We start from the raw sequence: 141,945 nt of genomic DNA, 5'->3' as shown, positions 1-141,945 counted from the left end.
ATGGGCTGGGGGTGTCCCGGTGGGGTTTGGGGGGCCCTGGAGGGGTTGGGGTGTTGGGACGGGGGGTGGGAGGGGTTCTGGTGGGGTTTGGAGGGTTGGGATTGGAAGGGAGGGAGGGTTGGGATGCCGGGGGCTTTGGGGTGTTGGAATGGGGGGAGAGGGATTGGGGTCCCAGTGGGGTTGGGGAGGGGTGGGGGTTGGGGTCCTGGTGGGGTTTGGGGTGTTGGTGTGGGGGAGGGGTTGGGGTCCCAGTAGGTTTAGGGTGTTGGGATGGGAAGGGAGGGTTGGGATCCTGCTGGGCTTGGGGTGTTGGGATGGGGAAGGAGGGTTGGGGTCCCGGTGGGTTTGGGTTGTTGGGGTCCTGGTGGGATTTGGGGATTACGATGGGGAGGGGGGGGTTGGGGTCCCACTTGGGATTGGGGTGCCAGGCTGAGGCAGGTCCCAATGGGGTTTAGGGTGCTGGAATGGGAAGGGTAGGGAGGATTCCTGAAGAGTTTGGGGTGCCAGGCTGGTGGTGAGGGGGATCCCAGTGGGGTTTGGGGTGTTGAGCTGGGGAGGGTGGGTAGGAGACCCAGTGGGGTTCTGGGTCTCAGGATGGGTGTCCTGGTGGGATTTGGGGTGCTGGGATGGGAAGGATCCTGGCTGGGTTTGGGGCGGCGAGCTAGGGAGGGAGGATGGGGCTCCTGGATGATCTGAAACACTGCAGGGACTGCTGATGGGGTCTGGATCTCAAACAGCACCCTCAAACCTGTGTTTTCTGCTGCTCCACCTGACACAGCTCCTGGCCCCCTTTACAGCTGCCCCCAGAGTGCTGCTTTCACTTTTTTCTGTCTTTTCAGTATCTTTGTGGCCCTCTTTAGGGAGCACTGAGGTCCCGTGCCTGAGTTTTCCTCCCTGACTTAGAGACGTAGGAGCTTGCATCTCGTTACAAAACCGAGCGGGCTGCAAATCTCATCATATTGCATGACTCCGAGCAATGGCCTTAAAAGCAACGATAAACGTTACAAAAGTGAAAAAAGAAAATCATGGGAACTGTCCCACAGCTGAGCCAACACATCAACATACCAACCAGAAACAGTCCCTCCTTTTTTCAAGGGAGAAGCGAATTGTGGGCTGACAGATGCTCAAGTCACCAGCTCTAATCACAGTTTAATCACGAGTTCAATCAGCAAGCTGGAAGTTTGATCTTGCTAAGTCATTTTCAGCTGATTTCATATGTGTAGTAATCGGTAGCTTCATTAAAAGGTTTGTTCCCCTGGGTTGGTAAACCTGTTTGTGTCTTGCAATCAGTTGCCTCTATATTAAATTCTACATCAAATATTAAAGCTGATATTCTTACATAAAGCCAGCTGAACACCCTGGTAGCATCTATTAAGCAAGTATGTATCTCAACAGAGATTTATTTAGGATCTAACATTTTACATTTTCTTAAATTTCCTAGGCTGCTGTTAAAGAAGCATTTTCAAGAATTGGATCCTGGATGATAATTTTTCACCTGGGAATTACCTCAGACTCTATTTGCCCAAGTACAGCACAGCTGTTGGAGAACACGGACAAGACAAAAAAAAAAAGCATTTAAACTAGATTGGTATTTCTTAAAACTTCATTTTCTTTGAATAACCTTCACATTATCCATCAAAGATGGTATGTGGGATGCACCAGCGGGTTGCACAAGGGGAAAGTCTTCCCAAGGCTGTCCCACCCATTGTGCATCCTCCCTGTTCCTGCTGATTTCTCCTTGCTGCCACATTCAGCAATGGAAAGTTGTCCGAAACCTTATTTCTGAGTGCAGATACATTTACAAGAGAGCCCGGTACCTCGCATGTGTGAAAACATGCAGGCTATAAAAAGGGCAATAAAGAGAAAAACCCCAATTTCGCCCCTTCCCCTCCCTTCCTTGAAGAAGGAGGCAGCTGTCCCTGAGCGGCTTCTCCACACTCCACCGTGAAACCACAGCCTTGGCTTAGCAAAAACATGATTTGCACTTCAAAATATTTTGATTTTCTGAACCCATGAAAAAAAAAATAATAAAGCTCAGCTGTACCAGATGTAGAGTCTGTGCGCTCAGGCTCCTAAATTTCTGTTGTATTATTTTGGCATCTAAGATGCCCTGCAGCTGTCTCCCTGCTTTTTTTCCACAGGGATTTCCATCTCTTTGCAGAGGCACAGAGGCTTTGGGTGCTGTTTACCCCCAGCCCTTCTCCAAAAACCACAGCTGCTAACCCCATATCAGCGGGTTGGTGCCTTTAAGTTCCACATCTCAATTTGTTGTTTTCCTTGAGAAAATTCGCCTTTGGGAATTTGCCTAAGTGGGATTTCAGCCACAAATCACTCTCTGGGTATTTCCATCCCTCTCTGCCGATGGTGCAGACAGCTGATGGGCGCTCAGCCATCGTTCACAAAGCCTTGTGAACCAGCATCACGGTGCTAAAACTTTTTTTATTTTTTCTTTCTCCCAAACTTGCTTAGCAGGCAGGGCACTGATAATGGCAAAGGCGGCTGTCATTTCCCTGGTGGGAGTGGATTTTATCCTCACTGTTGATGCAAAGCTGTTTTCCAGGCAGACACTTTGGATGAGTTCAGAGAGAAAATGTGTTCCCTTATCTGCCCAGGGTAAGGCCCTTGAAAGCTGGGTAGTGGCAGGGCTTTCCAGGCAATCTCACCGATAGAGAGGAGAAGGGCTGTGATCCTTCCTTTACCCTTAGCCTTGGTTGGATAAAAGTCTGGAGAGGCTCACGGGGCATTGGTCACTTGACGCTGATTTTCTTCCATCTGTCTTTGTGAGCTTACAGAAATACGGATGAGAATTATTAATGCCACTTGCCAAAATAGCAAAGTTAAGGAAAAGGAAACCACGTAAGAAAAAGGAAACCAAGTAAGCAGCTGTGCCAGAAATTCCCTAAGAACTAGAAATTAAAAAGGAGTAATAGAAAGAAAATAAAGACCCAATAAAACTTAATTTAAATATTAGAGCATGGGTGTAAACTTAAAATCAAAAAAGCCAAGACACCAAAATAGTTTTGTGTAACCAGGGATGCAAAAAGCAGTCCTGGCAATTCTGTACACGCATGAAAGCCAGAAGAAAATGAAGGATGGGGGAAATCTGTGAATTCTCGGAGTGGAAAATCGAATAATGGAAACCACAGAAAATTTCACTCTATAAAAAAGGATTAGCCAGGCCCAGATGGCAAGTAAAATTAATTCAAAACAAGGGGAGAAGAGAGAGAACAGGGCGAGAATAGGTTAAAAGATGAGATGAGGCAAATATGAGGTATCCAAGGGCCTGAAGAAACGGGTGCAGGAGGAACTAAGTGGGCAGGGAAGGAGGTGGCTTTTTTGGGATTAAGAGAGGGAATGTGGCAAGGGGGTGTCAGAGGACTGGAGAAGGGCAAGCATTGTGCATGTCCCTGGGGACTGGAGCCCGGCCACCTTTATTCAAGTTATATATGTATACTATATATATATATATATATACATACACAGGACATACTATTGAAAATTATCAGACTACCAATTTATAAGCACCTAGAGGATGAGCACCTAGGGGTAATAAAAAACAGCTAGCATGGATTTGAAAAGAATAAATCACGTCGAGCCAGTTTCATTTTCTGCTCCGAGGGGGCAGCGGGGCTACTGGATAGCAGGGGGCAGAAGCCTGGCCATGCCTTGACTCGAGGAAGGCTTTTCTTGCTGCCCTGGTGACTCTCGTAAATCAGCTGGGAATATCTGGCTGCCTCGAGCTCTGCGGGAGGCAGGAGCAGCACCTCCCTGCAAACCCCCATAAATGCTCTGAAAGCCATTTGCTGCTGCACTGGGAGAGGTGCAAGTGCTCTCAGGTAGGTATCTCAAGTTAGGTAAGGGAAATACCACCCCTAGGTGACGAGCAAAGCTATCAAACTAGGAGAATATGCAAACATTTTTGGAGGTTAGGGTGAGAATTAGAAATAATTTCATGACATTGGAGGGATGTTCTGAAGTCAACAGAATGAAATGCAGCAAGTGATGGGGAGGGAGAATGAATGGGGCATCCCTGGGTGGGAAGAGGATGGGGGGAGGAGTGGGGGTGTAAATGGCCAGCAGAAAAAGTGTAAGTCGGTAAAAAAAAGGTGTTGCAGGGAAAGCACACCCTGTTCTGAGAGGTCATTGGGAGTGTTTCATGGAAAATTTGGGACGGTTGCTCCATTGTCTCCAGTCTTCAGCACAGTTTTGTTATCACACAAAGAGGTGTGCACGCTGGAGTGGGGAGGAAGGTGAGAAAAATGGCAAGCATTTGAGAGAGTGGGAGTGTGAAAGAAAATGGGATTATTTTATTTTATTTTTTTATTTCATTTTCTTTCCCCAGAAAAGCCTGCAGGAGCAATAGGCATCATTGGGGAACAGCTTCTACAAAACTACTTCGTGTAGAGGAATTATTATAAAGGGTTGTTTTCCATGTCTACCTGTTTGTTTCTCAAAAGGACAGCACTTCTATGAGTTATCTTTGCATCTCTTCTGGCTGAGAAGACAATGACTGAGAGAACCAGGTGTTAATTTGGGGCTCAAAGGCAGCATGCTTGTTCACTTGAGTTGCAGCGGTGGGGCCCCATAACCCCAGGAGCACAGGGAAGGGCATCTCATTAATCATTGAAACCCAACCTCGACCAAGGACATCAGGGCATTTTCCATACCAGTCCCACCCTACGTGGGCCTGCCGGTGGGCTCAGCACCCACATCAGTGTTAAGCAGCATCAGCAAGAGGAGCACTTAGCAGCATGGATTGGTGCAAGTGTTTGGGGCTGGCCAGATCTGAAAATGCATAAAATAAGTCCGTGGTGTCGAGCTAGATTAAGGTGTTGGGCTGTTGGTGGTGGTTGGCTAGTTCACTCTGTCCACCAGCAGCTCAGCGACAGCCCCAAGTGTCAGAAAAAAAAAGTAATTAAAAAGTGTTAAAAAAATGAACAGAAATGCTGATTTTTACAACACCACGACATTGGTTTCTTCAACTCACTTGCCCCATAAGGACTCAGGTGTTTTGTCTCCCTGAGGTCCTCAGTGTGATGGCAGGGATGAGGAATGTCTGCAGACAGTTTCTGCTGCAAGCTGGAGGTGGGCACAGAAAACTGCCCTCTTTGGGATGACACTGACGTAAATTATTTATTTGATTTTATTTCTCATCTGGTGGAGAAACTGCTTCTGAAACAGGGTCCCTTGTGAAAGCTTTCTTTAACTGATACTTGAAACAGACTTCATTCATGCTGCCAGCAGGCAATGATCCCTGCTGATTAAAGAGTAAATAGACCCTATTCTTGCTGAATTACTTCTTTTTATACAGGGTCTGGAACATTTAACAGTCAGTTTTAGCTTATATTCATAAGAAGACGGCCAACACCAATTTTAACATCCAGCAAGACTTAGTATTGCAGGACACTCCAAGGAGTCACTGTCAAGATAATTCTTCTGTGTATTCAATAAGTGCTTTAGCTGTGTTATTATGAGAGGTTCAATGTCTAGCATGGAGTGAACGGGAACAGCTTCACACCTTACAGGGCCTGTGATATTGTTTGTGTAGTGCGTTTGCGTGCCCTCGGCTGTTCTGGGGCAAATCTGTCCTTTTGAGCACTCCCACGGCATGGCCATCCCTTCTCCTGAGCTAGAAGGCAAACATGGAAGGTCCTACACCATTGCAGAGGGACCTCCAGGTACTACTGTCCCTACAGAAATGATGTCCTACATCAGGGTGGACCCTCTCTGCGTCCTACATTGCCCTACATCCCTACAGGGATGACAATCCTACACCACCCTGCATCCCTACAGTGTTCCTACTTTATCTCTGGCTGCAGACTTCAGTGATGGCAGGGCAGCTCATCTTCACCAGCGCAAGCAATTGGAGGCCAGACCTTGCTCCTGAGTCCTGCCAAGAGCTCAGCCGCTGAGAAATCCCCTTTCAACCCTACCGGTGCCCTGGAGTGCAGAATCCTTCCTGGACCCGCCCGTTCACCCACTGTTTGTGGGGCTCCAGCCTGATGGGAGAATGATTTAATGATTAATCATGATAATCATGAGAGTGGACCGAAAGCCTAGTTTTAATGACTGGCTTTACTATGGCATTTGTACATTGTATTGGGAGCCCTGCGAGTAATTGCCAAGATGATGTTGTGCACCTTTAAGTCAGATCACTCTGCTGTGTATAGGGAAACTCCTAAGAAGCTTAATCTGGCACAACTGATGAGGGTGGTGAACCGCAGAGCTGGGGCAAGAGGCTGGGATATCTCAGATTGACTGCCACTGAAATGGAGGTATCGTATACCTATACCCATACCCTAACAAGTGAGAGGAGACAGCCCAGCAAGGATTGCCTAACTGGACTACATGCACCCATCTAAGCACACCCAGGGTCAGCTCTAGATTTCCTGAGGAGGTCCATTTTGATAGGATATTTTATTATTATTTGTGACTCTGTAATGCCTAGAAATCCCACCTGAGATCAGAGCTTCCCTGTGGATGCTGTGCAAGTACATGCAGGACAGTCATCACATCAGATGTCTGCACCCCTAAGTGCTTATAGAGGTAAGATGATCCCCAGGTTTGTGGCTATTTAGATAAGAATAGAAGCGATCTGAAGGCTCAAAATCTGCTTTTCTGATAAATTTATTCCTTGAAGATGAGACTTCCTTCCCAAACAGGAAAAGAAAAGTTGCGGTACAATTTCAGTCTGCTCTTTGTGCTGCCTGGCGCAGGGCTGATGCCCTAGGTCTGAATTGCGACAGAGTGGATTTAGGTTCACATCAGGAAGCCTTTTCCAGGAGCAAGGATGGTTAGGAGGTGCTGTAAGCTGCTGGGGGAAAGCATCACATCACTTGTCTGTCCATGTGTCTCGCACCCTTCACTTGGCAGGATCAGACTCCTGCTCAGAAAAAAAAATAATAAATGTAAGGAAAAAAAAAAATCAGTTACGGTTTTGTTCTTTACAGCTCTTCTGTCTCTCTGACAGGTCTGAGATCTCCCCAGGGGAAAGAGGGCCACAGAAGTGGGTATGGATGAGGCCTTTCAGATCTTTTGCTGGAATCTGACTTTCTGGGTAACAATTTATGAGGAAAGATCACTTAGGAAACGGGGACCTACCCAACTGACGAAATGCTAAATATTCACAAAATTCATGTACCATGAACCAGAGAAGACCTTGATTATTTTCCCCTGAGTTGTATTGCTCATCAAGAGCATTGAAATAAAATGTTAATTTGCCAAGACCTGGCGAATATTCACTGCTCCCAAGCCTTTCTTCAATTAGCACTTGAAAACCACAGGTTCCTTCACGAGCCACCCTTGATGTTTTATGAATGTTATCGCTAAGACAGTTTTGACTTCCTTTAATGCATTTTTTACAGCTACGGTAGTGATATTATTTCAGTTCAAGCTGCAGACTGTCATCCTGAGAAGAGACCTCAGCTACCTCTCATGGGATATTTCTAAAGCAGCAAATTCTACCTAACTTTAAGCTAATAACCTGCCAGAGGACTCCGTTTCACTTCTACGGTGCAATCTCAGCTGCAGAAGTAGTGGTTAGGGGCATAATGAAGCGTGGTGCAAGTGCACAGGTACAGAAAAGCTTTCAGAAGAGGACTGAATCCTTTGGCTAAGTTTCACCCTTTGGATTAGTGTGGGAGGTTTTTTTTTTTTTTCCATAAAAGCAGCTGAGTGTGCAGGAAGCAGGGTGGTCATGAAAATGATGATGGGTACTGCAGCAAATAAGCTTTCTTGTAATTCAGGAAGAAGCCTGACTTCAGCCTGGAAACCTCATTGAAATGTGCTCCTGTGCTAACTTACTGTGTTTCTTCCCAGGGATTGCTAAAAAAAAAAAAAAAAAAAAAAAAAAAAAAAAAACAGAAACCAAACCAACCAACCAAATAATAATAATAATAATTACAACAACAACAACAACAACAACAACAATAATAATAACCAAAAACAAACAAACACAAAACCAAACCAAACATGAACTGTCTTTGAACTGTTATTTGTTACTTTCCTACCTGGTGTCTGATGAGAAACATGCACTCCCTTTCTTCAGGATAAAACTCACTTGTGCAGACAGCCAAGTTCTTGGTAGATGTAAGAGAAGCACAAGGAGAGCCCGTAATGATCACACTGGAAATGAAATGGGTGGGAGGAACAAAAGCAATGAGGCTTGTGTTAAACTTCTCAGGATCTTAATGCCCAGTGTGTGTCCCAGCCCAGTCCATTACCCAACCAACAAACATTGGTTTTGCACCGTAGGAAGCAAATGTTGCAGAAGGCAGAAGAAGGGGTTAGCCTGAGACAGTTCTCCTGGAGGACCACGTGCTGATGTCTTAATTGGGTATTTGGGTTTAATCCCTGCTTACTGACTTCCTCTGTTTAAGCAAGAAACAAAAGGAAAATACCAAGGAGGGAATTGCTCATTTATTCTGTGACAGGTAACCTGAAATCTGGTGGTAACAATAATCTGGCTCTAAAATACGCACTCCACTGTTAGTATTCTTCATCCATTATGAGACCCAGTGGTTTTCCCAAGCAGTGGATGCAGTGACGAGATTGTTTAGGTTAGACCCACATTTTCTGAATTCAGGAGGAATTTTTTTTACTGGCTCCAGCTGGCGTTAGATCAGATCTGTGAATCGCATCCTCAGATGAGCTCTGCTACAAAGCAGTCTCAGCTGAATGAGTCAATTTTTCGGAGATGTGCTCTCACATTTTAGTACCCAAACAGTGGACCCGTGCCACAACAGCCAACATACGCCTGCTCTTCGTGCAGAACTACTAAAGCATAAAGATACACAAACTCTGCTCTAAGCTGTTTAAAGGGAACCCCAGTGCTCAGCTGGGTAAGCACAGCTCGCAAGCCATGCTCTAATCCTTTCTCTGATTCCCAAAGCCTGCAGTGTGTGTGGATGCAAAGCTTTGAGAAATGCATGGCAGCTGCCCAGAGAAGCTGTGTTGCAGAGCAGTCAGTGCTTTTTGCTGCATTTCCATCTTTAGCAAGAGAAAACGTTTGAAGGGACAGGGCAGGACAGCAGCCACTACAGATATTTGTACAAATGCATCCCATCCTACAGCCCTGCTTTTGCTTTCCATAACTGCCTGAAATACTTCCCAAAGTTTTGCAGATTAGATTTTAAAGCTCTGATTTCTTTTATTATATATGGATATACAATACGGATCACGGAAAACCTACCTGTTGACCCCCTGCCTGGCTTGTCACTGCTACTGTTACTGAGATGTACCTAAAGAGCACCTTGGATATTTCTGCGCTGTGCTGCCATGCTATTCTGTGCCCATAGTTTGTTGTCTGTATAAATTGGAAAAAAAAAAAAAAAAAAGGAAAAAAAAGAAGAAAAAAAGGCAAATAATAATAATAAAAAAAGCACTGTCTTGGTTAAAGCTAGAGCTGCTTTTACTTCTGAGCACTGCTCTACAGGAACAGTCAAGACAGTCATGGTGACCTGAATGGTGACTAGAAGTGGAATCTAGTCCAAGCTAATCCTTGTGCCTTCTATGCTACTCACTTGGACTTCCTCTAGTCACTGTGAGGCCTCTTTGGTGGCAATTCCTCAACCCCTGCCCCTGGGGAGACCCTCTGTATCATGTGAACTGCTGATGGAGGTGAGGTTGGTCTCAGAGCCTTCACCGCCTGACAGGGCGAGAGTGAGAAGTCAAAGTGTTAGGAGTATAGGCTGGCAAAGCCCTGGGAGTAGCAGTCAGGATGATCACTTAGAAGATTGAGGGATTTGCCCTGGGGAGCAGAGCCAGGTCACAGCACTGCCTACATTTTATTAATGACACCCCCATACCCAAACTTGGAACCCTGACTGAGATTGTGTTGGAAACACACTATGTGGTGAGCAGAAATAGAAGCAAAAATTATTTACCCCAGGGAAAACATCTTTGTGATGGACCCTACAAACTCCTGTATTTCCTTGATTTTTATTTATTTATTTATTTTTTTGAGCTGGTTGTTTGTAAGTGCAGTGCCCACTCCAGACCTGCAGCTCTGTTACAGGCACCGTAGTGCTCACACCAGGCTTTGCATTTGATGTTGCTTCTCAAGACTTTAAATGGAAGTGGCTCTTTCAGATGCTGGGGCTGAATATCAAACTGTGCTGCAGGGTTTTGCATTCCTGCAAGGACTGACATTTAGGAAAGATGTCACATGCTTCAATGAATACCAAACCAGGGATAAGGTTTGGGAAAAGTGTGAAGAAATGGTGTTTTCTGATGTAAAGGTGTAGTTTCAGAGGGTTCGTGCAATCCCTCACTTGAGGCCAACCATAAAGAAGAATGGGCACACAAGAGGATATAGGAGAATGGGCACACAAAAAAAGTGCAGTCATTCTCAGAAGGAGCTTGTAAAAATATCTGAATTTATAGTTAGGAAAAATGATCATGATTTGCTAGGCTGCAGAAAATAGCCAGGGAAGACAATGGTTTTGCCTGGAAACTAGTGTAGCAGTATCTTAAGACAAAAAACCTAATGCTACCGAGGAGTTGAGGAAGCAAGGGAGGTGGAAATGCTGCAGAGAAATCCTACAGTCCACAAACCATGGAGCTCTCAGGGGGCAGCCTTAAGGACTACAGGTGGCGTGAAAGCAAGCATCAGCCTGAGCTGTGTCCTTTCTTTTGCCAAAGATGCTCTATTAGTATGAAGTGAATTGAAAAATGGAACAAAGTGTGGGTAAAGTCTGCCTAATGAGCACAGGAAAAAGGAAAAATAATACTACTTTTGGGAAAGATGCAGGAGGTGGCTGCATCTATGCTTGGGGTATCATGTAGGACATAAACTGAAGCTCTGTAGATGTAAACTGGACACTGTTCCAAGACAAAAATTAATATTCAGGAAATAGGGCACCTGCATTTGGATTAACAATGCACAAATATTATTAGTAGGATCCATTTCAACTAACCTTACCTGTATAAAAGGTAGGAGTGCTGACAACCAACTGAGAGTTGCAAGGGGAGAAAGGAGCATTGCCACCAAGCAGACCATTTAACCAGGGTGAGATGTGAGCTAAATCGCCCTCTGTAAGCATCCATCTCTCCCCACTGACTGCAGAGGGAGCCTGGATCCCTACCTTAAATTAGAGGCGTCATCCTCAGGTAGCTGCAATTGATTGATGGAATCAAATCAACCCCTGATTCTCATTAAGGGAGTTGAAACAACGTAAGGGCATCCCTGGAGGGAGGGAGGTAGCATCTATATAAATAAAGTTAAATGTGAAGCATAGAAATAGATAAAGAAAGAGCAATATCCCCTCAGAAAGAGTACTATCCCCAAGCATATATCATGATAAAAAAAGTGTTGATTCTGCTGAAAAATTTGGTGACAAAGCAAAGCTGAAAAAAAATGTAATTAAGAAAGTGAGAGCTAAGGTGTTGGCAGTTATAACAAAAAAAAGAATGATTGCCATAAGTTCAGCACATTCATGTGTTGCTCCTAAGGAGGCTGCAGCACCTTTGGTCTGTTTTTTGATGCCCAGAACCATTAGGTACTCATCTCCCACCCAAGCCCCAGTACCGGTGGGATAGGATTCATCTCACTCAGCTACAGCTGCCTGAAGTTAGTCCATCAGTCTCAGCTAACTGTCTGAGCTCCCTCCAGAGCCCACAGAAGGAAGCAAAATTTTCTAAAGGAAATTCATTTCCTTTTAACACCACTGTCTGGAATAGTGAGATGAACTGCTCTCCAACAGCACAATCTCCCACCACTGGATTTGGACAACTCACTCCTGAACAGCTACGTCTAGTTGAGAGGAACCACAGTCTTTGCCCTGCTCTTTTTTTTGGGAGGGTTAGAAATCCATATCTGTCCTCTTCCAGCAGCTGCCTGATTGCCTTGCAGACTCCCCAGATGCCTTTTGCCAGGTATAAGCCTCTGAAAAGCAGGACTTTAACTGCTTTGTAGCTTCTGCTTGTATTGTTGCTCCAGCTTGTATATCTGTGCATCTCATCTGCTTCCTGTTCCTACAGCAGCTTTTCATTCCCTGCTACAATGAGGTGCCTAATATTAGATGGCCACAATCTCTCTCAGTGTGGGAAACAGCAAGGCTTTCAGAATAAGGGTGGTGACCTCCTCTACGCTTAGGAGGGAGCCTTGGTTGTACAGTACGTGGAGCTGTACGTGGCTTCCAGGAATAGCTGTATTGTCCAAGGCCAGAAGGGATGGGTATAACCTTGAGGCAAACGGCATCTTTCCCTTCTTTGTTAAAGAAGGGGGAAAAAAAATCTCAAAGGAAAACCTTTCCCTAAAGGAACCGAAATGTTTATTTTGCGATGTGAGAAGGTGGTTCTAAGGGTAGTTTCTTTTTTATTTATTTATTCATTTGCTCTTTGAACAAGGAGGATGTAGTATTGCTTTCCTAATGTCCTACCTAGACCACTTTGCTTGAAGACAACCACGCAAAGGGTAAGCGATTCTGTACCCATACTCACAGCTTCCCAGCAAACAGCTCTGCAAATTGGGCTCTGCCAATTGGTGATAAATAGGCATTGATTTTCTGGTGTTTGCTCCCTGGGGAAGCCAAGCAAAGATTATTTCTGTTTAGGGACTGATGTGACACATGGATCTTAGAAGCTGAAGGGTGTCTGTAGGTAAATCTGAGTTCATTGCCTGAAGGGGTCATTCAGAAACATGATTAAGTGACCATGCACATGCACAGCCACGGAAATATGCTGTTGGTTTTCTGTAAGGTTTTCAAGTAGTATTTGCAAGGCAATTTTTCCCATAAAGTCCTGAGGAGGAAAATCCTAACTATGCTTTTCATAACACAACATAGTTCTTTTAACCACAACAAAAAGTGATAGAAAATTTGTGTTTGTCCAAGTGCTTTACAGATCCCCAGTCAATATATATATGTCTTAGGCCAGGCCTATACCTCAAAAGTTTTTCTGACAATGTTGCACCAGTGAAGGGTGATGTTTTACAGCCATCTCCCTGTGACACGTGCAGTTACGTTGTTGAAAATGGAGCTTTAACTGACCTACTTATTTTTATTCATCTCACCAGAATAGCAACTCTACAGGCTGGAAAGCTTGTTTTTTGCAAGGAGAACTCTTCCCAAGCAAAGTGACTTTGGCCATCTGTTCCCACAGATCTTAGCTTTTGGCTTAGCTCAAGGTGGGGCCCCAAAACTTTGTGGCTGGGGGGAAATTGGTCAGTTACTGCATAACATTCAATAAGGTTTTGTTCTTGAATTTATTTATTTATTTTTGGTCGGTTGGTTGGTGTTTTATTTTGTTTTGTTTTCAGATTCACCCCAAATGGTGTTTCTACATAATTAAGTAGGTCTTTTCACCCTTGTCCTAGTAAAAGGCTGCTGATGTCGCAGGAGACCTGCTAGTTTAAAGCTGATGTGGAACATATGTTCTTGTCCTTTGGCCTCTTCACTACTGGATGTTACAACTGAAACGCAAAGCCTGGAATGCCCAGGGATTTCCAAAGGCCAGAAGACATCTGTTTGCAATCACAGATGTTTGCAAGTTAACACAGGGAAGAACTGATATAAGAGAGATCCAGAACTGACTCAAATTCTGGAAATTAGACATAAATTATGCTTTGATGAAGAATTAAACAGGGATAAAAGTATTGAAACATAAGAAACAGTAAAAAAAAAAAAGAAAAGAACTCGTTCATCATGATGGAACTGAAATAGGTTTGGCTTTTCTTCTCATCACCCACCTGTTTGGCAATCTTGGACTCACAGATACACCACGAATGATTACAACAAGGGGACAGTGGAGTTGGGTCCATCCCAAGACAAAAACTCACCATAAAGGCAATGCAGAGACACTGGGGGACTCTTACTGAGAATCAGCCAGGAGAAATTGGGCAGCTTGCTTAAGCTTGTTGTCTAGACTGCTCTTCCAGGCGATGACATATATACCTCTGGCATGAAATTCCTGCTGTGTGAGACATATCTGAAAGTCCTTGGGATCAAGGCACAGGAGGTGCCTGTTTATCCATAATCGCCATCAAGACAGCTTATATCAGCTACTTGTATCTGAGGGGAAGGCTGCTGTGGTGAATTTGGGGTGTGAACTTGTGTGTGAAATGGTCCTAATTAATCAGGAGTCTTTGCATCAGAGAGCATTTTCTCTGAAGACAATAGGTTCCACAAATATCTCCACAATTCAGTGTGGAGGTAAGATAACCAGGCTAGCTTACAGGAACTGATCTTGCTGTAGTAGGACGAAATGTCCATACAGGCTCATTTTACTCTGTTTTCAGCAGGGAATATATTATAACAGCCACACGGTTCCTAGATATGTGTGCTGCATCAGGGTGCAACGTTGACGCAAGAATGATTTGGGAACCTCTACCAAGCCAAAGAGGTGCAACAGGGAGTGGTGGCTGGGGGATGTGGGACATGAAAAAGGGAGGAGGTGTGACAGCAGAGCAGAAACCCACAGGGAGGTCTGAGTGACATAAATGTCAGCTTTCCTGGATGCAAAGTGGGTTTGTATCTCCAATGAGTTGCTATTTTTTCTCTGTAAACAAAGAGTAAGTTGTCCACTTGCTGCACCTATACTGAACAGCACAATAAAATATTTTTTTTTCAGCAGATGCCTATGGCTAAGGCAAAAATCATTCAAAAAATAATTTATTTCTACAGAAGGTGTGGGAGTGCTTGCCCCTGATGCTGTCTGTTCCCATTCACCCCTTTTCTTGGGCAGTATCAACATATATTCTTCCAGTGAGGTCTGTTTAATGGCACCCAATAAAATTGATTCATTACTCATTTTCTTCTTATTATCTTTCAATTGCTCCAGCTCTTGATACCACTTAAAGGGGACATTAGCTCTTGATAACCACCGTGTGCCGCTAATGTGGTAATACTCCTAGGAGAGAATGCTTTTCCTCCAGGCTTTCAATAGACCATGCGTCTTTCTCATGAACTTCTTATAATGTGTTTGGACAAGGTTGCTTTACCTGGAGGTAGACCGCCATGGTAAGGAGTGAGAACACAAATATACTTCTTGGAAAAGCTGGCTCAGGTGCTCTGTGGGTGTCAATGAGAAGCTTTTAGTGATGTGAAACTGTTTTACTCGCAGGAGCTGGCTCTTGAACTTTTCAGAAAGAAGTCTGAAACCACTGAGAGTGAACCTCAACTTCTGTGCTCCTCTTTGGCACAAAACCAAAGCTGTTTGAACTCCAGGAGAACAAAGACTTTCTGTTTCCAATCAGCCTTGGAAAATGTCCCGGGAAGGAGACAGGAGTTGCTGGCTTTGTTTTGGGGTAGGAGGGAGAATGGTTTGAACTTCTTTATGCACTGGGAAGGATTACAGTGACAGTGGATTGAAGGTAGTTTTGCAGATTCCAGTTTGTCTTCTGGGAGAAGAAATCCCCATGGACAGTCATTGAGGGCTTAATTCAAAGAGACTGAAAGCAGTGTAGATCCAGTACAGAAAACTTGTACATACAGGCATAATTTTGTCATATGAGTCGTGGCCCTATGAGAAATCTCTTCTCCCATGGGACCATGACTTCTTATCTCTTGGTTGGATTTAGGACCCTTCTCACTTAAGGGTTCAGACCAAGGGCCTTGCAGACTGGTCTGCTCCCAGTAGCCAGGTTTCTTTGTGTGGAGTCAGGGCTTGACTGGAGTGAATACACAAACGTGGGAGCTAAAAGGTCTCAAGCATATGTAAATAGCATTTACTATTTACCTTACAGTGATATGATTTTCCAAGCCAAGTAACTAGAGTGATTTCCCCCATAAGTTACAGAGGGGGTTAATATTTCAGATGTAGATGTCTAAATATATCCTTATCCAGGCAGATGGATATAACCTTAAGCATTTTACAGAATCAGGTTTCTTTTTAATTAAAGGAGCCCTTTCTTTCTTAATAACTTTAAAAACCTTATTTGCCATTAAATTCTTTAGGAGTCTCTTAGGAATACAATTTCCTGCTGCCATTTTTACACAGGTTTGGATCTCCTATCTCTTGTCACCTGTAACAAAGTGCTGTAGGAAGGAGCGTTGCTGTATTGCTTTCATGTTCTCCATCAGCCCTGGTATGGCTGGTTGTTCTAAAGCTTCATACATAATATATGTCATGTCTTAAAGCAGCCCTGTAAATGACTGTACAACTGTAAAGGTTTTAAAACTCGACTAGCCTCTAGCTACCAGCTATAAAAAGGCATTTAAGAAGACTAGCATTAAAACTACCTGGTGAGATGAAAAATGGGGTGGCAGAACGGTCTAATGATGGATCATTGGGCTGTGACCAGTCACGTGGCAAAGTCACCTTTCTGTGCCTCAAACGTGCAAGTGCTGATGCTAATCCTTTTTGGAAATTGTTCTGTAAATGCATGGTTTGCCCTCACAAGGGCCATCTTTCTCAGCACACTGAGTGAGAATTTTCTAAGGAGTCCAAAAGAAATGTTGCTTCTTTCCCACTGAATCTGAATTTGCTCTGCCTCTTTTGAAAATTAAGCCACCGCTGAACAAACACCTTTGAGTGACTTTGTATATCTTCCCATCGTTGCATTTTCTGTCTTTTTGCTATAGCAGAGTGCTCTGAAACAGCTGGACAAATGTCTTTGGAGCCTGTTCTGCCACGAGGTGGGGTCCCATATGTACTTGGGATGTATTTCTAGTGGATTTTTTTTTTTTTAAATGTTTGTGCTGAAAATCGAGTCCACTTTAAAGATTGTCATGATTAAAAGCAATTTCTTTCCCTACATCTCTTCCCTGTGCTGTTATATCAATGAGACTGGGATATGTCTCCATGTATCTAGCTCACCAGTCCCATCCTATTGCTGGGCTGGGCACAAATTATCTTATAAGAACATAGGAGTCAGACCAAACGCCCCAACTACTTCAGTTTCCTGATTTTCCACAGTGCTCATAATAAATTACAATTACATACTGCCATTTCCCCAGAACAGAATCCCAATTCCTGGTTCTAGGCTGCTTTCTTGGGTACCCTAGAAGCTCTCAATGGCATTATTGAAGTATGTATGAGGTGAGATTAATCTGAAGGTTCAAATTCAGGTGTCTTCATGTGGTCTGCATGCCCGAGCTTCCATTTTACTTGGTGGATAGCTGGTCAGTGCAGTCAGTCAAGTCTAGAGAGCAATTCAGCTCGTCCCTACCTTGGGTACCAGCTTTTTCTCAGTTGTCTTGTTCTCCAGACCCATCTGATAATCTGGCTGCTGGATCTCCATTGACGTTGAGCTTGGACACCTGGTGGTATAGACTTTGATCACCTAAAGCAAAAAAATCTTCTAGCAGATGTATCAGAAGATGTGTTGGAAACCCAATCCTTTTAATGTGGTAGTTGGAGACCAAATGGGACACCCTAAGACAAATCACAGGAGCACTGGACATCTCCATTTGGGTATTTGAATTCATCTCCTGACGCAAATAGAGGTGTCTGCATTGGCAGCACCTGGATTTAAGCTTGCTAATCTGGAGCAGTATCCCAACCACCAAACTTTGTAGGTATGTTTCTTGTAAAGCCAAATGGGAATCAAGAGCAATGTCAGTGAAAACTGCATCCTGATGATGGAGGGAGGTGCAACACACCCAAATAAACCTTTCAAATGCTAGGAAAGAGCACATCCCAATTACGTGACAGTGACATTACACCTAGCAGTTTAAGAAGTTGTATGATCTTTCATCCCTGACATTTCTAACTTCTTGCTTTTCAAACAGAAGATGTTTGCCCTGGCCCTGTCTTGTCAGTATCTCCTCCAACATCCCCCTTTGCCATAGCTCCTGCTTTGCACTCTTTGTTCATGCTAATGTATTGAGCTGCCTCTTGTGAATTCTGGAGAAATAGGATATTTCATAGACAGTAACAAAATTAATTAACACTAGACTATGAGCATGATGTGTTTACCCAAACACTACTTTAAACCCAATGCTTTTCAGCAGGCACTTCTACTTGACAGGACAGGGCAATATCCTTTTGTTTGTAAGGAGGCAAATTAAAGGACTGTGAGACAAGCACTAAGCTGATTTGTCAGGGTAAAACCTTCTCTTGTTTTACAGCATGAAATTATAGATGTGAATGTGAAAACAGAAGTTGTTTGTGCCAGGAGAATAAAAACATGATTTCCTCCTGTGTAAAGAGACATGTTCCCTGAGACAAAAAACTTTTCAGAGTAATAAAACCTATTAGGTTCTTTAAAGAACTGCATTTATATAGAATAATAGAATCATTAAGGTTGGAAAAGACCTCCAACATCATCTGGTCCAACCATCCCCCTACCACCAATGTCACCCACTAAACCATGTCCCTAAGTACCAGGTCCAACCTTTCCTTGAACACCCCCAGGGATGGTGACGCCACCACAACTATAATGAAAGGTGGTCAAAAGACCCACCCAGCGCTGGTGAAATCTTCTTGTATTTACCCTTCTCACGTTGTTTGCTGCAAGAGGAGATGTCCAGCCTCCAGGCCAAGTTGTGGCCATCCAGCTCATGGCTGGCCTCCTCCAGGGCCACCAGCTGCGCCCACTTGCATTGGTGCTTGGCCATGGTCTCCTCCTGGATTCACTTGGCGTCTCTCTGGCCCTAAGATCAGAGTTAATTTTTAGGGCAAAATGCCCGAAGATGCAGTCCAATGGAGTGGCACTTTTGTGTCGCATCCCTCCCATGGGATCCTGGCAGAGTGTCCTAAGGGTACTTGAGGTTTTGAGGCTTGCTGGGATAGTATTGGAGGACTGGGTAGGACAGAAGGAGGCAAATTTAGCATGGATCATACTGCCTACAAGGGAAATCCCCCAAGTAACCCCTGAATATGCCCAGGATTCATCTCACAGAGAACTAGTTGGTTCAATCCAAAAGAAAATCTGGGACATAATTCATATTTATGGTGCACGGCTGATACAAGAGCAACAGGAAAGTGGCACGAAAATTGGATACTTCACAATTCAGCTGAAAATACTGTAAAGTATGGCTAGCATGGGTGTCAGAATCTGTTCCTGTACTGAAGCACAGAAACCATCTCTTGTCAGAGGTGAGCCAGGGTCTGGTATCAGAGTCTAGAGTTGGCAGTAGGTAGGACATGAATTGCCAAAACGATGTGGTCTCAAATGAGACCAGAAAATCCCCTTTGTGAGAAAAAGTTCCCTTTCTGAAAGCTTTCACAAGAAATTCCTTCTTTATTTATTAACCTGCAGCCACGTCTTGCTTGACAGAATCCTAGTAAGGAAAGTATTTATATACCTTCCCTCCTGATCCCTGGACTGAGATACTTAGTCCCGAGCTCATTATGACCTTAAATATGTTACCTATTACCTTTAATGGCATATTGCAGACTCCTGCACTCATATGCATTCTTATTAAATGCGTTTAGCAACCTGGCAGTGAAGAAATAGAAGTGTCAGCTCCTTCAAATTAAAATAAAAAATCAATTATGCTCTAAGGGGCAGATGGAGATTAAGCTGAATGCAATGTACATTTACACTACTGTGGAAACCGAGGCCTTTATGTGCAATTAGTGGCATTTTATTCTTAATCTTTCTCCTTAATACAGAAGGGGCCATTAAAACAGTAAAAGCCATCCACGTGCCTGCTTCACAGTCAGCTTCAGAGAGATGCTTCTAAATGTATCATTTTCATCTTATTTTTGTAGGTCAAAAACATTACTTATATGCCACTTTAATTCTTTGCTGTTATTTTTGGGGGTGGCAGTGAATGGGGGCTGGAAAGATGGAGGAGAAGGCCAAGTGCACAGTTGCAGGATGAGTTTTTGTTGAACCTGAGAGTAATTTTTGCTGGTACTTCGTGCATGTTGCATCCTTTCTTCCAGGTTTTGTCCAGCTCATTGGAAATTGTTAAAGGGGGATGTTTGTTGGAGAAACTTCAGCACGAAGCATGTTGTGGACAGGCTGTTGGGCTTTTATGGGAATATGCCAGGACATTTCAGCCTGCAAATAACCATCTCATAAATCTGATTCAGTACCAAAACTGTGGCAGTGCCCGTGCTGGTTTTTGGGTCCATTGTGCAAGAAGAGTGTACAGAGAGCTAGGACAACTCAGTATTTTGTGTGCTGTGATACAGAAGGCACTCAGCTTGCAGCAGAAGCTCTGTTCTTCCACTGGAACACTCCAGTGATGATGAGAAATGCAGATGTGAGGCAGAATTCAGCTTTGTTTATAAGACATGAGCTCCTGCTCCTGCTTGTCAGTCAGAAAATTTGGCCTCAGTTTCCCCAGCCTCCCTTCCCAATCCCAGCTCTTAGAGGCTAAGCACACCAGGAGGTGTTTTCCTGCTGGGGAAAGGCATGTAAATAATCAGAATAAATAAGGAAGCTGTTAATAAATGGTACAAATGAGCAAGTTCTTGCCATGGGAGTGGATCTCTTCTGTAGTGCAAGCATGATCAATAAGACTCACAGCTATGAGCCCTGGTATTGAACCTCAGCGCTGTGATTTATTGGATATAACACATGCTTCCTTTTCATTTACTACTAAGGCGGAAGAGCTGCTGTTCAGCACACTTTCTTAGCATTCTTGGGCTGCAGACATGATGCACTGGCTCAGATTTTCCAGTTAATGTTAAAACCAGTTTCCCTTGAGTTGCTGCAGGAGAAGGGGTACAGCTTTTTACCTCTGCAACCACCACGCAGGGCTGGTGCTGTAAATGAAAGGGTTTGAAGTGGTGGGAGATGCTAACCAGGTTCCTTCCCTTTCCAAAGGGAATGTTTCACAAATCCCAAACCAGTAATCTCACTGATGCTCGCAGTGTTTAACAAGCAGGACTTTTACTACGGATCATAAAGAGAGAGTTTAAATTTTGGATTAACTTCACTTATGCTAATCTCCCCTTTAGATCATGCCTTAAACACCTGCCTTCAAAGCACCCTATGCTCAACGGTAAATCGGGAGAGAAAAAGTGTCTGCAAAACGCTTTGTAAGTTTGATGTTCTTCTCCAGAAGATGGCACTGTGAAACTAGGCATAGAGCATCCCCGTGCCAGCTTCCAGTAGAGTTTTACCATTTTACGTGGTATCAAGCTCCACTATTTGCACCACCTGCATGACTAATGCCATTTATTAAGGTTTATGAGAAGTCTCTATACTGTGTGCAAACAGAGAATCGCAGAATGGTTGGGGTTGGAAGGGACCTCTGAAGATCATCCAGTCCAACTCCCCTGATGAGCAGGATCACCTAGAGCACGTTGCACAGGATCATCTCAGCACCGTGTTAAGCCTGTGGCACATTCTGAGTCCGTGAGGCTCCTGGCTAAGTTGGGGCCAAAAAAGGATATCAAGGTGCACACCCATCCATAAATCCTACTGAATGTTCTCCCTCAGGACATTTATCTTCCCATGCCTGGAGAAAAGAGAGAAGTTGGGAATGTTAATGCCCCTTTTGGTTTGTATGTGCATATTATTGCTTCTCTTTGTGTAGGGGGTGCTTTTTATATCCCCACGTCTCCTCTATCCTGGAGGTCAGAAACCACTAGTACCTTAGCTAAAGTAATTGGACTTTGAATTTCACTGGTTTGCACATGTTCCTCTTGTTCAGCTGTGAAAAATTGAGGGTGTGAACATCCTTTGGAGATGAATATCATAAACAAGGCAGATGGATGATCATCATAACTTGGATAGTTAGTGCTCAGGTCAATTTCATCTTTCGTCAGTGCTATTTGCATAAAAGTGTTTTTCTTAAAAACAACCAAAAAATATCAGTTGGGAAATTTCTATTCCGTACTCCAAATACAAGTGTTGGTGTTAGGTGGCTGACAACAGGTCTGACACTCAACAGCATCATCAGCAGCAAAATTAGTGTAATGTGGTAGTTGGAGACATATCCCTGGGAACACAGGGCCACTGAGACTAAAACCTGTGCTAACCTCAGTGTGGTTTTTCACCGATGGATTAAATCCATTTTATATCTTGGAATACTCAGCTGGGACAATTCAGCATTTCTCAGAGTGTTTTCTTTTTCCCAAGGATACTCTCTGAAAGGTAGTACTAAAATGAAATTGCTCAGATATTGCTGCAATTTATGTCCACTAAACCAATTTGTATTCTCAGCTCTGAACAAGATCCAAAGTCTTTGCTGCCAACAGGAGCTGATACAGTCATGTTCAGATCAGGCCTGCTATAAATCTGCACCTTTTCATTCATATCTGAAAGTCTTACGGTAGCAGCCATTTAGAAAAAAATCTGGAGGGATTTCCTTCCTCAGCCTTGATTTTTATTTATTTATTTATTTAATCCACCTTTTTGGACACCTTCCATAGAGTTAATTTAGATGATAAACTCTTCGGACAAGGATAATGCTTTCTTCTACATCTCTATGAACATGGCCAAACACGCTCTCAGCTCTTCAGAAATAGCCTGTAAATAGAAATATGAGAGGGCCAAGAGAGAAGAAGTCCAGGTCAGTGGAACCAAAGCAAAGAGCCCTTAAGTGTGAACGGGAACAGAGCACAAAGGCAGCTGGTGGTAATGGAAAGAAGCTGAAGAAACATCTGAAATGACGTGAGAGCTGTTTCTGCATCCCTAGGTTGGATGGTGGTAGTGTCAGAGCTTGGCAGTGGTACCCATGGATGTGTTATAGTGAGGGCAGCCTCGGTGTGACCTAATTTGGGGAGGGTGAAAAGGAGCAAGAACATAGACATCGTGTTTGCAGAGAATTTTCCTTTCAAAAGTACAATGAAAATCTGAAATGTCTCCCTGCTGAAAATGTCAGCCACTTTCCTGGCATCTTTTAGATTTTGGGTCTTATTTTGAAGTTTGGACAGTGTTCCCTTGCTGTTTTGAAATCCCATCCAACCTGTAAGCCAGAAAAAATATGAACTGCCTGATTTATGTGTTTTACAGCAACTCTGCTAGAACCAGAGGGGCTGAATCCTTCTCCATGGCCTTTTGGAGACAGACCACAAATGGCAAGAAGGTGGTTTGTGGGGAAGAAATGCACGGTCTGCAGAATTTGCTCTTTTCTCCAGTATTCAGTATCTCCTCCATGAATATATCCCAGGGGAAGAAAAAAGAAAAAATAAATAATAATAAAAAAGCACACCTTTCTTCTTCTCTACTGCACTCCTCACTCAGAAATGACCAGAAAAAGTCAACTGAGACAGAGATTGTGTCTGAGCCTGTGGTGTGAGATCTCAACTTTATAGCCTGGGCGTGGGGGCAAACACACTGGTGTTTGGGGTGAATTTCATGGGTGGAAAGGGCAAAGCCCTGTGGCGAGGAAGCCCCTTCCCTCTGCTCCCCTCTGGACCTGTTGAATACTTGTGTGCTGCACCAGACCTGGTCCTGGAGGATGCTCCAAAGGCATCTGGCTGCATCCTCAGCCCTATCAGGGATGCTGCAAGGAGAAGGGATATGAAAAAAATCCAAAAAACCCCAGCAAGGAGCATTGTGAGCCTCTGGGCAGGGCTGCAAGGCAGGCAGAGGAATCCCTGCAAATTCCCCTCACCGCCCCGCTGCTGAGCAAAGTCGGGTAGGGAAAGCCGTGGAGCTGGCTGAGTCGGGGCATCCCCCCCCCTCAAAATGGCTTCAAAGGTGGCTTTTATTGCCCTCATTGCCCCCGGGAACACTTGTGCCCCTCCGGGGAGCTGGAGCAGTCAGGGCGGGGGGCATGGGGCGGTTTCCAGACCTGCGTCGGGGCCGATTTCAGGAGCTCGAAAGAGAAATAAAAAAAAAAAATCAGAAAAATCCCGCAGTGTGGCTGAACGTGCAGACACCCCCGCACAAGCACACCCGCACGGCGACGTTCATTCTGTCGCGAATCCCCTGCAGCCACTACAAGGAAAAAAAAAAAAAAAAAAGGAAAAAAGAAAAAAAAAGGAAAAAAAAAGAGAAAAACCCAACGCGCAAACGACAGCCAGAAAGTTGTGTGTGTGCCTGCGCGCTGGGAGGGGAGCGCCCCGGCTGATTTTGCATCTTGCCTTGTGCCTCGCCTGCTTTGTTTTCATTTTTATTTTATTTTATTTTGCAACAGGGAGTTAACAGGTAATAGAGGGGCAGGGGGAAGCCCGGGCAAGTGCTGTGCATTTTTTCCCTGTTTTCCCATCCTCCCTGGAAGTTTCTTTGCGACCCAAAATCGGGCAAGAACCCGAGATAAAAGCTTGCGGGGAGCGGTGGGGAGGGAAAAATCCGAGGGAGACGTCCCACTCGGCTAGCAGCACTGCTGGCTTTGGGGCATTTTATGGGACAAAAATTGCGCGCAAGGCGAGACCCCGCTGCGCGCTTCCCTGCGCGGCTCCCCGGTGATGCCGGCTGGTGCAAGGAGGGGGGGGGAGAGATGCGGGGGATTTTCTTTTCTTCTTTTTTTTTTTTTTTTTTTGAAGCTGCTGAAAAAGGTCACTGAAGGAGTTGGCTGCTAAATAAAAAAAAAAAAAAAAAAAAAAAAAGCCCTAAAAAGAGCGGCAGGCATGCGCACTGCGCGGATGCCATATTGGAATGAAGCTGCCGCGGGTGCGGGCGCAGGGACGGCTCCGCGCAGCGCCGCGCACCGCGGGCTCCCGCTGCTGAGGCGCGGAAAAAAAAAAAAAAAGAAAAAAAAAAAAAAGAAAAATTTTAACCCCCTCAAACTTCCTCAGGTAAGGCACCGCATCCAGCAGCACCTCCCGGGACTCTCCTTGCTGGCATTTCTCTTTATTTATTAATTTTTTTTATTTTTTAATTTATTATTTTTTTTTTTTTCGCAGCGCTTGGGTGGAGAGAGTCGGGTGGATTTTTTTTTTTTTTTTTTTTTTTTCTTATTCTAAAGGAAAGCCGAGGGATGGAAGGTGGCCGTGGGTGTGTTGTGTGGAGAGGTGGAGTTGTTGGGAAGTGTTTGCGGGAGGCTTGCGGGGCTGCTGGGGCACAGCCCCGGCTGGAGCCGGTACCTGCGCTCGGCTTTGCGGCTGCCGCTCCCCGCGCACCCTCCCCGGGCACTGCGGCCGCAATTCCCCGCCCGGCTGTCAGCGGGTTCTTTTCCTGGCATACTCTGCATGCCCTCATTTCTCCCTCTCTTTTTCTTCCTTCCTTTTTTTTTTTTTTTTTTTTTTGTCCCCCTCTTTAAAGTAATTTATCTTTTTGGGGTCTTCCCTGACATCCTTCGGGGGCATCCTTCGCATGCAACCCCCCTTTCAAATTGCTGCGTGTCTCGGAAAGAGTTATTTTGGGTGTGTTTTTTTTTTTTTTTTTCTTTTCTTCCGAATCTGCAAGGGTGAAAAAAAAAAAAAAAAAAAAGCCGCCGCAAATAGCGGGGAAGAAAAAGAAAAGAAAAGAAAGCAATCAGCTGTGCCAAAACGTGCAGCCCTGATCTCTACATATTTTCCCCTGTAGCGCTCCCGAACTGCGGTAAATGAATATTTATAAAGCTTGTCAGTTCAACATGGCGGGTTAAGGTGTCTTTAAAACTGAAAATAAACATTTTGAGGGGAGAAAAAGAGGGAAGCCAAGGTGTCACACGTTGGCTCAACTCTCTTTTGTTGCTCGGAGAGGTGCGCCGGTGAATTAAACGCAGAGAGGTGGGGATGGGATCGGTCCTCGGGGTCCCCCCCCCCGCAGGACTCACTGGTGGGAAAAGTACAGGGGATTTGTGTGTGCTGGGAAGGAACCATGAGAAGGGGCACGCAGACTTCGCAGCCCGTCCGATTTGCCTTTGAATGCCAAAATCGCAGGCGTGCCACGAGAGAGAGCTAAAAAAAAAATGCCGAGAGACGCGGCGATGATTTATTTTGCATTAACAGTAGACATGTCGTGGGATGAGATGTCCTGTTGGAGCTGTCAAGCCTTCCCCGCTCGACGCAGTCAACCGGGGATGTGCTTTTATTTTTCCCCCCCCTCCTCTGTTGTTTAACAAAAATGCTCAGAAATTGCCGTGCATGGAAGTCGGGGCTGCCAAACAAGTGGCTTTACCAGTGCACGCCGCAACGAGCATCTCTTGTGCGGAGAGACCCTAAAAAGCCCACGACGGCGGAGGCGACTCGCAGCTTTTGCAAAGCAAGCAAATGAGAGTTTGCGAGGAGTTTGCAGGGAGTTGTTTGTGCTCTCCCCTGCTGCCGTCTGCAAATGCATTTTTCGGGGGAGTGGAGGAGCGAGGCTGGCTCTGAGGCAGGAGAAACTTCCTTGTTCCAGTGCCGGGACCGCTCTGGTGCTGCTGCCCGGGGATCGTTTCGCCGTGGTTGCAGGGTGTTAGCGTGGGGCCATCCGTATTTTACAGCCCTGGGAAGTGATGGGAAGCTCCAGCATCGCGGGGATGGAGAAGCCAGGGAGGATCCTTGGGGGAAGATTTCCCTGAGCCTCTTGGAGATGCTCTCCGGAAACCCACCATGCTTTTAGTTAGCAGGAGGGGTTGGAGATGCCGTTTGCCCATCGCAGCATGCTCGCTGAGGTTTTGCCTTCCAGCGGGGCTCTCTTCCATCTTCCCACCCCATTTTTCCCCTCTGTCCAGTCTCCGTTCCCAGTCAGGACCAAGTTTTGCCACTCAGGGAGCCAGCACACTCATGTCGCAGGGGTGGGGACAGTGGGGACGAGGGAGGGGGAAGGATTCTGACCTGTTATCAGAAAATAGCATTAATTATAAGCAGAGCTGCTTGGGGGGCAAACAGCGGTGGGACTGAGCTTGCAAAATCCGAGTGGAGTGGAGTGGTGTCAGCCTGTGGTATCTTCTGTGGGGTGGGAAGGGATGGAGCCATTGCAAAACGGGGAAAAATCTCCCCCATCCCTGCCCTGCATCTCCCCCTCCCCACGTGCCCTGCCCCTTGGCAGAGGGGCTTTTGAAGGCAGTTTGTGCCCCCGGACACTGAGGCGGGAGATGTTGTAGCAGAAGGAGCTGGAGGCTGAGCAGAAAAGCAACTCTGGTGGGGCTCCTGCTGTGGATGGGGGCATGGAGGGGGTGCACGGGTCTCTGCAGATCCCTCTCTACTTGGGGTATTGCCCCCCCCCCCTTTTTTTTTTTTTCATTAAAGGAATCTGCTTAAAAGTAGAAAAAGCAGCCTAAAATGGCACTTGCAAACTGTGCTTTCTGATGGGAACACCTCGCTTTGCACCAGTGCTGCCCACTTCAGGCTCTGCAGCCAGCCCCCCACCCAAGATGGGGTGCAACCCCCCCACCCTCCAGGGCAGGGAACACCCCATCACCCACAGGGGCTGTGTTTATAGGACAGCTTTGCTCCCCCCAAATCTTTGCTCCTATTTCCCCCAAAGAGAGGGGATCCTGCACAAGCACTTCTGATTTCCTTTGCTGGGGGGCAAGGGGATTATTTGCTGGTGGGCTCTGCAGGAGTTGGGGGGAGTGTGTGAGGCAGGTTTGCTCTCAGGGTTTGGGATCGTAGCCCAAGGGAACAAGGACACAAGTGGCCTGTTTTTTTCCTTTTTTCCCTTTTTTCCCAGCAAATTATTTATGGAAAGGAAGAAAATAGTCTCACAAGTCTAATAACTTCAGTGTTTATAAAGGATTAGATCCTAATAACGCCTCTGATAAGATGGAGGCTCGGTGTAATCTGTTACTAAGTGAAAATGTAAAAGCCATTTAAATAGATAGAGCAAAGAGATGCTGGGCAACTAGCGCATTGCAAACAAAAAGGAAATAATACCTTTTTACTGATTTTTTGGGGTGCAGAGCATAACAGGATAGTAGGCAGCTGGTATCATTTCATTTATATATTGAGAAAACATTTACAGATATTCAACAGATGTTTTCAGGATGCTGCAGAGGTGGAGAGTGTGTGGCACAGCTGTAAGAACATCTGTAGAAGGCAGTATATAGTTGTGTGGCTGTGATTATGAGTGATAATTGACTGGCTGGACAGACAGCTGATGTTTTAATGAAACATTTATTAAAACTTTATGACGGTGTTGCCAGAAATAGAATAAATACTGCAACTGTCAGCTCTTTAGTCTAGTAATGCTTTTTTCCCCCATGGCTTGTGCTGTGCAGGGTGGGCTGACCCCTTAAATAAAATAAATAAAGTAAATAAAGTAAATAAAATAAATAAAATAAATAAAGTAAATAAAATAAATAAGTAAAATAAATAAAATAAAATAAATAAATAAAATAAAATAAATACATGTATGTATTTCAAGTTGCTTTTCCAGGCCTTTTTGCAGGGATGTGGCCACAATATGGGCCTCCAAAGGGATGTGGAAAATACCTTGTTGTGGGACAGGCCATGAGAAAGAAGGTGCTGTGTTGTTTCTTCAAGGACTTTTTGCTGGCTAAATTCACATTGTTGTAGGATGGGGGGGTTTGGTGGTACCAGGGATGGTGGCTGAGGAAGGTGGCTACTCCCTGCTCATGTCCGAGTGACAAAGTCATGAAAGTTGTGGAAGCTCCAAGAATCAGGCTGCGGAGATGAAGCATAGAGAAGGAGGAGCCAGAGGCACGTTTCTGAAGGTGCCCAGGGAAAAATTAACGGGGTGGCCACTTTTCAGATGACCTGAAGGTGATAGAAGCGTCCCAGGTCCTTTATTACTGTGTATTGACACGTGCCATGGATCGACTGGTGCAGCCGGGCCCCCGGTGCAGAAAATGAGATGCTGTTGGTAACAGTGATGCTGCTTGCTGAATTTGTTCTATCCCTGTGATGCTCTAGTCCTCAGGAGCAGTTATTTTAGAGTGTCCGGTGGTACCTTGCCAACATTTAAGTCTCATCGTTTCAAACTATCTGTCGATCTTTTTACAATAGTCATCTCTGATGAAGCCAGTCAAATCCACCCTTTGGGTTTTCAGTCAGAAGATTTATATTAGCTTTGTTTTCTGTGTCTTAGGTGGCACTCCCATGGTGAGTAGAAGTGTTTGGGTTGCAGAGCAGGGGGAACGCAGAAGTATGAGCAAAAGGCTTTGTCACTGACATTTAACAGCTCCTGAAAAAGTTTATTTTGAGATCAGCCTTTTTGCAAGGCCTAAACAAAGCGTTCTTGAGAGGGCTGGTTTGGAAAGTGTGATCACAGTTACTCCACTTTCATGAATCAGAAACGTTTGTTCTAAAATTAAATAGTAATAAAAAGCCATAAAATCCCCCGAACCAGGCAGATCTTGACAGCTGACCGAAAGATCATTTCTGAGTAGGTGTGAAGCTTAAAAAAAGGTATGTGCGGAATCTAGGCTATTTTTTCCTCGTGCTCGTGATTCTTGCTTTCGTGATTAATGCTCCAAACATCACCAGGTGGCTTGTGCAAGGGAGCCCTGATTGCTTGGGCAAAGTCCTGAGCTCCAGTTTGAATATAAGTTATTGGGAGGGTGCGAGGCCACACATCGGGATGCTCTGCTCTGTGGGGCATTCATTCTGGATGACCTGGGGCATGCCGCTCGCATGTTCGCTGTGGCATCTCTCAGAGGCCGCTTGTGGGATGAAAGGGAATCCAGTCGGTCTTGTCTTGGAGCAAAGGGGTGGAATTAGCCCCCTAAATGTGACTTGCAGGCCTCTGAATTAAAATGTCTTCTGGAGTTTGGTCCTGGATAGACCTTGGCAGGGGCTGCTGTCTGCTCTTTACTTGTCCCAGGGGAAGGGAAGGGGTGGCAGGAGATGTCCATGAGGGCTGCGATTTGGTTTTGCAGATCTTCCCACTTCATGGAGCTCATCTGGATGTAAAGCACTGAGAGGGATGTAAATACACACAGGACTAAGCCCAAGTGCTGATCAGCTGTGCTGTGTAAATGAACCAAACAGTGCCAGGAACCTAAAATGTCATTTTTCCTAAAAAGCGTTGGAATCAGATGGCAGATGTTTCCTTTTTTTTTTTTTTTTTTTCCCTAGTTTGTGTATTTTTATTTATTTATTTATTTATTTGGAGAGTGGCTCTTGACTGCTGCAAGGCACCACGGTGTAAAAGGCAGCACTCATTTCCCCGGGCAATGGGAGTTCTGGCTGGTGAGAGGCTTCTGAATTGGACTCTAAATGAAGTCCGTGAAAACAGTGTTTTGTGTTTCCCTCTGGTGACTTGGCTGATTGGTCCCTTTGTGGGGGTCTGAGTGATTTTTTTTCTTATTTTTTGGTCCACGTGGCTGGTGCTAGATGAGATGTTTTGGGATGATAAGCAGCTGTGCGTGTTCGTTACCCCTCTAAAAGGCTTCCTTGTTTCCGACACAGGGGTGGCAGAAGAAGGGGCACTGCAGATGGTTGATGTTGCTGCTCTGCTTCTTCCCTGCATGTTTTTTTTTTTTTTTTGCCTTTGTAAAGGACAGTGTTGGGGATGTCAGCTGAGTCTGCTCCATGGCCCTGATTCAGCCGAGCACTTTAAAAGATGCTTAATCTTAAATATGCCACGTTCCCAAAGCAGCTGGTGTTTGGTGAGTGCTGAACGTGTGTGGAAGCACACACCAAGGTGGGGCTGAGTCACGGGGACTGCCTGTTGAATCATGGAGAAGGTGACAGCCACCTAGCAGGTGATGGAGCAACCTGGAATGGGAAAGGTTAGCACGTGGCGACTTCCCTCTCCCTGTCCTGGCACCTTCTGCTGACATTTAGCTCTCTGCAAAGAGGATGTAAAATAGCCATGCTGTGGCAGGAGGGGATTTCACAGCTGCTTGGGATGAGCATAAATAATTCAAGCGCAGCACAGGGGAGAGGTGCCCGCTTGGCTTGTCTTGCTGTTCGGGGCAGAGCAGGAAATTGGTTTCAGGCCAGATCCTGCCATCAGCACCCCCCAGGTGTCTGGTGTGGGCGCTGAGCATGCAGGTTCGTGCCCTGCACGCATGGCCTATGGGATGCTTGAGGAGGGGATGTCCGGGGTTAGCAGGCAGGGGTACCGGTGTGGCAGTGATGCTGTGCTTGGTTATAAACCTTCCAGCTCAGGTGGAAGAAGGGAAATTTAAGGAAAAAGTGGTTTTAATTTTAGAGGTTTGATCTAGTTCTTACTGAAGTCCATGGCAGGTTTTTGCTTTAAGTCTATCTCTGAGTCCTTAGGCTGCATTTATGCACAGGGCAGCTAAGAGTGGGATGAGTACCTCAGCCAGACATCTGTGTGCTTGCCTCTCATCTGTCTTTTTTTTTTTTTTTTCCCTAATACTGCAGGGCTTTTCACTGTAAACAAGTTAGTTGCTCTAATTAGGTTTATTTTACTTTCTGTCATCTTATCTCGCTGCTATTTATCTCCATGCGTATCTTGGACTTCGTGGTATGCTGGGTGGAGAGGAGGAGAAAATGGCCTAGTGAAACAGGTCTTTCTCCGTCAGCCTCAAAGTGTGAGGCATTTGGCACCAGGGCAAGGAGAGAGCAGTGCAAGGACCTGCTCAGTTACAGAGGCCTGTCACCACCTCGCATAATCCCTTTTTGACCACGTGTCTGCAGAGAGCTTGATTCCCATCCTTCTTCTCTTTCAGGATGCCAAATCTGGACCCTCCCCACTCCGATGATTCTTCTGTTTTCCCATTTTTGCATGTTTTCCCTCCAGGATTAGTTGTTTTATTTTCCGTGCTAGTGTCCAAATGATACAGGTGCAATAAAAAACCCTGCTTGACAGGGCAGAAAGATCAGCCCTATTGAGTGGCTGGGGCAGGAGGGCTGGAGGGACCTCCAGGGCTTGTGCAGACCATCTTTAACCTTAGAGCAGGAGTAGCTGTAGCAGGACCTTTATCTGGACAGATCAGCATCCGCACACCTCCAAAAAGGGAGCCTCAGTGCCCTTCCCACAGTCTATTCCACTTCCTCACCAAATTCATTATTAGTGATTTTCTTTCCTGTGCCCAAATCAAATGCCTCCTCCTGTAGTTTAAACCCAAACCTTCCTGTTCTATTCACCAAGAACATGGAAAGCAGATTATTCTCTTCCTCTGGTCAGTGGTTTGTTACATATTTGTATTTTTTGAACATTTTTGGTTCGCTGGATTAGGTGAAATTTGTTTCTTCCACCTTAGAGTATATCTACACCAACACATCGCTGTTTGAAGCGGTGATGTGCCCCTAATCAAATCCTGCGGGGTATTCAACGTGAAGGAGAAATTGTCACTTGATATAAATGAAAACATTGGGCGAGGGGAGCGCTCGGATAAATAAATAAATAAATGAAAGGACAGGAATTTGGAAGAAGTGATCCTCAAAAGGTTTCCAACTGGTACTTTGTCTGAGAAGAGAGACAGGCTCTTTCTCTGAGCGGTGAAAGCTGCTCCTTGATGTGTTCAATAGCCCTTCTGAACGAGCCTCCGTTCGCATTGTGCAGATGCTTGGGGGGTGTAAATATTGTGGCAGGCTGCCACTAGCAATCCTGCATGAAGTATGGTTTTATTTAGGGACCTCTGCCTGGAGGAGCGGGCTTTCTTCTCAGGCACGGCTTTAGTCGGGGGCATCGTTGTGTTAAATGAAACGGGAGATTTGCAGCATTGCCTGTGAGCTGGCTTTTGGGGGAAGCTGGAGACCGCATTGATCGCCCTGGGATGCCTGCATGTTTTTGGAGGTGGTCTCTGAGCTTTGAAAAAGGTCACCTGCGTTGTTTAAGGCAAAGACTGCACATCCAGACTTTTAGACCTGGCAGAAAGCGTTGCTGACTTGACCTGAGCTGTAAAACGTAGAGGTTGTGTGTTGAGATTTGCAGTGTGGCTACTGGGGAGACTGAGCCCAGCGTTTACTGGGGCTGGGATCCACTGGGACACATGTATCTCCAGGCAAGCAGGGAAAGGAGCTCAATATTGGGTCAGAAACCCAATGAAGGGTGAGCCCCAAAGAGGCAAAAGGGGATGCTGTGGAGGAGAATGCTTTAGGGTGGGCCAGGGATTGACTTGGTTCCTGTTTGCCCTGACCATTAGGTGATGACTGGTCTCATACTGTGTCCCATGGGTCACAAGGTGCCTTCATGGTCACCGAAGAAGGGGGGGAGAGCCTGATTCAAGATCAATCTTGAGGTGGTTTATCTGCCTGCATCCTAGACCTAATCCCGCAGGGCTGAGTTCACTCTGAGTGCAGAACTAGTGCTGTTTGGCTCCTTGAGTTTGCTGGTGGATATCTAAAATCTTAGCAGGTGCTGTGCCAGCACAGGGACCCTCCCCAGGGCTGGTGGTGTGGTGCAAGCTTAGGTTGTCTCGCTTCAGCCCCGCAAGTTGCCCTGTGCAGGTTTCTCTCAGCTAGCTGTAAAGGAGGGTCTAGGTAAAAGAAATCCCACCAGCATATCTAGGGTTGAGCTCTGCAAATGCAGAGAGCCCAGGGACCCCCCCAACCATATCCCCGTTAGGGGCTCTTTGCCAAGGACATGGGGCCACGCTGGCAGCCCTGACTCCAGCCCCACAGCAGGTGCAGCAAGGCTGCGATGCTCATCACCCTCACTGAGAGGTGGGACCTCCAAGTCACTGAATGTTACTGAATACTGGGGCAGGGGCCAGATCCTTTGGAAAGCATTGGGGTTGGTGCTTCTCCTCCGTTCAGGATTCAGCAGTACGTTGGCATAAAGTGATGGACATAAATTATCCAGATAGGAAGTTTCAAGGATATAGGATCTCTTTTGCATCCTCTGTTCCAGCAGCCTACCTTTTTTATGTCAGGCCCTATTAACCAAGAATGTGTTGGAGGGGGAAGGTGAGTTTTTTAGGAGTAACTCCAAGGGAGAACCCAAGGGTGCTGGGTTTGTGTGTGTGTGTGTACCTCTCCCTACAGAAGCTTATTCCAAAGGAAGGAAAAACAGGGTGGAGTGCACAGGGGACAAGAAATGTAAAATGGTGTGAGAAAGCCAACGCCAGCACTTATTCAAAGAGCCAATATTGATAGAGATGACAAGGCAGCATGTTTGAGATAATGATGTGGCTAAGACTGACAGCCGTGGGAAGAAGCAAATAAAAGAGATTCTTTTTTATATTGGCTGGCTTTTCCTGCCTGTGAATTAAAAGTCTGGATGTGAATTAAATACCGGGGGAATGGGAGCTGCGTGGGGGAAGCATCGGATCGGTTCGAACCACCACTGTGCAAACACAATGAACACGGGATCTGAAACCAGGGGCTTTTTTACCCCCTCCCTCTTTCAGTTGCATTTTGTAATCCCTTTCCTTCTGTTCCTGCCTGATGCAGTGTCACCTTGAGCATCTTTTGCTGGTTTCCCATCCCCTGGTTTACTTGTGGTCCTTAATTTGAGACAGCACGTTTCTTTGGATGGACGGAAATCAGCGAAGGGCAGCATGCGGTGCTTGTTTGGTGGTGGCAGGCAGGTCGGCATGCTGCTGTTAGTGTGGCTGGGGACTCCGTTTGAAGTGTTAATTAGCAGCAATTAATAAGAAGAGAAAAATTAATACCCTATGTCAGCTTTCTTTGCTAGTTAGTTATATCAACTCAGGCTCAGAGCTATCTTGGAGCTTGTGTTTGCACAGGAGTTTGGTCTTGTTGTATGGTGTTGGGAGGATACTCAAGCGCTCTCCTACCATGAACTATGAACCATTTATTCCCAAAATAAGAAGATAAACCATAGCCTCTGGCAGATCCAGTTTTCTTGGAATGTGAATACTCTTGATGAGACACCTCAAAATCAGAGAGCTGTCCATCACTTAAAGAAAAAATATGTTACAGTAGAATTAAACCAACAAAAATGTCGATGACATTGCTGAATTTGGCTGAGATTCTGCATCGCCCCTTTTAATGAGGCTTAGACGTGGCTGCTGAGGATCGATCCCAGCCATGCTGCAGCCACTCGGGCAGGTTCCTGCTCTTTTCCCATCCATTTCCCACTTCTGATGGGGAAATTCCCAGACGCAGAGGAATAGTCCCTTCTCATGGGTCTTCTGGCAGATTTGGGGCTTGACTGCATAAGAAACAGCAAATACTGTCATTGTCTGAATGGACGCCTTCAGCTTTCTGTAAGGTCCTAACTTTGCCCTGTCAGCATCATGGGAATGTTACAAGGTTTAATTATGCTATCAAACAGCTTATCTTTCTTCTGGGTATTTGTACTGGTACCCCAGAGTTCTGTTTAAGATGATTGATCTGTTGTGTTTAGATTCATCTCTCTCTGTCCTTTATTTTATTTTATTATTATTATTTTTTTCTAATAGACCCAGATTACTTTCCATCACTGTCTGGTCCTAGGCAAAAATGAAAACTGCTTAATCCGCCCAAGGTTTAGCTTCTGCTGACAGTTCCCCTCCTCTCGTATTTAACAAGCTTGATGTAAAATCCTGATACTTAAACAATTTATTATTAATGATATTTACGGAAGTATTCTCTACTGAAGGAGAAGTGATTTTTGACTTTCAGTAGACTGATTGCTTCTTGTTTCATGGTTAATTGAAAGTTAATATACACTGGGGATGAGTGATATATATGTTCTGAGGATAGCTACACTCAAAATACTCATAGTATATAAAACACTTAATTCATTAACAAGTCTCATGTCAACAAAGAATAAAGATAAAGTGCTGTAGTGGCCATCACAATGGGGAAGTGATCATTATTATTTATGGTATGCTCCAAGTATACTAAGCACTTTGCAAAGAGACCAGCAAATATATTGCACTGAATAGGTTTACAATCTCCTTTTTTATTTTTTTTTTCATTAGTAGGTTCCTTTAGGGTGAGGCACACAAATCACTGATGGAAATCTAACTTTGCCCAAACCATCTTCCTTGGTAATCTGCATCTATCAGTGATGCTTTGTGAAGCACGCATGGCTTTAGCGTGGTTTAACTGTATGCACGACAATGCCGTTGTGATCACTCCAGCCGGCAGTTAATGGGTGTTACACTTACACTTCACGTGCTCCTCATTTTTGTCAGTTCCTGCTCTAACTGCTCATACATGTCATTTTTCCCCTCACATTTTTCACTGGAACAGCCTTAAAAACTGGGAATGAAAAATCTACAACAAACCACTCTTGCTCTATTTTATAACCACCGTATCTGGTCTTCCTGAATATGCTTCCTGAGCAGTAAAAGTTGGAAAAAATCCCATAATATTTTTACACTCTTATTACCTCCTGCTTTGCCTGGCCTCTGGCAGTAAACTATTTTCTTACTTTTAGTCATGCTTCTCGCAGACATTCGGTGTTGGTGCTGCCAGCATAGTCCTCGCTTTCATGCAGGTATCGGAGGCATCCACTAATAAGCAGGACCCGTCCTCCACATCCTATATTCTGGACACACACCTTCCTTACCATCTGTCTTCACTTTAGCATATCTGTGTGAATAGCTCGTTCCCTCTGTGCCCATAACCCGCACTCTTGGTTTCTCTTTTTCATCCCTCCTTTGACACTTTGTAATTCATCACCATCTCGGTGAGTTTTACTGAAAAGCTCACTTTGGAGTTCTTTTTTTTATCTGCTCCTAAAGGTGTATCTCTGGATATTGCTTGTCTGGTGGCTTGCTCTTGCTGGAAATACAATTCTCATTTAGTCTGGTATCTGATTCAAGATCTAGTCAGTCTGTATTTCCTTTCTCATATCATTTTTCATCTCTTTGTGTTTTTATTCTGTTAGATTTTTACTATGTTCATTTCTTCAAGAAGAATCCCTTCTGCCAACATGACCCAAACTAAACCTGAGTTAATATTTGCTACCTTGGGTGGTACTAACTGTTGCAGTTCCCTTAGATCAGCCTTCATTAAAAAACAGTTGTAGCTAGCACTATTTCATTCTGGTATCTGCTTTAAGCATGTTGAACTTTACTTTCTAGAGTTTTTTCCAGTCTCTCCCAAGTATTGTCTCTTCATTGTTTCCTCTGCTTCTTTTCTGTAAATCTCCCCCTTCAGAAATTTGTGTGTTTATGAAATGAGATATAGCTCAATCAGTGTTAGCCATCAAAAAGTTAGAAGCCGAGGGCTCGACTTGTTGGAGGAGGGCTGAGCTGAGCTGGCCTTGCTTGGGTGCCTTTTTGGGCAAGGATTGTGCCACATTATGGGCATGTCCTTATCTCTCAGTTGGCAACACAGGGAGCTGGACTGAACTTTGGGAGGTGAATCCTTTGTGTTCAATACTGTGGATGTTGCTTATTACCACACTGTCATCTCTATTATTGCATTTATTATTGCCACTAAAGGGAAGTGTCCTCTGCTGTGGCTCCTCATCCAAAAATAGCTTCACCTTGGATGAGGAAGCAGGATTGAAGGGTTACGATCAACACAGAATAACTTGAAACTCCTTAGGAAAGGCTGAGGGTTGGTGTAGGTAGAACAAATCACCCATTGTTTCTTTTTTATTTAGTTTGTGCTCTAGGAACTCCCTGCTGCAGGATGAATTAGGGAGGGAAGGACTCTTCCTCTGAACCATGGACACAAGGGCGTCCTTCATCGCCACCATGCAAGAGACCCAGCATCTCTCCCCAGAGAAGGATCAGAGCCCAGCCAATGGCGACCAGGAGCAGTTTGATTCAGGTGAGCTCTCCTTCACCATCAGGGGTTACCTACATGGTCACTGACCAGCGGTAGGGGTGAGGGCAGTCATGTTATCAGGGGACCATTAGAGGTGGTTGTATGGCTTGATGGCCTTTTTTGAGCCTTGTGGGTTGGACAAGACTGTGTGTCCCATATTGCGGAGTGCTAAAGTGGATCCCTGACTGATGGGTTGGGAAATTTCAGCTTTTCTTCTACTGGATCTTTTCTACAGTACATAGTAGCTGCTCCAATTTTAAATAAAAAACAGTAGAAAGCCTTTCCCAGGACACTGTATTATGTTTTTCCTGTCCCTCCTCCCCCCCCCCCCCCCCTTTTTTTTTTGATTTTGTGGTTAAAGAAAGGATATTAATGTTCAGAAATTACAGTATGTCTTCTTTCTTCTGACCCTTATCCTCATTTTCATCAGACTTTTTTGAGTGCTTCAGGTGAGAGGGCGTCACAAATGTCATCCCAACCATCAGAAAGCTGGTTGCTCATTGTCTTCGAGCTCATGGGTATGACTGGATGCTCTGTAATGCTCTGGGACAGGCAGCTAGAGGTGGGGATTCACTGGGTTAAATTCGGGCATCATCACGGTAGATGCAGGAGAGTAGGTACAAGCTTCTGGTTATTTCTTCTGGAATTAGGTGCTTTAACTTCCCGTATCTAGCCTTAATGGGAGGAGACTGTGTCTTATGATGAAGTTGCACATTGGCTAGAGCCAGCCTATTTTCTTCTTGATGCCAAAATGGAAGGCCTCTCTTCTTGCCGTCTCATGTACCACCTCTGCTGCCCACTGCAACCTGGCTCACTAAACCAGCAGAAAGCTAATTCAGAAAAAATAAAATGGGTGATTTCCTGCCAATTTTGTGAGTTGAAAGGAAGGAAAAAGGAGGGCCAGAGCACATGCTGGTGGGAGTGGAACCTCTCCCGGTAGCACTGTGTTGCTAGTTTGGCTCAGCTATAACCTGTAACTTCACCCTTGTTCTGCCTTGGCACAGGAGAGCACAGCTGATGTACTTGTGGAGTGCAACACTAAGCCATCAGTCAGTTAATCTGTGCAAAACGGTTTGTTTTTGTATTGTGGTGCTTGCATTGTCACTCATATGCTTGAATGCTTTTCCAGAAATCGTTTGCATTTCTGTAAGAGTGATTCCTGACAAAAGGATCCTGAGATGTAATAGTAGTTGAAAATCTGTGTTTGCAGGTGAGCCTCTCAAAGGACTGCCTAAAGTCTGCTTCCATGCAAATAGGTGCCCTCACCAGTGGTGAATAATTGATCCAACGCTCCTCAAAAGCAGTGGTAGCAGTGGTGGGGTGAAAGCTTTCAAACTCCACATGCTTTGCCTTCAGTGCCTTTTGCATCTGTTCTCTCAGGTGGTGCTGTCTTGTGCTTCGTTGGTAGCTCTGTGCTCAAGTCAAGCTCCAAAGCTCTGCCTTTGGTCCACTTCTCACTGTTTCTCCCTTAGCACCCCAGAAATTTGGGGGAGTGTGATAAGATTCATCCCATCTGAAAGAAACAGGAAACTTAATGTTACTTTAGGTAAGAACGTAAGTATTGCCTTGGGTTCTCCTATAGACATGAAAGAGAAAGAGCCCCCCCTCTCCTAGGGTGACATGTAGAGATGACTTCTGAGCGTCACCTAGAGTTGAACAGCTGAATCTGGAGCTGAGATGCCTTAAGACACTTAACAAAATAAATAAAAAATATAGTCATCACCAGTGAAGAGAGAGATGTAGCTCCAGAAAGCAATTCATCCTGTTTTAACATCAGTGCTGGGTCGCCTTTGGGTTGAGTCACCAGGTTGAGCTGCCTGCTTTTTCCCCAGCGAGGATAAATAAAAGTAACCCTGGCTGGAGCAGAAGGGAACATCTAGATCCTGGTTGCCCGTGTGAGATGGATCCCCGTCTCGAGGTGTGATGGATGTCCCCTAATTCAGACATTTCCAGAACAGACACGGCAGCTTTTTGTCACCACCAGATCCATTTATATCCGGGGGAGAGAGGTGGGATCCCCTAGGGTGAGATGCAGTTGGCCAGCTGTAGACGTTAGTTTTGGAATGACAGGAACTGGCCCATGGTACCTGGATGTCTTTGAGGATATGGATCTTGGTGACTCTCCCAAGGCCATGCAGGAGGTTTGTTGTTGATCAGGATTTCCCCCCGGCCCCAAGCCCTCAACTGGTGTGTTAATTGCTAAGTTATTTTGCCTTTCAGTTCTTTGTGAGTGACCAAAGTCACAAATGCATCTCTGTGCCTGTAAATAAAATATCTTAACAATTTGCCACAAACCCTTTAAATTTCCAAAATTGTTCTCCTTCAAGTGAGCCTGGGAAAAATCTGTGCTTCTGGAGCCACAAGTTTGGAGTCTTTTATTCCCTTTATTTTCTGTAGCCAGACGTCCTGGGAGGCTGATAACAGCTGGAATAGTTGCATTTTTATCGTGTCAACGCATGGAGGACTGCAGAGCACTTTAAAGCCATTGAGAGGCTCGGAGATAATGACTGGTTGATTCTATTTGCCATCCTAGGCTTGTTTATACATCACTGTGTTGTAGGCTAGCCAGCCTTGACTCTCTCATTAAAAAAGAGCACTGGGCCTAAGCACCAGTAATTGGAAAGGGAGCTGATATGTAAAATAGGCCTAATGCGAAATTTGTCATCTTGTGGGGATCTCTGCAGCAGAGCCGAGACTTTTGTGGTTGGAGTGTGTGACTTGGGAAGGGACAAACAGATAATAGCTTTGGATAATCGCTTGTCGAGTGGGCATCTTTGTCATCACGTGTTAGGAAGGACTTTGCCTTTCTGTGTCTGCCTTTTAATTGGGGATCCCCAGATACTTGAGAGAGGCTGGTGAAGGCTGTCCTGTGCTCCTCATCGGTAGGGGTGTTGTGATGGATGAGGAGACTTGTGTACAGTCCCATTAATACACACGTGGATGGGGTAAAGGGGTGTAACCCCATGTCCCTTGGACTGCTCTGACCCCAGGGCCATGCTGTGTCTGCTCTGAACTATCCCCTGCCAGATTTCTACAAGGGAACAGAATCTATTAAACAAATAAAATAATAAAAAAGGAAGCTTCCAGTCCCTTCACAATCTTGTGTGGTAAAATGAGGGAATATAAAACACTGATGCCGTGATGAATGAATTCTCTGACATTATTTTTACAGACCTTGTAAAAGTAATTTCATGATAAAGTCTGCAGATAAAACACTGTAGAGGCGTCAGACTGGAGATGTGTCGGAGACAAATGGATTGACGGAGAGGGAAGTCTACAGCTCTCATCGCTGGGGGAAGAGCACTCGTACTGCCAGGGCCTGAGCCTCTCTATTTGGGTTTAGAAAGAGATCTGGCTGATTTTGAAAACAGATGCTGTTGTGAGTTTTGTTGGACTGCATGTGAATGAACCTGCTGGTGAGGCTGCAGGAGCAGCGGGGTGAGTGATGCTCTGTGTTGGCACGTGGCAGAGTAGGTCATGGGTGATAAGATTTTAAAGGACTTGTTGCATCCATAACTAGCATCTGTAACGCTAACATAATTAACTTACTGTTGCCAAATTCTGGAGAAGATTTTGTCGCCCTGGAGACATTGCTCCCTGCATGGGCTGAAGATGTATATACTGAACTGCTTGAAAATCCTGCTCTGTGGTAATTACTCCTTCCATAAGAATATTTAGGAAGGATGGAGATAAGAAGAAACTTGCATGGATTCATCCAGAAAGTTAGAGCAAAAAGAAGGAATGAAAACTGAGAACATACAGAGAGCATCATGGGCTGGGAGAAATGTCTCATGCTTTGAACAAGAAATATCTGAGCAGGAGAGCGAGCCCTGGGCTGAGCTGGAGATGTCCTCAGGAGATGTCCTTGCAGTTGTTGAGCAGCCCATCCTAGAACCACAGGCTCAGACAGATGCAAAAGCAGGGAGCAACCAGGCAGAGGGGATGTGCTTTTAGATGTGCTTTATCTTTTTGCCTTTGCTTTTTCACATCAAATGTTACTGGCTTTTAGTGGGACTGGGATTGGTGGTGCTCAGGGTAGAAAGCTGCTTAAACACAGAAGTACTTTTAAGGCTTTGGATAAGCATATCTGCTAACCATCTACTCATGGACTCACTTTTTTGTAGAGTCTTAGCCTTTGAAATCTTTGAACCTGGCTCTCCTCTAAAACATTAACTCCACAGGGTTGCAGATGTTAAGGCTGAAGGATTTCCCTGATCATCAAAGTTGCCTGCCTGCGTGGTGTAGATGAGAGAAAGTCTTAGCAATTTTTGTACCAAGTACCTACCTCGTGGCTAAGCTGTGACTTGTCTTTCAGCCAAGAATGAACAGACCCCCTCATTTTGGGTCCAGTATCTCAAATAGGGCCAGTTTCTATGCCTGGAGGTTTTTGGAATGATTGCACTACACGAAACAAAGCCCATCCCTTATTCTACATTGTATTTGTCTGCTTTCAGATTGTTACCATGGGGCTGGGCTATTTCTTGTCCAGCTGAGTTGAAAAGTCATCTGGTAGCCACCTTATCATGGGAGTAAATGTTGATTTACATCTCCATACTTAAGCAGGTTAATTGAGTTTGCAGTAAGGACTCAGACCTTAGGCTTGATGCAGCAGAGTGCAGTGTTCAAGGGTGATGATGGCTCAGCACTCCTCTTTGAACTCCCAGACAAATCTTTTACTCTCTGCCAGCTCTGACTCAAAACCCCTCCTCCGATACATTTTTTTTCCCCTTGCATATATATGTCTGGCTCCATGGGCAGCAAATAAAACCTATTTCGTCCCCTTTTAATGAAGAGAGATTCCTATTGCACAATATAATTTTCTAGTCCTGAAAACTGGAGACCTGTAGCAATAATTGCAATAAATTAATCCTGCTGTTTTCTTCATAAAACTGTCTGGGGAGGTTTCTTAATTCAGTTTGTCATGAGTCACTTTAATTACATCATGACCATGCTGATGAATGTTTGGGCAGGTAAGGGTCTCGCAGAGTTTGCCTGATAAATGCTTATTGCGAAGGGCTCATTGCTAGACTGTAAATATTTTTGCTCTGGGGACGAAACTGGCTTTGTGAGATTGCCTGGGAACAAAATGAAAACAATCAGATTTGGCTGATTTTCTGTAAGTGAAGGAAGATTTATTTTTAATTATTGCTGCGTGTGTTTTGGTGATAGTTTGAGGCCTCGGCTCTGCTCTGCTCGGGGTGGATGTACAAAAAGAAAGAGCAGTAAAGTCAGCTCCTCTGCCATGAGGAAGGATCATGTGTGGGGCAATGGTGTGGATGAGGGAGGAATGATACAGAACCCCAAATCTGAAATGGGACAAGGAGAAATGCAGGGAGCAGTTTTTTGAGTGGTGCAGGAGGTTTAGGGGGAAAGCAGCTGTAGCCCTGGGTGAATGGTCCCATGGGGATCTTGGCTGATGTATTGGGACAGAGGGAGGCTGAGCAGGGACAGATAGGGTGGCAGCACCGAAACTGGGGCTCCACAGCCCCAAGGGTTGGGGTGTTTGCTCTGCGGGCTGCTCAGCCAACGGAAGCAACTCCTAACTTTGTCACCAGGATGCTGCTGTAATTAACAGTCCAGGGGATCCCAAGGCTGGGCCATTACACCCTAGAGATAGTGGACAGGCAGCCAGTTCCCTTGTGGCAAAGGCACAAGTCCTTGTTGCAATATGGTGAGGTTGTTCCGCTGCTGCCATGAAAGCAGAGTGACTTCTGGTCTCACAGTGGTGGCTGCTGAAGTCCCCAAATCTGCTGAAAGTGTAGTCAGAGCTGGTCAAACCGGCTAAGCACAGATCTTTAAACAAGCTTTCTGTGTTCCCTTGTGTTGATGTTTATATCGGTTGCTATTCTCACCCTGAACTCTTTGACATAACTTTTGCCTTCTTTGGCTGTGTTTTAGGCTGCTTTCCTTTCTATTTTTTCTTTTCTTCTTTTTTTTTTTTTTCTTTTGAGCAGATGAGGGCTCCAGCATTGAGGATGCAGACTTCAACTGGGATGAGTTCCTGGAAGAAACAGGAGCCAGCGCTGCTCCCCACACCTCCTTCAAACACGTACGTGCTTCGACTGCGCCTCACGAGCATTGAGCATGTTCCCTCTTCTGGTTTTCGGGGGGTTCCTGGCCAACTGAAGTGGGATCTGACCATTTGGGGCTGGATTTGGCCCTCTGAGGATGTGACAGCCTGCATGGGAACAAGGTGTCTGTGCAGCTCCTGGCCATCCAACTGGTGTTTGGTGACATCAGTTTGCCTGCACTGCCTGCCTGAGTCACAACTCAGGGCACTGTGTCATCTGCCCTGGGTTCAGATTGGTCATTGATGAAGGTTTATGTTGCTCAATAATATTCATGTTTTTATAATGTTTATAATGTACTCAGCTTTTTTTCCATTCCTCTCTTTCTCCTTTTCCTTTTTAATTTATTTCTATCCATCCCAACTCATAGAGAATGACCTCACAAGAGTGCTTTATTTCTCTGAAGGTGTCCTATCAATGCATGATTTACTGACTAGCAGGGTCACCTAGCACTAGAATCTAGCATGGCCCATAGGAAGCCATAGAATAGAATAGAATAGCCATCTCACAGCCTCCTTTCGGGAGATGCTGCCTCAGGAGTGTGGGAACCAAACGCTTGGGTAGATAACCCTCCTGGGTGCATGTGGCTTGTGCAGACATAAAGGAATCCTGAATATGCCCTGGTAGTTACAGCATGGTCTGTGCCTCTGGTCCATGTTAGCAGAAGTAGTATCCAAAATCTCTGAAATTTTGACTGCTGGAGAATATTGGAGCATGCTTTGAAGAAGGAGTCTTCAAGCAGAGCCCATCGCAGTCAAAGATCTCATTGTATGGGACCAATTTCTCCATCTGCAGCCAGTTGTCTAAGCTCTTCTGTTCAGCCCACCCATGTGCTGTTCATAGCCTGCCTTTATGCAAGGATGTGGACAGAACTGAAACTGATGCACAGGTTCTTCATCATAGTCAAAGGCGTGCATGAATGCTCTGGAGGATGTGGGCATCTTAAGCAGGAAGAGAGGGCATTTAAGCTGTGATGCTCTCAGTTGCCTTAAACTGAGTCTGGTTGCTGGCAGAGACATTTTTTGAGAACTGTGTAGTTGTGCTGCAGTGAGAAGGAAGTTCCCTGAAGAATCTGTTGCTACTTTAGGATTAGTCTCCATTTTGATGACTGCCTTCATGTCATTAAGTTGTCTTTGTCTTCAGGTGCCTTCTTGATTTGTTTTGAAGAAGTAAGGAGCAGCAGTGATGAAAAGCCTCTCTCTCTCCTATCAACATCTGAAAAAAAAATAATCATATAATCCTCCATTACTTATTTTGTTTCCATTTTAACAGCAGTAGAGTATTGCAGGATGAAGGACCATAATTTTCTGTACTGGAGAATTACAGGATGATGGTGAAGTTTTGTTGTAGTTTATCTTTGGTCCAGTAGCTGTCAGGAAAGAACATCTTGTCCCACCATTCTGCTCTGGGCTCTGACTCAAATACTGCATCCAGGTGGAAGTTCTGTGCTTCGTGAAGACCTTATGGATTTCTTTAGGTGTGTGGAGATGCTTGTCTCATCCTGCTGATTGTGGTGTCCCACACCTGGGACTGTTGATGTGATACAAGTTAGCGCTGAGAATTGTCCTTAGCATCTATGCTTCACAGTCTGGAACTTCATCCTCCAAAAAATCGGGTTGGCTAGGGACTAGAAGGCCCTCAGAGAAATTAGATTATCTGTCTGTTTCATCCCCAGTTTGTGTCACAAAGTCTCTTACCTCTAGAATACTGCTTTGGTCCTTAATCATGGTGAGAGCAAGGAGAGAAACCACAAATGCCCATGTATCCTGGATTATTCTTGAGGACCCTTGGCATCACAAGAGCTAAGATCCTGTCTTATGACTAAACTGGTAAATGTCACACATTTTCCTCAATCTTAGATGATCTCCAGAGGTCCCTTCCAACCTCAGCTGTTCTGACTCAGGCATTGATGCTGATGGAAGTGCCTGCACAACTAAAGGCATGTGGAGTGTTATAACCCGCAAATAATGTATGGCTTTGGCTGGCCACCACTTGTGTCGTAAACTGGAGTGGGGTGAGTGAGGCAGTGCTAGATATTCCAGAGGAGCTCTTTTATTTTTTTTCTGCAGCTTGGCAACCTGAAGTATGAGTCTGCAGGTGGCTATGTAAACTGTAATACATTTATCTCTGTGAGCAGAAGAGGCATTTTAACCTGTCATGTAAATGAGAACTAAATCAGAGACAGGCTTAAACCAGATTTAAAAATCTCTCTGGTTTCAGTAGGAGATAATGTACTTAGAAACCTTTAAGAAACCGTCCTTAAGCATCTCATAGGGAGTCACAGGCTCCATTTTGGGTGGACTTCTGAAGACAAAGCTGGCATTGCAAACAGTGGACCGGCATCTACCTCTTCTGTACCAACAGCAGCTCGAGACACCCCACTGGTCCTTGGAAGATTGATTGCGATGTGCCCATAGCAGTCCCTGCAGGGTCCTAGAAGAGATGCACTGGCGCCTCCAGTGTCCGTGGGCAAGTTACTTGTGACCTGTCACTGCTGAGATGAATGGAAGTGACCTCTCCATCGGATGGCAGGACAGTGACGCCAAGCCCTTTGCTTCTTTCAGCCATGGATTCTACCTTCTTTACCAGGGTGCTGGGAGAGTGAATTGGTTGTGCTTTGAGCTGCTGGGGATGGATTTAGTGGAAATGCTCTCCTTAGTCTGCTTGGCACAGCATTCAGCCCTTGATGCTTGTCATACCTCAAGAGGTGCCTCAGTGTTGTTACATGACTAATTATTGTAGCTGGACCTAACTCCCAGAGGTGCTCAGTGCCTGCCTGTTCTACCTTACATGCATCGTGTGATTTGCCTGACAGAGCTGTGGGGTGGGAAATGGAACCTCACTAGGGTTACCCACCTTTTTCCCAGGCATTAGAAAGATTGATCATGCTAAGACAGCTACCAGCCCTCTCCTAAATGTGGTGCACCTGAGGTTGCCACTGCTGGTGGGCCCCTTTGGAGTACATGGGACCTTTCATGATGTGGTATGTACTAGTGAAGTAGGCGTGATCCTGCCCAGACTGGGAAGGAGGTGGTTGTATTAAGGAGCCCAATCAACTGATGTCCTATCCCAGATCTGCTCTTTAGTGGCAATGTTGGCTTGCTTAGACAGACAGGGAGTCTTCCTGCGAAGAAGGAAAAGTAACACCATGCCTTTCTCATTCTGTAAGGTTGAAATCAGCCTTCAAAGCAGTTTCCAACCAGGGATGAAATTAGAAGTGGCCAACAAGAGCAATCCGGACACGTACTGGGTGGCTACGATCATCACAACATGTGGACAGCTCTTGCTGCTTCGTTACTGCGGCTATGGAGATGACCGCAGGGCGGATTTCTGGTGTGACGTAATGACAGCAGACCTTCACCCCGTTGGCTGGTGTACGCAGAATAATAAGGTCCTGATGCCTCCGGATGGTGAGTTCTGTGTGTTTTGCTAGAGCTGTGCTGATGGTTAGTCTCCAGACTTCCAGTCAATGTGGAACAAGTGCTCCAGGTGCTTGTTGGGTGGTGTTGGGGTGGTGTTGAGTAATGCAACACCAACAACTGATGTTGGGTGATGCAATTCCACTTAAGTTGTTGTATGGCAGTTCATGGCCATGCCTCCATAGGTCAGTGGGTAATTCATTTGCCAGTCGGTCTCCAGGTGAGGAGTTTTTGTCATGCTGGTAAGAACAGAAGAAGCTTCTGGACGAGGTTGTCTTAACAAAGAAATGCATTGCTAAATTGCCAAGCCATGACTTTCAGTGAGAGCCAAAAATTGTCCTGTACTTGAAGAAAGGAAGGACCAAATTCAGGGTGAGGACAAACTAGAATTAACAAGATATTTGGGTGTAACCAAAATCAGAAGTTGGCTGTGCACTCAAATATTTTGCCCTGGAAGTTTAAAGCCTTCTATTACCAGATTCTTGCAGCTTTTAATTCCGATGGTAGATACACATCAATAAAGATAGCAAAATTTGGTCATCATAAATGAGGATGTGTCCTGATTCTCTGCTCTTTGGTGCACAAAAGCTGAATACAAGAGCTGTAAATCCCATGTGGAACAGTTTTTTAATAATACGTTTGATCCTCAATGTTTAAGAAAAATAATGTGGTGGGTTTATTTGTTTGTTCATTTTTGCTGTGGACAGCAACAGAACAGCTGTGCATTCTTACCACTGCGTAGCTCCAAGCAGAGGCATTCTTGTCACTGTTGCTCATATGTATTCCCTCTGTACATCCAGTTTATTCTGGGCTAGGGGAAGAAGAGATGAATGTTTAGCCTCCGGCTTGTGAATGTGTTTGAGAAAAGTCTCGTTTAAGAATTCTGTCTGCTGAAGTCATTCTTCTACTTGCTGTTCACACGACCGTTGAAAAAGTGTATGTGCCATTTGTGTGTCATGCCTGACTTCTGGTGTAGCTGTTGCTTCAATTCCTCTGGAAGTGAGCTGTAGTCTATGGATTAGAGCAGAAACAGGCTCATTCCTGCCTTGCATATGCTGAACTCTGAGCTAAACTGTTATCTTTTTGTTTGGATCTGACTGCCTTTTGAATAAACAGAAAATTGATTGCTTAAAAACCAACAGCAACAGCAACAAAAAACGTTAAATATGTCGGAGAAATCTGTTGGCTTAGGAATAAGTCAAATGATGTAAGAGGGGTTAATTTTTTAATTTTATTAGTGTCTTAAACTGCCTTTTATTATGTGGATTATAATCAATGTTACCAGAAGGGTGTACAATGCCATAAACTAAATCTCAAAATGCCATGGTCAAGGGGTAAAAGATTTTATCGACTGCTGTAATAGAAAATAATGGTTGTTTCGTAACTGGAGGCATACTGCTTTTTATGGAAATGTTAGTCTGCTCTTTGGGTTGTGGCTACTTCATGTAAACCGTTTTGCTTGAGTGACTGCAAATGTGGAGTGCGTCATGGCTCCTTTCTCCTATGTCCAGGTGATGTAACTGTATGCCAGAGTATTAAACCTGGGAAACTTTACTGCTTTTTGGGTGTGTGTTTTCTGGTTTGTTGTTTGTTTTGTTTTGTTTTTCCCGCACCATAAGATGTAAGCATTTAAGAGCTTGAGTTGTATTTTGAAAAGAGACATCTAAAACATCCCGGAACATCTGAGCCTTCAGGACTTCTCTCAGTTGGAAAAGAGGGAGGTCCTAAATGTGTTCATAAATCACAGAGCTCCTCTGGGTGTTTGCTTATGGGGCTTGGCCTGTGGTCAAGGGTGGGCTTTGAAAAGACTGTAGCTCCCATGGGGACACTACAAGGTGGAGGGTGCGTTTTCAGGAGTGCATCTTGTCCGCTGTAGGGAGACCTGAGCTCTGACCTGCTTTGGAAAGTAGCTTTTGAGTACTGGACTTCATTCTATGCAGATGTCTGAAGTTTGTCCTGTGCTTAATTGTTTTGCTGATCAATGACTGTATCTTAATGAGCTGAACTACACTACAGTCCCGACAGTTTTATCTGGTGAAACCTGCAGGATGAGAACTTGCATTGATACAAAAGAAACTGTCATTCCCAATAAACTCCGCAGAGGTTTTCTGCCATTTTAGCATTGCACACCACTTTGTTGTCAAACCTTTTGAAGAAATAAAAGCCAGCTCTGAATTGCGTGGCCTTGTTTTCTAGGGGCCCAGTTCTGCACTATCGATCACAATGAGGGTATTTGTTGGCAAGACCATGCAAACAGAATGGGCAGGGCCAGTTACCTGTCGTTACAATTTGTTTTTAATCAGGAGCCAAAGGCATATCTGCCAAGAAGGAGTTGCTTAGCGGGCAAAATACTATCAGTGGTACACTGCTTTGTTTCTGCTTAGGAACCAGATAGGACTGATCAGTGCAAATCTTGTAAATGCGATGCCAGACAACACTGGTACAAGTGATAGGGTGGAGAATTTCAATAGATGGAAGAGAGATGGAAAAAAAATGGGCTGATTCAGTTTACCAAATCAATAGAGCTTGATTTAATGTTCAGCACATACAGAGCTTTTAAGGGGCAGCTGCCAAATAATTATTGTTTATGATCCTGATAGAAGGAAGTCATTTAATTTACACACTGTTACATTATTATTTATTGGGTGACGTTAGTTTTGCATCATGGTGCCTGCAAGGATAATGTCAAGTCATGTTATGTCCTCCCCTGACATTATGGTATAATGCACTAAAATAGGACTGAGGCCCAGATGCTTCAGTTTGTAATAAAATGTATTGGCATATCAAAGGACGGTGTGAGTGTGCATGTGCCTGCAAGCTTCACCCTCCATCCCCCTTCCCTGCAGGAAATCAAAGGAGTAAAATTGTAGTTACTTCAAGCTTTGCCATTAATTATATTTTTCTCATTACAAATCGGTGTGTAATTTGAATTGCAAACTCAACTATCCTGGCAGAATAGATCTGTTTACCATTCAAAGCAAAATGAAAATTATTTAAATTAGTTAATATAGAACTCATTTGAATGAATTGGATGTTTATTCATGAACTAGCTGAGGCAAGTGTGAAGCTGTCCTTATGGTCTGTAGCTTTGGCACTGATCAGCTCTAAAGTCACGTCCTGGGACAGAGATTTCTTTTTTATTTCATATTAACCATGGGGTAGACCAGTGGGGTAGGTACTGCCTGATGTAGTTGAGTCTGAATTTTTCATCCTTTCTGGTAGGTCCCTTCAGTAACTATAATTCATTTGAGGAAGAGTGACGTTCTTCAGAGTTTGTTGACAGTTGCAGGAGTGTGGTGGCAGGGTGAGATTTGGCTTCTGCACCGTAGATGCGGGATGTAAAGTACACCTTCCATTGCTTAGTTAAAATTGCCCCATTATACTGGCCTGCATGGAAGCAGAGACAGCTCCTTCATTGCTTCGTGTGTTTTACCAAGCTCCGTCCTCCTCCTCAGTACAGAGCCGATGCGGTTGTTGTTTCATATCCTTCATCCCTTGGGATCTCTTACTTGCTGAGCATTAAAAATTTAAGTCTATCTAAACTTTCCCTTACTCGTAATTTCCTTAACAGAGAAAGGAAGAGGTCTCTCGCCTCCTTTAGCCTATTTCCATGTGCTGTTTTCCTTTGTTGATGACAGTTGGGTTCATGAACACATTTACCATCGGGTAGAAGAGCAGGGTGGAGAACCTGACAAGCGTAGTAGCTAAATTATGCATTGTGAAACACGCAGAGAGCAGGAACGTCTTTTGATTGACACTTGGGTGTTTTTGTACAGATTGCAGGTTTACAGCTGAGCCAACAGAGCCGAATCTCTCCTTGCACTATCTTAATGCGTTCTGGGATGCACTAAAAACACTGGATGACAAGATTATTGTGTACACATGTAATTGCTGCAGTGGTTTTGCTTTAGCGTTATTGACAGATGGAAATTCAAATGGGGCATTTCGGAGTGTGGATCCGCATGGTGATCTCTGGTCTGCTCGCAGTGTAAACCAGGAGGCAGAGGAGGCTGGAGATGTAAAGGAATACAACAGGGAGAGAACCAGGTCTATATGCTGGTTTTACAATGAACTGGTGCAGATGGGAAAACCTCAGAAAAACCTCATCTAGCCATGGATTTGGAGATCACAACGATCGATTGTACTGTGTAGGAAAGCAGACTCTACTTCTCTATTACACCAATATAAGGAGAATTAAAACTCAAAGGCCTGATCCTGGGATGTAATGAATCCTTCTTGCATGGTGCTGAGCTCCACCAGGCAAAATATGCCAGGAATTGCTGAACATGAAGCATTTTGTCTGCCCTCTGTGAAGGCAAATACCACCATTTGGTCACTCTCTGAAGTAGGTGTTTGTACGTTGCTCAGGTCAGGTTAACTTTTATGTTAGATTGAGGTGAAAGGAGGAGAATGTCACTCAGATTTCAAGTGCTGGGTTGGATTGTGAGCAGGGTATAGATTAAAAATTAGATAAAACTTTTGTGACACACAAAACTGGGTTGCCTTCTAAAGACAACTGTATTCCCATTTAGGTTGACATTTCTCACTGTGACATGTAGTCTACCTCAGTCCTGCTGTGGACTGATAGAGAGGTCTAATTACAGATTCCAGGTTTCAAATGAGAATCTTAATAGTCATTTCTTTGTTTTAGTCATTATCCGAGTCTATCAAAGAGCTAAACCCTGCTCTTTGAGATCTTTGGCGTGAGCAAGGGGAGAAGTGGATCTGTTTGGCCATGGTAGTACTCATGGCACGAGGCCTCACTGGCTTCTGCACAGTCAGAAGATGATCTGTGGTATTGCACAGTACATTTGTGTGCAACATGTGGGCTAGATGAATACATAGATTAAAGAAATAAATTAAGTCTGAGCCAGTTTTCCCATTTTGTTAGAGTTCAAGTGAAATAATCGATGGATGTAATGGTTAGAACAGACACCAGGTTTGGGATACAATGGAAAATAATGAAATTGAGACAAAATGGGGCACAGAGCATGGGAAGAAGAGCAAGGGGAGATGGTGAGGTAGGAAAAGAGAGAAGAACAAGCTTTGAGTAGTCAGTTTGTGTTCAGAGGGTAGATATGGTTTCATTCAAGAAGCCCTGTGGGCACCGAAGGCTTTTCTTGGGGACACTGCTGAGGCTGGTGGGTGGGAGATGTGGCCCTGTCACTTGCCTTTCAACCCCATTCTTGGACATCACTTGTGTTCAGAAAGCTTGTCCACAGGGTTCTTCAGGGTGACAGAGGTAACATTTCTGCAAATAGGTTCAGGCCTTCAGAGCTGTTCTCAGAAAAGGCGATCATGGATGTTTTTTTAAACTAAAGCCAACTTTCCCCTGGTAATCTCATCCCAGAGGAAATAAAACTTAGACTATGCCTGCAGCTCAGTGATTATAGTGCAAGTAGAGGGATCAGATGGGCAGGGCGGACTTCCTTTATCTTTCTGAGGAGTTGGCTCGCCTCCTCTGACTTATCTGAGATGAGTTTGCTTTTCAACTGGTATAATTGAGAGCAGATCTGGCTCTGCTTTACCTCTTTCACTGAAGGCTCACCTGAAATATTACTTCCTAAGAGCTCGAGGCTGGAGAAAATCAGTAGGCATTCACTGGGCTTATGCTGTTTTACATCCGCTAAGAACCGGGCCCTCGAGCCAAGTGAAATGAAACTCGGAAATCTTCTTTGGCAGGTTGTACTGTGAAAGACTGTGGATATTTCTAAAGTAGTATATAGATTTTAAAAAAATCTTGCTTAATCTTTATCCTCTTATTCCATCAAAACCAAATTTAGACTAACCTAATGTAAATAGATTGCAGGATTTCTTTCTTTTAAACACTGCAAATGACTCCTAGTGCAGTGTTTTATGTGTGCTTTTCAAGTCAACTTTAGCAGAGTATTAATTATGCAGGGGTGACGTTAGCATAAATAACTAGTCAGCAAATAAATGTCAATTAAATATTCTATTAGCATAGTAGGCAGCTTTATGCATTGGCATAGAACATTTAGCAGATCATACTTAACGAGCATGTAAAAAAATAGCATTTTTTTTTCTTTGCTCTCTTAATGATGGCAGAAGGGAGGAGAGAAAGGGAGGTAAATATAATGCTAGCCTTGGCTGAAGAGCTGAGGGTGTTTGGGCTGAAATTTACCCTAGTGGGAGGGTGTCAGTTGCCTCCGTTGTCTCTTGGGAGCTTGCAGCAGCTGGAGAGCACTGGAGCGCATCCTGGCTCGGCATCTCCCCGCTGGCCCCACGCAGCCCCTTGCATTCTGGCTCCTGAGAAGAAAATATTTTCATTACAGCACCCACGGGAGTTTTTTCTTCCCTTCCTTGACAAGAGTCAGATGGCTCAGTCTGGGGTGTGAAAATTCAAGAGTTAGCCCATTTCTCGTGCGGTGTCAGGATGATGTTGTCTTGATCTCAAAAATAGTCTTTTTGCTACTGTGTGGAGCTGCAAATCTTTTGCACGTGGTGTTGGCTTTAGTTACTTTCGAGAGACTTCATATTGCCAAATGAGGCTGTTCTGGGGTAAACCAAGCGTAATAGGCCCCCGAGTGTCTTTTGGGAACGTAAGTAATCATTGAGCTACTGTGCAAATGTGGCACACCATGGTCAGTGGGACAGGCCCTGCAAAACATTTGAGTTGTTGATTTCATTAAATGTAGGGTTTCTGAGCGTCTCCAGATCTACTGGGCTGGAGTCAACTTTTTTTTTTTAATATATTATTATTTGATTATTTGGAGTCAACCTTTTTATTATTATTTGATTTTCCTTTTAATACGATTTTTCAGGTCTAGAGGCAGAGTTGCAGAGAACCTTATAGGGATTAAGTGCAGGCTGGTTTGTAAGGTGGGCTTGGGAGTAAATGATTTACCCTGGTATTTCTGCTGTGAGACTTGGACAAAGAAACACTGAGTGGGAAATGAGGTGTGTGCTGCTCTGGCCTTAGCTTTGGGCTGTGGTGATGCAGGCTATTGAGGGGGAAAAATAACTATTTGATTAAGCGTATATTATTTTGTTTCAAGTTTTTGGGGAGTGTGGTGAAGGTGGTCCTAAGGGAAGACACCTCCTGTGAGGCTCCCAGCCTTGGCTCTGCAGTGCCCCTGTGGTTTAGGTGTGTGTAGGTGGGGTGCTGTTAGGCTCTCTGCAGAGAGGAATGTTTCTCCTAGGGTGAAACCCCATCAACTGAGGTCACTGTTTTTACTTCTCTATTGAGTTTTTGGTCAAACTGACTTAGAGGAGGTGGGTTTTCCTCCTTTACAAAAAGCCTTTGCTTTCTCCTCCTCAATATTTTCCTTTGGAAGAAGTCACTGTTTCCCCCTCCTCCTAAAATATCAGAACAGCTGTTTCTGGGCTTAAATGCCCCAAATGTTGTTCTGAACTGCAGCAGTGCCTTACGGGGTTTGTATGTGGGAGCTGGTCCCTCCTTGCCCTTTTGCCTTGGCTAGACTCTAGGCCTCAGGAGTCTAGGCCACTAGGCCTCTCCTTGTGAGGGCAATCTGCGATGAATTCTCCTCTGTGCCCCATGAGATGCTGTTGTGCTTGGGGAATCCAGGCCCTGCTGAGGATCAGGCACTTGAAAACCCAAGGCACAGGAGGTGGTTTAGGTTTCCAGCAAAAATAAAAAAAAGACAAAGATGGTACATGAAGGAGGCTCTGGTTATTAAAGGCAAGAAAAGAACACACTTTAATCAAAACCTAATTTTCCAGCAAGAAGCTGTTTCAGCAGAAACACTTCCAGCAGGCCTAGTTTCCAGGGACAACGAGGTGTGCTTATGTTGCATTTATATTTATTTATTCTCACAAACAAATGGAGTAAGGGAAATGGGAGCAGGCCTGACCAGGCAACCCATGGTCCAACAAGGCAGGGATGCATGCAGTGGCCACTAGACCTGCACAGGACCCTGCAGTGTACCCAAAGTGCCTGCTCTGCATCCATTTTGGGGTGCTTTTTTATTGTTTAGGATTTTATGGGAAAAATAGGCCTGGCCTACACCGAGGCTAAGTATCAGTGCAATTTCTTAGAGGTGAGTTTTATTAATGCAATTATCCCTGCACAGTCCTAATGCAAATCCTGGATTTTTGCACACTTATGAATGTAAGGCACTCTTATTTGGATTTCTAAATGTAGCCTATTCTCATTCTTGTGCTGCACTGAGATGTACAGTTGGTAAAACTACAGTAAAATGATATTACATCGCTTTACCGCTAACATTGAGGATACTATGGCACTGTTTGTCCTTGTGTGTTATTAGCCCAACTCGGAGCATGGGTTTAATCTGCAGGTTGGCTGGCAGCCAAGGAAGGGTTCGAGGAGGGGATCCACTGATGGAGTGAGATTTGATAACAAATGACTCAGACACACTGATGCTGAAATGAATGCACTTTCTGACTCCTCTTCTCTTGTTTAGGTGGACTTTCTGTCCCAGGACAGTAAGGGTCTGGGAGAGAGAAAAGGGGAATATCCTTCTTTGCAGTGTCCTCATGCTTAATGCAAAATAAATGGTGTTTTTTGCAGGTGCTTTCTGCCTGACTAGTGAGTGGGTTTGTCAGGCAATCCCTACACAGCTTTGTGTCCTTCCTCAGCAATTTCCTGATCAACCTGTCACCTGCCTGATGCTGAACTGGGCAAGCTTCACCCCTGCTTCACCCCTCCTTGCATCTAAAACTGTGCATGCATCTCCTGGAAGGGGAATTTCTGAGCATGTGTCTCTTAGCTGACCTGACTTCTATTTCCTTCTCTTAATGTGGGTGCAATAAATCAGTAGGGTGGTTTGCAGCATGTAGCGGTCCCTTTTGGGTGGCACAGGGAAGACTGAATTGTTTTAACTGCCGCTATCCTGTTACAATTCAAGAAGCAGTGCCTTGTGTACAAGCAACAGTGGAGCTGAGGAGTGTGCTTACTGCAATGAAAACTGAAAACCTGATCCTTTTATAAACAGTCTGGAGGGGGATGGATGGGGTAGGGGGGGTGGGGGGTGGGGAAGAAAAGCAGTGTTTTTCTTGAACTTCGACAAGTTATAAATATATCCCGAGTGAAACTGATAGTGTGGAGCTTTATGAAAGATTTAATGAATAAATATTTCATGCCCACATGGTGCGTCTTCAGTAACACACGCTGCTGGTAAAAAGCAATAAACAAAGAACCTCCTTCAGGGTTTGTTTGGGCTTTCAAATTAAACTAATTTAATCAACTTTTTCAGTCAAGCTTGATATTAGTTCCTTTCTGTACACAGCACTGTACTTGGATCTGCTTGTTTTCTCCTGTAACCTGTTTTCCTGTTGGGAAGGTGTTTGAATATCAAAGAATGATTCCTTTCATCCCGCCACTGTGGTGTGCGTCTGGGTTTTCAAGGCAGAGAGCACAGTCTGACTTTCTCCCTGTCCTACAGCTTGAGGAATCAGCCGTCCTCCACAACTGTGGCTGTCAGGGTTAGAGGTCCCCCTGGTGAAGTTTTCATTTTCCAGCAGGGAGGTCGCTTGAGCACGGTACTTATTTCTGAATGCAAGCAGATAGGCATCGTTTGGGTATTGGAAGCCTTTATCATCCAGTTTGCTGCTTGAAGATCCAGATTTAGCCGTGCATGCTCTGGAGGCTGGCTCCATGTGGGCAGCAAGGCTTGCATGCATCTGCATTGGGTTTATTGCTGCACAGATTTATGCAGAGATTGAAATGCTTTTCCAGCTCAGGCTATTGGCAAAGCTGGGTTTCAGGCATGCTGGTGCCGCTGCTTTATTGGGTGACTGTTACAACAAGTGGCCAGGAGGAGAGAAGGTTATATATTAGCACTGTGCTCCACGTCTTTGAAATACTTTAAAAAATAAAATAAGATCCATAGAGAGCTGTTTTTTCCTTGAAAAGAGCAGCGCAGCAGATAATCGATTCTTTCACAGCTGGCCCATGCAAATAAAGAGCAAGCAAGGCACAGTAGGGAGGCAAAAGCAAGGGTGCTCAGAAGAGTAGAGCTGACTTTGAGAAGACATCTGTGGACATAGCTGCTCAGTGAGTTGCGGATTTGCTCAGACTTAGACACTGTCATGCACCTTCATGTGGGGTGCTGGGTTTTTTTGTGTAGTCTAATGCAGGTGCATGTAACGGGACACTTCTCAGCTTCTTTTCCCACAAGAAAATGCTTTTTGTTATTGTTGTTGTTCACATCCACTGATCTGGAATCAATTTTTTTTAGTGGGCAGCCTCAAGAACTGGAATTTTTCCCTTGGGGTTGGATGGAGTAGATTCCCATGAAGCGTGTGCCAAACTCTGGGTCATGGCAAAAAAGGGGTTGTGTTAGAAACTTTGGAGGAAGCTCTGATTGTCCAAACCCATGTAGACCTATACTATTATTTTTATTTTTAATATTATTTAGGGAAATTGTTAGATTGTGTTTATCTAGATCATGATTAGATCTAGTTGCACCTTTTGCTAAGACTGATGGCTTCCTGCAGCAGCACTGAGGCAGTTGGCTGATGGTTGACTGAATATTTCAATAGCTGACTGATCTATCTGGAAGTGTTGACAGCACCAAATTCTGCTGTGGCTCCCGACTTCCTGCATGGAAAGCATGTTTGGATGGGACTCGAGCGCCATTCAGGATGCTCAGAGGGCTTAAGATAAGTAGTTGGATCCTGTGGCTTTGCCTTCTGCTGCTCACAATTCTGGTCACAGGCTGTGGGATAACGCTGCAGCCGCTGCTGTGACTAAACCATTGGTTCTGCACCTGACATTTAGTGTGAGTTGTGCTGGAGGAACAAAGATACAGGGGGAAAAGAGTAATTGCAGCATGACTCTGAATGAGAAACTGTATTTCCAAGGAAATATATTGGAGAAAAGGTTGTGAGCAGACATCAGGCTTCTCTGTGAGCAGAGATCTCCTGAGTGGCCTTTTTTATTTTAGCAACAAGTAAAATGGGGTGGATTTTTGGAAGATACTTTTGAGGCCATGTCAGCTAAAATATCCCGTTGATTGTTGCAAAAATAACAACCATTCGATCCATTGCACAAAACAGCAAAATCCTCCCCCCAAGACACTTTAAGTTTCAAGGGATGGAAGCATGTAAATTATTTTACAATTAAGGTCCCAATGGGGCTCCTAAATAAAAGTTTGGTTGAGGAGACAGTCGGTTTTAGAAGTACTGGGCTTTCATGTTGAGCCACTGTTTGACGTCACCCCACTATTTGCTGCAAACCATATGAATACAGAAGAAAATGTAGAATGGCTGAGAATCTGTTCACTGCCAAACAGCTCTTTTTGTAGATGTGTTGAGTTGTCATTGAAGAGATTGAAACGTCCTTATTCAAGCAGGGGTCCCCGAGGTGTGTGCCTCGCTCATGATTGTGTAGATTTCCACACCTGGAACATCCAGCAGTGTCTTTTTTGGGTTGTTCTCCCCGTGTCACACACATCCTGGTATGTGAGCTCTGAAGCTGTTGAGCTAGAAGCCCTGAAACCATAGAAAAGTGCAAAAATTGACCCTGAAAGCATAACAGTGCTTAACAAAGCACTCTTCTTTGGCATGGTCAACCTAATTAATGTCCAGATAAATGGGATTTTATAAAGTGTTCTTTAAAAATAATAATTGAGAGAGTCTAAATGGCTATTCTTGGTAATTGCTTTTAATTTCCCTTCTCCAGTCTCCCATAACTTCCCCCAGAGGAATTTTGGAGTGAAAATGCCACCTCAACTGGAAGACTAAGCTTAGGTAGTTAATGTGGCGATGTAATCATCAACAGACCTTAATTGCAAGTGGAGACATCTGTGGAGACTTAAAAATAAGCAAACAAGCAGACAAAAAACCACAACCAAGCAATCATTTATAGTGTAAGCATGGCACAGTTTTTGGCCTTTTTATCAGGGAAGGAGGTGACTTTCTGTAGGAGCTGGGAAGGGTAAATAGCACAAGGGACCTGATCTGGAGCACACAGCAGTCAGCATACACATTCCTTCAGTGAACCCTTTTTTGATCAGGTTGAAGATTAAATTATGTCTGTTGTAGCTGAGTGGACTTCGGGGGATTTTCTGGGCTTGTTTAGGGCAAGGACAAACCAATGTGTCCAGTGTTATGTCTTCAGCAGAGCATCCCTTCCTACGCTAGGCTAGCGGCACCTCCAAGGTCGCTCATGAGGAGCATGCATTTAGCAAGCCTGGGAGGCTGCTAGGAGCAGATGCAAGCGGCAGCGTGATCCCAAGCCAGCTGTGACTTGCTCTTGATTTTTCTCTCATTACACATGGTAATGCGGGCTCCTAGTCATGACGGAAGGGGCTCGCTTCCCGAAGCAGACCATATGCTCCTGGAGCCCGTGCAGGTAGCTGTTAGGCAGTGCAGAGATGAAGTGATGGTCCTATAAAGCATTTTCCTGGTGAGAATTAAAAAGCAGTTCCTCCAACTCAGAATACAAATTCTGGCTCAATTTTGGCCCTGTTGCATGACATTGGAAAGCTTTTTATATGAATTCCCAGTTATTTTATGTGTCTGGGACAAATCTGACCCTGTTGCATAAAATTGAAAAGCTTTTTCTTTTTGAATTCCCAGTTATTTTATGCGTTTGTGTGTTTTCATTCCTGTTTGATTTTGATCACAATAGGAAAAAAGAAAAAAAACACAACAACCAAATTGGCTTAAGGATGTGCTACAACACTTCTTGACCGGTATTTTGTTGATGCAAGGCAGCGCATCCACCTCCTGTGTTTGTAGTGAAAAACAACACTTTTTCCCACACTGTCACTGTTGAGAATGGATAAAAAAAATGTGGGAAGTTCAGCTTTTTATGCCTGTGACATAAAAATGCAGCTGCTTCCCAACCTGCTGGAGTTAATACAGAAGGTGTATCCAGAGAAAACTTTGCCAAACCCAGGAAAACATTCTGCTATGTACTGTATGAGTTTTAATGAAGAGGCTCTGCTGTGATGAACCTGGAGCCTGAAGAGGCAAGAAGAAAATCCTGCAATTCTCCCATGCAGCCCTGGCAAGGTGACCAAGCAATTCCTGGCAGCATGACAGATCCGTGCCCTGGGCATTTGGGCAGTGAAAATGGCTCTTACATAGAGACTTGTTTTGCTTTGAGCTGTTCGCTGTTGACCTTGAACTTGTCAGCCTTGACATCAGCAGGTGGCTCTGTTTAGAAGCCCTTTTACCCCGTAAAGCACCTACAATATTTGTTCAGGAACAAAGAAGGCAAAAATACTCTGATGAAGCTTTGTATACTGAAGATGAGATTAAGAGCTCACAAATGAGTTTAGTGAGCCACAGCTCTGCACTGAGATTTAGGAGTCTTTGGTGTACTGGGGAAGGCACTTGGGTTCATCAGAGCACTGTCACATCCAGTCTTTGCATCCCATAATGATGGAGTTGCTAAAGTGCTAAAACTCAAAGAGGTTTGGAACATTGTAGAGAAGCTGCTTCCATTTCAAATCCTGCAACATGCAGTTAATTGCATTTCAGGTAATACCTTGTGAAATACTCTATGTTGATCTCCAGTTCAGATCTAAACTCTTTAAAGTTAGGGATTTTTTTTGATCCTGGGATTTACAGTTCAAGCCCTTTTCTAGTTTCAGGTGAGGAAAACACATGTTTAGCAAGCACAAAATGAGTCTTGATGGAGTATTTCTTTGGTGTTGCAATGATGATTATGAATTTACATCTTGTGCATAGGATGTTAAGCACCTCACAGGGCCTGGCTGTGGTCAGACCATACCATTAGTTTCAGGAAGGATGAATGTTCATAAGGACCTCCAGGGTCTGATTTGTGGTGCTTACGTCACGCAGCTGAGAGGCTCCAAAGTGATTAAATAGGATTCGATCATTAGAAGCAGGCAATACAATTCCAATTAATTTCAGAATGAGCTGCAAATGCTAAATTCAATTTTTTTTTAACACATGTTTATACCTCATAGGGTGTCAGAAGGTGAAATCATGGTGAATGAGGTTTGTCAGCTATTTCTTTGGTAATTTGGGAAAGTACTGGCTAACTCTTGGGTTGTGGGGAAGGTTGGATTTCAGTTGCGGCCCATGCTCTGACCATGAGCAGAGAGATTGTTGGAGAGAACTGTAAGCAAATCCTTAAATTTGATCTTGTGTATCCTGGTTTGCTGTTTGTACCTTGTAGCACTGCTCCTCGCCAACTGAAACACCATGGCACTGGCCTCCTGCCTGAGTCCAGCCAATATTTTCCATGAAGGTGTCCCTCTGCCTGTTCTCTCTGAGATGTTTCCATGCCTTGGGTTGGGGGTCCAGGTAAAAACAGCAATGGCTTGCTTAGAATCAGAGAATCATTCAGGTTGGAAAAGACCTCAAAGATAAACTAATCCAACCTTTAACGTAGTACTGGAGTCTACCACTAAACCATGCTACTAAGTTTTACATCTACATGTTCCTTGAAGACCTCCAGGGATGGTGACCCAACCACTTCCCTGGGCAGCCTGTTCCAATACTGCACAACCCTTTCAATAAAGAAATTTTTCCTCGTATCCAGTCTAAACCTCCCCTGGTGCAAATTCAGGCCGTTTCCCCTTGCATATCACTTGGAATCACTTGCTTTTAGCTTTCAAATCACTACTTGTGTCTTCATGAGAAGGCTCATTTTGAGGACTGCCACTCTGTGGCCATCCAGGCAGGAATGTTTCACCTGCACATAGCCCCAGCACCTGAAAATTTCAGGTAATGTGAGACGAGATGCTTAAATTTTAGATATGGATAAGGCAATTTTAGATATGGGTGAGGCAAATCTAGTCTTGTAGTATCTGTTTAAAGGCAGAAAAACTGAAAGTCAAAAATGTGCTTTTGTCTGTTTTCTTGGACTCATGCATATCCCATGAATTTGCTAATAGAGAAGAAAAAATAGTCAGTCTCTTCGTAGTCTAGTGCTGTAACCAGGAAACAAAACTTGCAACCTCATTTTTTTATTGATGTTTCCCACCAAGGCTGAAAAAAGAGACGTCTAAATTACTCTTCTGTTGTGTTTTAAACAATGCAATGCATATAATAAACTGCAAGCATCATCTCCACTAATTCTCATCTTTCTGTAGCAGATGGGAAATGAAAAAAAAAAAAAAAAAAAGCAGAATGGATTTCTTAGACATCAGGTCTCTCTCTGTATGTGCTTCTGTGCTTTGATACCTTCATTAACAGTGGATATTTGCTGTAGACTGTTGGCACTGCCAGAGAAAAAGAGGTAATTGTGCAGTGAACTGGTTTGTTCTTTATGTAAGAACATTGTGCTGCTGTAAATTTGTTGCATTTTACAGAGATGTCTCCAAAGAATAGCCTTCAGAAAGTGGCTATGGGATTTGGAAGTGAGAAAAGGCACTTAGTGTGTGAGATAATTGGACAGAGCATGAAGGTGTGAGGTCAGAGCCTTGGGCACAGTATTTATATTGCAACGACATCTCCTTGCAGAGTGGCCCGTGGCTTTTAGATGTTGTAATGGTGCAGAACCCCTTTGGGGCTGGTGTTTGAGATCCCAAAGGTACAGGACATAAAAGTGCCTCATGTGACCACTTGAAAAGGAGAGCCAAGGGGACAGAGTTTGGCATCTGCGCCAGGATCAGGTGGCTCCAGACCTCCTTTCCTCCACCAGCTCCACTTTCTAGCATCAGAGAGAACTGGTGCAATGCAGCACTATGTGAGAGACCCCCGTGCTAACCCATAACAACTACTGGCATGGCTCAATGCGTGCCTGGTGCTGTGCAGAGGTGCTAATTCTGGGTGTGAAGCAAGCTGATGGCTGTATTTCTGTTGGTTCTGGAGCTAGCTTGGATATGGACTGATCCCAGAATTGCTGCATTTTGCTTTGTGGATGTGCATTTCTTCACTTTCTTTATTTCTCGTCTGGAACTAATGCACAGGAAGCATATGAAGTGCTGTTTGTTGGCTTTATCATGGTGTTGATGGGCCAGCAACGGGCATGCATGTCCTCCCCAGTGGCTGCTTAAACTTTTTAAAACAGATTTTACAAAGTGTCCGTGTATCTCTATCTACCTGAAACAGCATGTGTCTGTGTAATGATGACCAAATGCCATCTCTGTTTTTACCCAGAGGGGTTACAGCTTGAAAAAAAAAAAAAAAATCTGAGAATCTGCCTACTAAGTGTGATCTTGTGCTGGATATTTGGTGCACTTACCTGCATCTCATGTAGGTACACACATAACCCGTCTCCTGCCATCTCCCTCTGAGGTCTGTGACCTGGGCCACTTCTGAACACCTTCTTAAGGTGCTGGTTTTGGCTGGAAAACAGAGCTCTTATAATTATTGTTATTATTTTTTTTATAAGGATACAAATTGATTTTTTTTTTAATGGGATAAAAATGGATTTCAAAATCACAATCAAAATATCAGGTTCCCCACCTCCCTGAATGCTCCCAAACTCTTGATTTGACAAGGCGTTCATTAAGACTCCTGGGTCTGAAGATTGTGAGTTTGAGCTCTCATCTCACGTGATACATCTCTTCTGTGCGTTGAGCATAGCACTTAATGCGAGTGGAGGAAAAAGTAATCAAGGAACGTGCGTGGAAGCTTGGGGTTAAGTAGAGAGAATCATGGAGTTTGGATGCTTATTTTCACAGTGAGCTGTCACCCTAATGGACACTGATACTAATGATGCAGGAACCCCCATGGTTATATGGTTTGTTCAGAGTTTTCAAATGCTGGGCTTTGCCTGGCTTTCAAAAATACCTTCAGCAGCTCTATCTGTGTGTGTACACGAGTGAGACCATTCAAGTGAGCCATTCTGGCTTAACTTCTAATATGGTTGTTGATACCAATGAAATTTAGTTACCTTGAACCTGGAAGTGAATTGGGCAGAGAGCAGTGTTATTGCTATGCATAAAAATGTACAATCTCTGTTTAGATAAGGGAAAAGCTAAGAAAATTTGGAGAAGTAGAAACTACTAGCTTTGAGTGAAGGGGTTTCTTCACCTTTGTAGTTATACAGCAGGTTTTTTATTATTTGTTTATTTAATTTTTTACATAGGTAGCCGAAAATAAACCATCCCTCTTTTACCATGTTGGATGCTATAGCAAAATCAGAATAATCAGCCTTCATTTGTGCCTGCAGATGCAAGAGGACAGGTAACTGGCCCAAGTAAAAATGTTCATGTCTGGAGAAGCTTTTATGTTCCCAAGTAAATTGCCAGGCAGCTGCTTTCCCCAATTTGTGGCACTGTAATGAAGCTTTTTCCTCTTGTTTGGTACTTAACCTAGATAACAAGCTTTCAAAATTGTGTTCCAGGTGAAATTAATATAAAAGCACTTAAAAAAATGGGTTACTCATGGCAAATGCTCTAGAAAGTTGACTGCCTCATGAATACCACCCTATGGAGACTGGATGGCCATAGGTGACTTTTAGGTACATTGAGGACCATGTGAATTAACTTGTTGCATTCCTGCAAGGCTGGAGGATGGGAAGAGATGAGTTTCCCTCTTCTCTTGCTGTCTCTGGCTCTTCCTCTTCCCCAGTTCCTATTTTCCCATGGCAGAGCAGTGCTGTGTCTCAGTGGTCCTTGGCTGCACGGTGCTGCTGACATGAAGGGAAGGGCTGCGACGAGTGCAAATAGAGCTGCTAAATTTACTTCTGTTCTTTATCTACTCAATCTGATTGCAATTGATATATAATGCCACCTAGATAGAGCAGAGCTGCTTCTCATTATCAACACACTTCTCCTTTTTTATTTATTTATTTATTTTTTATTTTAAGCAATCCATTGCAAGGAGGATATTGACTTTAACTGAAGCGGAGTAATTAATCACAGTACTTATGAGTAAATCATTTACTGCAGCTTGCATGCAGGATGTGGAGCTGAGACCATTGTACTCAGTCAATCAAGGCAGACTGCATGGGCTAATGGCACAGGGGTCACCGTGCTGTTGGGATTTATTAGGCAAATTTCTCTTCTGATCTTGGACAATTTAACTTGTAAGCAGAAAGCCGTAGCAGTGGGCTCTGAAGAAGAATGTGCTTGTTTCCATAACGTGTTTGCAGCTAAGGCAGCTGAACGTACTGCGTGGAAATGCCTCAGTGGTCGCTGGTGGTGACCCTCCTGCCAGCTGCTTTGTGCTGGGTGAAGTTCAACATGCTGAGCAGCCCCTTCCTTGGAGCTGCAGTGAGTTAATTACTGAAAGACCTTGGCATCATTCAAAAAAAAAACAACACCAAAAAAAACACCTTTAATGTAATAGCATCCACTCACCCTTGCTGCACGCACACACAGTTTTCTCCCACAGCATCCACATCCTTTTCTTCTTCCACCTATTGGACACAAAGCACAGACCAAAGCAAGCTGCAAGAAATGAAAAGCAACTCCCAAACCACCTGCTGCTTTTTTATTGTTAAAAAAGTAACAGTTAATTAAGGACTAGAGAAGCCCGAGGGGAATAGTGTGTCTGTGAAGGACTAAAAGGATGTTAAGAAGTAAAGTCTAATGTGGACAATGAGACAATTTTTTCCATGTGATTTTACTTGTTTTAGCTAAGAGTGTACGTGGATCATTTCTGGACACCTTGAATGGCAAAAGGAAGAATAACAGTTGCAGTATACTGAAATTCAGTGTAATTGCACAATAAGGGAATTTTTTAAGGTGAGAACATAAAGCACCGAAAGTGTTCATGCCTTTTTTCATCTTTACTTCTCTTCGCTTTTTCTAATCAAAGGGTGCATGTAGAATTGGGTATACAAGGATTAAAATCTGTGCATTGGCCCTTTCTTGGATCAAAATCATAAAAAGCGCCGCATGGGTGGTTTTTTAGAAATGGCGTTGGGTTGTTTGGAGTAGCCTGAAAAATGGAGCATGCCAAGGATTTTGAAGACAGCTAAAAATTATTATTATATGAAGTAGCTCATGAGGTCTAAACAAAGAAGATTAATTTGATGTTTACACATTTTCAAAGTTTTATTTATAGAAAGTAATTAGATAATTAACAGCTGTAAGAGCAAGTAGATCAATCCATAGCTTAAACCAACATCCTCCGACAGTGTACAAGAGCAGCTCATTCCATTACAGTTATCACCCTTTCATACATTAGCCTGTTATAAATGCATCAAATGGCACCACAACGTACTGCTAGCTCCAGGAATATATTTTGAACATGGGTGTATTCTTTGATAGAAAGTCATTTATAATTTCCATTTTCCATGAAAATCCCCTATATAATATTTTCTTTGAAGACTTTCCATTTTTAAGGCAGGTAGGTATATAGAAGGGGATGTCTGAGCTCTGAGGTTTATATCCCTTGAAATGTATGGCTGCATCATTAGGAAATGAGATCAACAGCTTTTGATGCATGTTTTTTTTTTTTTGTCTTGGCACTATATTTTCATTTTGCGATCTGATTCAAACCACAGAACTCTGCTGGTGTGAGAACAGAAGATTGTTTGAAGTTTTAAATAAGAAAGTTGTTTGAAGGTGTCTCCAGCCACATTTGGCTTTTTTCAGGGAGCCCATGAAAGAACAAAAAATAAACAGTAATTTTTCATGGAAAATGCCACTAAGTAGCTTTCTAAATTTTATTTTATTTTATTTTGGAAATGCCTAATAGGGGATCTTGTGCTAGGCTTTGTAGGGTCCACAGCAGAGGTTGTTCCCTTCCCTGAAGGACTTGGGGATGGTTCAGAAACAGTGCAGACACAGCCTGAGCCTTTTGCTTAGGGGCACGGGGGATCCTTGAGCAGGGGCAGCACCCACATCCCCATCCCATTTCCACCTCCAGTCTGGTTCACAAGGCTGTATAGTTCAGCAAGCTGACTGAAAATGTTTAGCTTCAACCATTTTCTGTCAAAATGATCTTTTATCAAAATGGAAATATTTTGCAGGAACATGTCAGTTTTGACAAATTGTTTTGATGGGTGAAGTCTAAACAAATTGTTTCAGCATTCTACGTTGTTTTGATATGAAGACATCTCATTTTGACTCTATCATTTAGACCTTTGTAACTGAGTTCCAACATATATTTATATGTTTAGACCTTTATAACATATAAATACTGCATCAAATGTGTGACAGTTTAAAAAGTATCAGATGATACATTTCTGTATTTTTGCAGTATGCTATTTACCTTTTCAAAACCTGCATGTCTTAATATTATTTGTCTATAAACTTTTGAGCATCCTGAAATACTTATTTGAGAAATTTATTATTCCTTTTCATGAAGTGATGGTGTTTTAGCTTGTTTTGTAATGGAGTGATAAGAATTTCCCAGGTCCTGTCCAGTTATAGTTCCTTTTGTTAACCAGTTTTGTTCATTCCAATCCCAGGAAGGAATTAAATTTTTAATAATAATAGTTACCACAGTGAGAGAATTGTCGCTTAACAGATTTATTCCAAAGATTTAAGACCATTTTATAAAGCTATTTAAGGCTCTGCTCCTTGCTTCAGGTATGAAAAAAATTGAAACTCGGATGTTTAGAGGTTAATGGGGACCAGTGGGGATTCTCCAGTGGAGATGTTGGCAGGCTGCTTGTGATCCTGGGTAATTAAAAAAAATAAATTACGAACAGCTTTTTTTTTTTTTAAGTAAGGACAAAAATTAGCATAATTTGATGTTATTACTTGTCTTGTGCCACGTTACTGGTGGCAGAAACACAGGTCCTCTTGGATGGGATGGTGTTAGGTTGTCCGCATGCCTACCCGACGTGTGCTCAGAAGATATGGAGAAGGATGGGCATAGGTCGTTATCTTGTTCTTTAATATGTAGTATCATTGATGCCAAAGACTGTCAAAAGCTGTCCCTTATTCAAGCTTCTTGCCCAGTGGCATGGATCCTCTGCCCCTGACTGGCCACTGTGTTTGCAAGACTGGTCAAGGTGCAGGTGTGTGGTCGAATGCCACAAATTATTTTGAAGTAATTTATGTTCAAAGATCCCTTGTTGGTGGAAGTATAGTCTTGGCCTATTCTGCCTCTGTGCTTCTTATGCCTTCCTTGGAGATGAGAAGGGTAAGAATATCCATGGGATGCGTAAAGGTGTTTCGGAGGAGTAGCTTATCTAGGTGCTGTAACCCAATGAGGTATTTGTGCAGCAGTTTGTTCCCTTTACTGAATGCCTCAAACTTCAAATTCCTGAGTCTTGCTCCTGCCAATTGAGGGAGTGGCTTGTGGGGGAGAAAAATGTCCCGAGAAGGAAAAAAAAAGTGCATGTTCTTTCCATTGTGTTCACTGTCCTTTAGATTACAAGGCTTTTTCCTGAAGTTTGCAGTACACTGTTCTTGAAGGAAAAAAAAAAATGGAAGAAAATGAGGATTTTCATATGATCCTATGACCTTAGGAGAAATGGCTTTAAGAGAAACAGCAACTGCTAAAGACTAGATAAAATCCCTAGAGTTGGTAATGTGATAATAGGATCTCATACTCATTGAATGGAGCGCCTATGACTCAGTGCTTTCACGGGACTGTAAATGTTCTTTTAATCTCTTATTTCTCTAGAGAGGCAGATAAATCTGAACCCATTATACACTCCGGCTGAAGCAGGGCACAGAGATTATAAGGTTGCAGGAGCAGAGGGTGGCAGCACCGGGAATGAAGCAGCCGCCTTGGTTCTCAGGCATGTGATTAGCATGATTACAGGGAGTGCGGTGATGCAGGGTTTGCAGCTCTCTGCACTTTTTTGACCTCTGTTTGCATGGCTTTTGTAGTCAGCATGCACAATGCAAGGGGAAAGGGCCACTTTTGAGCTGTTAACAGTGAAAAACAGGAAATCGGTGCACAGTAAGTGATGCTGAAGGTCTTTGGCACATCAGCCATTGACCCAGGTTGCAGCAGCGCCGGGTCCTCAGATGCCCCTGTGGTTCTGGCAACCCAGAGTCATCAGGAAAAAGAGATAAATGAGTAGAAGTGAGAAAATGGCAGGGAGCTGAAAGGGGGGAAGGAGAGGAAAGGACGTACAAGCAGAGCTTTGGGGCAGGATGTATCAAATAGAGAAAGAAGTGGGAATAATTATTACTATCTGAGGGATATTGGGTGCAACCTGTTTTTGATCGAGTTCAGCCCCATGAAAGAGGAGCTCAGTTTTATAGCCCATACCATCAATTCTGAGGCAATAAATAGAGTCTTAACGTGGAAGGGTCCATTTTCTTTCTAATTTAAAAATCTGCTGTAATACCAGCCAAACTAGAAACTGCTCTCTGAAGTATTTTTCACTGAGAAAGGCAAGAGGGCTTTGCATTTTTCTCCATGGTAACATGCTACAGGGACTGCAGCAGAGCAGGGATACTTGGTTTTTACTTTTGCAGGTGTGGATAACTTGATGGAGGTCTGTTAGGAAGAGGCAAAGCCTTGTCTTGGCCTCAACCAGGCCAGTGCTGGACACTGGCTGAGTCTTGGGATTGGTGCACCCATGCAACTAACTGCTTCTTGTGAACTGGGAACAACTGTAAAAAATCAGGGGTCTTCCTCAGGTCCTTTTGTAGCGGTCTAGATCCAACTGGATCTTACTCTCTGTGCATTAATCCTTGGGAATGGAATCTGAAGCAGAGCTACTGGCTGCCTGTAACTGCTGTGGGTACACCATGGCCCAGCAGTGTGCGGACCTGGCTTCAGTTTTGGGTGCCTTGCTCCAAGGCAGGTGGTTTGCAGCATTTTTATGGCAGGAAGATGCCTTAAAGCCTTTGGCCTTGGAGGTGCTGAGGTGTGAAAACCGCCACCAGTGCTGGCTCCAGGATGGAGGGAACCCGATCCAAAGGAAATCAGCACATCTGCGTACACAAGCTGTGGCTCCCAACAAGTTGTGGTGTTGCCTGCTGAACAAGGAAAGAAGAGTTGTTAGGAGGTGCTGGCATTTTCAGAAGATCACTTTTCCCGTGCTGAGAGCACTGCTAATGCCTGGCTCCTCTCTGGATTATTTAGTGGCTAATCGTTCAGTTCAGCTCACACTGGGGCCTTTGCATCAGTGCGGGCACTGAGTCTTTTTTCTGCTACCACATCTCTGCTTTTTTTGAATCATTTCCCTGTGATACATTTGATGGTGTTTGGCCCCCAGGGTCATTTTCAAAGTAGTCCCAATGTAATTAGGATATCTCAAATGTTTTCTTGTCATTGGGTGTGCTTGGAGCCCTGTTGTGGTATGGGTGACAGTCCCACAGAGGTCATGATGGAGCCATTGAAAGGGAGAGAAGACACAGGTATCTGAACCCTATGAACCCAGCTCCTGACTCACTGTAGTTATCTAAGGAAGGAAAAATTGTTTTGAAAATAGCAGTACTACAGGAGTTTAGGTCCCTGTGAACAGGGTCTTATGTTCTCTCCACCTTCCTGTCCCACCAAGTGGCCAGCCTGCTGCAGATGGGCTCTAAAAACAATTATTACAGCACGTCTGCAATAGGAGAGGTTCAGTTGTGTATTCTTCCTCCAGCTAATAAGCCAAAATGTGAATTAGTGATCTAAAATCAGTGCTTCGGTTCATAGGTGCTGGGTCAGATACACCAGAGAAGCACCAGCATTTCCTGATAGATGCTCAGGACGGATGCGTGGGCACCCATGCACTACACTGCCAGCTATTCTTGTTACCCAGCGGATTTTCCTTTGTTCGAATATTCTTGTTTAACATTTTGCTTGGTCCTCAAAGGCTTTTTGCAGATCTTGTGATGATTCAGATTCACTTCATTACTGCTGAAAATTAATATTTGCACTGTAATTATTTGCACTGCAGCACTGAGAATCCTGATCATGCTCTACAGGCATGGAAAAAAAGTGCAAATCCCTGTTCCTAAAACTTCCAGTGCAATCTGTTCTCTCACAGAGGTTTCCAGAGTCCCTTTATCTGCACTGCAAAAGAAGATTAAAATGAAGCAAAACATGCTGGATTTGTTTGGGGAGGACGATTCTGAAACCGCTTACAAACTGGGAGCAGAATGTTTTTTCAGCTGAGGTTGTTCAGTCTGAAAGCAAAGATCAGCTTGTCACTTTTGGACTTTGGAAGCCTGTAATCCAGATTTAAATGTTGACAGAGGCCCCGTTTTATTTAGGTGTCCGAAAGCTTTGAGGTTCAAGTCGTTTAGGCAGAACAAAGTATTTTTTTGAGAGGCTTTGAAGAGGGGGCTGACTGACAGACAGTGAGATCTGTGAATCCGGCACCGTTAAGACATCTGAAATTGGGCATCTGGAAATGGAGGCTTATGAAATCTGTTGTCAACTTTGAAAATCCTGACTATTTTTCTTTTCTCCTGCCAGTTTTGAAAGTTTGAACCGTGTTCTTTTTATCACATTTGTCATTCCTTAGTAACGGAGCTCTGGCATTAAAAAATTGGCTGACAACTTTGTGGGTATGAGCCAACATGAAGTTCAGTTTGCACCCTTCTCCGATGCACCCAGTGTTGTTTGCAGCAAGAGGCAGAAGTCTGAATTAGAAGGGCTCCAGTCTCATTCATTACAGCAATTACTATCTTCTCACTGATGCCAGAATTAAGCTTGTTTATTATCTTAGTGTAGGTGGACAGGAACTGATGAGGTATATGCAACAGGAGTGTTGAGAGAGAAAGCACCTTGTATAAACCATTTCTTCTCAGGCTATTCCTTCATCTTAAATAATTCAAAGGTGGTAAATCTCCTGGAAATCATGCAAAATTGGTGCTGCCTAAGACTTAGAGCAGTTCCAGGCTACCTTAAGTGTTATTTTATAGAAGCTTGAGACCAGCAAGTTTGCTGATTTTAAATAAATTTATGTGCTCTTGCAGTGTTGTTTAGATCTATAAACTGAACATATGGTTTGAGTGACACTGGGAGAACTGACTTTTGGGGAAGGAGCACAACTCAGAAATGGGATCTAATGTAAAGTCTACTGAGCATAGATTCTACCTTTTTCCATGGCCATCTGTATGGATTGCATAAGGTATTTAGGATATAAATTGAGTTTGGGCCAAAGTCCAAATGTGCCAAGTGCCCAAACTGGAAGTAAGCCCAAGCATGAACGTGTTTTTCCCAGTTTTGTGCCAATATCATGTAATTATCAGACAAAACCAATGGTCCCAGGGTCTGGAAAGGGCGGTGAGATTTGTAGGAGCCATGCAGAGGTCAGTGTGAGTATTGCCAGTTCTGAATTCTGCTGGGCTTTGATTTCTTGAGTTGAAGCTCCTGCTAATTTCAGGCTCTCTTGACTGAGCTTGTTGAAGGAAATAGCTGCTGGTTTGGAATATTTACTGCCAGGCAGCTTGGGATTGACTTTTTTTTCTCCCCCAAAGGCAATGAATATTTGCTAGGCACTGAAGCTTCGAGTACCTGTGATGAACACCCCTGTGCTGGGTGCACAAATACAGAGCATTTCATCAGCTTGATACCAAACCTCTGTTCAGCCTGTGTATCCATCTGTAGCACGGAGGGAATAAAAGCTATCCCTTGCTGTGGGCTGTGTAGCACCCATAAACCCCTGACAGCATATACTTGGTGTGGCCAACTCATGGAGTTGCAGGAGCCTGAACCCATTTCTCCATCCTTCCATTTTAACCTGTCCATCTTACCCTTCCTGGGCTTCAGGTTCACGTACAGGCTGTCATCTACCTTCTGTCTTTGGACAAGAGGAGAGACATGTCTCCTTATCCCAGCCCCCACCAGGTACATGCCTGTAAGCAAAGGAAATGAGTTGCATGTCTTCAAAGAAGAGAGTAAATTGCTTTTTTTCTTTGAAATAGTCAGTAGAAGAGAATGAGCTACCCTGGGCGGAGCTGCTCAACAGGAGATGGGTCTAAGGGAACAATTTTTGATGGAATACTGGGGCTTCCTGTGGAGTGGAGTTGTTTGAAACACTTCTACTCCTACCCATGCTTCAGGTGGGGTCTCCGATTTCTCGTATCCATTTGACACCAGGTACGTGTTTATTTTCCTTTTAAAAAGAAGAGCTGAAGCAGTATCATTGGCGTGGGAGACAAACCCGCGTAAAAAGCTCCGTCATGACATCTACAGGCAACTTTTCTCTCCTCCTCTGAAACCATCCCGAGGCCCTTGTAGCCCTTCCCATCAAACAGAGCTGTTACAGGTCCTTGCTGCCTTTTACCCATTTCTACAAGCAACTGGGAGGCCTGAGAAAAATAACTCTATGTATTCCAGCTTTGGTCCTTCCTTGCTGCTGTTCACTTCATGCAGTGAGGATGAACAGCGGGGATTGTATAGAGCAATATTAACTCATGGTACCAAGTTCATTTTTGCCTTAAGGCCCTGCTATGCTGTTTTATCAGGAATTGTGTGGCTATGGCTTGAAAGGTGCTTGTCTTGAAGAGATCCAAACCAATTTGTGCTTCTTTATTCATTGTTCGGCAGCAGGCCACTTAATGCATTTTGAGAAGGCTCACGTTTGGCCTCCTTGTCTGCAGGTAATAGTGGCAAGATTTGTGCCCACAGTTCGCTGTGTCTGCTGGTCGTGTTTCTAATCTGAAGCCCTCCTGCTCTAAATACTGCAACTACACCTTCTCAGAAAGCATGAAGTGCTTCAGTCTTGGTTGACTAACGTATTTCCCTAAAGTGTGAAGCAAAGGACTTGGCTTCTTCTGAGCAAAACAGAAGGGTTGCTGTAACGTCATTATTTAGGACCTGTGCTGGTTACTTACAGCCCTTCCTGGACTCTCCTATGGATTAATAATCTTTAAACCATGTGTCCAGTTTGTTCGGAAGAAATGGTTTAATTTTCAAACGCTTGTGATTTTTCCCTTCTGAAGGTTTTGGTATGATTAACAGCATAACTATCACTGTTGGTTGTCTAACGTGTAAGTAAGATTTTTGGCGGAGATAAATGTTTGCGACATCACCTGATTCCCATTTACAGACAGGTGGAATTAAAGTTTGGCTTCTGGGTTTCCAACTGCAGGTGCACAATGAATTCAAAGAGGCCTCTGAATCTCCGGAGTTGAGATTTGCTGAAAATACTTTTGGTGTCCAACTTGCACTAATTTGAACAAGAATTGAACCAAAATTTGAATCCCAGAGGCAGCATTTATACATTTTAGTTTAAATCTTAAGAAACTGTGTTGACACAGATCCCAAAAGTAACACAGACATACAGCGTATAGTTCAAAAATGTCTCAATTTTTTAAAAATGAAATAAAAATTCACAGTTAACAAATAAAAATTCCTGATAAATTGTTCAAGTCTTCTTGTAAATGTATTGACTCAGTAGCTGACATAGGATAATCTCAGAGCTGAGTTTTCTGCTAAAGTGCCTATAGTTTCTGTTGACCTTTGAAGAAACTTAAAAGTTAGCACAACTTTTTTTGTCTGTGATCATTAGTAAAGATGCAAAGAGACGTTATAAATCATATCTGAGCCTACCTGGTAAGCAGCAAACGAGTGGTTACCCAAGCAGTGGCCAATTTTGAATGGGAAAGATGGAGATGATAAGCCACGCTGTTGTAAATCATGTCACTGGCTGTGGCAGAGCAACCCCTTCCCTTATTTTGGAGATGTGACCACATGCGTGTGTGTTGCCCAAGCAATTGGGCAATGAATCAGCTTTTTTCCTGGTCTGGATTGCAATCATACCTGAAACTTCAGAGCTGATAAGCCCTGGGGAGCTCTCTCTAAAATACACGTGGGAAATCCATTGCAGCCTGCAGTGCTGAGCATTTCTTTTCTTCCCTCACCCTCTGCAGCAATCAAAGAGAAATACGTGGACTGGACGGAGTTTCTTATACACGATTTGACCGGCTCCAGGACTGCACCTGCAAATTTACTGGAAGGCGTATGTATTAGATTGCAGTTTCTATCTGATTCCGTCTCGCGATGTGCATGCTGCAGCTGTGTTTGTGCTCACCACGTGTAGGGCTGTGTGCTTGCAGCGTCTGTGTGCTGGCAGTGGGCCTCTTCCTGTGCTGGCCAAAAGTCAGGGGTGACATTGCCTTGATTCTGCTCGCTCTGCTTCCGACTGAGTCTTGGGGTAGTTTATTGGCCTTCAGGCTGGAGGGTTGGTTTTAGAAATATGGGTACTCGTAAAAGTCTGGGTGGTGAAGGAGAATGTTGAAGGGGTCTGTAGGAAGGAGGACTTCAGTGCCCTGTCACCTCCACCAAACTGATGACCTGAACTTCCAGGCCAGGACAGAGGTTGGAGAGGGGGGGTTAGGACGTTGATGGGGAGCACTGCCAGGATTATAGGTGTATGGAAATAGCTCCTTCAAGGACATTCCATCCATACCTAGATGATTCTGTGATTCTGTGATCTAAAAGCAGCAGTCAGATGTAGCAGGGAAGTCGGGTGAGGTGACCTCGGTCATAGGTAGCCAGGAGAGAAGAAGGGACTGTTCTTGTGGGTGCACCCAGATGGCCAGGAGCCCAGCCTGTCTGAGGCATTTGCAGGGAGCTTCAGCTTGCCTTGAGATACTTGACAAAAATCTCATAGCTTCAGCTTGAAACTGGGAGTGAGGCACCTTCTCCACTGGGACATGCCTTGCTCTTGTTTGTATGCTGTGTGGGCATTTGGAGAGCAGACAGCCCGTCCTGCAGGGGATGATTCTCTCTGCCCCTCAGTGTTTAGTCTGAGAGTGAAAGCAAACAAGTGGTTTAGCTTTGTGTAAGCACTCATGTTGGCTTTTTGAAAGGAAGGGTGCTTCCAGGCACCATTTTCAATCATTTTGTCCCTGGTCACTGCCACAAGCCACAGCTGCATCCTACTTCCATGCAGTACAAACCATGTGCAAGGGAGAATTAATAGTGTATTGTTGGGGATTTCGCACCCCCCCCCCCCCCCCCCCCCCCCCCCCCCCTTCCCAATCTGTGAGCCTGACAGCCCTTGAAAACCCAAAATAATGCACATCCTGAGGGCTGCTGCATCCCTGTTTCTGGACCATTCCCAGGCAGCATATATGAAAAGTCAGTGGTAGCCTGCACCCATCCCTGGCATATGGGACAATGTCACTGCAAACCACTCCGTTCCCGTTCTGTAGGGAAAGTAGGCAGCCCAAGGCAGAAATGCAGAGAGGGAAAACAGTGCTTTGGCTTAAAACAGTTTCTAACCCTTTTCTGGTGTTTTATGCAATATACACACTTGGTGCTGTCTGTGTCATGCAATGTATGTAACCCCCTGTCGACAGATTTGCTGTTTGTGAGTGCTGCAGATTGTTCTTGTACTGTTAAATCAATATGCAGTGATACTTTTTTTTTTTAACATGCTAGCTATGCATTTAGAGTTCTTGCATTGTGGTAAATGTTAATAGTTCAAGGAAACCAATTATTAATCTTAGCCATTGTGTTCTCAGGGGTAAGTGACAACCCACTGGCTTAGAATCTAGCACACAAATCAGAGAAGCAATAGATGCTTTTTAGTGGCCAGGATTTATAATAATAAGCTAAATCATGACACCATTGTTTGATATTAAAGCATGTTTTATTGCAATGAAGCAGTTGAAGAGAAAAAAAATAACATTAAAGTTGATTTCTATTATACTATTATTTTTTGAGACTGCATTTTGCTATGAAATAATATTTGAAGAGATTGTGTAGGAGCCTGTAGCTTATACAGTAGAGGATTTGCTTATAATGTAGATATATTATTTGAGAAATATCTATTAATCTCAGGTCTGGTTAAAACTGTACATGTGATAAAGTTTTAGTTAATTTTGTTTTTTTTTTTTTAACCAAATTCTTGTTCTGTTGCCTGCATTTTGGCTTAAGAGAGATGTAGTCAATTTGGTTGCGTTTCAAACTTTTGAATGTTTTAAAAATTCAATGAGAGTGCTTTTTGAAAAAATAAGGCTTTCTCCTCCTTTTCTTCTAGCCACCCTTATAAGGTACTGTTTTGGGCTGACTCTGATTTACAGAATTAATATTTAAAAAAACAACTGTCAAAGTATATATTGTTTAATTAAGTAACGGTGGGACAAATGCATACAGAAGTAAAAAGATTGCCCGATTTTTTCATATATTGTGCCTGTGATTAGCATCTCCTTTGAGGAGCAATACTTCCAACTCTTGGAGTGGTTTTTAGTGCTGTTCTTAAAACCCTAGAAGTAAGAAATCGAATAAAAATTAGAACTTGCATTAAAAAAAAAAAAAAAAAAAAGAAAAAAAGAAGAAAAAAGAAAGAAATAAAGGAAAAAAGAGCTCTAACGCATACATTAGTGGTGAAAAGCTTGACAACACAGAGATGCTCACAATCACAAATCAGTGAGCCCCAAAGGTATTGTTCTGGAAAACGTCTCACAGTTTTTTAATGGCTGTGCTTGGCAGCTTTGCAGGTGTAACATTAAGCACATGTGTAAACGGTTGCAAGACTGGGATCACAGGAAATACTGTGTGTGAGCAAATGACCTCATTCATTGGCTTGACCCATGAAATCCTATGTGGCTGGGCTGTGATCCCAAGGCCAATTGATGTGGTGGGAAACTGCAATTGGCTTTGATGAGCTTTGGAGCAACCACGATACACTCCTGCGTCCATCACAGTGGGAATAATTTGCTCTACATGCCAGTAGGAGCAAGATAAATTTTTTTGGTGGGAAAGATCAACGTACAGAAGGCAATTTCAGTGTCATGCCCAAAGTAGTTGCCTTTTAGGTAAACACCGGTTCCCAATCCTGTGACTGGTTCTTACCAGCTGCAACCAATGAGAATTTGGTTTGAAATCCTCCAATATAACTGGGCTTTGAGTTGTTCAGGAGCATCCTAAGTGGATGTGCCTTATGAGCTGTTCCACCTTTTATTATTCTTTTTTTGTTGTTGTTGATGATGTCAGTTGAGAAATTAGCACAACTGTTGTTTTCTGTTTTACTTCTGAATTTGCACTTGGAAGACATTGGGTAAAATAGAAGAAGAACAGACTGTTTGCTGATCACTTGGATGATGGTGTGAAAAACAAAAATAATCTTCTGCTGTCATCTGTTTCCTTGAGAAGTCTTCAAATAAAGTTTAAAATAAGGAGTTTTGCTTCTATTCAAACAGCCTCTGCGAGGAAAAAACCCTGTAGACCTCATTACAGTTGATTCCTTAATAGAGCTGCAGGATTCCCAGAATCCCTTTCAGTACTGGATAGTTAGTGTGGTTGAAAATGTTGGAGGAAGATTACGCCTTCGCTATGTGGGATTGGAGGAGACTGAATCCTATGACCAGTGGTTGTTTTACTTGGATTGCAGACTTCGACCAGTCGGTTGGTGTCAAGAGAATAAATACAGAATGGACCCACCTGCAGGTAAAAAGCCTTATCAAAATGCTGTCTTCTTTTGAGGTATTCACTGATGCTTTGAAATACTTGTTCAACACATTTCTTTTTCTCCAGCATTCGTGTTGCTTTGACGGTAGTTTTTAACTGGAATACAGATTACATATGAGAGACATCTGATTTGGGTTTAAAGTGGGTCAGGTACACTGTATTAAATGTATTTAATAAACTCAGTTTAGTGTAGCTCACTCCTGAAAGGAATCAGTGTGCATTAAGAGCAGCTTTGTGCACCAAGAGGCAGAGCTTATAGGGATGGTCCAAGGTTGTGCCTGCTTGTGCACCTCTTTTCAGTGGTGTTTTGGTGGCCAGGTCTTCCTGGCCATCCTAGTGGAGGATGCTAGGAATCACAGTCAGAATATGCTGAGTTGGAAGGGGCCCACAAGGACCATTGGATCCAACTCCTACAAGAAGTCTTCTGCTCGCCAAATCAAGTTCTAGATGACATCTCTCAGCATTTGCTTTCCCTTCACCCAAAGACCTCTTGCCAATCGTTCTTTCTATGGTCATACACATTTCTCTTGGGTAGCAGTGGATCTCTATGGAATTTCCTGGGGCTGGAGAAAATACTTTGAGATCTTTATGGTCCCTTTAAAGTAGGTCTTTCATATTCTGCTGTAACATGGCTGTACAGCTGCCAAGTGAGACCTGCCTTGTGTATAACCAGAAAGTGCAGTGTGTATAATCAGAAAGTGCAGTGGAATGGGGCTGGGTTTGTCTGACTGTCTATGTTAATCTGCCTATCAAGGGGTTATGGGGTGTGTATTGCTAGAAAGTAAGGAATTACTCCTTTGAGTAAGTGTTTACAAGTGTTTAATGTTTACAAGACCACAGGTTTTGAATTTTCTCCAAGGGAGCAAAGTCTTTGCCAATGTGTTGGACCAGACTGAATATCAGGAGATTGCAACTTGGAGAAGAAGGTCTTTAGAGCTGAGTTTAGTCCAAAGCAGCTTGGAAGAAGGGAGATAGAGATTGCAGTTAAGCGAGTGTGGGGTCAGAAGTCACAAATCCAAGGGCAGGTTCAAGGGACATAGTCAGGCACATGCAGGCTAGGCCAGGAGGCTGGCCAAAAGTAGGCCTTGGGGTCAGCTGGAATCAGATTTGAAATACTGGGACTGGGTTCAGCAAGGGGAGCAGGATCAAACTGGTGGGGCAAGAAGTGCAAGGCTCTGGGTGTAGGGAAAAACCAAGGATCTATAAGGTTTAGCAAGTCTGTTAAGGCCTTGGGACCACAGCACAACAGGGGCTCAGGGCTGTTTGTGGCCTCCTGGAGAAATTCTTGCAGAGGCGTTCACTGGCACAGTCTGGAGCTGGGTATGGATATGTGATTCCATCCAGGTTGTACCCCATTATGGTGGGGGAAGACTGGAATGGTGGATTTTCTGCACCACACTAATATTATTGGTAAAAACTTTGTGAAAGCTTCTGGGCAATTGGGTTTCTCTCTACTCAGGGCATGTGATTGAGTTGGTGTAGCTTGAGTTGGTCAAGTTAAGATGGTTGACGAGAGTTCTCGTGGAGTTAGTGATCTGGATAAACATGGCAGTCTAGCCTGCTGCATGTGTGGTCTGCTTTGGGGCACAAAATGTGCAACCTGTGTATTTTTCATAGGGCTATGGCTTATACCTGGGGCCCCAAAGCTGCTTGCTGTGTCTTGTGGAGCATGGTCCACATTTGCTAGCTGTCTGCACCTCTAAATTGGACTCCCCAGGATCACCATTTCCCTTGAGAGATGAAGTGCTTTCTTCGTTAATGCATAGCTTTTGGCACAGCAGACCTCCATGTTTTCCTGTGTTGTTGGGCAAATCGGCCAGGTCTGTGCTTTGTTCTGCTTTTGCCTTAGGCAAAGTTTTCCCATGGGTATCTAATGATGGAAGAAAGGTAGCTCTCCTTTGGACAGATATTTCTGATGTGGCTTTTCTCCACTGCACCTGATTCAGAGTGATTACCCTGATACGTGCAATTGTGCTGCTTACAAATTTCTATGGGTCTTGGGTCTAATTTGGGGTCCTGAATGCTTTTTGGAAGCGCGTGTGTTTTTCTTCAAAGATAGGTGGGAACCAGTGGTCCCCATCACTTCTAAATCAGATGTGAATGTTGGAAAGCATGAATATCACTCACTCTGTTATTTCACAGAGAATTTGTGTTACAGAGAAACACCTTTTCATTGATTGTCTCTGAACCCTCTTAGCCTGTGTAGGTTTGGTGAATCAATACAGAAATAGCCTCAACTATATGTGTTTCCTCTTTGTCTATTCCATTCTCCTTTTACTCTTCCTTTTATGCACTTGTGTTTCCTTCTCTACGTATTTCCCTTTTTTTCTGTCTTCCCAGTTGTGTTATCTCTAAACCTGTTATTGGTCTCTTTATTTGATGAAATTGTTTATGTTTTCTCTTCCCTCTCCTTGATTTAACTGCTTTTTAAATGTATTTCATGTCTTCATCTAGCATCTTTTTCCTCTCCTTGGCATTTCTCTAGCCATTCACCTTTTAGTGAGCATTATTATTAATGAATTCAACAGTCAAAATCTTCTTCCTGCCTTCCATTGACTTAAATAGGTAATTACATATCTAGGGGGTGTTTCACTGGCATTTGCTGTGACAAGATCCTTTGGGTTTAAACCTTTCCATTTTCTTATGAGTCCTGTTCCCCTGAAGACTTCCCCCAAGGATCTTTTTTGACCCACCCCTGCCCTTCTGGGCTGCCCAGTTATCAGGCTCTGTACTCGGGAGTAACCAGTCAGAAACGGGAATCTAATGGTGCTGTGGAGGCAGGAATACTGGCTGTTCCATTTCTGACATAGTGGACAATATTGGCCATTTGACGTCCACATAACATCAATGTGTTCAAAAAGCGTAACAGATGACTAAAGCTTGTCATGCGACAGTTGTGGTGAGACAAGCAGACAGGTGAGCAGTAGTGAATTGTCAGGATAAGGTGCTGGGCAGCAGAAAACACTGAAGAAACTCAGGAATGAAGCTACTAAACCACAGTCTTGTCACAGGATGTGATTTCATAAGGATGCCAGACCAGGAGAGTGTGCCAGGGACACGTCCCTGTCTGCTTACCTCTTTCCTGACTTCTGTAGTAAACTGGGTTCCGACTAGAAGGACCTTTGGCATCACCATTGTGGAACTTCTTATGAAAATAATCTGTGGTTAATATTTTGGGCTTTCAACTTATCCTTACTTACTAGATTTGCTTGCCATCATGTAGGCCTTGAAATGATGCTTCAGCGTGAGCTATTGCTTTCTTTATGATCAGTGGAGAGAAAGGGTGTGCCTAAGCCAGGCCTATCACAGATCAGAAGAAATGACATCTTCATAAGCCTATGTTTCCACTCACAAGATCAACAGGAATAAGCACAAAGCTCATTGTCTAACTTTTGAGCCTCTGAAGCCAGTTGAGATGTCTGCTCGATGGGTAACTGGAGCAGCCTTGGACTCTGTATAAATCCATTATGCATCTCCTACGAAGAGAAGCTGAGGGCATGCGACTCCTCCCAAATCAGAATGTGTGCTCAGTTGCTATCAAGTGAGGATGTTCAGCTGCAGATCAGCTCTGCAGGTTGTTACAGTGCTTTACCCACCCCTGACTTGGATGCTGTGTATGCATCGTTAGCTTTATTTCCCGATCTGTCTGGGCTGTGGTTTCGCTGTGATGATCCACCTCTGGTGCCTGACAAGTTGAGTTTCATTTTGCGCAGTAGTCTGAGGCCAGTCCTTCAAGATGAAGGGCCTTCTTCTATAAAAGAAATATAGATCCAAATGTCTACACCATTCTGGATGGACAGGTCTCTTTTCTGAGGCCATCCATATCCTAGTACCCACTTGCTGTACAAGAATGTGCAAGAGAGTCCTTAGGAAATAGCATCCTTGTTTCATCCCCCATAATGGGAACTCTCAGTGGCTCTATATGTCCTGAAGCCCTTTCTGACTGTGGCAAAGAGATCCTACCATATTTTTTCCTTCAGATGTACATCTGAATCCAAGACAAGCCTCCTTGCTAGCTCAAATTGGCAGAGACCACTTGACACAGAGCCACCGATGGTCTTGCCTGAACTGTTTATGCAGGAAGAGATCGTCTCATTTTGTGTTGCTTCCTATTTAAAGACAAATTGGCAGTCATTTTAATTGCTCTCTCCTTGTTAACCTAAATACAAATTGACACAGTACACTCTGCTCAATTACCTGCAACACTATCACTTAAACAAAATGCTTTATGCTCCTTTAACCGTGCGATTTAGTGTCCATAAACTTGCCAGCATAAGCTAACTGCCACTGTCTAATGAAACGTGCACATGATGCTGCTTGCTGGTTATTGAAACGATTGAGGTTGTCTTAATCTTTCAAAGCTTGTTGACACCAAAGAAGTTGCTGCTTGTTTTCTCTGACGGTTGCGCATGAGAGAGTTGCTCCAAAATGCCACTTTCTTCTCTCCCGTGCTTCACTGCCCCCATGGTGAAAGACGAAGTTCTGTTATCAGCTTGCTCTGTCTGGTGAGCATCCAGCTGGGTTTTCCAGAACTTGGACTTTTTGTTGTTTGAAGCTACAGGTTGAGGCAAAATCGTGACTTAATATTTCCCTGTTTGGCATCATTTAAGCTAAAAAGGGAGAAACAAGGTGGGTCATTTCCCTCCCAGCATGTCAGCCCAATCAAGTCCGCTACAAGTAAGGGAGAACTGGTGCAACAGGACTATAAAGTAATGAATAATGAGATTAAAAGAGCACATTTCTTAATACTTGTGATGGCTGCATGTGCTGTAAACAAAGACTTGAAAAGTGTATTCCCATTAACAACCAAACAGTTGAGAAATTTAAAGTACAGCCACGAAAGGTTAAAATTTCCCTTTAAGCGTGTTTAAATTCATATGCATATCCTTGACATCTGTCTGAAGTAGCAAGGTTTGATATAGTGGAAGTATAAATACATCCACTTCCAGCGAGTGATTCTGCAAATCCTGTTTTGATAAGGTCTTAAATCTATTGAGATCAGAGCATAAAATTCTCTTGTACTGTCAGTGCTAGGTGGAAACAGTGCTTGCCAGTTCCTTTATATATATATATATATATATATATATATTTTATTTCCTCCTTCAGAATTGTAAGATACAACAGTAAATCTTTGCTAGCCAGCAAATATATATGGTTACTAGATGTACAGAATTTATATGCAAATTGGACCAAATTGAACTGTGCTGTGTGTGAAGCCAAACTGACAAAAGCAAAGCTTCACCCTATTCACTCTGTATCAAGGTTCAAGTTATTAATAAGTAAATGTTCATTTCCATTTTAATAATTGTTGCAATCTGTCTACCTATCTTGTCTCTTTAAGACCTTGATATGAATGTTCTGCAATAACTTGTTATGTGCGGGATAACAATATGTTTTCTATGGCAGAAGTAAATCCAATATAATGTTCTTCATCATAGTATTGTTTCCTACATTGTTTCCTTTGATGATTCATAGGCATTTCACTGCACCGAACCATAAAGGGCTTGCTAATACAATGATTTAATAATATTAAACCTATTTAAGGAAACTCACTGAAGGCAATGTGAATCTGCACAAAGACGCTGCCTAAAAGTGTAATGATTAGAATTCATAAGCGTATGTCTTTGAGTTGGTGCGATACTCAGCTTTCAGTGTGGCACCAAGAAATGCGTCTGTGTAGAGATCTAGCTGAAATGTTCCTCCCCCTCAAAAAAAAAAAAAAGGGCACTAAAAAGATGACCTTTCCAATGAACAGAAGCATTGTTAAAGATATTTCTGGTTTTGTTCAAGTATAACTAATATTGGCTAAAAACCTGAGGGTCCTCAAATTGGAAAACATCAGGTATTTTGAGAATTGCAAATCAAAGGAGTTTTTTGTTATTTTCAAGTAATGAGACAGCATGGTTCTTGTTTCCACAACAGAAAATAAGGGACGTGTATTTTCCTGGGTTTTACTCCAGGATATAAAACACAGTCTTCCTCAAATGTGCCCCTGCTAGTTGCTTTTGCGTTCAATTTATCCACACTGTACAGCTTGGGCTATACACACTGCTCATTTCACTTGGACTATCCATTTTTATGGCACGGGAACTGAAGTCTTTCAAAAATGTTTGATTCCCAAACAGTCACCTCTTGGTCTTGTGTTTTTTTGTTTGTTTGTTTTTGTTGTTATCATTGCTTTAGATATCTATTCTCTGAAGACTGTATCTGAGTGGAAATGCGCTCTGGAAAAATCCCTTACTGATGCAGCAAATTTTCCTCTTCCAATGGAAGTATTCAAGGTAAAAGATGCACATTTTTCTTCAGTTATGTGATGAATAAATAACATGCGGTGTTTAGCAGTTTATGTTAAGCTTGTGCAGGAAATGCTGTTGCTATAATACAAAAGGTCACAAGTGAGATGTTTGTATAAAATGAAGTTTGCTCATGTGCGGACTCTCTGCCCTGACACCTGATTTCTTGCCATCACTGTTTAATAGATGCTGGGGAGGAGGTGATCAGCATGGATTTCTCCAACATCCCTATTTCTCCAACATCATTTTTTTTTGCAGACCTGAGTTTTCACAGCCTGTGACAGCATGGGGCTATGATTATGAAAGTGGACATAAAGTAGCCAGCTTTCTCTGAGCCTTGCACCCAGATTTTCATCTGATTGCAAGCCATGATGCAGAGAAACCTCCTTCAGGGATCTGTAGTGGAAGTAGGAGATAATTTTCCTCCCGTGTCATTTTTTTTCTGTCTGGTTTTTAATAGTTAGAGAGGTACTTCAGCCCTGAGGCACCAGCTTTAATATCCCGTCCAAATCCGCACTGCTATTAATCACGACTGCTCCAGATAATCCTGATTTCTAGCTGTTTTTTAACGGGTGCAGCCTTGCTGTGGTGTGATGGAGCTGCTGTGGTGCTCCATCCCCCTGGTGCATCACAAAATCCCGATGCTGCCTTTGCCCATTCTGCAGGATCTTGCCGGCAGCATCCCATGAGGACTTCAGGCTCCTCGTCCAGCTGAGAAACACTTGAGTTAGCAACATTAATTTGGGAACTCTTTGCTAATGGCTGAGGCAGTGGCTTATTTGCTTGCTATGAGAAAGCTCTGTGAGGCTGGGAGAAGTGGGGAAGGTTTGTGGGTTGGCTTTCAGCACTGATGTGAGTTTGAGAAGCCACGTGTTGTTACGGGAATGGCGTACAGAGAGTTTTGGTTCTCTGCTGCTTCTTTCATACAGTGCTTGAACCCACAAACTATTAAAGCTTGAAGTTTCAAGATCAAACATGCGTTGCGTGGGACAGGGATTAAATCACGATAGGGAATGCCTAATGTGTAAATTTTATCCCTGTCTATATGAGAGAGTGAAGAATGTTTCTGATGAGGCTTATAAAGCATCTTTTTCATCTTTTTTTTTTCATTTTTTTTTTCTGGTTTATAACTAACAGCTGTTTTGCTGCCTCTTCTCAGCATGCTAGACTTATACCCACTTATTTTAATTATTGCATGAGGGTCATAAATTTAAATTCAGCAAATTCCAGCGAACAAGCGGTGTGGTTGGAGCTTGCAAAGGTGTTCCTCTTAGACAATGCAGTGCCTTGCAATTCTTGAATAGCCCAAGTGGAGAGATAATCTAGAGCCATGCATGACAAAAAGGCAGGAATAGGGCAGTTCAGCTTCTTTAATTGTACTGTGAAAGCTGAGTACAAGGAGAGCTGAATTCAGTGTCTGGTGTTACCTAAGTCTGATTCTGGTGCTGGGGAGGCAGGAGGCTGAATAAATGGCTTGCCTGTGGGCATCAGTGTGTCCTCCTCTTTTAGGAGGAGTCAACCCCATCTTATGCCTGTTGACTATGGATTAAAATACGAGAGATGGCCATGCCTGTGAGCATGTCTTCCTCTAGTTATGACTTAAACATGAGTTATGGAAAGGCTTTATTAGACCAAATGACAGTACCGTTGTCTAATCATATAAGATGAGCCAAAATTTGCAGGGGACCTTCAAAAAGAATCCCAGAAGATCCCAGCAAAATATGTTGAATCCAAAGAGTGTCATCCCCCCCCCCTCCCCCCCTTTTTTTTTCTTCCCCAAACCAGCACAGAAATAATGCATGTACATAGTGCCAGGGGACACCGTGCTACTACAACTGTCATGTGTTAGATGAGATATAAAACACAGAGTTTGACAGCCGGCAACTGTTAAAGATCTTGGTCTTCTGGAAAGCTGGAAATGTTTACTTTGGCAGAAATGGTAAACTGCCCACTGAGCAATTATATTCCACATTTCCCTACAGAAATACATCAGTGAGGAGAGCGTAAGTGTGTGCTTGCTGTACAGACATGAGCAGTCCCTAGGGTGAACACATGCACATTTTTTTGGCTGAATTTCGACTTAAATTCCTGTTGCCATTTGAGCTGTGCTTGGTTGTGGGCAGTGTCACTAGTGCACAGTCAAACTGGTCCCAGGTAGTGGTGGCCAGAAAAGCAGGTCTTCATTTGTAGTGGGAAAAGTGGCTCCTCTTGGGGGTTTATCAGGCCATCGTTGCTGTTGGGAGAGAAGCAGTTTGGTTTTGGTGCCATAGGGTCGGATTCTGCCTGAGACCTTGTATGCCATGCATTTGAGGCTGAATTATCAATGCTGAGCAGTACGGCAGAGCTGGACTTGTGTGTGGTGGTCTTCAGCAGGTCTGAAAATCCCTTGTAAAAGTGCAGGCCCAGTCTCCTCCTAGCATCCAAGGAGAGGGCACCAGACCTTACGAGCTGGTTGCAAGCAAGGATCTTCGTTCTTTTTGGTGCTGTTTTACACTTGGCCATATGTTGAAAGCATTTGTAAAACGCTTTAGGATCCTTTGAGAAGGAACGTGATGTTCAACTGCCAGAAAATGTCACTATTATATAGCTACTAAACATAGTGTTTTGCAAACTGCACCTCCTGGAGTAAGTTTTTTTTTTTCACAAAAGCTTTGTGCAACGCATCCTCTGTTTTGTCATTCTGTTCTTTTTAGAAAACATGTTGATTCTTAAAGAAAACTAAATACAGACTGGATTTTCAAGGGTGTTTGCATAGTTTAGGAGCAGAAATCCTTCCAAAAATCCGCAACCCAGGGAAACGTGGCCTTTGCTGTTCGTGCTCTGGTTTCAGGGTGCTATAGGGATCACTATGCTTGGCTGAATGCCAGCCACAAACGGGTCGGGCTTCAGAGCTGAGAAAATGGCCAAGGCTTTGGGTGTGAATAAAGGTGGGTGGACTGTCACTGAGGCCAGTTTTAAAGCTGTGTGACACCAGAGTTTGCTTCAGTGACGCCATGTTGGTGCTTTCTAAGGAGAGGCCTTGCAGCAGGAAGCCAGACTCCAACCACAGTGCCTTTTAATCCTAATATTTATGAATAAAAGTGTTTTTTTTTAGACTTAAATCCTTGTAATTTGGTTAAGATGAAGGCTGGATATAGATCATGGGATTCAGTTTCGCAGGCAGAGGTGCATTAGTGTCCTGGGGATCTTCTCTGACACCCCAGTAAGCTCTCCCTGGCCTCCTGTGCTGTATCTGTGGGCCCTGTGCAGGTTTGGATCCCTGGGTGGCTAAATCCTGGGCAGCTAAATCCTGCCCAGGAATTGGGGTGCCCGTCACCTCCCCATGGATATTGCATATGGGCATCCTAATCGCAATCCCCCAGCATAAAGTGGTTCCTGTTGGCTAGGCTGGATGGAGCCGCATCCCTAACCCGGGCTGTGTTCAGCTGCTTGAAGAGCACAGATGCTCAGGAGAGAGAGGGGTTATCTAAGGTGCTGATTCCTGATTGATAACTTTTGGTCCCATTCCTCTTGTCTCCACCTTTCTGGTTCTCCTTTACTAAAGTTGTTCTGGTGGTGGTGGTGGCTTTTCTTTTTCTTTTTTTTTTTTCCCCACTTGAAATTATTCTCTCTGGCAAACAACACCTGTTACTCTACACTGTTCCCAGCCCAGTGTGACCCTATTTCTAACTGGAGCACTTGGGTGTTTCCTATAATCAGTAATGGTAGTCCTTAAAACTAAAACTAAAAATGGATGGAAGAAATCAGCTGGGACAATTCTCTCTTACTGAGAATGATGAAGGGAGCACCCATCACCAAACTGGGTGGTTCTTGTTCCATATTCAAAAGTACAAGGAGAAATATTAAACAGGACTTCTTTTCCCCCTCCCAAATATATATGTTTGTTAGTTTTCCATTCCCTGAATTGCCCATTTTTGGTATTAAGTATGAGATTAAGATGGACTATTTATTCAAGATTATGAGTTTTTTGTTCTTTTTTTTTAAAGAACAGCATCTCTCAAAAATAATAATTTATTTGTCTGTTTTATGGTGTTTTATTCCATTATTTGGTCTTACAGCGAAGTTTCAGTGCAAGGAAGAGACACTCAAGGGCTACTTTTCTGCCCTTGACTATCTGTCACAGACAATCCTGACTTGAGTGGATGAATGGACTTGAAGTCCAACTGGGTTTTTCCATCTTCAGCCCCCGTAATGGATGGGCACATGCTGATGCAGCAGGTTAAAGCAGCCATGCTTTTGGTTTCACGTGGAAGCCAAATTCAAGCATTAGCAGTCCCCAGCCCCTTCATGCACCGATGGCTTGGCTAGCCTTCATGGTGCACGCTGTGCTTTAATAACCCACGAGTTGCCATGTAGTTTACAGACTGCCAAATTATTTATACTCCATCTGTTCTTCCTCATCCGTAGCACTCGTCAGCCCTTCTCCCTGGCTGCGTTTTGCCTGGCTGGGCGACATGCATGGCCTCCCATCCCCTCGGATGTGCCTCCGTCTTTTGACCCACTCCTGTCTCAGCTCATTAAATCCATTTATCTTTGTAAGACCTAATGACCATCATTAAGAGTATCCTCCAAAGGTCCTTACAAACTGCTTTCCTGGCCCTTGGGAGCAAGGATGTCTCCAATACCAAAGATGCCACTCAGGTGAGATGAAGTCTGGTGGAAAGACCTGATGGGGAAAAAAGTCTTAACTTCTTTGCAGATCCATCCTGATGGTGGGCTGTGCAAGGAAGCAGGTGGGGAGAGCATTCCAAGGAGGTAAACGAAGTCAAGCCCTGTCTGAGATGCCAGGCCCTGCCTTCTGAGATGCCCCAAGGGTCTATTTGGCAGCACTGTGTGAAAGTCGGGATGGGAAGAGAAGTGCTGGAGGGAGTTCAAGCAAAGCAGATGGGTTGAGTAGGTCCCTCAACCTGCTGCCTTCTTTGTCCTCCTAGCTGCACGTTTAGCAAGCTTGGTTTTCTTTCTCCATTACATACAGGAGGTCTTTCGGGATGATGAGAGGTTAGCGAAAGGCCCTATCCATTTTACTTATTGCATCCAAGTTCAGTGTGGAGGAGTTTGTTCATGAAGACCTGACCTCTGCCTCCCACATCCTTGGCCATAGCAGTGTTTGCCCTTCAGAAGAGCCAATGTGCACCTGCAACCAGTCCACTCTCATGCAGGGGGTGGGTGTACCATTCATCTTCAGATGGATGACTTTTCCCAGAGAAAATAAAAGTCAGCTCTGTCCCGAAGCTGTTTTGTGAGAAGGATGCAACTCACAGTGTGCATTTAATTTATTCTGATCCTCCCTCTTCTGACAAATTCCCACTGATTTCTCAATAGCAATTACTGCTGGGATGTTACTGAGGGCAGACTCCATCCAAGCAAGTGCCTATGGGGACTCAGCCCCTCTTACTTACTTAGAGGTGTGAAAAGAGGCAGTCATGGTTTCATTTTGAGCATGCGGGTCAGTGTTCCCACGTGTGAGATGGGAGCCATGCGTATGACACAAAGGTTCACTAGCAAACACCAGAAGTGGTGTGGCGATGCTGAATGAAGTAATTCTGCTGTAAGGTATTTGAAAAAAATGAAAAAAGTGGATGCCTGTCTGTCTTCTCTTACCTCTGCCTCTGCCACCCGTGCTTCCACCGCCCAGGCAAATCAAAGCACGCACTGTGTAGGAGGGGATCTTTGCCCTAATGCCATCTGCAGCAGGCCGAGCCATACGGAGAAGGTGTATTTGGATTTAGCCCGGCTACTCTGCAATGTTGCTGTTTCTATGGTAACTATTTTTATTCAAAAAGAGAAGCTTAAAATCTGTAGGGCTAAATTTGATCCTAGGCAGAAGCATCTGTGGTTTTTAAGGGGCTCTTTGGTAGGTGCAGGTGGTCGCGGCTGCCAAGCTCAGGGTCACAGAGCCTCCAAAGCCTCCTTCCCAGCACCCTATCCTCTTCATCCCACCACACATCTCTCCAGGCTGGTCTTCCCACCACCACGCTCGTCCAAACGAGGGACAATTTGCTCCTGTTGTGTGTTACTGGGGGATCTCTGGGTCCCTGCAGAGAGCGTGTCTGCAGGGAAAATTGCTCCGTGTTTAGCAAAGGACGTTGATGAATCGCAAACAAGACTGATTCATCTGCAAATAATGCAAAGGGTTGCAGTTGGGAGGGTTTCTTTATTTATTTTTTTTGCTCAATTAAAAAACAAATGCCAGATTCCTGTAGAGGCAGTTTAACCACTGCTATTGCTGTGCATGTGACTGGTTACCAGACATGAGCTTTGTGATTAAAATGAGGCCATTAGAAGCAGCCAGTATCTTAGAGAATTAGGGAAAACACCGGGGGAAGCAATTTCTTTCAAAACAAAAGCTGAAATAAATAATATGTTTCCAGTGGTACCAGATGGAGCCTGCTTCTTCTATGTCCTTAGTAGGGGAAAGCAGGAGAGAGTTGATTGAAGGGAACACCATTTCACACTGTTGCATCTGGTGAGGATGAAAGGAGGCTCAGGTTAATCATACATTAATTGTTTGCTGTTTCTGGTCAGCCTCTCAACTTTGCAACTTTTCAGCGTTCAGGCTTAGTTCTGAGTTCTTATAATTGGTGTGAATGTGACTATCTTGGACTAAAAGAACCCTGCATTTGGGGGTATTTGAAAATCAGACATTTCCCCTTATCTGCATGCTGTGTAAGCTGTTGGGTTTAAAATGAGATGACTCCAGTGCTTTATGTTGAGGAAAATGGACTAAGAACGAGCATTTCAGAACCAGAAGGAGATGCCTTTCTTTGGATTTGTGGACACAGCTACCAGAACGGGCCCATAGCATGACTTCCCTAAATGCCACAGGCAAAAGCAGCTTAGCCAAGTCCCACTGCTCTCTGCTTTGCCTGGTGGAGTGTAAAAAGACCTGAGCTCCAGTATTTTATGACCAGAATACTGCTGTGATGTGGACAAACTTGAGTTTACTTACACTTAAATGACATTGGTGTAGTAGAAATACTCAGAAGCCAGATTTAGCAAGGTATTTAGGCGCCAGAAAGGGCAAATAACTGATTTTGCAATATATCTTTTTGAGTTCAAGACCAATGCTCAGAGGAAGTCAGTGAGTTTTCTTTAGGACTTAAGCACATCACCCACACAGGTGCATCCCTAAAGCCTGTCCATATCCTTGAGTCTAAATACTTTTGTAAATCTGTTTGTGGGCTTCTTTTGGAATGACATTTAGGCTCCCAAGACACCCTGACATTTTTGAAACCTGCACTGCCTGTGGCTCATTAGCTATGAAGGAGAAAGTCAGGCAGTTCTCTCAGCACCTGAAGAAGAGGGTTGGGAATTAGGAGCCTGGTTCTTCTCCCAGCCCAGTTGCTGACTTCTTGTTTGACCTTCAGCCGTTCCAGCATTCAGCCTTGCAGCTGGATGACGGGAGGCAATGCTTGTTGCACTGAGCTGTTGCAAAGATGTTTTTGTGGAAAGGTTGCAGAAAAATGTACTCTAAGAAGGTGCAGATAATGATGCAGATGAGTTAAAGTAAAGCTGACTTTCAGGTGGCCTGGAGGGTTGCAGCCCATGCAAACCGGCAAATTTTGCAAGTGCAAGCTGCTCTCAAATGGCAAGAGTGGGGCTGAGTTGAATTGCTTCCTGGGCTTTGCAGTGAGAGTTGTGACAGCCGATGGGTTTGGGCTGTAAGTGACAGACGTTCATTCAGTGGAGGGTTCTGCAATTTTCCATTCATTGCTTGTAAGCACCATTGTGGGCTGTAATCCATCATGTTAGAGATGGTGATCCTTTGAATGAGCAACTCTGGTGCTCGTTCCACGTTAATTCATTGTACTTTCCTTGGTGTGATTTTCGCTTTGCTGTAGGGGATTTCTCAGCATTGTTGTGGCTTGTCGGGCTAGCTTTCTTGACTGCTTACCAGCAGTGAGAGCTGGGAGGTTATTTCTGTTACCTGTTAGACAGGCTAGCTGCTTGTGTAAATCTGCATGGTCAGTGGGGCTGTTTCTGGGAAGCATTGCCTGCCAGCAGGAGTAGAGGTTCACCATGCACGGGGCTATAAAGTGCTCCAACTGACCTATTCGACTCCATTGCAAAGCAAATTGAAACTTGCTTGAAGTAGTTGCTAGAAATTAATGGCTGGTGACATCCTCATAGGTGGCTTTGAATGCCATGGACAGTCATAAAGGGTTGGTTTCTGCCACCCAGAAACATTTCAGGCACTGCTTTTGCTCTGCTGCAGGGTCTGGTGGGGAGCCGAGGAAAGGTCTCACCCCTTTGGTCCTCTTCTTGCAGCTGCTTTTATTTAACGGGCGTCTTCCCTGTCAGTGTGAATAATGGGAAGAGAGCACAGTTCATTATCCACTGTATCACTTTGAGTCTAATACTAATTAAAAGCTTTGCCTTCACTTCTGTAAAACCTATTCTTAGAAATTATGTAAATTAATTGGAGTTTTGAAGAGGAGCATATGCCAAATCCTAAGTAATTCCCTGCTGGCTGAGATAACTCCAGCACTGGAGCCGGAGAACGGCATTGGGATCTTTTTTCTTTCTGTGGCTGCAGAAATCTAAGGCTCTTTTGGTAAATTTTGATGCTTCTCTTTAACAAATATGTGAAAGAGATCAAATATCCAGACCCTGACCATTTGCCAGAGAGGTACAGTACAAAGGTTTTTTCTCCATGAAAGCTTTTCCATCTCAAAAATGACATTTAACACAGACATGCTTTTTGCTTCCACAGCTCTTCTCCAAACAAATGTACGTTCCTGCTTCAAAGAGAATTTTCTGCCTTAAAAAGGAGACGTACCTAAGATCCCACGAGTTCCCCTTGGGAGTTTATTCTTGCTATTAATTTAAACATTAAAGATGTTTACATGCCCCACTGAATGAGAACGGAGATTTGATCCTAAGATACATAGCACATGGACAAAAGGGGATGTGCTTTTGAAGTAAAACAAATAGCTTTAAATGTTATTAACTTCATGTTTTTTTCCTACTTAATTATTTTTCCCCTTCAAAAAAGGCCAGAGTAAAAAAAAAAAAAAAAAAGGAGCAGAACCAAAGAAACTGATTCAAATAAAAATGGGAAGCAATATGGTTTTAAGTATTTTGGTCTCAATCAACAAATCACTTACAAAGTTGATGAAACTACTTGCATGTTTAAAGATAAACATGATTAAGTACTTTGGTAGATCTGGGCTTATTATGTAGCGAAGCCGGATGCGAGCGTGAGTTGAATCCTGTATCTTTTGATGGGAAGATGCTGCAGTGTAAGCTTGCTTCCAGATGTACATTTTGCACAGTTGCCTTTTCTTTACAACCTCACCCCAAGGATTAAGAGGTGCTGGGTGTGGATCCTTGTGTAGGGAAGGAGTCATCCCTCCAGCCCAGATGCTTTCTGCCTTTGGAGATTTGAAGTTCACTGCCAGTGAGGTCTGATTTTTGCAGCCATCGTCTTTTCCCAGCTGAAGTATTTTTGGTAGTAAAGATGGCAGTTTCGATAACCTGTCTGACTGATGCATCCCTTGAACTGTGCAACGTCTATATACAAGGAGCCAAATTCTCTTCCCTGAATCAGCCTTTTATTCAGCGAAATGTTCACATCGTAAAACTGCCAGAAATGGGTCTCTTGGCTTGCTGGGACTTCAGTGATGTGGAAGTAACTGCCAGCAATTGCAAGTACAGCTGATGCTATGCTGCAGGACACCCGAACTCCTAAACGTCTGCTCCTTCCTCAGCCATTAGTCCATTGTGGTGCTTTGGACCATTATTGCTAAATCTTCCTCAGTTTCCCCATTGGTACATACTTCCCCTGCTGTGAAGCTGAAGTCATTACGATACTTTTTTTTTGACTGCTTTTTGGTTCTCACATAAAAGGCACTATAACATTGCAAAGCTAGGTAAGATGAAAACAACTATTCCTTTAGCCTTGGTAGGATCTTGTAAAACCCCTTATCTCTAATGGCACTGGGAATGTACAATCCCAAAATAGAAGTTGTTAAGTCTGCAAGCGAGAACAATTCTTGGGAAGGAAAGAACAACGACATACAACATCAGATCAATAGAAAATAATTTTAGAACAAGAGTACAACATGTAGCAATGAATGTAGGTGGGAATGACACTGCTAAGCACTTTATTAGGTAGCTTTCTGCATGTATTTTTGAGTTCAATGTGTGTGTGCATGTTTTAAGTGTAACAGCATCACCTTTTATGCATGTTTTGGCTGAAACACAGATTGTTAAGAAATACTGTAGGACACTTTTATTGAATGAACACAAAATACGATCATTACTTTGGAATTAGGATGCCAACGTATATGCCTATTGGACAGGGGTCATGAGTGATGGAGTAATTTGATAGATGTAACAGTAAACTGATGGCAAATTAGGGAGTCGAACCAGGGTTGTTTCTGGGCTTTGGGACTGCATCCTGCTGATGCCACAAAGCTGTTGTGTGCAGCCTTCGGGGCACAGACGGGTTTGATGCCAGTTGAAGGTGTCATGATGGGCATGTACCTGAACACAGTTCCATGTTTTCCCACCACCATGTTCTCTCATTGCCCACCTTTTGGGTCCAACTTCAGTGTCTGCACTTTATTCTACCTTCGATATGGTTGGAGAAAAGACTTTGCCTCTTATGGTACATGGAAATCAGCACAGGTCTGTATTTGGTGCCCTGCAGGAGCCAGGCATCCACCAGGGTGAATTAGGGCCATCTTGGGCTGCTTCCACCCATAGGAGGACCAGGAGCACCTGGTTGGATTTGGGGCGGGCAGGTAATCTGGCAGTCAGCTGAGTAACAAAACCCACATGGAGACATTTCAAACAGATTTCCAAAAGTATTGACCCCTCCTTGGTGGATGGTGCTGACACACCGCCTGTTCTTCCTCCCCGTTCTTTCCCCAGGACCATGCTGATTTGCGAAGCCACTTCTTCACTGTGGGGATGAAGCTGGAGGCGGTGAATATGAAGGAGCCATTTCATATCTGTCCTGCATCAGTGACCAAGGTGAGCTCCCGGCAAGGAGGGCTGGGAAGAGCGTTCCTACTGATTTCCACCATATTTAGAAAAACTCAGGAGTAGTTCTTCATTGCCTGGAGAACACGTTAAGAAGCATGTTTAAAAGTCATCTGTGAATGTTTTCCTTCTTCAGGAATTGTTTCTGTCGCACCAGCATCACTAGGTGACTATATATGCACTTAGATCTGATTGGGATGAAGATGTCCATCTACCACTTTCATGCAGAAATAGGGAAGCTCTCTTATATCCCTGTCTTCTCTCCATGCATGCATATTTTCCCTGCACATCTGGGAAATCCTTTGAAATAAAACAGCTGGACAGATGGGGTACCTGGGTATTTAATTCACACTCTCAAAGCAAGAGAGGGGAAGGCCATGGGGTCTCCAGGGTTGCCTCCGGTCCCTGCTCAGCCATGGGCACACTGAGTGACTCTGGATGATGGAGCTTTCCCTTGCCTTGGTTTACGCATCTGTAAAACTCAAGCCTTGTCTCTTTGGCAGATCACTTCGATGACAAGTGTTAGGTGACTGGGGGTTATTTTCAGGAGTAGTTTGATTCCAGTTTGTTTCAGCTTTCTGTGTTTGCTGGTGTTGTGGCGAATTTAATATCTGATTTTGTTTCCTTCTTTTTCTTCCCTTAGGTTTTTAACAATCATTATTTACAAGTGACCATTGATGACCTGAGACCTGAACCCAGCAAAATCTCAATGCTTTGCCATGCGGATTCCTTAGGGATCTTGCCAATACAGTGGTGCCTTAAAATGGAGTCAATCTCACACCTCCCAAGGGTTTGTATTCCTTCTCGATGATTTGCAGCTTTCCTCTTAAGGAAGCTAGCCTCCTCTTAACTGCCTTTAAAACCACACTGCTCTTTGCTGCGCAGCATCACGTTAAGCATCTCCAGCCAGAGCATCTCTGTTGAGTCACTGGGGCTGTTCTGGCTTATAACAGCCTGTGAACATCTCTGCAAACGTGCCTTGCTGATAGATTGATGTCCATGTGCTTTGAATTCTGAAGCAAGCTGCACTGAAGCCTAGGAAATTCCTGTAAAATGCATCTTGCTGCTGCTTTGTGTGTGCAGAGCACAAGAGGAGCATTAAAAGCCATATTATGTTAGAGACAAACCAGGCAGCTCCACTACAGCATCCCCATAGGTGCAATGCTGAGATGAAGCAAAGCTCCTAAATCTAAATATCTCCTGTATTGAAATCACCTTGTGCCTCACCAGTAAGCTCATAACTGCCTGCTAGGAGTGTGTAGACATTTCTTTAGCTGTCTCGAAAAAACTCCAGGCGAGCACAAATTCAGAGCAGTGCTCGGGTCAGAGCTAGGAGAAACAGCCTCCAGCCATGCTGTTTCCCAACTTTGTAGCAGTGCAGTTAATTACTTGCAATTTCAGACAACCACCTGCAGTGCCTTAGCAATATTTCTTCACTTGCAAAATACGTTGGCTCTCTGGAATTTCGGATTTTTGAATCTGGTGTTGAACTTTTGCCAAAAAATGACATTGCTTGGGAGAAGAAGAAATGCTTAAAAAAATCCTATGAAGTTGTGTACAGGCATATTTGTCTTCATTTTGGGAAATTATGTGTGTGTGTGTGTGTATATATATATACATATGTATATGCTTCTGCTAATCCCAAGGAAGTGAAGGATTATTCCCTGCCAGATTCAGAGGCCTCTTATGTAGATCGTAACTTGAAATTCTCACCAAAGTCCTGGAGCCCTGTGGGTGCGGCTGTATATAGTGTATCTATGATTAATTTGTTGCTTTTACTGAAATAAATGCACTCTGTGGATGCTTTACCTCCCTTCTGCTTAAATTCCAGTGTAATGACAATACCTGTGTAAGTGCTCACTGGCCAGAAAAGTTGCTAAAAATGGAAGTAAATTCAGTGTTTTCTTGTTTTGTTTTGTATGGATTCGTGGTTTTTTTTTTTCCATCACAAATTCACATGCAGCTTCCCCCAGGCCAGCTAATTAACTTAAGTAAACCGTAGGCCAGACATTTCTCTTTAAAGGGTCATGGCCTAATAATTTCCAGTCCATGCTGGTACAAAGCCTGTCTGAGGTGGTGTTTTATGGGTCAGGTGTATGAGCACTCTCTTTTAGACACCAACATATTTAGAAGTGTCTGTAGCATCCTTCTACCTGTCCTAATGTATTTCTCAATTTGGTCAGTAAAGTTTAAACATCAAGGAGGCATCTGGTGTAATGTCTGGTGATTGGGATCTACCTGGGCTCAGAAAGTGTATAAAGTCCTTCTTTTCTGCTGTCAGATCAGAAATCGTGGAGAGAAGCTATTAAAAGAAGTGTACAGCAAGTGGTACATAGATGCACAAAATATGTGGTTTCTTCTCGTGTGAATGGGGACTGCATGCCCAAAATACATCTTAGGACTTAAGGTGTCAAAAAACTCTTCCATTAGCAAGCACGCACTTCAAGTCACTAAAATGTCATTAGACACTGGAGCACTTTCTGAAAAAAAAACAGCCAACAAGAAAAAAAACAACAACAACAACAAAAAACAACAGCAGGAAAATATCGATTGAAAGTGAAATGCATCCAGACCCACATTTGAGGTGTTCTCTGAGAATGATAATATCAGCTTTGGATAAAGAAATAATCAGGGCTGATACGAGAGAGCTGCAACACTACTGTTGAATCGCTCTGTGGAAGGAGGAGGGAATCCCACCATTTCCACTCAAACCACTGGATGGCTCTACCTGCCCTGGGGCATCCAGAATTACCTTTTTTTTTAAAATGCAGATTTGACAGTTCTTCTGCTTGGTTATGTTGACAAAATTTAATGTTGCCTAAATGGCTCTCCTTGTTGAAAGGCATAAAAAAATCCCCATGGATCAGCAGATGACAAGGGAAAACCACAGAAGTCCTTTTTCTCTTGGTGCGAAGTGTCATTGCTATGTTCTGGGCTTGTTTGTTTGGGCTTATTTATGGTTGACAGAGAGGTTCTCTGATTTTAAAATTAACTGATTTAACTTCATCAGAACAGCATGGCGGGTTGGGATATTTGGGTTCAGAGTACTTTATTTCTTTAATATCTGTTCTTTTGCTTTTTTGCCTGTCAGGCCTGTGTTGAAACCAAACATGTAATAGATGAGTCATGAACAGGAGGTGCAAACATTTGCTACTAGAAACAGAGAGCAGTATTTTCCTGTACAGTGCCAAAAATGAATACCCATTTACTGCTGGTGTATAAACATTGAACAAGCACTGTTTATATTTATTGGAACTGGATTTATAGACCACTTCTCTTTAGAGTGGCAACCATTGTTCCTTTTTATGAGCTATTAAGAGGGGGAAAAACACTGCAGTAGCACTCTTAGTTATGAGACTTACTAAGGAAATACCATTTCCAAAACCTCCATTACATTTGTATTGTTACATTTATTTCTGATTAAACTGCCGAGAGTCAAGATAGCAGTCGCAATGAGGTTTTACATGTTTGGGGGGCAGTAGGTGAATCATGGAAGCCAAGCTTTGAACATTATTATGTGGGCTGAGCTTTAAAGGCTAACAGTTTGGGGATGCCATGTGCTAATGAGGGCACACATATACCTTACATCATGAGGCTCTGTGAAGAGGTACAGGTTTGGTTGAAGGTTATTCTTGTGTATGGTCCTCTTGGAGCAGTCCTCGTTGGGCTGCTGAAGTGAGTTACAGCAAACTGCCCTCCTGGGTTTTGTTCCAACTGAAGTCTCCAGCAAAGGGTCTCACAGAGATTTGGGTAGTGCATGGCCAAGCCAACAGGTTGTGTGTGACAACTCAGGTTTTTATACCCTGCTGAAACCCTGTCAGTGTGCCTTTCCCATCCACTCTGCCAAAATTAAGAGTCCAAAGCTGTTCATGAGGGGTTTTAATCAGAGACATGAGAACATGCAGGGTGTGGGCAGGTTTTTGGGTCCCTGGGAGCATCATGAGGTGAGCCTGATATTATATAGTATGGATAACTGCACTGTGGCTGTCTCCATCCGAGTCCATCATCATAACTGCCTCTGGAATCAATGAAGTGTGAAAGGGACTTTTGCGAAGTGATTTTGCTCCTCCTGAAGGACAGGCAGATCACCACTAGATCTGCCTACTTCTCCATTGACTCTTCAGGGAGCCCTGGGATGACAGACACAGCTCTAGGCACCGCCACTGCAAACATCTGTATGTGATCAGATGAATCCCTTCTGATAGGATGTGCGCTTCTCCTCCTGTTTTCCATTTCATTTTATGAAGCTGAAAAGTATCTGGCAAGCAAATAACTAGAGAGGAAAAAGGAGATGGAGAAGCAGCAGTAAGAAAATACTATTGTAGGAATTGGTTGTTAATGTATGTGAAAACAATACAGGGAGTTTTTTCATATGAAAAAATGAAGATTCTCTGTAAGTGATGGCCCTTTTATACTTCCCTGTGCATGTTTATTTCTAGCTTTCCTATCATTATTGTGTTTTACTATTGCATGTTCATGTCCCACTGAGATAGGCATCTTAGGACCCTTTACTGCTCAAGGCTTTATCTCATTAATTTGTTTGTCAGGAATGCAGTCATTAAGTTTAGAAGCTCATCTTATCCCAGATACTTGCATCTTAGCAGGATGCTTGGGACGTCATTTTCAAAGTTTTTAAATCCTTTTTTTTGGCTCTGGTTGATGGATAAGTGACTACAACTCAGTATTCCAGTCCTTTCTTGCCTACAAAAAAAATCACAATTTTCACTGTCATAAATGATTCATTCCCATCTGATCTTGAGTGTCCCTTTTTGACTGTCAATGAAAAAGACATTAAGGGATGTTCTTTAAGATTGAGTCCAGGCTGAAATGCCAGACAGGGAGATTAAGGGGAGAATTTGGCCTTTAGATGACTCCTGAAACTTTCCAGTGAGAGTAGTTCTGCAATAATGTTATTACAGCATCATCCCAGAGCCCTGGACAGGGTTAGCACTCAGTGATAAGAAGCACCGTAAAAACTTAGGCTGAGAAAGAGATTAAAATTAATCAAGCAAACAACAAAATAAAGCAACCAAAAAAAAAAAAAAGACCCCTTTTCCCAGGAATTTATTGCATGAGCAGCCACGTAAGAAGTGTGGATGAGTAGAGATTTTGTCTCTCTGTGATGGGACTGCTCGAGAGCTGCCCCTGTAAATCACTGTCCCTTCCGTTTTTCCCTAGAACCAGAAGCTGGGAGGATCATCTGGTTGCTGAGACTTTAGGATTTGGGAATTCTGGGTTCATTTTCCTGCTCTGCTTCAGGTTCCCGTATGACCTTGGGTAACATGCTGACTGCAGTGGGATTCAGCTCGTGTATGCTGAGCTGCTGGAAAGTCAGTCATGTAGGGTACATCCGTACCAATGGAGAGAGAGGAGAGTTTATCTCATGGTATGAGACAGATGATAGATCATCTTTTGTTTGTGCTGGCCCACTTCTTGTTGACTGCTGATGAACCCTTGATGTCTCGCTCCACAGCTTCATCTTTTAGATACCAAAAGAAAGGAGAAAGAGGTCTATGGCTAGTCCCACCTGGAAAACAGGGACAGTAGCACTTCTTGGTAGCTACAGTTTTATTAAAGCCTGAGAGATGCTCACTGGAAAGGGAAAATAAAGAAAATGTGTATGTTTTATTACTTTTTAATAAAGACATGAAGTTTTCAAAGGGAAATGCAGAAGTGGGTGCTGGAGGGGTGCTGGTGTTGACCCTCAGGATGTATGAACGGGCATTCAGGGAGCTCTGCTGGTCCTGCACATTTCACTGAGACGGGGTGGGATGCTGAAATGCAAACGGTTGTCTGCTCGGCGCCCAATTTGTGCTCTCCCTCTGATGTGAAGCGGTGGCTGATAGCACTTCTTTCTGTCTTGTTGTCCTGCAGGTTACTCTGGCCAGGACTTTGACTGGGCTGATTACCAGAAGCAGTGCGGAGCGGAGGCGGCGCCTCACCAGTGCTTCAGAAACGTAAGCTCTCTTTTTGCCTCTGTGTTGCGCCTGTCAGACCACATAAAACACGATTGCTTCCACCAGAAAACTGCAGCAAGACTCTCGGAGGTCCCCCAAGAGTCTGTCATAAGAAGGAAGCCAGAAAAGTGTTTCAGGTCTGTCTCTAAAAGAGAAAAAATATGATCTTACTCTTGTCCTGACCTGATTCAGTGAGATTCCCTGCTCTTCATCTCTTTCCCAAAAGCAGAGTGTTGGCAGTCCCACGTCACACCAGCCGTGTTTCTGCATGGCACATGGGGGCTGTGAAGTGGCTTTCCTCATCCATAGCGGCCCAAGCCTGGCCTGGAATAAATCTTTGATGGCGAACTGATGACCTGAACACTTCTTATTGAGGAATTCAGAAGACCTGTGCCACCAACAGAGTTTGACTTGGGAAACAAATCAGAGTTAGGTTTTCTTTGCCCCGTTTATTGTGCCTTCCTGTGCAAAACCCTCTGCCTCAGAGGACTTCAAGTTAAGATTTCTGAAGTGTAGAGGGAAGGTGGGCAGCGCTGCTTCGCACTGATACAGTGGAAAAGCTTCACTTGTGCAAGCACCCTCCCTTTACTTTTTATCTCCTTCCTTTTTCTCAAGTAATAGATCTGTGCTCTCAACACCAGCAGCCTTGAAAATAGCCTCTGTGTAATATTCTCCAAAGATTAAATCAGGTCTAAGCACTATTTTTTCTCCTTTTTTTTTTTTTCAAAGAAACATTAATCAGATGAACATGTCTGTTATTCTTTCACTCCTGATAACAAAGTTCTCTGCAGAGGGATGCAATCTTACTGTTGTCGCTTGGGCTACCTCCCTGGCAGGTTGGCCCATTTGTTTCGTGTCTGTGAGAAGCTCTTTGATAGAAGCCTTTTTGCAGGCACATCTCCCACTTAGTGCAGCCAGACATAGTGCTGGAAGTGGGTATGCTGTAGCTGTTTCCCCAGGGGGGATGTTTAACAAGGAGAGGCAGTTATGAAATAGATTGACATGACCAAATGCTTAGTAAAATAAACTCCCAGCTAACTGTTTTGCCATTGATCCTGTATAAATTAGCCTCCAGCACTGAGCTGCAGTGAAAGCAGGCAGTGTGATGATAAATGAGGTTTCCTTGTTAGGCAACATAACGAGCATTTAAACAAACTCACCCTGCTTTTCTGCAGTCCTGGCCAGGTCTGTTTTTTGCGGGGTGAGGCTGATCAGTGCTCTGGGCAAGGCTTGGGACAGTCCAAGCAATGCTTGAGCTTAAGCAAAGGGAGAGGGGACCCTGAAAGTGACAGAGTAGCATTCTCACAAGCTCATGACCCCACGTTTTGGTCCTTTTATTTCTTATTTGGGGAGATCACTACTGATTTGGGACCATTGCAGCCACCTCTGGCCTGGCTTTGCTGGTGTGGAGTAACCTCCTCCCGGTCTCAGAGAGTTAGAGATTGGTGTAAACCATGAATTACATTGCTTCCTGATTTGTCACCATCACTGACATTTTCATAGGCATGTCCAGGGCAGCTCCATTTTAAACCTGGATTCCTCTGGGTTCTTCGGTGTCTCCTGCACTTACAGCAATAAGCAGACGGTGCTAATGCTATGCTTCCCAGCAGACTGTCTATTTAAAGTCATTCAGTGCTTCAGTGCCATGTTCCAGTGTTGGTCCTTGGCTCTTTCAGACATCCTTCAGTCGTGGTTTTACAAAGAACATGAAGCTGGAGGCAGTGAACCCCAGGAATCCTGCAGAGATATGCGTCGCCTCGATCACCTCAGTTAAAGGACGGTTAATGTGGCTTCACCTTGAAGGTATGTGCTGTATTTGTGTGGTTCACTCAAACCCTCCCTGTTTTGTCCTTCATCCTCTGCCCAATATTGCTTCCTTTGGCCTTGCCCTTTTATACACTTTAGACGGTAACGTAAGTTTTCGAGAATTGTCTTTTGCTCTCTCCAGGAGGGAGCCACAAGACCTTCCACCCTCCAACCACCTGGACTTTATTAGAGTGATCTCTGTTGACTATAGAAATCTCACTGCCATCATGATAGATCTCTGTCCTAGGAATGGATGGGATGTCTGCCTTGTTTATATGGCTGAGACTTCCACTGATATTTCCAACATGCTCTTGTGGGATCTCAGGTCCTCCTGCAACCTTCTTCCTCCCTTCTTTGCTCTTCTTTTCAATCCTTTGTTTCCCCTACATCCATACTGCTACATGTGCTGTTCCTCACCGTGGCCATTGCCTGCTCACATCCTTCCACTCTGTGATTGTCTCACTTCTTTCATTGACCTAAGAGAGCTTTTGTGGGCAGTAACTGTAATAAATAGTTTAGAAAGCTGTCAGCCTGTGGAGAATACAATGACTATACAAGCAGTATTAGGAGAATGCTGAAAAACTAGCAGGGCATAATGCTGTATCAAACCCTCCATTTTTACCTTTTCTTTAGTGAGGTATAGGTGAGCTCATTTTTGATGTGGTTTTACTCTTGGAACTTCTTTTACCTCAATTCATCTGAGCAAGGATGTCTGAAATTAGGGTAATTTAGAACAGCAGAGGGTTTCTTCTTATTATTGCTTTAAAAACAGCATTATTTGTAAAATCACTGAGAGCAGAAAGCCATGGTTATTTAAATGTTTTGATGAGCACTGTGATAAACCATAAAGCTGTTGTGTCCTTGTCACAACATATTTTAATTTTCACCCATCAAGCTAACACACTATTGTTAGAGGCTGCTAACTTCATCTACAGTCAATATAAGAGCTTCATTTTGTCTCTGAAATCAATGGTAATTGGGTCAGCATCAACTACAAATGCCATATGTTTCTTTGCTTTCTTCTGGGGAGCCACGAAAATATCAAAGGCACATCAGGTGGCCCAGAGTCCTGCCCATCACCAGGCTCTGTACGATCTGTGCTCCTGCTGCTGGATAAATGCTTGGGGGAGACATGCTTGTGTCTGCCTTGTGCTGCCAGCCCTGACGCAGTCAAAAGGGAACATCTTGCTGTAACCCTCCCATTTGGAAAATAAAGTGCATTTGGTTAAGCTACCATGATGAAAGGGTGATGATAAAATGCCTTCATTCCTTTGCTTGCTGCCACGTATTGATAGGTAGATACCATGTAGCTCTGCTTATGCGTATCTGATAGATGCCACTAGGTGTTCCAAGGCATCTGTGAGAGATTGGGCTGATGAAAGAGCAGCATTCTTTTAAAAACTTGCTACATACAAGCCCAGGAAACACAGTGGCATTTTTTTCCTCAGTGATCTGGAAGGAAAGCAAGGCATGGTCTTATCTGCAGCCAAAGGAGTAGTGCATGCTGTTGGTATCCCAGGCTCCGAAGAAGAGGAAGGGATGGGGAAAAATTAAGTTTGTGCGAAGTTACAGATACAGAGTTGCCCTGCAGAGACCAGAATCGAAAGGAAACAGAGCATCTTCCCTTTGCTAAAGCCAGTGACACCCGCAAGCTCCATGGGAACCCTGTAGTGGGAGTTGGGAGCGAGGAAAGGGGTCACCCATTTCTTCTGTGATGGCCCGTGGGGCCAGGATGATGGCTCAGTAATTCTGCTGAAATGCATTAAAACCAGACTGTTGTCAGGATTGAATGTGAAAGCAGGGTGAAGCTTTATTCTCAGACATTATTGCAAGTTTTTTTGGTTCTTCCAGGGTAAAACAGCTAGGAAAATGTTAATGGGGTACAAACCATGCTCAGGCACATGATATCACGAAAGGACAGACCTACAGGGGTCAGGGCAAGGGGTTTCTGCATACATCCCATGGGAAATGAAGTCTCATGCATGTTCTGCACAAAAGTCACCTTCTCTCCTCTGCAAGATGCTCAGCTCTCAGTTTTCTAGGGCTGGGAAAACACTGAAAGCCAGACTGATGCTAACAGCTTCATCATCCCCTGGTGCAGGGAAGGTGCTTTTCCCTTCAGCACCATGGTGCACTGATTGTAATAACCCAAGAAGTATTTCAGCGCCTGACAATGTGCAGTGCAGTTTGTACAAGAGGAAAGGTCTCAGATCAAAGCCCTTAAAGTTAGTAATAACATTGACATGTAACCCAAAGTACCTCATCTGTGCTAGCAGCTTGTTCTGAAATGTAACAAAGGCAGATATTCTGTGGCATTTAGCTCTACGGAAACAACATTACATGGTAGACAAGGTTCTCCCGGTGCCTCTGCGATAAATCTCTTTCTCAGAGATTTATAACTCAATTGCTACCTAAAGAGATTCCTTCTGATCTAAAGCTTGGCTGGCAAACTGCTTAGTGCTTGTTGTGTCTTTGCTTCTAAGCCCTGCAGCTTGGGCTGGCTAAAATCTGGGGAGATCTTCTTCATTCTCTATCACCAGCATGTAGCTTTGTCCCCTCTGTGTTTATCTCCAGTGTACAGAGCAGGTACAACTTTGTACATCTGCTTTTGGTAGAGCATCATGCAATGGCAGGTTTTGTTTTTTTCATCTGTGAAAACCAATTGCCTTCAGACTTATGGTAGCTAAAGCTCATCTGCAGCCTGTTCTGGACACTTGGCAGATATTTTTATGAAAGAACTGGAATTAATGGTTGTTTGAAATTCACTTTTCACTAATACCATTGTTGAATTTACGCCCATGTGGTCAAGGAATCTGGCCCATTTTCACAAATGTCCTTCTTATATTGGGAGGTGCCTTCACTTTTCTATATGGATTTGATGGGATCTGGGAATCTTTCAGAATCTTTTTTTTTTTTTTTTTTTTTAATCTGTAATACTTTTTCAAAGGGACGCAGTGTTCACTAAACTGCCCATTACAGTGAACAAGGAATGCTGTTTCTTGGGTCTTTAAATCAACCAGTCCTCCAAGGCCCTGAATAAAGGCAGGGAGAAAGGCACATGTATCGCTCCCTTCCCTTGTTGCTTTCTCTCTGCCTTTTTACTCTCTTAATTTCTTAAAGGAAGTTTTTTTTACAACTTGTCATAAAAATCCTGTGTGTATGTCCTTGCCTTTTGAGTTCTTATATATAAATGCTTTACACTTGTTTTATATCTCAATACCAGGAATAGAATGATCTGTAGTAAAAGGAAAAGATGCAAAAGACTGCAAAAATAAAAAGAAGGCTTTGCTGCTGTTGAAATTCGTGACTGCAGTATGCACAGCGTTAGCCTAAAACTAGGCATTAAAAAAACAACAATGCAGAACACTGCTTGCAGAGTTGTAAAATAAATGTGGCTTGGACTACGGCATGGTGTTTTTTTTCAACTCCATTAATACACTATTGTTTCTAACTGATTATTTATATTCTTGTAGCAGCAAGACTCCCAACTGCCATGGGAGCCCATCACTGAAGACCTCGGGTCCCACCATTTATCATGGGCGCATCTGAAGCTTTCATTGTTGCCCTCCCAGTTTCGCTGTTTGACAGCCCAAACTGCAGCCATAAAACAGGACACAGTAGTTAAGCAGCGTCGAGTTAGACATGAGGGAACATTGCTTAATAAATCATGCTTTGTACAGTAGCAAAACTCTGTAAACTTCAGGGCAAGCATTTAATGAGCAGCAGTATAGTTCCCCTGTGGATGGAAAGAAGTACAGGGCTGATCCGAGGCTGTGCACATCCCATCACTTGCTGCTACTTTATTGTTCATCATCTGCATTGTTAATTTTTACAGGTTCATTTTAGATTTTAAGGCTGAAACTTTCTGGTGTGAATTTATACAAGTAATAATGTACACTCTCTGCACAGACTAGGAATTTAAGGAAAACTCTCCTGTTAATCGCTACTCCAGAGAGGTGTTCCATAATTTTCCCTTAGATAGTTTTCCAGAGTTGCTGCACTATTCTGCCTATCCTATAAGATTTATAATGGGAGATGGAAATTTTCCTCACCCTATTTCCAATCTCCCTGTTCTCTGTTTTTCTATTTAACCTCTCAAGTCTCACGGACATTTCTCAGTCTAGCAAGATGGCAGCGTAAAATGCAGCAGATGAAACTAATGAGTTCCAAACAAGCTGGTTTCCATTTACACGAGTTAGTCCAAATGAAGCACTGAGATGTTGGAAGTGGAAGGCAGGATTATTGATTGCCAAAGGGAAGAAGTAGTGCAAGCGAGGCCAGAATAGCTGTGATTATGTCTTACAAGAAGAATAGTGGTGTTGCAGCAGAACAGACATTGTGGTGCTTTCTTGCTCGTCAGGGCAGCTGCAGCTGGTAAAAACAGTTTTCATGCCACATATATTGTTTGTGAGCAGGAAGGTACCTCTGATTCATTTATTGAATCAGAATAACACCATAGGACAGTTACAGTCATTAAAACAGTAGATTTTCCCAGATCAGTTGAAATTTCAGTGTGTTGATCTCTTGCTCTATTTATGACTCGATCCATTGCTGGCTCACCTTGTGAATGTCTTGCCTCTGACTTCAGCAGTTCTCACATCTGATCCTTGGCTGGGTTTGTGGCATTGGGTGAAAATGTTTTGCACCCTGGAGAGTGCATCTTCTGTCAGGTTCAAACTGAGCTGTGACCATTTGGTATTTCTTCGCGGAGGTAAATGGTTGTTCAGGGGATGCCAGGCTGCATCCTGCATTGTGTGGCTTCATCTTTTCTTCTTCCCTTCCCTGTATGCTGGTGAAGGAGACCAGATCTTCAAGGTATGATACATGAGCACAATGCAGGGCTCAGAGGAATACCACGAAGGCATCCATGAATTTATGCAGACAACGTGACTGCTTTTTTATTTTTATTTTTATTTTTAATTTTTTTCTCCAGCATTCTAAACACTAGCACCAATTTCCTGCTTCCTTTGGTTTTCAGTACAACCTCACACTCTCAAAAACACAGCAAGTTTATTGCTAGAGACAAGACCAATCCAAGTGCTGCAACTCAAGTCTTGATGCCATTCCCATCACAAAGTTCAATTACTGTTTCAATTACACTGCAAGCCCTTGATGAACATTCATTAGTGGGAAGCTCCCCGTCGTCATCTAGCTGAGCACAGCCAAACGCTGCTGCACTAAGCAGGAGGCAAAGATGCTGTAACAGATGCAGAAGTGAGGATGCTGCAGGGGAAGCTGCTAATCCTTTGGTCTGTTTTATTAGGAGATGGTCTCATGCTGGTGCTGGTCCTAGTGTGGAAATGGCAGAGGGACAGGAACTTGCTGACGAGGCTGTACGAGCACAGATGGAGTTGAATTGGAGTCATTAAATGGTGTCTTGACACAGGGCCCGGAGTTGTTTCTGAAAGACCTCAAAGTTAGTGGGAATATTTCCAGTGGGCTTTGAGTGAGACCCAAATAAACCAAGACAGGCGAGTGTCTTCTGAAGGAGACATAGTAACCAAGCTGGAAGAGATTGGCTTTAGGTGGAAATTTCCCATGAGAATTTGGAGCCCCTGCTATGTCAGAGATCTTAGTGCATCTATCCCATTTAGGGTTTTTATGTTGCCTTGTTGGGTGATCAGCTCAAGTTTCATGTTCTGTGAGGAGCATTAGGGGTATTCACAGTACCTCTAGGCAGATGAATGGCCATCTCCCACCTTTAAAAACAGTGGCTTGAGGGCAGAACTACACAGAAAAGCTTCAGGGGAGCATTGAGGCATAAAGGCCTATCACGTTAGCTGCCATTATGTTATATCCCATGTGCATGCTCTTACCAGTGAGAGTAAGCACCCAACTGTCCTTCTGCTACTTTGCTCGTGCAACTCTACGAGAGAGCCAATGGATCGGTCAGGCTGTCTTGTTCGGGAAAGTCATGCGTGTTTAACCTCACTGGCTTTTGGCTGCTTCACTACACACCCCTAGTGTGCTCTTAATGTGGGTTTTCTCCAGTATCACATTTCACTGTAAGTGCAACAGCCTTATCATCGCTGTCTTTGCAGAATTGAAGATGAAATGATGCCTGATTTTGATGCAGGGAAGCAGTTTTATTGTTACGTGTTCCATCATTTGCTTCCCTTGGTTTGTGATGAATGCTTGAGTGGCTCTGAGCTCATGTCCAAATTTCATTATAAATTTGTGTTTATAGGTTTACAGATGCCCTCTCCAGAGTATATAGTTGATGTAGAGTCTATGGACATTTTCCCAGTTGGCTGGTGTGAAGCGAATGCTTATAACCTAACTCCACCACACAAAGCTGTTTGTAAGTATATAGAAACCTCAAGCAGAACAGATATCGTATCAACAGTTTTATCAGGGAGTTTGGATTCAGCCTGTAATCCAATTCTTGAAACTACCAACCTAACTAGAGGACTAGTAACCAGCCTGCAAGCATACTGTAATAAACAGTAATAAATCTAATTAGATGCTGCAGCACTGCTATTACATAATTTGTACTTGTCTGTGTGATCAGTCTTTCTAAAAATGGGATGGTTAGCACTGGGAAAGGCCATTTTGTGGTTTGGGATTGCACAGTGTGGCTTGTGGGTTTGCAGTAGGGTTGTCAAAGAGAAACCAAGTTTTGTTGTGCTGAGCCGAGTTCAGTTAGGCAACTGAGTGAATTAAGGACACAGGACCTCGAATTGAGAAAAAAACAAAACAACCATAAAGTATAGGCCTGAAGGGACATAAAGAGGCTATCCTGGCACTCCGAATCCAACACAGCTTTACCTAAATTGAGAAATGTCTACTGGCCTCTTACCATGGAGCTTCTGCACCTTCCCAGGGTATCTATCCTGCTATTTCACTGCCCTTATGAGTCCAGGGATTTTCCTAGTGTTTAACTTAAATCTCTCTTGGCACAATCAAGCCCACAGTGTTTTGTCCTACCTCCAGTGCATATTAAGACTGATTTCTTTCTTTTCCATTCACGTTTGAAGGCGGTTCATAAGTGCCTAGTGGCTTGGTGTTGTTCTCCTGTTCCTTGCAGAAACTATTCAACCCTGATCTCAAGCCACCAGATGAAAAATTAGCCTTGCTGTTTACATTAATTAACATCTGAAAGGCAAATTTAAAAATGTGTCAGCCCTTTTGAAGAGTTAAATATGCTTAAGTTAAAAATCAGGCAGCCAGGGCCTAATTTGGGAGAATACTGCTATGGCAACATTATGCAGCCTTATCGCAATTTATAGCTAGGGATAAATTATGCTGGAGGTAATCATGCTTGTAAAATGTAATCTTATCCATATGTGTTTCTGTATGGAAAAATATTTGTGTTTTTATTTAATTTTTTTATATTGATCCCATAAAACACAATATTAGCATTCCAGAGGAAGGATTAAATGTATTATTACATCTTTAAAGCAGATTTTAATGATGTAGTGACTTACTTAAAAATACCAGGAAAAGATGGCGATAGTAATTAAGTACCATTTCATTGTGTTATAGTCAGTGCATTTATACGGCTTTTTATGCATTATGGGTGTATTTTATAGGACAGAAGAGTACAAAACTAATTCTTGCTTCATTTTTGCAGTGCGAAGGAAGAGAAGAATTGCAGTTGTGCAACCAGAAAAGCAGTAAGTTTTTGTTTTTTTAAGGTGATATTTTTTATGGTGATTCATCAGGTCTTCCAGGGGAAATAATACACAGCATCTGAGTGAGTTTGCTCAGTGCCACCCAGATACTGCAGCATAGTTGCAATGGAATTTCTTTAAATCTAGAATATTTGTGAACATATTAGAAAGTCTACGTAAAAGAAATTTTTGCTAGCTGGGACTGTGCACGCATATCCAGTGCCTGAAGGCCAGTAAGGGATACCTGGGTAGGACAGGCGTGCACCAGGAGAGCATTTCCCCGTCTAACCCTTCCAGTTCCCAGACACTAGAATTTAAAGGACTTGAATGTGAATATTTGCAGTCCAAAGGGCTAAAGCTCACGGACTGGGGTGCATTTTTGGATGATGGGCCAGTCTGGCTCCTTCTTCTGCAATATGCAGGTTCTGGGCTATGATAAAATGTGTGGAAGCAGGGTTGCGTTTGATGCATCTCCAGTCCTCACTCCAGACAGATGGTGGTGTGTTTCATGGTCCAGCCTGAAGGCTGGTTCTGACCCATTTAACCCTAATCAATACTCCAAATTGCTCTTTAACAGGTTACCATCCACAGTGCCTGTTGAGAAAATACCTCATGACCTCTGCCCAGTTCCTCAGCCAGACACAACAGGTAAGGCTGCTTGACACCAGCGGGATCTCAAGGGTCCGTTGCCTTTATGGAGGGGGACAACCCGAAAAACAGAGTGTGTGTGTCGTATGGGTGGGGAGACAGGGCCACATCCTCAGGGGGCGCAGACCTACAAGGCAGTGCAGGGAGTCTCAGATGTACAATATGCAAGGGTCCAGTCCTCTGTGTGGGAATGCTGTGTCTTGCTGGGCTTATTGAGGTTCCCCTACAACCTGCCCATTTCAGCTGATCATGTTAGGGCCAGAAGCTCTCGTGGAGATGGATGTGGCTTTCTAATTGCCATCTATTAAATTGCTTACACCAGGACTTAATGTGTCCCAGTGTTAGCATCATGACCATGTGGTATGGCTGCTACTTCTGCTAAAGGTAAATTTATCTCCCATTTAGTGGTGGTGGGAGGCACCGAGAGTACAATATTCATTCAGTTAATTGTGGAGACACTGCAGGAAGGGAAGGATTTAATTCACTTTATTTCATATGTCTATAGGACACATATCAGTATCTGAGCCAACAGCCCAGCTCTCTGCCATAATCAGATGTGGTCAAATGGGCTCTTTTTGGGTATGATCATCTGAGCTATTGTAGACAGCCATTTGGATGGTGTCCGGAAGTATCTGCTTCTCTTCGTGGGCTGTAAAGGAGCCCAGGATGATTAGCCCAGATACAGAAAACTGCTCGTTAGACCCATGTCATTTCAGGGGAATAGTACCCAAGTTCTTACTGGGTTGGAGGGTAGCTAAACAGGGATTGTGGAGCCCTTCACCTGAATTTTCTCCTTGAGCTGATTACATGCCTGGTCAGAAGCAACTAACGTGTTCCCTTCATAGCATGCTGCAATTGAGTTGCTCAGGTTCATCTGCGATATGAGTTATGAAAGAGCCTCGGGTCATGTTATGAACGAAATCCCTTCCCGATTCTCCATGCAGTAGGGTGTGCAGCCGTATTAGTTACCATTAAAAGCAATTAATCTTCCTGTGTTGAATGAATTCGAGTAGCAGAGGCTTCTCTACCTTCCATCTTAGGGAAGACTTTTTATGACCCACATTTTATTTCTCCTCCTTCTCCCATCGTGGAGGAAGAAGAAGAACCCTTGATTTATTGTCCCAAAGTGTACACACACATCAACGACACTTTCTCCTTGCAGGCACCATCAATGGGAGATACTGCTGCCCCCAGCTCTACATCAACCACCGCTGCTTCTCAGGTCCATATTTAAACAAAGGCAGAATAGCAGAGCTACCTCAGTCTGTCGGGCCTGGCAAGTGCGTGCTGGTCCTTAAAGAGGTATGGCTCAGCTATCTTTTGGGAGGACTTCAGGGGAAAACGTGGGCCGTGGGTTGCTGGGTCCAGAATTTAATAAGGAAGTATCTAAAATTGTGCTGGAATGCTGTGGCAGCTTCCACAGGTTGAAAACACAAGCTGGGAAGTTGGGGTATGTGCATGCATTGGGGGTTTTAACACGAGAGGAGACATTTCTGAAACATGGGGAGTTTTCTTGGTTGGGAGCAAGTTTCATATAACTGTGGCTGCTGTGCAAGAGAATTAATGTTCTGGCCAGAGCTGTCCCTGAAGAGGACCTCTGTGGTTGTAGCCATCAACCTGTTTCTCCTGGCACAAGCAACGCAGCATCCGCGCTACTGTTGAGCCATCAGATTTGGCATGGGGGACACCTTTGTATGTGTGACCATGGTCTTATGGGCCTCAGATCATTGGGATTCAATGTGAAACAGGACAGAAAGTTAAGCATGGGTGTGTGTGCGATGTGCTGAGTGGAAGCTGTGGTGTGCCCAGCTTCCACTGGTGTACCGTCCATATACAGATGAGAGGCAGGATGACTTCAAGTGGGAGAGGACGAGATGGTCCTGTTGGATAAGCAGGGTGCTATTGGTCCTGTGGGCACTATTTCAACTTGACTGGGGTCTTCTAGTAATCTAGGTCTTCCAGCTTTCTTGTCTGTACCTACATGAACCCCACTTGATGTGGATCTGAGCTCCCTCTGCCTGCAGAGGAAAGGCAGGGGAACCTTCAGGGCTCTGTCTGTCTGATGTATTTTTAAGACCCTCAGTGCCCAGCTCAGTGAGGAGGTTTAAGTTGTCTGAAGTGAGATGGATTTCATCCCTTGGCAGAAACACCTGAAATGTGAGATTCCTCCCAAATCACCCACCAGATTTGAAAACATGCTTTTTCTGTACTGTAGAGTGACTCCTATGTCCCCACTCCCTGCTTGCCTCTGTACGCTGCTTTAACTAAACACAGCAGCACTGCCAGTTGTCTCACATGGTTAAAAAAAAGGCCACGAAGAGAGCCCAATAATCCAGCTGCTTATGCAGGTGGGACACTTGGATCTGCAAAAAATGCAAATCAAAAATAGCCCTCAGCAGAAAGCAGGATAAAGTGGTTGCAGAGCACAAGTTGACAGCTGCCAAATTTGAAAGCCAGTCCGCGGTGGCGTGCTGGTGGGGAGCGTTAGCAATCTGCTGATACTTGAAAACCAGGCAATGAAAAAGCAACATGGGGGAAACATGAGGCATCCACAGCTAGTGGGTATGCTAACGTTTCTTCCCCCTCTCCTCCTGGAATTTGGATTTTGTAAATGTAAGTAGTGCAAAGCTTCTGCCAGGTCCTCCCCGCATGTCTCAAGGCTTTGTTGCGTAGACTAACACCAGCTTCTCCAAATTCCTCAAGAATGGGTCCTATTACTGACTGTGGAAACCAACCGAAGTTTTCTATGAAATCCAGTTTCTCTGACTTCTTGTAGAATTCTTTGCTGAAAGAGCAAATATCAGTGTCAACAAGACATGAGCATCTTGCTTTTGGAGACATAAATGATTCCCAAAGAGGAGGACCATGGCAATGTCCCGGTGTTTCTTGGTGGTATTTTGAAGATAAATCCAAGCTCATTAGGTCTATGGGGATCAGGTCTGGGTTCTGGAAAGGGTGAAGAGAAGGCATTTGGGGTGTTGCTGTAGAGGAAATACACCTGGTTCCTATCAGCAGCTGCCAAGACAAGAGAGGTGTCAGCAGCTCAGAGAACCATGGGCAGCAGTGAGGATGGGTGTACACAAGCAGCTGGAGGAGGCAAGAGGCAGCAAGGAAAATGTACCTACCACTGAATATCGTATCAGCTACCAGAGCACCTAAAAGGATTGCAGAGCTGAGTGCTGAGAGCAGTGCAGGAGATATCTCCTCCACCCCAAACCCACAGCCACAAGGCTCTCCAGAGCTGCACAGCTCACAAAGGTCCCTATCCCTCCAAGCCCAGTCTCAGTACCGAGCTTGATGGCTTTGTCTGGCTTTATACCCACTGATGACATGGCCCAGAGAATGCAAATGCATTATAATTATCTCTGTCTCACTATATAGGAGAATTACAGGCCATTGTAAATTATGCATCAGCATAACTTGTCTGGAATAGGTAAATTATACATGAGCTTTACTCTGGCAACACACAGGGGAGTGTGGGAAAGACAACCCCAAACAACAGCTATGAAGGAAGAACAGATACATCAGCAGTCTGGTGGGAGCCTTTTAAATCACCCTGGTCTCCAGCCACAGCTCTCTGCCTTTAGAGATGTTCTAGTTAAAATTTGAACCTGTGCCAGACATGAGCTAGTTCACAGTGGGCAGCAGTCTCTGTGATAGAGATGATGTTGTGTTTGACATTGATGAAAACCCCAGACTGAAAACAGCTGAATAACCATCTCCTGCCCCATTCCCTGGCCTGGATTCCCTAAAACAAGGAGAGAGCAGATGTCCTCTCTCCGTTAGTACCAGGTGGTGGGAGACCTTGCTCCTGGCTGGGTGCTGAGCAAGTAGCTCACCATCCCGTCTTCCTCTGCACTCGACCATGAGGGATATATCAAAAAAATGCAACACAAATGGGATTCGTGGTGCTCCTGAGCCATCTTTTCCCCCAAAGTCATGTCCCCTCTTTACATCCATCAGTGAAACATCATTCTGGATCCAGCTCCAAATAAATTGGTGCTACCATTCAGTATACCAATAATGAGATAGCTGTGGATCAGTACTGCCTGGCTCTGGTCTAAACAAAGTTGGGAGATACCCTTGTAGTGTGGTGTAGGACCTCCTCCTTCTAGGTGAATTATCTGGGCCATTCTCACCTGGGCGCTGGGAGAGAAGCAGGATGGATAGGTTTGCTTTTGTGGAACACCTCTTTTCCAGCACAACAGGCATACCCTTGATTTCTGCCCACTCGCTTTACACCAGCATTGGATGCAGAGGTTGTGAGCTCTGCAATGAGGAAGCTGCTAAGGTACCTCCCCGAATGGCCCCCATTGAGCAAGATTTCTCTAAAATTTTGAGGGCAATTACAACATATTTTGTAGTTTGATCAAAAATACTGGCTTTAGTTCTGTGTTTGTTAGTGCAAATGTATCCTTGCATCCGTGCAAAGCCTGGATGATGCCTCATCCTTCTTAAAGCCTGGTGGTTCATTACTCCTGGTGCCAGCACAAGTCTTTGGTTTATTGTGGCTTCCTTCACCCCAAGAGGCAAGTGAGGGTGTTCGTGCCTGTTGTTTAACATCAGCTTCAAAGTTTATCTCATTCCTAAGATTCTTGTTTGGAAAAGAAGTTGAGACTGGGAGCCAAGAGACAGTGGAGGCATCAACTGCTGCCATCCAACAGCTGCATCTGGGCTGGAAAGTAGTGGCTGTATAGTAGCTAAGATACGTAATAAATACTAACTTTAAGTTAAATTAAAATAAACACACTGTCAGCTACAGATACAGTTCTTGGGGCAGAATATCTAAAAATACCAAACTGTTCTTCTATCTATGCCAGCAACTTACCACAGCAACATTGTAAAACATAATGAGATGTCTTTTTTAAGACTTCGGATGATCTATAACCCACCATATCTTAAGGAAATATGCTGTAAAGATTAATTAGCCTCATTGCTTACTGCTATTACTATTTTTAAGACACTTTGCTCTTTTTTTATTTAGATGAAAATGGACTTAAAGGTAGCATGACTGTTAGCCTTTGCCACTGATGCAAACAGGAAAAATGAGCCAGCATTTGTGAAAGAATGCTATTACATTCTGCAACTTGAATTTTTTTTTATTTTATTTTTCAGCACAGCATGACTTCTTAGGAGAAATTTGCATAATTAAATCATGGTGCTCAGAAAATTACATAGCTTGTACTGAGCCTTAGGTGTATGATTGAGTCGTGTTGGTGGTGTTATCATTAGTTATAAGACATTGTGTTGGGATAGCAAAAATCTTTTATAGTTTAGAAAGATATAAACTGCATTTATACAAGAGGGTTCACTTACACTGCCCTCAAGACTGCTTCATGGATGTCAACTCATCTATAGTACATCCTCCAACTTAGGATCTGGCCATTTGTATTTTTGAAATGTCATAGACTGTCATAAGCATGTCACCACTTGAATGCTACCCCCTTGACTATGGCAAAAGCTTGTAAGTGCTTTATCATTTAATGAGAGAATCAAATAGCTCTTCTTTTTCTGCCACACAGACACATCATTATTCCAAGTAAAACGAAACAACTTGTTACTGTTTGGTCTGAGGCTAGCCTGGAAATTAGGGTCTCTCCTGTTAGGTAGAAGTGGGCTCACATCTCAGACAGAGGAGGAAATTGAGTTTCTCCTCAGAAGGATGCTGGTTGTAGGGCTCTTGAAGAGGAGAAGAGGCATAGTGCTATTTTGTGATATCACCTCATTAGTGATATTTCCTCAGAAAGCTTCATCCAGGATTGTGATCATCAATGAAGAGGGGTCAAGTGATGGGAAATTTGCAAATCCCACCAATCTCTGACAGGAAGAAAGATGCTGAAGTACCCAGTGGCATCAGACACTTCCAGACATGGTGCTTATAAGGTTGGGCAGAGGCTCATGATGTTGCTGCGTGATCATGCTCACCAATGTGACTTCCACCTATTTGACTCTGAAAGTTCAGCAGTAGCAAAATAAAACTTCATAGATGCATAGCAGCAAAGGCTGGTGTTGTCTCATCCATCCTTCTGCTCCAAGGCACTGCTTGCTCTACCCAAACCTTGCTTGATGGAGAGGGCTTGAAAATAAACTACCAAAGCCTCGCAGTACTCACACTACAGCAAAAGGGAATTTGGTGAATCAGATTCAAATTTAACCCATCTGACGTGGGTGAAGGGACTTTCCATCTCCAGAGAAAGCTGGAAAATGGTCTAGGTTTCTTCACCGTTTTTCCTGTAATCCCAGTTAATTTTTGTGCAAGAAAAAAAGTAATATTTTTTTTCCTAGTGTTTAGCAGTGTGTAATATTAAGAGAGAATGTTGTTAGAAGGTAACATATTTAATGTGGTAATGGACTCCTGCTGCACTGTAAAATGCCAGACCCAGTGACTTAAATTTGAGATACAAGAAGGGTAAGAGCTAATGCTTTTTTTTAAATCAATAAATCAATAAATAAATAAATAAATAAAATCTTCAGTTAAAGGGAAGTGACTCCTCTTACAAAACACTCATTTAAAAACTGTATTTAGAAGTTTAGCAAGAGTCCTGGTGATGACAAGCGACCTTTGAGAGAAGTACTGGCATTGTGTTTTCTTTGCAGGGCTGGAGTTGATTAGGTGTCCAGGATAATGCTCAGGCAGTGCCAAACAGTTATTTGCAGGGTGGGATTTTCTTTTCTTGCTCACTTCCTAACTGTTTTGACAACTCATACAAACACCATTGCACTGATAAAGGATCAGGGCAGCACTGTTTATGGGAATTGGTGTGGAAGAACCCCCCGCTTTCTGCTCCTGGCTCTTTCACCAGCAAACAGGGTGGGAGTCAAAGTATACTGAAGGAGACCGTCCCCAGTAGACACCTGACAAGGTGGTAAATAACCCCCTGGATTTGCAGATCAGGAGGGGAACACGTGAGTTATGAATGAGCATGGGAGCCACCCATTTACTTTGTGTTTATTTGAAAACCCACTTTTGGCTTTCCTGCATTGGGTCTCGGTATCTGTTTCGGATACCAGTGCTGCATCTGTTTGTGTGGTGAGTAGCAGATGAGAAAAGATGTGAATGAGCAACTGGATGGAGTTGCTCAGAAGCTTTCTTTTGTTTTCTTGGGAATCAAAGCCGTCGGGAATCTCAGGTTGTGTGACAAGCTAGGAACCAGATGGAGAACTGTGGGTAAATCTGTATTTTAGTTTCCCCTTGTGTGAGATGAGTGTACTCATAGGGCGCTTTGAGATGTGCAGGTGATCAGAGCTGCATAAGACATTGGGTCCTGTTAGTAGGCATTGCTTTAAGTGTCTCTAATTACATCTTTTTGAAGACTGGTTCCGGTTGTTTATCCAAGGGACCAACGATAAATTAACTTTTGCTTCTATTAAATAATCTAGACAGGCTACTCAAACCACTTCTGTTTTACACGGTACGATGCGACATGAATTAAAGCCCTTGCCTGAAAATAATCCACCCTTCAAGGTTTTCCAAATGCCAGCAAATCATTAGATTGCTGGCTTATTAAAGAAAAACATAAAAAAGGAAAAGAAGAAAAGAATGTTAATATAAACTCGTTGCTCTTTGCAATATGACCTGGTCAGTTTTTCATGAAAAACATGGGTGCTAGGGAAACTTAATGCTTATCATACTGAAATCATTTGAGGGCCCTGAAGAATTAAGAGCAGGCATTAGGTAAAGAGCTAATTTATACCAAAACCAATCCAGATTCATTGTGGAGTCATTCATGGGCATACAATGCAGAGTGTTCAAACACATGATCTGGTGCTATTAAGAGATTTGTTTTTCTTGTATTTATCTCTTTAGGCCAAGTGTAGGCTATTAAGGCTTGGATCCTCTGAGCGAATAGTAGGAATTATTTTTATTCTCAAACACTTTGGATTAAATGGATTGGCACATGTGTTTTATTGTAAGGAGTGGACACATACTGGGTTTCAGGCACACCTCCTGCAAACTCTTTTTGTGTAGACCTCATTAATATTCCGTTAATACCGTCAAGGCATGCAGCACTCAGATGCTTAAGTGTACTGCCAACCTTAAGTACGTGAGTTTCGCATTTAGTGTTCAGTGTGTAACCCCCATGTGACTTTGGCCCTGGCTGAGCCATCAGAGACGTTTTCATTTTTTACTAAATTGAGCCACTGTGGATGCAGGGAATGGAACCTGCTTTGGGTGAGGGGGCCTGTCTCAAGCAATAACACTGGCGTTCCTTTAATGGGAGATCTTTGGGGTTGGCCAGCAGCATTTAATGCAGTCATGGTATCATACCGAGGTGTCATCCACAACATGCTTGGCACATTGATTCAATCTGGGACATCTTATCATTGCATCTAGCACATGCCGTGTGCGTCCTTGAACATAAATTGGCATCTGTACGCTTCTCCTGCTTATATAGGACCAGGGAGCGTGGTAAAGGATTGCTTTTAAATCCATCAGTGTTGTTGGTTTTATGTCTCAATAGGTTCTGAGCATGGTGATCAATGCAGCTTACAAGCCAGGGAGTGTTTTACGAGAACTGCAGCTAGTGGAAGACCCTCAGTGGAATTTCCAAGAGGAAACACTTAAAGCAAAGTAAGTCTTCGGTGTGTGCTCCTTTATATAGAAGGCTTCAGAAATTGTACTGGCTTGGGGAAAAAAAGAAAAAAAGAGCAGAAGATTTTCTGGATTGTGAGAGTTTTGCTTTTTTAATTATCATTTTGCTTCACTGAGCTACCTGCCTAGTTCTATAGCAACTTAAGAAGTGAAATGTTCACCTGAATGGTTCATTTCTATTGTCTTTCTCCAAGCAGCCATCCAGATTTTGAAGAAAAATGCCATGTTCATTCAGTGAAGTCTTGAGTTTTATGATAAGGTGCTGCAATAAGCTTGGCTATTATTGATTTCATTCAATTCCTGGCTTTCTAAATGTAGCAGTATTGCTGCTTTTAATATAGAGCCTGTCACTCTAATACAGAAGAACCTGGCAAGAATCAATGGCACAAAAAAGTGTAAACAATATTGCAGGGATATGTTTTTAAATAGGAAGGTGGTTAGGACAAAATAGTAGCAGATGTGGGATTCAGATTATGTTTTAATGCCTTTCTAGAATAAATTCTATCTAAATCTAAACAATATTTAAGAAATCTTGGGATCTAAAAAAACCTCTGTTTTCCTTTCCAACTTTAAAATGTACCATTTATGTCTTCTTTATATATGGGCACTGTACGTAGTATGTATCTCAAGAGCCATTATTCCTCTAAAAGAGGAGAGAATCACCAATACTCTCTCCAGATCCCTCCCAAAAAGCAATTCTTCCCATTTTAAGACAAAGGTCAACAAATAGTTCTTTGTAGATAGCTCTCTCTTTTTGACCAGCTTGATAGCTGTGACTTTTTGAGTACTGACATTAAATGCAGTGAATTTCACCCTTTATGCTGAACTCTGTTACTCCTTTTCAAATAAAAGCAGTTTTCTTTTGGTTATTTACAATGATTTGCTGTCAAATATGGAATTATTGATTGCTGTTGTATTTGATCTTTGGCCATGCAGATACTGCAGAAAGCTCTTGTGTGCTCTGATTGAGGGAGAGAATTGAGAACCTTTTATTCCGCACAATCAGAAACTGGAAAGGAGGATTGCAATTAGCATTGAGAAGCTACTATAAAATCCTATTTTAATTTGCTTCTCTCACCCATGTGGAAAGTCATGCTTTTGTGTTCATCAAATGAAATTTTGTGGATGGGAATCCAAAAGTCATCCTTGTGCATGCAGATTTTCGTTAAAAATAAAACCAGGTCATGGGCGATGACTTCATTGATTCCGGGCTCCCACACCTTGTACTAGCAAACAACAGATAATGCACTCCAAAAAGTACTTAGCAGTTGTGAAATCAAGTTGTAATGCTCCATTTTTATGTTTGATACTGCAAAGACTCAAGCTTGTGGGCAATTTTCCTATTAGCAGTGTTCAAAATAGAAACTTGTTGGGATTTTTCATTTGAGTGTGAGTATCTATGTGGTGCAAAAGCAGTAGTATGTACTTCTTAAGGCTGCTGCAATCCTTATTACACTTACCCTCCCTCACTGTTACCTGATGTGCTAGTTGTACTGTAAGGACCACCTCCATCTCCTCTACTTTCCTCCGTGGCACTTCCACCCATTTGTTTCTGTGTCTTTTTCCTTCTCCTACATATTTAGCAGGGCAGCCAGCCTGCTGGGATATATCTTCTACCTGTATAGCCTGCCAGATAAAAGTGTGCCAAGGTTTTATATTCAATGTTGGCCAGTCACAGGCTGTGTGCTCCTGTATGATGGCTACCCTAGGAGGCGGCAATCTCAGCTCTTCAACAAGTCAAACAGCATCTTTCAACTTTATCAAGCCACAGGGTGGATCTTTACAGTCTCAGAGCTGGGACAGCAAGTCTTGGAGTGACTTCTAAGCATAGAAATATATTCTCATTCAGTATGGCGTTGTCCTCTGGCTCCTTAGGAGGCAGAGCTAATGGTGCTGGAGAGAACCACATGCCTGCAGCTGTCTGGTTTCTGGGGCTGGAGCACAGAGTGGTGCTGACGGGTCGTACCAGCTTGCCTGCAGGTACCTTGAGTACTTCTTGGTGTGTAACAAAGGGTAGACGTGCCCTATCTGACTACCCCAGGATTTTTTTTTCCCTTCCTGGGTTTACTTGAGCTGTTTCATCAAGCCTACTGGGGTTTTAATTACATCTGCTTGTGCAGAAACAGAAAAGGAAACACACTTATGAAATCAGCTGCCCTGAGACGTGCAAACAGCACATGCCATGCTACATCAGGTATGACAGTCTGTTGTGCTCCGGAATCTTAAACAGAGACCTGTAACAAGCAAACGGCTGTCTACATCGAGTTCCAGCTATGCCAGCTCCCAGTGGTGTCTTGCTGCTAATGATGACAGCTCCGCAGCCAGCTGGAGCGCCAGCGCTGTAATGTGACATGTCATGTCACCGCCTTCCTTCTGATGCGAACTGACAACTCCTTAGATCTCGACAATGTTGTTGTTTGTTTGCGGCGATGGTTGTGGTAGGGTAGAGCAAAGGGGAGGGAGGAAGATGGTGAGAAGACAGCGTTGTTTTTTTTCCCACTGGCCCAAATGCCAAATCATTCACTGCCACAAATGCATTAGCCCAGTCTTAGGGCAACCTGCATTTAGTTTATGCTGCTGTCAAGAGTGACCAGTGCAGAATCAATTACGCTAGCCTTGCAAAGAAGTTAAACAATTTAGATTGTCCAAAGAGATGTGTCTGCAATGTCTGATGGCATTCGCTTCCCATCAGCACTGCTGGCTCTCTGTGAAAATAGTCAAACCTGATTTATTGGTGATGATGAGTTAGAAATGTCAGGCCCAATCCCCTGAATTCCTATGAGGAATAGACAAAGCTGTGGGCATTCAGCCCTCCTGTTTTTGATGCTTTAATTTCAGTGCCTACATCCAGATTTGGCTTCCCAATCTTATATACAAAGGCTTTCATTTCTAACAGCTGTAAGCGGGGTTGATTGGGCTTACCCATTTTTACAGGACTTTGTAAATAAACAGTACCACTGTGTGCAGAGCATTATCTGGTGTCTTGTTTGAAGCCTAGTTAATCAAAATATGAAAGACGCGTATTCCTGGACTGCTTGTCAAATGAAGTTCTGAGACTTGCAAATCCAGTAGCTGAATTCTAGGAATATTAACCCCAAATCACAGTCTTTTCGCTGTGGCTGCTTTACAAGACTTCCTTTCATTTTCAATAGATTGTGTTGACGAGTTTGATGTCTTCTTTGGCTTGCTTTTGCCTCAACAGCTGGCAAGGGTTGCTCTCAGGCCTCCCAGGTTCCTAGCCCTGTTTGAGGGAGTGAAGCATTACCCGTGGTTGATGGAAGAGAACCTAGAGATGAGATAAGCAAACTGGATGTATGCAAGTGCACGCAACCAGATGGGATGCATCCAGCTCTGCTTGAGGGAACAAGCTAATGTCATTGCAAGGCCACTCTCTGTCATATTTGAAAGTTCACTTGATCAAGACAAACATCAGATTGCACCTCAAAAAGGACAAGAAGGAGAATCCAAGTAACTACAGGCTGGTCAGCATAACCTCAGTCTCTGGAAAGGTTATTAGGCAAAGCCTCCTGAAGGCTATTTCCAAGAACATGCAGGACCAGAAGGTGGCTGGGAGGAGTGAGCACGGACTTAAAAAGGACAAATTCTGCCTGATGTGATGAGATGACTGCTTTGGTGGTTGGAGGAAAACCAGTGGAAGTTATTTGTGTTGATTTTAACAAGGCTTTCGTCACAGTCTCCCATAATATCTTTAGAGCCAAGCTGTGGAGTGGTGGCAAGTCCAGGTGGCAAGCAGTTATTAAGGGTGGTCCTCAAATGTCAGTACAAATCTACGATGTGATTTGTCTTCTGCATCAGCTCTGCCACCTAATTTTTGAGGCACTGCAAGGGTGAATTAGTGTAATTACCACTGTAAACTACCATGGTTTTGTTGATTTTACCCAGATTAGGCGTATTTGCAGAATCCTTGGTATTCAGGACAGACTGAGTAGCTTTAAAGGTGTCAAGGTTTTGATGAAAACTTTAGGGTTTTTATTTATTTATTTTTTTATTGGCATTTGCAATGATCCATACAGGCAGGGTTTGAATCAAACAATGAAGTGGATGTTAGACAGTTTGTGCTGCTGGACTGGTAAGTTGCTTCTGGTAGAGCCAATGCAGAGAGACTTTGGCTGTCTGCTGTTGGTGGCTGGTGTTTGCAGGAGATTTCATATGTTTGGTGGACTTTGAGCTTGGAAAAGAAATTGGAAATTTCTTGCAGAAGAACAGATAGGAATTTTTGATCCTCTGAAAGGAGATGGAGGCTTTTAGACACGGAGTTATTCAAAATAGTCTCAAAGGTTGTCAGAACTGTTAGCTATATCCTTGTGATGAAACCTTTGAAAATGAGGGTAATCTCAAAGCTCTTGCTGTTTGATGTATCTTCATCACAAGCCTTTTCACATCATTGCACAATGGACCCCAGCTGGAGCTCCTAGAAGACATTTTATTCTTATGAATGTCTGGTTCCAAAAGAAGAATAAGTATGATACTGCCAGCAAAGTGCTATTAGCTCAATATTGTTGCTCATGAATCAGCAAAGATCCTGAGTGTATTTTTCCTGGAAATTGTTTCAGCCAGAAGGGTTTCTCCAAATTTTGGGATCTGAGGGCATAAAGAAAGGGAGAGTAAAGTAAAATTTCTTCAGCTCGAGCTGAAAAATCATTTTTAAAATAACAGTGATTTCCAAGCAAACTAAAAATATTAAGCTTGACACAGCTGTTTTCTGTCTACAGTGCTGCCATGCTGTGCATGCAGGTTACTTACTGCTTAAAAGTAGTTAAGTTGATAGGAGTCCTTGTATGAAAGCATCAATAGGAATATCAGTAGTAGGTAATTTTTTGAATGATGCTAATGGAAAAGGTTTTTCTGATTATACCCAAAGGAGTTCTTTCGCATGGCTGTCCTAGACAAGCTCAAATTACATTTGGTGGTGTTTGCGTTAGAAATCTGTAGTGTGAGAAATATGGAAAATATTAGTAGAACCTGGTTTATAGTTGAAGGAGGTGCTGCCAAGGCCAAAATAATGTAAAAAATAATACTGCGGCCAGTATTAACACGTTGGGTTGTTGAGACTGATTGGTGCACTCGTGTTGATCTACATTTTGCCATCCGGTCTGTTAATTGCTATGTGTGTTGCATTCAGACCAAACTGTGAAATCAGTCAGTTGTTCGTTTTCCTAGTTTCATCTTTTTCTTTCACCAGGCACTTTACGATGTACAATGGGTCCTTTCTGGGTAGCCAAACACAATAGGAAGTATGCAGTTAGAAGTCAGCCATCCTTGAATAATACCCATCAGGCAGTTTTCTTAGCTTGTAAGAAAGAAGATCAAGAGGCAATTTGATTACAGTGCTTTTGCAGGGAAACAAAACCAGATGCAGTCTTTTCATTCTCGTGGTGAAAGTCAGAACAAGGACAAATAAATGTAAGTTAAATCCGTACATATCCATAAATAAAACGAGTCATAGATTTATAGATACAGGTTCTCCTGCTGCCAGGTTTCTTCCAGCATGAAGACCTTAAAGGGGAGGCTGGTGCTTTTCTGGAAGTGGTGCTTTAGTCCAAGCAAAGTTGTTGGGGTTCAGGTGAAGGTAGCACAATGAAATTCTGCAGCCTGTCACAGATTTACTGACCTAACGATCTAGGCCGTCATTAAACTTAATGGCTTCTGGAGAAGTAATAAGGGCAGGAGTCTTTTCAAACACATTGAAAAGAAATATAAAACATTTATAAGTAGATATATTTTAATGCCTGTAGAATTTGTTCTTTTCATATTAAGTTTTGCCAAACCCCTTTTAGCCAACCAGCCTGCACAGCTATTTCATAGGGGAGCTGGGATAACAGTGCTCTCCGTCTGGAAGAAGCACTTTTTCCAGTTTATATCATATGTCTGCCAAGGTCTGTCAGGGTGCACAAAGGGTTGGCTAATTAAATAAGGAGAGTGAATGGCTCCAGGACTGTCTCCATAACCTGGGGTCATTTTGGGGCACCAAATAGGGTGTCAGAGCCTCTGGTACCTTGCAGAGATGCTCCTATAGGTTCTGAAAGAGCTTTGGGTTGAGGTGATAGTTTGAATCAAGTCTTTTGTGACATGAGAATGGTTGGATTGGGCTGTTCTCAGACCTGAGTTTCATTTGGGTACCCTCTCTACAGCACTTCACATACCATGAGATTAAACCCTCTTCCCATATCTCAGTGTTTCCAGAAAGAGCTTTTGGGTGGTAGAGCAGAAAGAGTTGGTTTCTTGGTTGTTTTGTGCAATTCAGTAAAATCTTCAGAGGGAGGGAATTGAGTCCAGGTGCATGCTGTGTATTTTAACTCTCCAGCCACGTCTCCTTTGTTTCTCTTCCTCTTCCTCTTCCATATCTGACTGTCAGGAGCTGCCTCCCTGCTAGTGACGTGTGGGTTGTAATGTACTCACAAATGCTTTGTCTCATTTTTCCTGATGACTCTATCTTCGTCTTTGCTTCCAGTCCAGTAATCTCTCTCTTTCACTGTCTCTCCCTCCCTTTCTTTTGTGTGTCACTTTTCTCTCCTCTAAAGCACATTTATAATGCCTTAGCACCGGGCACTTGCATGATTGTCTCTTGTGTTGCATTCCTCAGGATGTGTAAGAGATGTTTTAAAAACCTTATCTCACTGTTTACAATAGCTTGGTGCTGCTGTTTAATAAATTATGGGGATAATTGGTTTTTCAGAGTTCACATCTACAATGTATTATAGCACGGATGTAACCGTATCTTTCTTTCACTTATCGCTCAGAAACAGTTCATATAAAACACTGAAATAAATGTTTTAGTAGCACATGGTTAACAAATTTAAGACAAACCTTTCATTGCGGATTTCTGCTCTAAGCATTCCCTGTAGGAATTGCTGTTTTTAGGGCCTGTTCCTGGAACCCTGTTAAACCACTCCAGATGAGTTCCTGATGAGTTCCTCGGGCTTTGGACTGCCCAGATCTCATAGCAGTGAAGTCATCTAGTCTCCATATGGCAGACAATCGAGGTTCACCCAAATACTTCTACAATGCAAGTGACCTTAGCTTGCATGATCAAACTGTGGGCATGTTGTGAGCTGGCACATGATGTGGGAGCTGCCTCAGGAAAGATGGCAGTGGAGGAGACCAAAGGTGTAGTGAGGGTTTCACAGCCCATCACCAGTACAGGGTGGTAACCAGAAAGTTCTGCAAGTCATATAAGCTTCTCATCACAGGTCAATATATAAGAAGAGACTACACCCTTCTCCCCCAAACTTTGTGTCAGGTCATAGTATTAGTGTACTATCCTGCATAATATCTGCACCAAGTCTGTTGGAAGCTTATTCTGACTTTTGCTGTATCTCTAGGTATATCCAGTTTGCACTTGTATGCCTCCCCAAACCAAACCGTGACACAGCTCAGCTTCCAGGATCATTTCACCCAACCTTTCCTTCAAGTCTGCCTGAAATGGAGTCAGTTAACCAAGCAGACCTTTTATTCCTGCCCTCCCAAGAGACACATGCTCCCAAAACCCATTAAGGACTATGTCTCCCTAAGAGAGGGCAGCATCTGGTCTGTAGCATCAAAGCTTGATTGGTAACACGGGGTCGTCTTGAACTCTTTTCTAGATACAGAGGGAAGACGTACAGGGCGACTGTTAAGATTGTGCGAACGTCGGATCAGGTGGCGGATTTCTGCAGAAGAGTCTGTGCAAAGTTGGAGTGCTGCCCCAATTTGTTCAGCCCTGTGCTGGTGGCTGAAGTCTGCCCGGAGAACTGTTCCATTCATACTAAAACCAAGTACAGTGAGTATTGGCTGCAGGACTTGTTGCTAGCTAGGTATCAGAGCAGTGGGATACTGTGTGAGCTAGTTATGGAGAACATGAGTTGGGTAATACATAAATATTGAGTAGGATTCATCTCATGTAGGTTGAGCAGTTATTTAATCCTGGCTGGGTCACTATGAGCTCCCTTAGTATTCTGTACAGAGAAACAGGCATTGCCAGAAAACAGTCCATCTCACTCCATCCTAATATATCTCTTGGAAACTCACTGTTCTTTGGAAGTATTGACTTTCCTTTGTATGCAAAGTTAATTTAAGGAGCACATAAAAGGAGCCTGCAGTGGCCAGAGTAGATTTAAACCTCTGCATCTGAGACAACCTTCATTAGCTTAGGTGAATCGTGTCCTCCTGCTTAACAAAGAGTTTCCAGCATAATCACCAGCATGGGCCAGTATTGCAGTGCTGAGGTGCTGGAAGGAGTTTGGTAGCATTGACCTTCTCTGTTCAAGGTGTTTAACATTTGAACTTGTTCCTGCCTATTCAGGAAGGCTGAAGTTAAGTGTGTATTCAGCACTTTTTGTTGTTGGTGTTACTGTTATTACTGGTCGGTGTTACTGATTTAACTGGGTCTTAAACAGGTCAGGAAAGTGGAAGCGGGTCCTTCTATCACAGAAGTTGCAACGAACCAATATGATTGATTTGAACTGATTTGCTTCTGTTTGGTGCCAGGGTTGAAGAAGAAACAGGCTCAGAGAGATTCGTATCACTGAATATGGGTTTCTATAGAATTTTACACCTGATAGACTCCTAGCTCCCATTGGTAGTGAATGGAGAGCTGGAGGGGTACAGCTGGGGGATCTACAGCTGTGATTATCTTATCCTAGAGCTGGTGTTTGTATTTGGCCAGATGAATGGTGCCCTAAACTGATTTTATGAAGAGCTTGGTGCAGTTCCAAACTTTGACATGGGTGCCAAGTAGCATTTTAGATGTCCCAGGACACTCTGCTTGTCAGCCCCAGAGGATGATGTAGAACATGTCAAAAAGCAGATTGAACAAAGCCCCTAATGTAAAGCCAGGATGCTTTCACGTCCTTAATTTCAGTTTGGGCCAAGAAATACTCAGTTAGAAAACAGAAACAAAACACATTCCTTTGTGCATTGAACCAACATACATAATTCAGGATAGCTAGCCCTCTCTACTCTCTACTGAAACTATTAGCAACTGAAAATGTGTCTAAGGCTGTTAACTCATGCAGAAGGGCATTAGATCAAGTATGAAACATGTTGGCTTATCACTTAAAATTACTGCTCAGCTTAGTGGAAACTTTCTCTAAGTACATAGTGTGGGGTTAAATTCTGAACTCATCACCAATAAAAGTGTATACATAAAAGCTGTAACATTTTGTGCTAGTCCACAATGACATCTTATGTTTACACTGGATTTTTTTTTCCAAATCAAGGCATTTTAAAGCTCCTCGTAAAAGTGCACCTAGGGTGTAACACTGAATCAGTAGCAAAAAGCGAGCTGAAGTTCCCGTCTCTTCGTGGTTTAAAGTTTTCAATTAGAATTTTACTTTCGTTTCTCCAGCTTATTATTATGGGAAGAGGAAAAAAATCATTAAGCCACCAATTGGGGAAAATAACAACATGAAAAGTGGTCATGTCAAGCCAGCCAGACGCAGAAAAAGGCGGAAATCCATCTTCGTGCAGAAGAAAAGGAGGTCATCAGCTGTTGATGTGAATGCTGCAGGCTCTGGAGAGGTACGCATTGCACTGGGATAAATCAGCAATTTCCCTCATCGCTTCCCTCCCCCCCCCACACATCTGCATCTCATTTTTGAGGGACTTATCAACAACCTCCCCCCACTTCTGTCTCCCATTTTGAATCCCTCCTTACCACTCTGTGCTTCTAAGATTGGACTGGTTGTACAGGGACACTTAGAGGATTTCTGCCCTTGCCCGTTCTGGAATTAGCAGATACAGTTTTTGTTTCCACCTTTGCAATGCTCACTAGCTAATGTGCTGTCTGATACAGTATCTTTGTTTTCTTTCACTTCCTTATAACCCTGTAGGCAAACAGATGAACCTGTTAGATGCTTTTTGCAGCATCCAGAAGACTGGAGGAGGTCTGTGACCCATGTCTGAGATCTCTAAATATTCTAATAAATAATAACTATTGGGCCAGTGTGGTTTCGAGGGCTTTTAATTCTTCATTAATCATTCATTCAAGCTAACAATAGAAGTGCTGGAAGCCTTAGAAGTCAAGTAAATGGTTTGTGTCCCAAACGTGTGGTATCTGAGGCCTCAGTCCTTTCAGGACGCAATGTGATATGACAGGATCCCAACAGCAATGATTCATGTCCAACTGAAAGCTGGAGCCAACTTGGTGAAATCGCTTTTTTGTGGACCCTTCCTAGGTGGTTTTCCTACGACAGTAATGATAAAGCTCTTGTGTCCTTTCCTTTCTTCAGCTGAGTGCTATCAATTGCTGCTGCTTCATGCAACCCAAAAAAACCCTCATTTGGTTAAATTCCCTCTACTTCAGCTGGAGGGGGGCAATTTCTTATCCACTATCACTCGATTGCTTGCATCTTCATGACTTAGTCCTCATTTAGGTGTGGTTCAGCCTCATTTCCTTAAATTATACTGCTTCAAAGGAATTTAGATTGAAATAAACCCATTTTAAGCTGAAATCAACCATTACCCAAGTTTTTCGGCCTTTCAACCAATATAACTAATTTGGTCTAAATTTTCTCTTTCACTTAAGACCTGTGCATGTGCCTTGGATGCATGATCAGAGCTAGGTTGTCAAAGCAATTTGGGCAATGTAGGTATACATAAAATTCAAAATACACACTTTCCATCAGTTGGAGTATGTCTGCAAGCTCTGTGTGACAAAAATCCCAGGAATCTTCTGGGATCTGCTGGTCTCATTTACCTGGAAATTTGCACTGCATTGTTAATAGTTAGGTTCTGGGCCAAAAGTAGGGAAATCTGAGTGAAGTCCTTTCTACCAGATTTTATGGAAATGCCAGCTAAGCAATGCCTTCCATGCATTGGTACATCCAGATGTTTTTAAAAGGTGACGTTTCCTTCAATTCCAGTGACACCTGTGACAATTAGAAGCAAGGTGAAAGTTTAAAATCAAGCCTATTTCTGATTTTACTTCATCTCAAGCAACCTGTGTTTTGTTTTTTTGCCTCAAATATTTTTTATTTTCCCTTCTCGTGCACATCCGCAGTGCCACAGGGTTTGAGATGCCAGCACAACAGAGGAACATTTCGTGCCAGATGACTTATTACTATTGCCCTTTTGTTAGAAACAAATAAAAAAAACTTGTTCACTGGGTATTTTTTACATTTTGTAACAAATCTAAATTAAGGGTTAATCTACATAGCACTGTAACAAAAATGAGATAATTTGGTTAAAATAAATGTTACCCTGGCCGCCACGGACATGGGTGTACAGTTTGACCCGGTGCCTTTTGAGCTGTTGCTATATTCATCTCCATGGCTGGCTGCCATTTCTCTGATGGTCCTTGTGCAGGAGAGTGAAGATGATGAGCCAGATGTGATGGAGGACGAGACAGGGAGCGAGGAAACGAGCTCCGAGCTACGCGACGACCAGACCGATACCTCCTCCGCCGAGGTGCCCTCCACCAGGCCCCGGCGAGCGGTCACCTTGCGGAGCAGCACCGAGTCGGACAGGCCTCCTCCCACGGAGAGGGCCCGGCGGAGCCGCAAACCCCAGCCCCTCTCCTTCGGTGAGGCAGAGAAGTGCTCGCAAGTCAAGGAAGTGAGTGTGCCTGCAAGCTCCGAATTAACGGCGTGTTTTCCCTAATGCTTTCTGCAGATGACACCAAGTTGGGGGGAAGTGTTGATCTTCCGGAGGGTAGGAAGGCCCTGGATTGATGGGCAGAGGCCAATGGGATGAGGTTCAACATGGCTAAGTGCTGGGTCCCGCACTTTGGCCACAACAACCCCATGCAACGCTACAGGCTTGGGGGAGAGTGGCTGGAAAGCTGTGTAGAGGAACAGGATCTGGGGGTGCTGATTGGTGCTTGCCTGAACATGAGCCAGCAGGTGGCCAAGAAGGCCAACAGCATCCTGGCTTGTATCAGGAATAGTGTAGCCAGCAGGGCCAGGGAGGTGATCGTCCCTCTGTACTCTGCTCTGGTGAGGCCACACCTTGAGTGCTGTGTTCAGTTCTGGGCCCTTCACTACATGAAGGACATCGAGGCCCTGGAGCGTGTCCAGAGCAGGGCTACGAAGCTGGTGAGGGGCCTGGAGCAAAAATCCTGTGAGGAGCGGCTCAGGGAACTGGGGTTGTTTGGTCTGGAGAAGAGGAGGCTCAGGGGAGACCTTATTGCTCTCTACAACTACCTGAAAGGAAGCTGTGGGGAGCTGGGGGTCGGCCTCTTCTCACAGGTAACTAGTGATAGGACCAGAGGGAATGGCCTCAAGTTACCCCAGGGGAGGTTTAGGTTGAAATTAGGAGACATTTCTTCTCAGAAAGAGCAGTCAGGCATTGGAATGGGTTGCCCAGGGAGGTGGTGGAGTCACCGTCCCTGGGGGTGTTCAAGGAAAGGTTGGACGTGGTGCTTAGGGACATGGTTTAGTGGGTGATATTGGTGGCAGGGTGATGGTTGGACCAGGTGATCTTGGAGGTCTTTTCCAACCTTAATGAATCTATGATTCTATGATTCTATAAATTGACCTTCAGTGCCAAGCCTTTCTCATCTGAGGAGGGCATCTCCACTCAGCAGCGGCATGGTTTTCCATACCAGGTAGTTTTCTTTATGAGAGCTTTTGTTTTTTCTTAGGAAATTAAGCATGAAGAGGAAGAGAAGCTTGTCTTGGACAGTAATCCGCTGGAGTGGACTGTGACGGATGTCGTGAGGTTTATTAAACTGACTGACTGTGCACCCCTTGCCAAAATATTTCAGGAGCAGGTAGAGGTCTTCATGTAACTCTTCTCTTTGTGTCTGTGGTGTTTATTCACATAAAAAAAAAAAAGAAAAAAGAGTCTGATGAGGCATGGGTACCCTTGGAAATTCAAGTCAGAGCCTTGTCAGATACTCAGAGAGAAAAATCCTCCAACCTGAGTCCTTGGCAAAATCAGAAAGTTTGGTTCTTTCTTATTTGTGGTTCTATGGTCCATGCCAAGGCCCACAGTGTAGCACAGCACCTTAGAGTATCGACAGATAGTGGTTATATGGTACATATACATCTGTTTCTCTTGGCCACATGGTTGCACCCGTTTTAAAATATCGGCCTGGAAAGCAGAAAACTGCCAATCAAGCACAAAATTGGCTGCATGAATTTTGGCACCAACACCTAGGTGCTCCAAGTATGTAGGCACCAACTTCCCATCTACATCTTTTTGAAGATCTGGCAGTCAGGCAGGCCCTTGGGTGACCTAATTCCAGGAGATGCCAAACATCTCCCATTATGGAGGTAAGTTTACAGGAGTAGAAGCTAATGCCCTTCATCTCAAGTTAGTGTGAACGTGTAAAATTTATATAGAAACAGCCATTCCTTGGCTAATGAGTAACAGCCACTGCTGAAAGTAAAGGGCAGCTCTAGGAAATCATAGTTAGAAAGAAGCAGTGTGGTTAATTAGTCCATAGCTGATGGCACTCAGTGGTATGGCCCACTGCATGTCGAACTATCTCTGATTTTTCACCATGAGTAGCTGTGTACCAGGGTACAGCAGCTTTGACCGGGGGAAACTAAAGTCTGAGTGTAGAGCAAGGCTGAAGCACTCTTGTAGCACGATGCTGTAGTCACTGCACTGCAGCGTGCTCCAACCATTTGTTAATCAGCCTGGAATAACTCCAGGGCTTGAAAGCTAACCCTGTCCCTCCTGTGCAAGAGAATTTTATAGGAACTTTAATCAAACACAGATGACTGGAGCTTTTCCTTTTTATTTGCCATACCATCAAGCCGTAGCATCAGGCTTCAGCATAGGAAGAACCTGAACAACGGGACAGTCCTGATCAAAGCAGTGTTTAAGGTGTCCAAATCCTCCTTGTGTTTAACACTACCTAATCAGGGCTGTCCTGGGGAGTTTATGTTGCCTGGGAGTTACTGTGCTTTTTCTGCACTTACATTCTGATCCTCCCTAGGGGGTAAAAAGCAGTTTTGTAGCCCACTGGTCTGCTTCTCAGTCCATTAAAGAGTAAAGAGGACTTGAGCATGTAATTAAAAGGAGGATCATAAAGCCAACAGAAATCCCTCATAAAATGTCTTTCGTCTGGGGTGCTAGTTCAGAGAGTTTGGAGCATAAGTATGTCTGAGGGAAGGAGGTGACCTCTGGAGGACCCTTCACCACTCCATGGTTTTGTGATATCAGAGGTTGCAAGAGCTCCTGGAGCTCCAAGCCCTCTCTTCTTGGTTGTTCAGCAGCTGATGCAGAACAAGGCAGATCTTGGATAGACCAGGGGACACAGCATGGACTGAGGCAGACGTAAACCTGTGTTAAGCAAATCATGTGCCAAAAGAGAGGAAAGAAGGGTCTGGCTTGGCACTGGGACTGAGTTCAGTTTGTCCTTTCAGCTCCCTGCTGTGTTTCCTGGTGTGTGCTCTGCAGCCTTCTCCTTGCCTCAGTTCCTCAGCCATAGAATGGGACTTATCCAATCTTTCTGGTCCCCTCTTTAGAAGGTGATCCAGCATTTTCACAGCTGGGAGGCTTTTCCCAAATGGTGGGTGAGGTGAGAACCTATGAATACACAACTTCCAAACAAAACATCAGGTACCTCAGAAAAAGGAGATGGGTTGCATCAAAGTGGGAGAAAAGGGCAGAGGACAAAACCGTCTTTAATTTTTGGGGTAAACTTCTCTTCTTGCTTCTCCATATCTGGTTCTGCTTTCTGCCTTCAAGAATCCATAAACAAAACCGTTATCACTGTGCTTTTCCTCCCCAGGACATCGATGGCCAAGCCCTCCTGTTGCTGACACTGCCCACGGTGCAAGAATGCATGGAGCTGAAGCTTGGTCCAGCCATCAAACTGTGTCACCAGATTGAGCGAGTAAAAGTTGCTTTCTATGCACAATATGCCAACTGACTGCACTTCTCCATTTCTTTCTATTCCCCTTCTTGTTCCCTCTCTTTTTTAACATTGTGACTTGTTCAAGTTTTTCATCCCCTCCCTCTTTTCTTTTCCAAAAATACACGGAATTGGAAGCTCTGGGAATTAATCTATGGGGGAAAAAATAACACAACGAAAAACTAGCAACAAATTGAACTAATTTTTCAGTACTTGTAGTAAAGCACACTGAAAGATTGCTGGCATCTCTCCTCGTGAGCCTCGCCAACCCATTACGCTGTGGTGCCAGGCCAGCTTTGATCAGACAGTTTGTCATTCTTTAAAGCAAAGCTACGGATGGCGGACACATTCCCAAGGAGAATGGTTGGACATTTTCGGCTGATGATGGTTTGTGTAGGTCAATTTCGGGACATGAACAATCCTTTTAGCCAACTCTGACACACTTCTTTCATATTGAAATGGAAGTGAACATCTGTAACATGACCTGGGCTTTACTTCAAATTGATCTTAGTGATCAGTGGGCTTTTTTTGACCCCCCCTCTCCAGTCATACGAAAGGATGAAGTGTTATACCAGTCGTATGCTACTTGTTATACCGGAGTGATTTATAAAGGAGGACTCAACCCATGGTCTCTGTATGTTATCAGACAAAGCTGCAGTGAATTGACAGGGCTGCACCAAGACCTAAGGCACAGTAATGCTTTCTGAGCCATGCTGGCTGTGTACAAGAAGCTGAATGTCTCAGTGATGGGATCTGTACAGTATTGCATTCTTGTAAAGGACCATGCATGATATCCTTCATAGTCAAGCCCATCCAGTTAAATTCAAGTCACTTCAAAGGCCTGGTTTTGGAGTCCATGGCATTAAAAAAAAAAAAAAAAAGGTGTTCAGATTTATTGGTGAGACTGTTGAGAAAGTGCTGATTTCACTTTGCACCTTCATGAATCTAGTTGATAGGTGGGAATAAAAATCATCAATGTTTTCAGGCTGCAGTGTTTTCAGGTAAAACACCAGCTGAGGATCCAGCCCATTGCACCCTCTGTCACCAGTCTGTAGACAGCCTCCAAATTGTCCCAATGGCACCCTGGCCAGTGAAACTGGGGGCTTGCTTTGTGCCAGGTAGGGTGAGCAACAGAGAGGGTTTGCCTTAGTTGTATATATATAGGATAAGTATTTTCCATTTACCTTACAGGGATATATGACCCTCTGAGTCCCACATGTTGAGCCTGATTTTTCTGTAACTCAGAAGAGGTCAGTGACATCACATTGGCATAAAATTCTCACAAAAGCAAGAACCAAACTAATTCTTCAGACCAAGTCTGAATTTTGATCTGACTTTAAGGTGCAATAGAATTGAATCCATCCATCAGAAGGCGAATTGGATGGTTTGTCCTGAGTTTTAGCCTGATTTCGTAGGAAACCACTGATTTCAGTAGTCTTTTATTCACAAATCATGAACAGACCATAGTTCCCTGGCCTCAGTGTACTCACCCTTGAAATTTAACACAGTGATACTACAACGCTGTAATGCCAGAGCCACCTTGCTGTAATGCCAGAGCCACTTTGCCAAGACCTCTTCAAAAAGAAATGCCATTTCTAACCCTAAATCTGAAATCAGTGTTTACAGCCCCCACCTCCAGCAGTTACCATATGTTGACAACAAACTTGGATCAGAAAATCCTGCGGACCACAGTGTGCTCAGATAAACCTCCTGGCCAACACCAGGCTGTCACTGCTGCTTTCTCCTTCATCAATTATCACCTTAGATTCTTTGGATTAAAGGTGGAAAGCCTCAGAAATAAACATTCTGGACTACATCCAAATCTGCTCTGGAGCATGTGTTAGGCAAGAAGTGTTGACTCTTTTGCCATGCATCACTGGAGACTTTCAAGTCTGTCTTTCAGGGATTTTCCTGATTTGCCACTGAGGAATGTGATGGGTGCAACCACTGCAGGCTGGGCCAGACCCTGCCAGCTCCTGGGACTTCACCGAAGATCTTCTTACATGGGAGATCAGGAGGACTGGACCTGCTGTCAGCTGTTGTCTTGTACTGAAGATCTTGTTGTTCAAGTTTTAACCAAATGAAGGGAAAAGAAGTAGTCACCTCTGTGCCAAATGGTTTTCTTTTGTTTCTCAGAAATCCAGGAATAGGATTCTGGACTGTTGCAGACATTCAAAAACTTGGCTTTAGACTGGATTTCATACTACTTTGGATTCATCTAACTATCCTACTACTTTGGATTCCTCTAAAGATCCCCTAAAAACATCACACCTCATTTCATCTCTGAAAAGAAAGGGATTCTACCCAGCAAAAAGAGAGCAGAGCTGGGAAAAAACAAACAAACAAACACAGTGTGCTTCTCCCAGCTCCACCTTGCTTCAGCCCGCTCCCTCCCACAGCTAGTGCAACATCTGCCAGCAGGGGATAGCTCCCAAAAGACTGCTGTCAGAAGAACAAGTGTACGAGGTACATTTCAAGGAAGGGAAGGAGAATGACTGTTCACTAAGCAGCATCCTAGCACTGATCCTTTGCTTACCACGTCCACCTTCTTCTGAGCATCCTTTGCTGCTCTGATGTTCCTTGGAGTTTCTGGCCACTGGGATTTGTCAGAGACATGTAATACTTGCTGGGATACATTGAAAAAACATTCAGTGCTTTCTCCGTCAACCCTGTAACTGTAGATATTAATTCCTATGGCAGCTAACTACTCGTGGAGGCTTGGTCAGGGAGCAGACAGCCACAGACTCTGAGAACAACCAGCCCTGGTGTTGGCCAAGCTGGGGATGGGTGGAGCATTGAGCCCACCACATGGGAGTCTTTACTGATTGTTCAGGGAAGTCAAATCATATTTAAAACTCACCTATTAAACAAACAGACAAAAAAGAGTTTAATTTTAGCTCGCACTGGCTCTTTTATTTCCTCAGGTTTCTCTCTCCTTACCATTTGTCTTTCAATTTAATGTTCTCCAGTGTCCTCTCATTTAGCTCTGTCTATCCTTTTGGAGAAGATGATAACCTGAAATTAGCCTAAAATTACCTTGCATCAAATGGGTGGTGAACGGTTTATTATTATTATTATTATTATTTAGTCTACAGGATGGAAAGAAAAAGAAGATTGGGCTACTGTTGTCTGCTGCAGTGATTGCCTTCCAAAGAAGCTGGAGCTGAACCTCTTAGACAATTTCTTAAACTAGAGGGGTAAATGGGCTTGGCATACTTTAATTGGGCAGTATACTCAGATTGTCACTTGAAACTCTAATCTCTGAAGAGATCAGAGAGAACTACTTACTCTTGCCTGTGCTTCAATTCCTGAAAACTAGCAAGGCTTTGGAGTAATTTACTTCAAAAAAAGATGTTTGAAACCCATTCTTCTTAGGGTAAAATAGCGCTTCTACTTGCTGTGTAGAAGCTATGTAGAAGTATAAACCACTGGAAGGGTTTTTTTTTTTTGTTTTGGTCCTGCGTGGGTTCTGGGTCAAATGCAGAGCTGGTGCAAATTCATAGATACACCAGTAACATTGGTGAAACCATGTCTTCTCCCACCCTGTTCTGAATTTGGTACCCAGAGCAGAAGTTTATTGTGTTAGCAGTTTAAAAAGGCCACCACTGTAAAATGCTGAATTCATGATTATCCATGACCATTACCAAGTGCTGAGGAGCAACCCTGCAGTTGCTTTTGGGCTGTTGGATGCTGAACTTCAGCACGTGCACACAGACTGCTTTTCTCCCATAGGAAGGGTGTGCAGGCACCTGTTGTTGGCCTCTTTTCAGATACATAGGACTGAGGATGGACATTTTTAGAGCTTTGTGCTCTGGAGCGCAAGTAAGGGATTGTGGAGCTGCATGGTACCTGTCCATCTCCATCTGGCTTCTTTTCAGCTTGAGCTGAATCAGGTTGAACAAGTCCCTGGGCAGGTCCCTGCTCCCTTCCCAACCCCATCAGCACTTACCTTACAGAATTCAACCAGCTCCTAGTCTTCAGGCCCAAAGCGCTGGTCTCTGACATTGGATTAAAGGGGTAACTTAATGAAAATGCCCTTGATTTCCAGCTGGTTGTCCTGCCTCCTTCCTGCTCCTCTCCAACCGCAAAGAAAAATGTTCTCTTTGGTTCTTCTTCCCTTTCCAAATTAAAAACACAGCTCCCATCCCCACTCCCTGTTCTTTCCTCAGTGCCAAGGTGACCGAACCTTGGCTGTTTCTACCTCTCAGAGGCTTGTTGGCCTCAGCTCTGAGAAGGATTTCAGGGTCTCCAGCTTCACCGTGTTAATCATATGCACTAGCTCTTGAGAGTTTGATCCTGCAGGGTGCAGAAAACCTCCTAGAAATGCTGTGGTAACCACTAAGATCAGGACAAATACTTACACACCCTGTCCTTAGTGAAGCGTCTAGCAGATGCATGTCCTAGCTGAGATGGCCTCATCTACGCTGACAGAGGTATTTGAATGTTGGATAGGATTTACAGAGTTTCTCAGTAAGTTGGATACATAAAGCCCATTAAGATTCCACTCTGGGTAAGCAGCTAATTTGCCTTAAACTGGAACATCACCATTCTTTGGCTTTAACCCGCAGCCTTCTGCAGTCCACAGACGTTGTCTGGAGCAAACGCTGTCTCAGCTCTTTGAAGGCCAACCAGAACCATTGGGCCACCATAATCAATGACTGGTCGCCTGAAAAGCCTGCTCTGGTCTTTTCAGGGCGTAAAATTGATTGTGATGGAGCTGCCATGTAACTGCAATGTTTTAGACACTCGAGGTATTTCAAATGCTTTTTGCTTTTTTGGTGCAGAGTGTCTGGAAAATTGATGCAGCTCAGACAGTTCCTCCAATTTCAAAATTCAAGTGCCAAAACAGAAGAACATGCTGCAACTGAACACCATTGAAACCAGCTTTATTACATGCGGATAAATATAGTCTCAAGGGCTCCATTTTGGTGCTAAGATACGTCATGCTGTATTTTCCATTGCTTTGAATTACAAAGCTGATTCCCTTTTTCAAGAAATAATTTCTGTAATCAGCAACATCTTAAACATTAGGATTTTATATTCTTTCTTTCTTGTGACTACACGTTTCTTTAATTCAGATACACTCAACAAATAAATCCCCTTCCTCCCAGTCATGTGAGTTTTGGAAAACTTTTGTACAGTATATATATATGTACGTATATGTAAAAGCTCTTTAAAAATGTGATTGCATGCAAATTTTTTTCCTTTGATAATACTTTTTGTCGTATCAGCTGACCTATGATTAAGGGAATCTGTTACTCAGGATTTGATCCAGAAGTGACTGAGGTTAGTTAAAGGACCCTCACACATGTGGGCTGTGAGATCAGGTCTTCATGAAATTCTTCCACCTAAAAGTCAAAAAGTGTGGAGTTAATTAAAACAAAATTTAAAATCCTCCTTCTCCCAGCAGGTGGATATTCAGCTGCAATCTGCCAGGCTTAACGAGAGAAGGCTCATGTCCTTAGGTACACATGAACTCCAAAGAAAGGAGCAGAAGCATTTAATGTTCTCATTTATTATTTGGTATGATACTCCGGCAACAAGTGCAAATGATCTTAATGGCTGCATTTAGAATATGAGCCAGTCATCAAAGATGAGAATTTTACAGCCCAGTTGTCCTTTAAATGTCAGCTGTCCTGCAGCAGAAGAGTGGTTTTGCAATGATTTGGTGCCATGCACTGAAATTCTCTTGCTGAGAGAATATGAATATACATGAACTGCACAAAAACATACTGGGTCATAGTTTTAAGTACACATGCCCTTTTTATTATTTTAGTCTTTCATGTGAGTTCTTACCCTGAAAAAGCTTTCATGTTGCTGATTTAAGACTCCCACCTCTGTAACGGTCCATGGCACAACATGCCAGCAGAATACATTTATATCTAGCATGAGTCGGGGAGTATTTGTGGACAAGCAGTTAGTTCAAGTGAGATGCGTGTCCTGCTTAATGCAGCAGGACAATTTCTGTGTGGCAACCTACCCACAAATATTCCTGGCCTCAATACCTTCCAAGGATGGTGGGGAGGGTTTCAGGGAAGAAGAGGAGGGTTAGAGTTCTGGGCTTGAGATATCTTGGATATGGAGAAGGACCTCTCCAGAGAGGGAGGGGCAGTTATGGTCCATCAGCATAATTCCTGAAGGCTTCTCTGTCTTGTTCACAACAAAGATACTTTGAGCACTTGCAGGGGCAAGGTGAGAGGAAGGAGAGAAGCTGGCAATACATGCACAGCTAGTATGCTGGCAGGTTTGTATTTTGTTTTGCTGGTGGAGAGGCAGGGATTTGGCCCAGGTGGTTCTAGGCTCCTTGCTGGGTAGGGAGCAGTAGGGAAGATCGTTCCTTCTTCCTTGTACCTAGCTCCTGGGCATCTCCTGGGTTTGGGGCTAAAGAACCTCCTCTTGCACCTTTCAGACCTCCAAATGAAATGTCAGGGGCTAAAGCTTGGTCTCTCTCCCTTAGAAATAGGTGTTACTGCCCTGAGTTCAGGTTGTTGGTCTGCAAAACTCTCTGTTGTGTGTTACGATGTGACAGGACAAAAATTAGCATTCCCAAGTCACCCAACCTGCTTATTGCTGCTCTAGTGTCACTAGAGATTATGGTCATTATGTCTGCTTATAGCTGTGTGCACTATGTTTCCCAGTGCCCGTTCAGCCAAACCTGGTCAGGAAGTGCCAGCGTGTGCAGTTACTCCAGCAGCCTTCACCTTCAGGGGCCTGCTTGCTAGAAAACACTCCCCTGGTGAATTGTGACCTGATAATTTCATGTACACAGACAGGGATATCAAGTACAACCAAGCATCCGCTGTGGTATGGTCCAAACGAGGTGAAAGACCTCAAGTGCAGACTTTGAAAGGGGTCAAGGCTTCTCATGTGCCAGGGTGAGACAAGGCAAACACTCAGACCCTCCTGGCTGTTATGGAATAACAAAAATTAGCTCAACAACCAGCAGTTATGGTCCATTCGTGGTGATGCACATTGGAAATCTTTGAATTGTTTTGCATTCCAGTTTGTACTGAAGATTTGATTCAAAACTGTGTATATAATCCCTTTGGTGTGTTACAAAGATATATGTGTGTATATATATATGTATATATATGTGTGTATATATGTATGTGTATATATATACATATAAATCAATCAATGCTGGTGTTTTTACTTTTTAAAGTTCACAGGGCAAAGGGCATGTTGTTAGTTTGCTGTAAGATTCTATTCTGTATATATGTTTTCATGTAAATAAGTGAAAATCTATATTCAGAGTTATATTTTAATTTTTATTCAAAAATGAAATCCCCTTTTTACTTGAAGCAATTGTAAGCTATGTTGTTAATAAAGTAACAATAAATCACATTTCTCTTCAGGGTGGTAGTTTTTTGTTTGACTGGACAGTAAGGGTTGTGCTTTGTTATATTTGGTTCTCCTGTGAGGAGGTAAGGTGGAAAGCCATCTCTTGGCTTTGCTGCAGAGATGCAGTAA

General features: G+C 43.7%; 1 protein-coding gene across 1 annotated transcript; it reads left to right on the top strand.

Annotated features, from left to right (window-relative positions):
- Window positions 1-24,385: 24,385 nt before the first annotated feature.
- SFMBT2 (Scm like with four mbt domains 2) lies at window positions 24,386-136,803 on the top strand. Its single transcript, XM_040546600.1, is given in 22 exon segments — window positions 24,386-24,528; window positions 37,025-37,194; window positions 43,146-43,240; window positions 46,429-46,669; window positions 74,224-74,312; window positions 77,503-77,749; window positions 83,954-84,051; window positions 94,942-95,043; window positions 95,696-95,810; window positions 95,813-95,842; window positions 100,927-101,009; window positions 102,686-102,812; window positions 109,003-109,116; window positions 110,389-110,431; window positions 111,006-111,076; window positions 112,239-112,378; window positions 119,539-119,648; window positions 127,274-127,449; window positions 129,016-129,188; window positions 130,974-131,222; window positions 132,250-132,378; window positions 134,353-136,803. Coding segments are annotated over 21 exon segments (2,679 nt in total). The 5' UTR covers window positions 24,386-24,528; window positions 37,025-37,088; the 3' UTR covers window positions 134,494-136,803.
- The last annotated feature ends 5,142 nt before the right edge of the window (window positions 136,804-141,945 follow it).

This window comes from Cygnus olor, chromosome 1, assembly GCF_009769625.2.
Source record: "Cygnus olor isolate bCygOlo1 chromosome 1, bCygOlo1.pri.v2, whole genome shotgun sequence".
Classification (NCBI taxonomy): domain Eukaryota; kingdom Metazoa; phylum Chordata; class Aves; order Anseriformes; family Anatidae; genus Cygnus; species Cygnus olor.
Note: the sequence above shows the minus strand (reverse complement) of the source record. Positions and strands in the feature narration are given on the sequence as shown.